We start from the raw sequence: 127,318 nt of genomic DNA, 5'->3' as shown, positions 1-127,318 counted from the left end.
ATTACCAAATTATTTTTTTATTTTTTATAAGAAAAATCTAAATATTAATTTATCTTTTGTACGAGAAGTTTTCGGAAATTCTTGTCTTTTTGTAGTTACTAGATCAAAATTGCATTCTTTGGTCCTGTTCGCTGTGCTGGTGCTGGAGCCTGCTGCTGGAGTGGCGTGAGAAAAAAATATTGTTGGCTGGCTGGTAGCTAGAGGCTGCTGCTGGAGTAGTATGAGAGGAAGACACTACTGGCTGGTTGGAAACTGCGGGAGCAGAACAGGACTTTTGTTGGACAAATTTTGAATCATAGAATTGCATTTATTTTGAGACAAATGGAGTACTACTGTGCTGATTGGTTGGGGCCGCTAGTAGCTTTCTTTAGTACTCCACTCGTAGTCTAGTCGATTCAACTTCTCTGACTTCATGAAGCGAAGGGTGTGTTAAGATTCGCGAAAATCTGGTAGAAAAGATCACATCGACACTGTAGCATACTGTAGTACTTTTTGTTTGTTTGTGGTTAATATTGTCCTATTATAGGCTAACTAGGCTCAAAAGATTCGTCTCGCAACGTACATCAAAACTATGCAATTAGTTTTTTTATTTACCTACATTTAGTACTCCATACATGGATCATTTGCTATACTTAATGTTTCGATGTGATATAAAGTTCGGAGGAGTTTGGGGAAGTGAACACAGCCGAAGTCACAAAGATAAACAGTGTTCCTGAATCTGGATAAACAGTGCTCCCTACCGTGATTCACTATAGCAGGTGCTCTTCGCAGAGCACTGTTCGAAAGGATACTGTTTTTCACTGTAGCATGGTGCTGTAGCGATCGATCCTATCTATCAATCTCAAATCGAACGCCCCACAGAAACTCAAAAGGTCACGGAACAGTGTTCTCTACTTGCCTTCAGCAAGTCAGGGAATCCCGATTGGTAGTCTATACCAACCACGCCGTCCCCGCGTCATGATCCTCTCTTCAACTGATCACAGAGCCTTTGAGCTTTTTTCCCCCTACAGGTCCTTCGTGACCTTGGGACGACAGTAAAAGGAATTTCCTGATTTTCATACATGGAGCACAGCACCGCCGTCCACCAGTTCGATGCCGAGCAACCTCTACTGTCCAACCGTGTGGTTCTTTAACTCTCTACGTCACCGCCATCGCAAAACTGTCTCCACCATTGGACCAGCAACATTCCTAACGGCTCCATAGTCGAAGGCCACAAACAGACACAACCCCACCTCCTGTGTTAGCATTGTGAGCTTCTTTGTGTTTTTTCTTGGCTTTTTTCTCTTCGTCGGTTGCGCGTGCATGGTGGATGCTAGTTCCTGCGTGACTGGAAGTTAAGTGTTTCCTTTTTAACCAATGGCAATAGATCGTGCCAATTTTACTAAATAGAACATATTAGAGCAACTCCAAGAGATTCTCTATATTCATCTTAATTATTAGAAACTAGTCTATCAACTCGTGCTCCCACACGGACTAATTATAACTAATATAAGAATGAGGTCAATAATTATAATTATCTACCTCATGCCTTTTTTCATCTATTATATATTCTAGCACATACTCTAAAATATATATCTATCATTATCTAGTTACAATAAATTTCATTTTGCATCACACCTCCATATGTATTCGATATATATTTAGTTCAACTATTTGTTTGTAAATTTGGTATTCTTGTCTCTTCCGTCATACATGAATACATGGTGACATATATCGTTAGTAGTATTTTTATAAATAATAATATAAATAATATATTAATAATGATAGAAATAATAAATGTCTCCATTTTTTGTGAATTTTATGACTTAGTTTTATAAATAATAATAGAAAAAATAATTTAGAATTTTATATTGGTGCACTTTAATATTTTATTATAATTATATAATTTAGATTCATATTTAGGAATAATTTATGTAATAATAATAATATAATTGGATAATTTATATACAAATTTAAGAGGGTATTTGTATTATTTTTATAATAGCATAGGTGGGTAATTTACCCAAAGATTAGGGGTTTCTTTAGATTTTTTGTATAATGGCAGAGGTGAGTAATTTAGATACATGTTTAGGGGGTTACTTTAGTCTATTTTCATAATGGCAGAGGTGGGTAATTTATTAGGAAAGATAGCTGTAACACCCCGGTGTTAATTTTGACACTAACATTATGCTTGATCGCTAGTTAAGGCTAATCTTTGTCATTAGCGCTAATTGAGTTCGCATAGAAACTTTCGACTGAGCTACGTTCGATCTTGTTTTTCTCCCTAATCCGAGCTCTAAATCAACTTTTGCCCAGCATCAATGTTGTAGAACTTTTCTTCCTCTGCAACTTTCATTTTGGCCAAAATTCAAGTTTTAGCGCGAAATTTAAAGAAAATCTTTAATTTTGCTTGAATAGGACATTTTCAAATGCACCCAGGTTTTAAATTTTATCTTTCAAACCTTTGTTCAAATGAAAAAGTGCCTGAAACAAAAGTTGAAGATCTCGAAATTTTAAACAACTTTCGTATTCAAAAGTTTTCCATTTGAGGCCATCAAGAAGGAGAAAAGGTGAGTTTACGAACTGAGCTTTGGAACTTCGAATTATTTACAGGAATGCCCTTGCTCCATCTCCTCCCCTGTTCGCTGCTCGACACGCCGCCGAAGCCGTCGCCGCTTCTCGACGTCCGTGGCCATGCGTCGGCCATCGCGGCGAGCGTCGCGCCTCAAAGCTTCGCCGCTCTCCTCGACGTCCGTAGCTAATTCCAGTCGCTCCCCTTCTTCTCCGAGCTCGCGACGAGCTGAGCCGAGCCGTGCAGTGCGCCGCTGCTCGCTGTGCCAGCCTGCCCTCGCCGCCTGCTGCGATTCCACACGCCCAGAGCCGCTCCACCTCGCCCTGGACCTCCTCCGCCTCCTCCGCTCCATTCCGTGGCCGTTCAAGCCGCTCCTCGGCCAAATCGGCGTCCAGACCGCCGCCACCATCGTCGTCGTCGTCGAGCTCTGCCCCTCTACGCCGAGCTCCCACCTCCGGCCGTCCTCCGCTCAAATCGAGCCACGGTAAGCTCGGCCGCGCCCTAATCACCCTCCCGACCCTTTCCCCACGCGAATCCGCGGCTACCGTCGCCACAGCGCCGCCGCGCCGCCGTGGCCGCGCCGCCGCCACCGCGTGCACGCCGCGGGCCGCTCTGCGCGCGCCCCGCCAGCCGCTGCCGCGCGCCCCGCAGCCGCCCGGGCACCCTGGTCGCGTCCGCGCCACCCTCCTCCGCCGCTCTGCGCCGCGCCGGCCGGAACGGCCGCGCGCCGCCGCGCGCCCCGCCCTGCGCACGCTGCAGCGCCGCCTCGCCCGCGCCCCTGGCCGTCCCGCGTGCGCCGCGGCTCTGCAAGCCGCCCTGGCCGCGGCTTTGCCTCGCCGCGCCGCTGGCCGGCTGCCGCCGGCGGGAGCGCCGCCACTTGGCTTGTGCTGGCCGGAACCACTGTGCCGCCGCCATACACCATGGCCGCCGCCGCCATGGCTGGCTCCGCATCGAACTCCCTGCTCCGCCTCTCCCTTGACCGCGCCAACCACCCGGCCACCTTCTCCACCCCTCAGTGAAGCTCACAAGCCTGGCCGCCCCCTCCCCGGCTCACTGGAGCGCCGCCGCCAGCGTAAACCGCCGCCGCCCGCCCCTGCTCGCCGCGGGCAAGCCGCGTCCGGCCGTCCCCAACCCGATTCGACCCACCACAACGTCGCTCTCGACCTCCCCGAGCTATTCCCCTCCTTCCCCCTCGCCAACGGCGACCGCCGGCGCCGGAAACCGGCCGGCGCCACCCTCCCAGCACCGCCTCCTCTGTTTCGGCCGGCCAGGGACCCGATTGCTTGATTGCAAAAGTTCCAGGGACCCATCTGTAATATTTAGTTTTGTTTTCAATTGTTGCTGTGAACTTCTAAATTCAATTAAAATTCATAGAAAAATCAGAAAAATGCAAACTAAATTTTGTTAGATTTCTAAAATTGAGATCTTCAGAAGAAAAATATTTGTACAGGTGAAATGTCACTTTTGCCTGCTAAATTTTAGGGTTTGCGTTTAAGCTAGATTAATTGGTATTGGTTGTTCTGTTTGTCTAAAAATCTTGAAAATTTTGTGGTAACCTACTCATTGCATGTGTAATCCACTATAAAAATTTCATGTGCTGGTGGTGTTCACTTTTGTGTACATCTGTTTATGTTTAGTTTACCTTGCTAGAGTTAAATAAACATTTTCGGTCATCAATAAATGCTGGAAAATCATGATTGCTTGTTAATTCCAATAATTTGTGTTAGTCCTAAGTAAGAGTTGTTAACCTTTTGAGGACGAGTTCATGGGTTGCTTTTACTTAATTTTACTTTTATGCCTTGCGGGTTAAATAAATTGTTCTTTCTTGCTTTGTATTCTTGCTTAACCTTTTCTAAGCAAACTAGTAATGCTTTTTAGTAGGAAACACTTCAGGCTAAAATATTTGAATGAACTCTCGTGTTGTAGCACCAACCCAGTTTGCTTTTTGAGTGTGTATGCGGTGCTTGCTCGATAGATGATTGCCAGTCATGTCTTTATTCCTAATTGTATCACATTGCATCATGTTCGTGCCCATACAAGCGTGACCTTGTGCCTGCCCTGCTTGCTCTTTTTGATGTAGCGTCTACTGCATTTCCATGCATTCAAATATCCACCTTGGTGCATCTCATTTAGGTACGCTAGATATACAACTCGTGGACGAGAAGCACGAGCTGACGGAACAGAACCCCAAGGCGGTATTGGCTGGACGCATCCTGAAGAGAAAAGAACCCACTGGAGCAACCGAAGACCCGGCTCAAAGTCAGAAGGGCCCAAGGCCTTGTTAGTACTAACATTGACTCAGTGTTATCCCAGGCAAGCCCCGGAGCATAACCATAATTTAAATTATTCAATGTTTATTTAAGTATTTGTGCATTTATGTTCTAGGAGTTGAATGGAACCATAGTATGCATGTTTTCCCTAGGTACCGTGGGCCTATACTAGTATGCAGGTGTCGATAGAAATGCTCTGCTAAATAGGATTTCGGTAGAAGTCGAGTGATTACTGTCACTCGCGAGTTTAGGATCTTGATCACTTAGCTTTGGCTTTGAAATGAATTGTTGAGTAAAGAGAAATGGAGACGGGGCGGAAATGAGTTGGATTAATGGTATAGAATGGATGAAAAGAAATCTCCGCCTGTGTCGATTGAGGACCGTTCCGTTGTTGGCAGTGTTGATCGAGGATTGAACAGTACTAACCACATACCGAAAGTAGGAGGTAGTCGAAACCGGTAAGTTGTGTACCACTTTACAGCGGTGATTTGAATTCCGTCATGCTACGCTGGGCGTGGGAGTTGGCGGGTGTTGGATAGGATGCCGTCTCCGGGTTCTCCGGGAGTTCACCGCGAGGGGCCCATCACCTGGGTTTTAGCAGGCGTAGTTCAGATGCCGTGGTAATGTGGAAACAGTTGACGCGCGTGGCCCGACGGGGCTTACATGTGTCGTGTGAGTTAGGTCCACCTTACAAGGTTAAATAGGATCGATTCGCCGTGACTCGCGGTTATGAGAGCCTTGATCTCTTTGTCACATCGTAGTAAGAAAGTGGAATGAAAGAGGAATGGAAAAGATTGGTTTGTGAGTTACTGAAGAATAATCTGCTCCACCATGTGTGCTCTAGATGTTTAGGCGAATTTAGTTAATCCTCGCTGTACTAAATGGAGCTAAAATATTGAAAGTAAGGATTCACTCCTAGCAGCATTTCAGCAAAAGAACTCCAGAGCCAAAAAACTTTGCATGTCTAGATAATGGGCTAAGTATACCCAAAGTCGGGTAAGCCTTGCTGAGTATTAGTATACTCAGGATTTGTTGTTATCCTGTTTTCAGGTATTTTTGTTGCTGGTTGGAGCTATCCAGGATGCACGTCGGTGGGCTCGATGTGACATCCTCACATCAGCGTAGTTATCGTTGTTTGTCTAAACTAAACTTCTCTTTAATTTCTGCTGCATTTTGAACTCTGATATTTTACGTAAACTTGTTGTAAGTTCTGCTTGTAAATTAACTTTAAGAACTTTAGTCTGCTTGTAATCATCTGTGCTCGTCTTCGTGCGAGACTTCCGGTGTTTTCGATTCTTAACCCAACAGGCTGCCGGATTACACCGTTTTAAGTGCGTGTTTACTTGATTAACGCTTAAGATGATAGTTAGCGCACTTAAGCCGGTTTAATTTGGGCGGTTCTGTCACAATAACAGATCTGATGGTTATTATAATTACAGTTATTGGATTGATGGCTAGATATTTCTGATTTTTGTGAGAATTTAAAGGATTTCTCTATTTTTTAAGAGTGTCCACATAGGATCCTAGGTGACTTCATGTAGAGCCTCCAATTAGTAATAGTAAGATAGAGATTTTGATGAAAAAATACCCTCCAAGAGCTTCTCTAAGTAGTTATCCAAATATAGCCATTATCTATTTCGGATTTCTCGATAGCCAAAGATAGATAGTGAAAATCACTCTCTAGAATGTAAACAAGATATAGAAGAACTGTTGGAGAGTGAAGATGTATAGAGATCAATTTTTATGTACATGACTCTCCAAATGATAATTTACAGAGTGAAATTTTAAAAAACTCTTGGAGATGCTCTTACAAGCAGTCCTGTAGTAACTAATAAGGTATCTTACTTGGGAAAATGCAGCTGCAACAATAACGCAAAGCTGCTGCTGAATGATTCCTGTCCCCTTCATTCAGTTCATACAACTGAATGCTCAGTATGATCTGCCGCTTAACCTGGCAAACGGCGATCCCTCTGTAAAGCAGTTAAGAAATGATCTGATGTGAGTGTACAGTCTCTTCAGTTTAGTCTTTTTTTCTCTTCCAGATAATTCTTCAGGAGAGCAATGAATCCATGGTATTGGCTGCTGACCAAGCATGAAAAAAAAATGATGAGATCTCAAAAATGATAAGGACACTTCGCAATTCGGTCCTATTGTCAGCTCGGCATGGATGGAGAGAAGATCCAACCGGTGCGCAGTCTCAAAAATGATGAGATCTCAAAAATGATAAGGACACTTCCGCGGAATATGCCCGCTCTCATGAGACGCGAATTAAAGAAACTAAGAAAGCAATCATTGTACTCCCAAGCAATACTCCTCCGCCGTATCTTCCTCACCGGACATCCCTCAATCATTCCTTCCGCCTCGCCGGCCCCCCACCACCCACACAGGCGCGCGCACACACATGGAAGAAGAGCGGTTGGTGGCTTTTTTAAAATAAAATAAAATGGCAATTATTTATCCAGAGATATAGTACTGCGCTCACTAGACTACTCGGTTCTCATCACGACGTCGCGCGGCGGAATCGCAGGGCAGAGGAGATGTTGCCATTTTTCTGCGACCCGTGGCTCAATGATGAGCGGTTTTTTATAAGAGATCTCTTACAGGTAAGCGGAGCCCGGGAGACGCTGACAGAGGGCGACCCTTTCGGCAGCTATCGTCGTCGTCAGGGACGAAGTTAGGATTGAAATAACCTGGGGCACTTTCCATTGCATAGAACAAAACTGATATAATTTATATGGTAAAAATTGAATCAACTACTAAGAATTTGCTTTTCACTGTGGTGCATGTGCACCAGGAAAAATGAACCTGGCTTCGCCCCTGGTCGTCGTTCCCGCGTTCCCGGGTGATCTCGAATTACGACCGGTCGATAATGTGTGATTTAGATGTAAAATTCAAAATTCTAAAACTAGAACATCGAATATGTATGAAATATTAAATTTAGACAAAATAAAATTCTAATTGCATAATTTGCTCGTAAATTATGAGACGAAACTAATGAGTCTAATTAGATCATGATCAGACACTAAATTGCTACAGTAAACATATGTTAATGACGAAATTAATCTTAATAAATTCGTATCATAGTTTACAGATGAGTTGTGTAATTAGTTTTATGGTTAGTCTATATTTAATACTTTAAATTTGAAAAGATTTTTAAAAAAAAAACTTTACATAGTACATATAAACAAGGTCTGAATTCTGGGAAAGTTCAGCGTACCCACTACTCGCGGTCTCGAGCGAGGATCATGTCCTGTGTCACTGTCAGCTAGAGTGCTAGACTGTCCCTCTGACCGTGACGTCTTCCAGTAGAACCTGTTCACGTAACTTCCATTTTTTTCAGAGGGAGGGGATATTTTTTAGAAGAACAAGCATCTGTACATCGAATAATTCAGGTTGCTGACAAAGTCGACTCGTTTGTATAATCCGACTCCGCGCTGGCGATTCGTGACCACGGACGACGCTTCGTCACCGGTTCGAGGGTCTCTCGAGTTCTGAAAAGGGCGAGAGCGCAAGCAGCCAAGCTGCGATCCCATCACTTGCGAGTATAGTTTTTCATCAGGCCCGAGGCCCGTGGGCCGGCCCGAAGCACGAGAATTGGGCCCGGTATATGACCTGGCCCGGCACGAAGGTAAACGGGTCCGGGCCGGCCCGGCACGGGCGTCGTGCCGTGCCTGGGCCGCACCGCAGGCACATGGGCCGGCTCGGCCCGGCACGGTTAGCGGCCGGCCCGACTCGGCATGTGGGCCGGGCCGTGAGCACGAAGCCCACGAAGCCCGCCAGCCCGAGCCGGCCGGCCACATATAAGGGGGAGGGGGCGGCCGCGGGCGCCAGTAACCCTAGCCCCCCTCCATTCCCCGCCCACCTGGCTCCTCCGCGGCTCCGCCTCGTCTCCTCCGCGCTCCGCCTCTCCGCCTCCCCCGCTCCTCGCCAGATCCGCTCCACCCCGAGTCCCCGACCTCCACCCCACCTCTCCGGCTTAGATCCGCCGCTCTCCGACCCCCTCCTGTCGCGCGGATCGCCGGTAACCCTAGGCCCCTCCATTCCCGCCCGCCTGGCCGCCGCCTCGTCTCCTCCGCCTCCCCCGCTCCTCGTCAGATCCGCTCCACCCCGACCTCCACCACATCTCTCCGGCGTAGATCCACCACTCTCCGACCTCCTCCTGTCGCGCGGATCGCTGGTAACCCTAGCCCCCTCCATTCCCCGCCCGCCTGGCCGCCGCCTTGTCTCCTCCGCCTCTCCGCCTCCCCTGCTCCTCGCCAGATCCGCTCCACCCCGACCTGCACCCCACCTCTCCGGCGTAGATCCGCCGTTCTCCGACCTGCTCCGCCTCTCCCCGGCCAGATCCGCCGCTCCAGTAGACCTCCTCCGACTATGCTCGGTTAGATCCGCCGCTCCCCTCAGGCCCTCACCTCCTCCCCTCTCCTTTCTTCTACTTCTTCCTCACGAATCCTCCTCTGCCCTCTTTGCGAGTCTGTGTGGCCTGCAACTCCGGTGAGGGCGTCGACGGCAACTTCGGTCTTCGGTGCTCCGGCCAAAGGTAAGTCAGAACTCGCCTTTCTTCTCCTTCTTCCTCACGAATCCCCCTCACAGATGTTCCTCCTTGTGCAGGCCATGAGGGACCGAAGACCGGTGATGGCCGCCGACGACTCCTACAACAATGAGTTGCGGTCGATGGGCTTTCACGGAGATGATGAGGATGACCTGTCTGCGGATGCCGCTGAGCTGTTTGGCAGCAATGCTGCCATCGACCTGGATCCAGAAGGCCTTCCTCAGGGGACCGCCGCTGCCACTGAGTCTGGCTCGACCAGGAAGAGGAGGGCGTCCACCTCCAAGGTCCGGAAAGACTTTGATGAGATCTATGAGGTAATTGATGGTAAGGAACGTTGAACTGGTGCTAGATTTAAGCATTGCAAGAAAAACCTCACTGGTAAATCAACCCATGGTACTGGTCACTTGAAGCGGCACATTCCTATATGCCCTGTTTTGAAATCTCGTAATGCCATGACTCAATCTCAACTTAAGTTTAATCCTGATGGCTCTGTGCACCTTTGGGAGTACAAACCAGAAGTAGCTCGTACTGAGTTGTATAGGTTAATTGCTCGTCTTGACCTGCCTATTTGCATTGGTGAGTCTGATGCTTTTGAAGAGTACATTACTACTGCTCATAATCCTAAATTTGCTAAGGTGTCTAGGCAAACAACCACTAGAGATTTTGGCAAGTACTTCACTGAACGTCGTGCTCAGCTTGTTGAGTGCTTGAAGTCTGTATCCTCTGTTGCTCTTACTTCTGATATCTGGTCTGGCAATGCTAAGGAGGATTACCTTAGTGTGGTTGCTCATTTTGTGAATGCTGATTGGCAACTAGAGAAAAGGATCTTAGGTCTCAGGTTGATCGATGTGTCTCACAATGCTGAGAATATTGCTGAGCGTATTACTTCTGTTATTGCTGATTTTGGGTTAACTGATAAAATCTTTGCTGTTACACTGGACAATGCTGCTGCTAACACTAGGGCTATTAATCAACCTAATCTTGTTTTGTCTGGTTATGTTGGTAGCTTGTTCCTGCATCAAAGATGTGCTTGTCATATCATAAATCTTATTGTTAAGGCTGGTCTTGAAGTGTTTAAGCCAATGCTTGGTGCATTTAGATCTGCTATATCATTTCTAAACTCATCTAACCAGCGCATTGCTGCATACAAGTCATATTGCATTGCTGTTGGTGAAAGACCTCGCAAGTTTGGCTTGGATATGGATGTGAGATGGAATTCTACTTATCTTATGTTAAAACATCTCCTGCCCCATAAGGCCACATTCTCTGTTTTCATCACTACTCAGCATCCTTTAGTTGATGGTCAGCCACTCCTGACAGACCAGCACTGGTATGTTGCTGAATTTTTTTGAATTTCTTGAACAGTTCTATGATTCCACTGTTGTTATGTCTGGTGTTTATTACCCCACATCTCCATTAATATTGCATCATGTTCTTGAGATAGCTAGCCATCTCAATAATTATGAAAATGATAGAGACTTAAGATCAGTTGTGGTTCCTATGAAAGATAAGTTCTTGCAATACTGGTGTGACATACCCATGCTCTACTCCTTTGCATTTATACTAGACCCTAGGGCTAAGCTGAAAGATTTCACCAATGTTCTTAGACTTCTATCTCAGCTTAATGGTAATGATTACTCATGCTACTTGACTGAGATAAGGGCTGAGTTGTTTGTTATTTTTGCTAAGTATGATGAGAAGTTTGGTGGTGTAAGGTTGCAAAGGGCTGCCCAACCAGACCCTACAGGTAAGAGAAAAACTGTTTGTGGAAGAATCTTTGGTGGTGAGTCTTCTTCTTCTGGTTCTAGTTTGTCTGGTACTACTCTTGGTTTTGTTACTAGTCTTGGTTCTGGTTCTACTTCCTCCTTGCATAGAAGAACCTCTGCTAGTGCTCTGTTGCAAGCTGCAACTTCTGGTGCTTCTCTATCATCTGGTTCTGAATTGTCTGCCTACCTGGACAGTGATACTGTTAACCAGTATGATTATGATTTCAATATCTTGAACTGGTGGCATGAGCATAAGCTATCATATTCTGTTCTTTCAATTCTAGCTAGAGATGTAATAACTGTTCCTGTTTCAACAATATCATCAGAATCTGCATTTAGTATGACTGGCAGGATTATCGAGGAGCGACGACGGCGTCTGGGCCCTGAGGTCGTGGAGATGTTGGCTCTGATCAAGGACTGGGAGCAAGCCGATGCAAGACTTCAGCATCTCATAGAGGATGAAGAACTTGAAGAATCATTTGAAAACTTATCTCTAGATGTTGAATCTATATAACTATGTAGTGTGGACTGTGGACTTGAACTTGTGGTGAACATTTGAACATTTAGAGCTGGCTGTACTCTTTTCATTTGTAGGGTTTTGTTCTCACGAGGTGTGAGATTTTACCTACAAAGGTTTTTTAACGAGGCAGCATCCAAAACAGCTCAATTTAATAAATTTTTTATCATGAAATGTGCTTCTGTTTTGTGATCTATTTGTGAATTTGAATCTTAGATTTGAAATCTTGAAATCATTCTGAGTTGAGGGAGTGGCGGCTTGGTGCAGATGCCTAGCCGGGCTCGGGCTAGCACAGCCCACGAAGCCCGCCTGGCATATCGGGCCGGCCCAGCACGCCAAACATGCCCCCGTGCCGTGCTCGTGCACAGCGCTGGGCACGTGGTCCGGCCCGGCCTGGCACGATTAGTTATCCGGGCTAATCGTGCCGGGCCTAATCGTGCCGGGCCAGATCGGGCCCGTGTCGAGTCGGGCCGGGCTCGGCCTGTTGGACAACTATGCTTGCGAGCTACAGCTTGGCGCCTCCCCACCTGGCCACCTGCTACCGGGCGCGTGTGCCCCTGCCGACCCCTCTATTGTCTCTCTCGACGCACTACCCCAACACGCAGGACAAAAGAAGTGCCACGACGACATGGATCACCGCCATGTTCTTCCTCCTCTCTACCCTCTTTTGATTTTGATGCCCCCGAACGTTGGGCGCTGGCCGGCCGGCGGGCCGGGGAAGTAAACCTGGGACTGACGTCTCGCGCTGGGCCACGCGAAAGGATAGGGATGACTCCATCGAGCAGCTAGCTAGCGCAGCGGCCAGAGAACGACGCGTCTCCATCGGCCGATCGCTCTCCGTCTCGCCGCGGCGAGGGAATGGGAAGCATGGTTGGCAGCAGAGGAAAGGAAGAAAAGGGTGGCAGCTAGTAGCTGGCTCGTTGTCAGTTACCTGCTGCCTCCGGCTTGATACGACGACGCGTTTGGATTGGGCCTCGTTTAGTTGCGCTCCGTAAAGTTTTTGAAAAGGCATATTTTTATGTTTAAAGTACTAAACATAAATTAATCACAAAATAAATTACATAACTCGTCTGTAAATCGCGAGACGAATGTAATGAGCCTAATTAATCCGGCACTAGAGGTTGTTTACTGTAGCATTAATGTAGCAATTTAGCGTCTGATTACGGCCTAATTAGGTTCATTAAATTCATCTCGCGATTTACAGGCAGCAGTCGCAATGCGTTTTTTATTTCGTCTAGATTTAAGTCTCTATGTAGGTGCCGAAATTTTTTTTTTGGAATTTTGATTTTTGCAACTAAACGGGGCCTGGATCGGCGAGACGAGCCAGAGCGCTACTTCTGGCTCCCGCGGAATGAAAGCGGCCTTTCCGAGGCGCCAGCGGCCGTCTCCGTCTGGGTCTTTGTTTTTGGCCCCGGATCGATCGGACGGCCTCGACAGGCACCGCCGATTCAACGATCGAGATCGACGCACTAGTTCGTCGTCGTGCAATCACGCAACTACCCGGCCGGAGGAGCCGAATTGAGGATGTACGTGAATGGCGGCCAGGCCACGAGGGCGCGAGGACAGTGATTCGACAAGGACGGAGGACCCGCCTGTGCCTGCCGCGCGCGCTGGGTGTCTACTCGCCGTTCCTTGCTCATGCGTGGCCGTCGTCTCCACACGTGATGAGTGGCTGGATGGCGAGTGCTATCACATCGGGGGGGGGGGGGGGGGGGGGAGGCAAGGGGATATATATGGAGAAGACGGCGCAAGGTTGATCGATCGTTCGGCGGGCGCGCAGACGACAAGCGTTCGTATTCCGTCGTTTAAACCCATACCTGACGACGGCTTCTCGGTACATGCATGAACACACACGACACGACGAACATTGGCTTCACCTCGTTATGTGTACGTAGCTGTGACGGAACCGCCAAATTAAGCATAATAGCCGTCATTTAAATACATCAGACATATTTGCTTAATGGCTTAATTTTGGTGATCCTTTCTCAACTCACGGCCCGATCGAAACGACAATGGTAGTCCCACGCGAAGGCGGGCGCAGATGGTACAAGCATGATAAAATTCTTAAAAATACAACAATTCGACACAAGGTAATACATAATTTTTACAAACCCAGTGAAAATACCATAGTTTTACAATCCGAGTTCAAATACACCATGACTTACATAATTTACAAAGATTACATAATGTTCAAACTTTACAATAGCGAAACAAGTTCAAAGAAAAGAACCTGCAACTAAACTAACTCCCTGGTTCAGGTCCAACATAACCGGTCAGACCGGTTCCCAACACTGGATAGACCGGTGCCCCTCGGCCTACACTAACCACCGGTCAGACCGGTCCACGGACCGGTCAGATCGGTCCAGACAGGACAGATGGCTGCACACTCAGCCCTCGAGGGTGCAACCCGGCTAACTCCTAGCCTAGGGGTCTCGATCCACCACTTCCCACCCCTCTGCATCTCTGCGGATAAACCTGACACAGCAGGGGCAGAAATCAACGTCCGAATGCCCTGAAATAAAAAAATGTGGTGGCAACAAACCCTGAGCAACTAATACTCAGCAAGACTTACCCGACCAGTGGGTATAACTTCGCCCACATATCTAGACATGCAAGGCTTTCTGTCTGGTGGTTAATTTTGCAGAAAAAGCTTCTAAAATGAGTCCTTATTTTTTTTCCATTTTTAGCTCCAAATTCTATATGCTAAAATCATCAACTAGTATTTGCACCTGCTAAGCAATCGGAACAAACATAGAGCAATCATCACTTAAATTCCATATAGCATTACTACGATGCGGTGCTGCGATCAAGGTGCTCATATCCGAGAGCGACTGACGGCGAATCGATCCGTTTTAACCTTGCAAGGTGAACCTAACCAACACGGCACGTGTATGCCCCGTCGGACCACACGCACCAACCATTCCCCTCTTCGCCTCGACATATGGTCAGTCGAGCTCAACGTGAGACCACCAAAAGTAAACATTTGCATCTCCAATTCTCCGCGACTACTCGACCACCCCAGGAGTTGGGTGCGGGTTCCTGTACTTTCGAAGCAAGGCAGTACTCGGCTTACCGGTTTCGACTACCTCCTACTCCCGGCATGCGGCTAGTACAATTCAAACTCGATCACAGGGCCAGACAACGAACGGTCCTTAACCAACACAGACGGGGCTGGCCTTTCCCCGCCCGGTCTCCAATTTCTTTTCCTTCTCCAACCTATTCCAATATTCCATATACTCGAAATAACGAGATATCCTATATCTCGCGAGTGACCAGAAATCACTCAACTTCTTCCGAGATCTTATTAAGCATAGCATTTCTATCGTCCTATACATACTAGTATAACTCCAGGGAACCTAGGGATTATGCAACTAGAGTTCCAAACAATTCCTAAACCTAATGCATAAGTAATAGAAATATATATAGGTGTCATAAATTTGAAATAATAGGGCATACACCGGGGCTTGCCTTCGGGTTGCTGCTGGGTACTGGGGTGAACTGGGCCTTGGGTCGGGTTCTCACGCCTCTCCTACTGCTGGGCCTGCTCCAGCGGCTCCGGTGGCTCCGCAACCACCTCGTACATGACCTCCTCGGCTGCGGTTTCTACACGTATGCAATTGCCATGAGAAATGCATAAATGGGTTGCAACCTTAAAATAGCCAATGACTAGATGCAACTACTAGTAATTTACACAAAAATTGCACTCCCTGACCCAAAACATTCCCCAAAAATCCGGAGTATCCGGACGAATACACGGAGTATCCGGACTCCCAAGTCCGGAGTTTCCGGGTGTCGGTGTCCTGACCCGGCGGTCCGGATCCCAACTAGTGATGATGCCGCATGTTTCCTCGTCCCAGATGTTGATGCAAGAGGCAACACAGTAACACACGGGTTTATCCTGGTTCCGGCCGCGGGGCCGTACGTCCAGCAAGGGAGTGTGCGAGGGCACTGTATTATCTTGCACCGGAGGTGCCTATAGTAGGGGGTACAGGCGAGGCGAGAGAGGGAGGGAAGCTCCCAAATCTCTGCTAGAGGAGAAGTCGATTGAGGCGAGTGCCAATATCGGGTGCTCAATGGTGCTGAGTGTTGCGTTCTATCGAGTGGGTCTGACCGCGTGACGACGATCCGCTTAAAGGGAGCCCGCCTCCTCCTTTTATAGACACAAGGATGGACGGTGTACATGCGCAGGGGATCGTGTAGGTCGTCGTATTTCCCCCGAATCGCGGGGGGTGCAGTGGTCGAGCACTGTGGGAAGTACACTGTTGGGCATGGCGTCGGGCGTGGCAATTATCCTGGGTATCGTCCTTGGTCTTGCGGAGATCGCGCCGGCGTCCTGCCAGCCCAGCAGGCGGTGAGGTCGTCGCTGTAAGGTGTACCATCTTTCAGTTGTGGTGTGGTGGCGTTCCATGGGCCCTACAGGCCAGGGTCTTGCATACACATGTGCGCCAGCGGTAGTGGGGCACGTGGCGGTCCCGGACCCCCCTGGGCGGAGTGCTAACGCGTGCACTAAGGGGTCCGGGAGTCACGTGGAGGTCCCGGACCCCTCGAGGGGGGAGGTCCGGGCCTCCGGCTGCTAGAACTGAGCATCCCTCCTTGGGGGATACGTGGTGACACCGGACCCCTTACCGAGCAGGGGGCGGGTCCGGACAGCAGGAGTTGGCAGAATAGTAACGGGAACTGTGCCGAGCACGTCTCGTCCCGCGTCGCAGGTTCCCACAGTGCTGCCACAGCATCCGGGATGGCGGAGCAGTGACCGGAGTTGGCGGATGGGACTCTGATCACAGCCACTGTGGGGAATGGCGGCCTGACGCCGTCTGTCTTGGACGCTGTGAGGAGTGGTTGGCATTTAATGCCTCCGTACGACGGGCGGGTGAGCGGAAGGGCAGTTTGTCTTTTACGTCGAGGGGTGGCCTCGAGCAAGACGGAGATGATTTGCTCTGCTCGAGGGTAGGTTCGCTATCCTCGAGCGAGGCGGAGACGCGGTGCGCGGTCGAGGGTCTCGATAGGAGCCCTCGAGCGAGATGGAGATCACCCCGCGAATCCGAGGGGGTGCGGATGGGCCGCATGCTGAGCTTCTTTGAGTTCTTTCCTTTCTTCCAGATTGGAAGGAGGCCGTAGGCCTACGTGGGCTCAGTTGCCTAAAATGTGTTTGCATTTTTAGGGTGATCTTAGTACCCCGATTAGGGTGCCCCTAATCGTGGTCCCCGACAGTAGCCCCCGAGGCTTTGGTCGAGTCAAGGGATGCGGCCAAAGGGTATTCCGGCGATTTTACCCCTTGATGTGATCGATCGATGCTGCGCTCCGCCAGGCACACCTGGGTGCCGGCCCAGCGGAAGTGACAACTCGTCAGTCGGGGTAGTGCGCCTGCGGAGAGAGTACTCCGAGGCGCGCCCCCTTCTTGTTTCGTTCCGGGGACAAGACACGTCATCGTGCTGAGCGAGCCAGGGGCAGGATGGCGCCTGCTGCTCTGCAGCCGGTGCCTTTGCCACACTGTCCCATGCTCAGGGTCTCGGCCCCGCTTTCCCTGGTCGCCCTGCGACACGCCGTTCGAGGGCAGTCAGCCAGCGCCGATGCTGCGCCGCTCAGCGTCCAAGGGCTCAGCTTTGCTTTATCCCGTCATGTCCCAGCACGGTAACTGAGGGTATCTCTCGCTCGTGGGGATCCGCGCCGTCACGGGCGGTCCAAGTCTTCACCCTTCGACAGGCTTAAAGCTTGGTGCCCGACGCAGCTATAAATAGGGGTCGTGGGACTCCCTTTCGTCTCCAACTTCCCTACTCCTACTTCTAGCATCGCCTAAGTCTCGTAATGTTTTCCTTTGCCTTTCACGACCGGCCCCCAGACGGGGTGGCCTGACTTTTTTAGGCTTTGATGTTAGAAGAATGCTTGCGAGCGGCGGGGGAAAGGCGGAGAGGGCGTGCGCACCATCCCTTAGCTTCAGTGGGAGCAGCAGAACTGCATCGAGCCCGTGGGGTCCTGCTTCTGCGATGTCCCTTAGCCTGAAGGGGGATGGAGACGCCTGACCATGGCGTTGGTGCCAGGTTTGGTGGCTGTTCTACGCATCGTCCCCCTTGGCGACAACGTCGCTCTCGGGGAGATGGTGTGGAGGGTGCTGTCCGCCAGCTTGACCCCCCCGCAGGGTCTTCGGTGGAGGAGATGCTAGAAGAAAGCTTGCGAGGAGGGCATCCTGCTGGATCGGTGCGGTCTGGGGGCTGTTCCTCGCAATCCCTAGCAGCTTGGCCGTCACGCCGGCCAAGGGCTCGGTGCTCTTCATCGGTGCTCACTCCTCCCCAAGACAGGGAAAATTGCCACGCAAGTGGCAATGCGTTTGTACTTTTCGACGGTTTTAAGCTGGTAGCCCTTTGTAATCTTTGTTTGTAAAGAGCAATGAAGTCTCCTTATCCTTCGCGGAGAGGACGACCGAAAGTGTATTGGTGGGTGCCACCCCAGCAGGACATTCTGGTCCTCGAATGTATGAAGTTTCCTCCGTGGGGGCGCATCAGCGCACACGCGGGTGTAGCCCCCGAGGCCTTGGAGGAGTGTTTGCACTCGTCCAAGGGCTATAAACGTCGCCTCGCTTGGTTGCTTCACTGAGGTGGCCGTCCGGCATTTTTTTTTCAGCCAGCATCGGCACTCCTTTCAGCCGGCCTCGGCATTTTTCAGCGTGCGTTAAGAGTGGGAGTTTTAGTTAAACACACGGAGCTTCATAATCGACGGTCGTTGATCCATTCGAGGGTGCGGCCTGAGCCGTGGTGTGCGAGGAGCCCCCGAGCCCCTGCCTACGTAGAGGCGTTCAGGGAACCCTCGACTTTGGTTAGGCCCTCGTCGTCCTTCCGCAGGGAGGAGGGGGAAGCGCACCATGCTACCCATGCCCGGGCCGCGAGCTATGGCTGCTTCGGTGAGCTGTTATCGAGTAGTTCAAGTGGACATCCGTGCCCCGTTCGATAAGGGTCGGCTCGTGGTCCGTGGACACGTCACATAAAGCGCTCGCAAAGGTTCGCTAGGCGCGGCTCGGACCCATTCGATAGGGTCCGAGGGCTCGATGCTCTCCCTCGATGGGATCCCCCTGCTAGGCACCCTCGACTGTCCTTGAACACTGTGTAGGACGTCTCGAACTCTGCGTTCGAGGGTAGCTTGTACGGCACGTCCATGCAGTCCCTGACTCTGGCGATCTGGGGTGCCTGTCGAACCCTCGACGGGCCAGGCTTCGAACCCCTGATCAGTAAGGCCTCGGAATAGGGTTCCCTTGAAGGTGAAGATCCCCCGAAAGGAATATTCCGTCACGGTTCGCAAATGGCACGGAGTTACTGGTCGTGTGTGCGGGTCTTCCGTTGGCCGTGGGCGACGTGGCCCAGTTCGTGCGGTGCAATGCGAGCGCGCCTTTTCAGGCGACTACCTCGGGTAGACGAAGCGGCGTGGGCGGCGGCTGACGGATGGAACAGCGCAACAGTCAAGCCGCGCCCGTCGGTTACCGTGCCGTAGTTATTGCCGAGTATGCGCGTGGGAGACTCCGCGGTCATGGGACCCATCCATCAGCGACGGCAAAATCTACCGCATTGAATGTGGCGGATTCGGGCCATGGCGGCGTATCCGTGCGTCGTGGTGAAATAAATGTGAGAAAACGGGGGGACCGTTTGGGCTCACCTGGCCATTTGCCTTCATCTCCCTTGCCTTCTCTGCCTCCCTTGCATCCTGAGCCCACAGCCGAGAGTGAGAGGAGGAAGAAGGAGAGAGTGAGAGCGCACCTTAGGCACCACTGAGCTTGCCTTCCCACATCCCCACGTAGTTCGAAGCAATGTCGAATGTCCGGGAGCCGTTGCCATGGGGGAAATCCACCGCCACAGAGGCGGTTCTGGAGCAGCTGGTCGCCGACCGGCTGCTACCGATGAACATCAGCTCGGAGCGGCCGGCGTGGATTCCCCCGTGGCCGGAGGAGACCGAGCCGAATCCCCCCGAGGGCTACGTCATGATCCTCGTGCGTCTCCACGAGCGGGGATTTGGCGTCCCCGTCAGTAGATTCATGCGGGCGTTGTGCGAGCACTACGGGCAGAGCTGCACAACTTCGGCCCCAACTCCATCTCGCAGGCGGCGGTCTTCGTCGCTGTCTGCGAGGGATACCTAGGGATCGAAGCACACTGGGATCTGTGGATCCACCTGTTCCGCGGCGAGCTCTTCGTCGAGAACGTGCGGGGCCAGCCGAAGAGGTTCGCGCGCGCCGGAGGTCTGAAGCTCCATTTACGCCCGAGCCGGAAGAACCTGTACATCCCCAACAAGATGACCACGAACAATGCCGGGTGGACTCGAGGGTGGTTCTACCTGCGCAACTTCGGCAACAGGCGCCCGGCGTTCACCAACAAGGTGCTTCGGGAGAGACCAGCCAAGTGGGACTGGGGGGTATCGCCCCCAGCGCACCAAGCCAGGCTCGAGGTCCTCACCGAGGCGTTGGTGCATCTGGCGAGGAAAGGGTTGACGGTGGCTGCCATCATCGCGAACTTTCACCGGCAGAGGGTGATTCCTCTCACGGAGAGGAGCCTGCCGATCATCGGCCTCACCCCCGGGGTTCCAGCCTCGGGGTCGAGGACGTCGATGGTGCTGCTCCCCCGAGGCATTGCTGCTCGGACGGCAAGGAACGCGGTGGCGGAGTTCCCCGACGACGCAAACGATCTCTGGGAGATCAAGATGCACCCCGAGCTGGGGTACCTTTCAGTGGTGAGTCTCAATTTCAATCCGTTGTCGATTTGTGTTATTCCTTTCCCCACTCCCTGACTATGATTTGATTGCATTTTGCAGGGGGTGAGCTGCAGGTGCCACCCCTCGAGGCCTCCGATCCCGGAGGAACGTGAGGTCAACCGCCTGCACGCAGAGGCGGTAAAGAGGCGGAAAGAAGTAGCGGAGGTAGCTGCCGACAGGAAGAGGAAAAGGAAAGAGAAGCACGACAAGGCGTGCAAAATCGCACGCGCGGAGGGGAAGCCGCGGCCCACTACACCCGAGTCTACGGATGAGGAGGAGGACACCTCGGATGCCGAGGTCAACCTCCCGGGTGATGACGAGGCGGCAACAGACGCGGATTCCCCGCCGGTGTATCAAGAGGCTGGCGATGAGGACGCACCAGCGACGCTGCGTGAGGCGAGGCCCGCACCGGGCTTGTCGGCGGACTCGCCCCTTGCGGGGACTGAGCGGAGGTCACCCATGCCAGCGGCGGGACGAAGGTCGCCCACGCCGGCGGTGGGTGGAAGATCATCTACGCTCGCGACAGAGCGGAGGTCGCCCCTGCCGGCGTCAGGTGAGGGGATCCCCGCGCCCGTGATGTTGACGGGCGGCGACGGGTCTGCAGCGAGCGCGGGGACGCCCGCGCAGACTCCTCGGGGCCTCAGGCTGGTCCGAGGGCGACACCCTCGGGTCTGTCATCGAGGGGCATCAGCGTGCCGCGGGCCCGAAGGAGCGGCACAGGCAAATGTAGTATGAGCGCCCGGTTCGAGTAAGTGTTTTTGGTTTTATTCTTTGGGTTCATTTAATCGATCACCCAATCTAAGTGTTTTTGGTTTTATTCTTTGGGTTCATTTAATCGATCACCCAATCCTGCTAACCTCAGCCTTTCTTCCCCGATTTCCAGCTCCGGGACCGTTGCCAAGGATGCAGCCCCACTCGCGCCGGCCAAAGCCCTTAAGACCGGGGCGCGCGCCACGCCACACTCTTCGTCGCAGCCCCCGCCCGTCGTAGATATTGTGGCGGTGGCCGCGAAGCTGCGGGAGGCAATGGCTCGAGGGGCCCAGGCGGCCCAACAGGCTCGAGCGCTAGGGAATGGGGGTGATGCCGGCCAGAGCGGTGTTGAAGTAGCTGCTCCGGCAGACGCCGTGGGGGAGGCCGGCCGGGGCGGCGCAGATGGCGCCGCCCGGCCGGACGTCGAAGTCGAGGCCGGTTGGAGCGACGCGGGTAGCGCCGCCCGGCCGGTCGCAGAGGAAGGGGTCGGTGGGGATGCGCAGGAGCACCCCACCAGCCAAATGGAGGTGGAGACCCTCGTCCCCGAGCCCCCGAGGGCTGGGGTCGAGGGCGTCACGGAGGAGGAGTCGACGCCGAGGGCGCCGGTGGCAGAGGAAACCCGCGTCTCGGTGCCCGCAGAGGCCCAGGACGAGGGTGTCGTTGCGGCGGTGACGGCGCCGGCAGCGTCGTAAAGCGTGGTGCCGATGGTTCAGCTGCCAGACAGCAGCGAGGAGTTCAGGGATTCGAGGGACATCGACCCCGCTGCTGCGGCAAGCGCCGCCGACAAGATCGCCGAGTTTACGTCGGCCTGCGAGGAGGTGCTCAACGAGGGGACATCCGAGGGGCCCCATCACGGGGCAATCATCCAGTCCGGGGTCCCCCCGGAGTTTCTCCATGAGGAGCGAGAGGAGGAGGCCGTCTGGCAGGCGCAGATCGAGGCAGGGTCTCTGATTCTAAACCACCTCGATCGCGCTCTGGAGCTCCATAGGACGACAGATTACCAGATCAGCTAGGTAAGCGGCTCCCTCCCGGGAATCGTTCGTATTTTGGCCTTAATTTCATTTGTTTTACCCACGCCTTTTCTCTTGCAGTGGCTGAGGGACATCTCGCGCAAAAAGAGCGCCGAGATTACCCGGCTGTACTCTCAGGTGCGCTGGCTTGGTCAGCAAAATGCTGGCTTGGTGCTCCAGAATATCGACGCCAACATTAAGATGGCGGATCTGGGGGCGCGTCAGCAGGCGCTAGAGGAGGAACTGGCACCTGCCACCGGCGAGTGCGACGTCCAGAAGGCCGCAGCGGAGCAAAAGGCTCGGGAAGCCGAGGCGCAAACCGCCGAGCTGCAGCGCACTAGGACGGCGAGGAGGCTGAGCTCCATGGCAAGGAAGCCGAGCTCCTGCGCGAGAAGGCAACCGTTGCCACGCTCAACGGGACCCTCGAGGAGAAGGGCAAAGCCCTCGAGGGAAAGGAGGTGAACCTCCGGAATGCAGAGGCCGCCCTCAAGGAGAAGGAGAATTCCTTGTCTTCACTCGAGGAGGCTGCCCGAGTCCAGCGAGAGGAGGCGCAGAAGAACATCGCAGGTGGGTGCTCAAAATTTCGCTGTTGTTGGATTCTAGTTTTTCGCAGCTTATCTTGGTTCCTTTGAATAGAGCTGAGGCAGAGAGCGGCAGACGAGACTGCAGCGAAGGAGGCAGTCAACACTGCGCTCATGGCGGCGCAGGCGGAGTACGCTGACCTGGAGCGGACCGCTGTGAGCATGTGCCAGGAGCTCGAGGGGGAGGGCGCCATGTCTGGTAGCTCGGTGATCAGCCGCCGGCGAACGCTAGGTGGCCGGATCGCCGAGCATGCCAAGAGTACCTTCCGCCTCGGCGTCTTGCGAGCCCTCGCCGTGGCCTCAACGCACTATATCATGGACTTCCAGAGGGTGTCGTCGGGGTACGTCGTTCCCAACGACGCCGATGCGGACGCCGCGTCGGCCATCATGGACGATGCCGACGCAGCCGCCGAGGAGTTCGCTAGAGTCCTGGCCGAGAAGCTTGAAGCTGACATCCCCCCTATAGCTGAATTTGACGCTGTTGCAGACCCGCAAAAGGGGGGATGATAACCTGTAGGGAGACTGGGCCTCGGAGCCCATGTAATGAATTAGTATTTGTTGTAATTGTACTTGTAAATTAAGAAATTCGTTATCGTAAATCGACAGTGTGGCCCATCGAGGCCATGTGCATTCGAGACCTCGTTTTCTTTACTCTATTTCCGTGTTCTCGTATGCGACTTTGGTAAATTTCTGCGAGGAATTTCGTGTTCATAAGCGACTTAGGCGTGGGGTGGTGAGGGGGGTGGTGTATCCCGGAGGCGTAGGCGGCCCCACGACTCGGCCGGCCCCGTACCGTAGTTGCTTATGCCTCGCATCCGTTTTTTCCAAGTGTACGAGAAGCTTAGAGACGGAAATTTTTCGAAAAAACGTTGGCGATTTTTGGCGACGTTCGGGGGTTCCCCCCGTAGTAGCCCCCGAGGGAGGCTTGGCTTTGCCGAGGGTAAAGCCTAGCGTACCTCAGTGTTCGTGGGCATCCGAGCCCTCGAGGGTCCAGAAGGTTCCCAAAAAATAAACAAGTAAAGCGTACTTCTTTATTATTTTGGGAAATTGATAATGCGAGTTCAAACGATGTACAAATAGCTCGGAACTCTAAGGATAGAAGCGACGTAGCTGCTGTATGTTCCAAGCATTGGTGAAGACTTCGTCATTTTCGTTCGCCAGCTTGTACGTGCCGGGCTTGAGCACCTCGGCGATGATGTATGGGCCTTCCCATGGTGGTGAGAGCTTGTGGCGGCCCTTGTTGTCCTGTCGAAGTCTCAGCACGAAGTCCCCTTTGTTGAGGTCTCGGCGCCGGACTCTGTGCTTGATATCTTCGCAAAGACTGCTGGTAGTGCGCAGAGTCTAGGAGCGCCACGTCTCGAGCCTCGTCCACTTGATCCAGCGAGTCTTCACGGGCTCGCTGGTTCTGCTGCTCTTGATAGGCTTTGAGCCTTGGTGACCCGTACTCTAGGTCCGTGGGGAGTATGGCCTCGGCGCCATAGACGAGGAAGAACGGGGTAAAGCCCGTGGCTCTGCTTCGGGTCGTCCTCAGGCTCCAAATGACCGAGGGTAGCTCTGTGAGCCACCTTCGGCCAAACTTGTTCAACTTGTTGAAAATCCTTGGCTTCAGTCCTTGAAGGATCATGCCATTGGCACGCTCCACTTGCCCGTTCGTCTGTGGGTGCTCCACAGCCGACCAGTCCACACGTGTGGTAGCTGTCGCAGAACGCCAAGAACTTCTTGCCCGTGAACTGGGTGCCGTTGTCGGTGATGATCGAGTTCGGGACCCCGAACCTGAAGACGATGTCGGTAAAGAACAGAACCGCTTGCTCGGATTTAATTTTGCCGATGGGTCGAGCCTCAATCCACTTGGAGAATTTGTCAACTGCCACCAACAAATGGGTGAAGCCCCCAGGCGCCTTCTGCAGCGGGCCGACAAGGTCCAGTCCCCACACGGCAAATGGCCATGTGATGGGGATGGTCTGCAGAGCATGGGCCGGGAGGTGCGTCTTTCGAGTGTAGAACTGGCAACCCTCGCAGGTCCGCACGACGTAGGTGGCGTCGGCGACCGCGGTGGGCCAGTAAAAACCTTGTCGAAACACGTTACCCATGAGGGTTCATGGCGCGGTGTGATGACCGCAGGTGATAGCGTGGATGTCACGGATCAGCTCCTTGCCCTCGAGGATGGGGATGCATCACTGCAAGATGCCCGAGGGACTGCGCTTGTACAACTCATCGTCGATTAGGGTGAAGGACTTGGCCCGCCTAGCGAGGCGCCGCGCCTGAGATTGGTCCGAGGGTAGGACCCCTCGAATCATCCAGTCGAGGTACTGGGTGCGCCAATCTTGCGAAGTGGGGGCCTCGTCGATCTCCATTGCTTCGGCCTCGTCCGTGGAGGAGGTCTCGAAGTCAATGTCTATGGGCTCGGCCTCGTCCGCTGGGAGGTTCCCGTCGGAGGGCCCGGCGGTCGAGGGGCCTGACTCCGCCGGATCCTTGAATTTGATGGAGGGCTTGGTGACGTCGCGAGCGAAGATGTTCGGGGGAACGGTGGTCCGCCCTGACTCGATCTTGGCTAGTTCGTCGGCATCCTCGTTGTACCTGCGCGGGACATGATTGAGTTCTAGGCCGTCGAACTTGTCCTCGAGGCGGCGTACTGCTTTGCAGTATGCCTACATCTTCGGGTCGTGGCAGCTAGACTCCTTCATTACTTGGTCGATGACGAGTTGAGAGTCACCGCGTACGTCAAGGCGCTTGACTCCAAGCTCGATGGCGATGCGGAGGCCACTGAGGAGGGCCTCGTACTCTGCCATATTGTTAGACGCAGGAAAGTGCAAGCGTATTACGTATCGCATGTGATGTCCGAGGGGTGAGATGAAGAGGAGGCCAATGCCGGCGTCGGTTTTCATCACCGACCCGTCGAAGTACATGGTCCAGCATTCAGCCTGGATTTGTGGTGGGAGTAGCTGAGTATCCGTCCACTCAGCCACGAAGTCAGCCAAGACTTGGGACTTGATCGTTTTGCGGGGAGCGTAGGTGAGAGTTTCTCCCATCAGCTCCACGGACCATTTGGCAATTCTACCCTCGGCTTTCCTGTTGCGGACTATCTCTCCCAGAGGAAAAGACGAGACCACGGTGACGGGATGGTCCTCGAAGTAGTGGTGCAGCTTGCGCCGGGCTAAAACCACTGCGTATAGCAGCTTCTGAATCTGCGGATAGCGTCTCTTGGTTTCAGATAACACCTCGCTGACGTAGTACACCAGCCGTTGGATAGGCATAGCATGTCCCTCCTCTTGTCTTTCAACAACGACCATCGCGCTGACCACTTGGGTCGTCGCGGCTACGTACAGATAGAGGGGCTCGCCATCCGCGGGTGGTGTGAGAATGGGGGCGTGTGTGAGCGATGCCTTCAGCCTGCCGAGGGCCTCTTGACATTCGGGGGTCCATGTGAAGCGCTCGGTTTTCCTCAGGAGTCGATACAGGGGTAAGCCTTTCTCACCGAGACGCGAGATGAATCGGCTGAGGGACGCTAGGCATCCCATAACCCTCTGTACCGCCTTCCTGGATTTTACAACGATGTCGTCGACATATGCCTCTACGTTCCGCCTGAGATGGTCCCTGAAAACGTGGAGCATACACTGCTGATATGTAGCTCCGGCATTTCTGAGGCCAAAGGGCATCGTGACGTAGCAGTACATGCCGAAAGGCGTGATAAAATAAGTCGCGAGCTGGTCGGACTCTTTCATCTTAATTTGGTGGTAACCGGAGTAAGCATCAAGAAAGGATAAAAGTTCGCATCCCGCGGTTGAATCTACAATTTGATCAATGCGTGGCAAAGGAAAGGGAACCTTCGGACATACTTTATTTAAACTAGTGTAGTCTACGCACATCCGCCAACTCCCATTCTTTTTCTTCACTAATATAGGATTAGCTAGCCACTCGGGATGGAATACTTTTTTGATGAATCTGGCCGCCAGAAGTTTTTGCAGCTCCTCACCGATCGCCCGGCGCTTGAGCTCGTCGAAGCGTCGCAGACGCTGCTTCACCGGCTTGGAGTTGGGTCGGATATCAAGGGAGTGCTCGGCGACCTCCCTCGGTATGCCAGGCATGTCCGAGGGGCTCCACGCGAAGATGTCTGCGTTGGTGCGGAGAAAGTCGATGAGCACTTCCTATTTGCTGTCGAGGGTGGCGCTGACCTGCAACGCCTTGTCGTCGGAGCGACTCGGGTCGAGGGGCACCTTCTTGATACCCTCGGCAGGTTCGAAGCTTCCCGCGTGTTGGTGCGTGGAGTCCAAGGCCTTGCTTGCCATTTTGTTGAGGGTGGCTGCGAGGGCCTCGTCCTCCGCTTGAGCCTCCGCATGCTCAACGCACTCGACATCGCACTCGTAGGCGTGCTCGAATGAAGAGCCGACGGTGACGACACCCTTCGGACCCGGCATCTTCAGCTTGAGGTAGGTGTAGTTGGGGACGGCCATGAACTTGGCGTAACAAGGACGGCCAAGAATGGCATGATAGGACCCCCGAAACCCCACCACCTCAAAGGTGAGTACTTCCTTGCGAAATTTGGCTGACGTGCCGAAGCAGACGGGTAGATCGATCTGGACGAGGGGTTGGACTCGCCTCCCCGGCGCGACGCCATGAAATGGCGACTTGCTGGGGCGAAGCTTGTTCAATCCAATCCCCATGAGCTCCAAGGTGTGGGCGTACATAATGTTGAGGCTGCTGCCTCCGTCCATGAGCACCTTGGAGAAGCGGGTGTTGCCGATGATGGGGTCGACAACAAGCGGGTACCGTCCCAGGTGAGGGTCGTAGTCGGGGTGGTCCTCGCGGCCAAAGGAAATGGTATCCTTCGACCAGTCGAGGTAGGATGGCGTGGCCTTGGTGACGGAGAAGACTTCCCGGCGCTCACGCTTGCGCTGCCGAGAGGTCATGTTCGTCATTGGTCCTCCAAAGATGAAGAAGGCGTTCTCCACCGGGGGGAACTCGTCATCTCCACCTTTGTCGCCAGCATCCTTCTTCTTGTCCTCGTCGCGATGCACGACGCGGTTGTAGTACTTCTTGAGCATTTCACACTGCTCGAGGGTGTGGTTGACCGAGCCCTTGTGGTAAGGGCACTGCTTCTTGAGCATGTCATCGAATAGGCCGCCTCCACCTCGAGGTCCTTTGCGGTCCGGGATGGCGACGAAGGCTTCATCGGAGTCTTCCGCCTGCCCCAGTCCATGCTGGATTGGTGGGGCCTGCTTCTTCCCTTTCCTTCCCCACTTTTGTTTCTTGGCGGGGGCGTTGATCTTGGCGTTGCCGCCCTATGCGGGCGCATCTTCCTTGAGCTTGTTCGGCTTGTCGTCGAAAATGGCACCAACTGCCGCCTCGCCGGCGGCGTAGTTGGTGGCAGCGTCGAACAACTCATTGGTGTTGGCGGGACGGCTTCGCGCAAGCTCGTGCACCAGGTTCCTGCAGGTCGTACCCTCGAGGAATGTGTTGATGACCTCAACGTGGGTGACGTTGGGGAGCTCGGTGCATTGCTTGGAGAAGCGCCGCACGTAGTCGCGTAGGGACTCATTGGGCTTCTGGCGACACCCTTTGAGGTCCCAGGAGTTCCCAGTGCGCACGTACGTGCCCTGGAAGTTGCCCACGAATATCTGGACCAAGTCAGCCCAGTTGTGGATCTAGTCCGCGGGCAAATGCTCTAGCCACGTTCGCGTGGCGTCAGCAAGGTGAAGGGGAAGGTTGCGGATGATAACCGCGTCTTCCGTCGCACCGACCAGCTGGCATGCTAGGCGGTAGTCGTTGAGCCAGACTGCGGGATCGGTCTCGCCCGAGTACTTGACGAGGGTGGTGGGCTGTCGAAAGCGCGGGGGGAAAGGAGCGGTTCGAATCTCCCGGCTGAACACCCGGGTGCCCGGAGGCTCCGGTGACTCACCCCTGTCGTGCTCGGGGTCGAAGCGTCCACCCCGTCGAGGGGTGTACTTCCTGCCGTTGATGATGTAGCGAGCGTCGCCATCGCCGGCATGTCCGCGCGTGTCGTGGAGTCGCTCCTTCGCGGGAGCCTTTTCGATGCAGTCGTGCACCGAAGGTGCCTTCGCGTCATGAGCTACGGCTGCCTTTCCCTTCCCTCCTGGCGGAGTGTGCACCGAAACCTCGTGGTCCTGGCGTGCAGTCCCACTGGGCTACTTCGGGACTATGGAGCGCATGCGAGATGCAGAGCTCTCGGCCTGCTGCACGGCAGCTTGCTCAATGAGCGCCTGTGCCTCGCGGTGCAGGTTGCGACCCGAAGTCGTCGACGGCTCAGCATCGCTTGGAGTAGGTAGGCCGCAGCGACGAGTTTTTCGCCGGCCGTCTTCAGTTCCGGAGGTTTGTCGACGTTGTCATCGGCTAGGATCTGCTCCCGGGCGAAGCGTGCCGCCGCCTGGGCATGTGCGCCACGCGCGGTGCGCTGTTGCTCGAGTGCGGTGCGCAGCTCCTGAGTCTGCCAACGCTGCTCGTCGAGCTTGGCCTGAAGCTCCTTGAGCTGCGCCAGCTATGCCTGCCGCGCCGCCGAGCTTGACGAAGAAGAAGGGGCCACAGCCGGTGCCACCGGTTGGTTTGCCTGCGCGTCTGCCCCTCCGTTCCTGTCATCACCCGGAGCATTGTCCTCTTGCCCATCTGCGAGCTGGACCATGAAGCACTCCCGGGCGGGATCGTAATCCCCCTCGCTGGAGTCCTCAGAGCAGGTGTGGCAGTAAGCCGCCGCTAGCTGGAACGAGCGGAAAGCGTCGGGGTCCGCCCTCGGCCTCCTCGACCGCGAAGTTGTCCATGAAGAAGTTAATGTCGTCGGCGATCGAGCTCGCCGTCTCGGGGTAGGAGTTGTTAGGAGATGATGCGATGAGGCTGCGGATCGACAGGAGGTGATGACCCGGCAGATCCTCATACTCGGCGAAGTCGGTGCTGGACGAAGAAGCGTAGGAGGCAGCATTGCGCATCCCGATGGGGAAGGGCGACGGCGCAGTCGCGCCCCCCTGGGAGGCACTAGAGCTGTAGTTGATGATGGTGTCGGTGTAGCTGACGCCGAAGCACGTGATGACGAAGCGGTGGCCCTGTCGGCCGCGACGCTGAGTCGTGACATGGCAACCTCAACCCACATGGGGAGTTGAAGCGTGCCGCCCGGTGCCGCTCTACGCGCGCTTGTCGCGAATGCTGGCCCGAGCGCCTGTTGCGCTGGGCTGGTGAAGTCGGAGTGTCTGGGTTGCGTCTGGGCGAGAGGAGCTCCATGAGGTAACCGTTGCCAGTTGCTCTGAACTCAAGACTCCCGAACCAGATCACGTATCCTGGTGGGAACGGATCCGAGACGTCCATGGGAAATGGGTTGGATCTGCTCACCATCCCTGGAGATCAAATGGGAACAAAAGCGAAAAAGTCACGCAGCGCCCCCTACCTGGCACGCCAACTGTCGGTGTCCTGACCCGGCGGTCCGGATCCCAACTAGTGATGATGTCGCGTGTTTCCTCGTCCCAGATGTTGATGCAAGAGGCAACACAGTAACGCACAGGTTTATCCTGGTTCCGGCCGCGGGGCCGTACGTCCAGCAAGGGGGTGTGCGAGGGCACTGTATTATCTTGCACCGGAGGTGCCTGTAGTAGGGGGTACAAGCAAGGCGAGAGAGGGAGGGAAACTCCCAAGTCTCTGCTAGAGGAGAAGTTGATTGAGGCGAGTGCCAATATCGGGTGCTCAGTGGTGCTGAGTGTTGCGTTCTATCGAGTGGGTCTGACCGCGTGACGACGATCCCCTTAAAGGGAGCCCGCCTCCTCCTTTTATAGACACAAGGATGGACGGTGTACATGCGCAGGGGATCGTGTAGGTCGTCGTATTTCCCCCGAATCGCGGGGGTGCAGTGGTCGAGCACTGTGGGAAGTACACTATGGGGCATGGCGTCGGGCGTGGCAATCATCCTGGATATCGTCCTTGGTCTTGTGGAGATCGTGCCGGCGTCCTGCTAACCCCAGCAGGCGGCGAGGTTGTCGCTGTAAGGTGTACCATCTTCCAGTTGTGGCGTGGTGGTGTTCCATGGGCCTTGCAGGCCAGGGTCTTGCATACACATGTGCGCCAGCGGTAGTGGGGCACGTGGCGGTCCCGGACCCCCCTGGGCGGAGTGCTAGCGCGTGCACTAAGGGGTCCGGGAGTCACGTGGAGGTCTCGGATCCCTCGAGGGGGGAGGTCCGGGCCTCCGGCTGTTAGAACTGAGCATCCCTCCTTGGGGGATACGTGGTGACACCGGACCCCTTACCGAGCAGGGGGCGGGTCCGGACAGCAGGAGTTGGCAGAATAGTAACGGAAACTGTGCCGAGCACATCTCGTCCCGCGTCGCAGGTTCCCACAGTGCTGCCACAGCGTCCGGGATGGCGGAGCAGTGACAGGAGTTGGCGGACGGGACTCCGGTCACAGCCACCGCGGGGAATGGCGGCCTGACGCCATCTGTCCTGGGCGCTGTGAGGAGTGGTTGGCATTTAATGCCTCCGTACGACGGGTGGGTGAGCGGAAGGGCCGTTTGTCTTTTATGTCGAGGGGTGGCCTCGAGCGAGACGGAGATGATTCGCCCTGCTGGAGGGTAGGTTCGCTACCCTCGAGCGAGGCGGAGACGCGGGGCGCGGTCGAGGGTCTCGATAGGAGCCCTCGAGCGAGACGGAGATCACCCCGCGAATCCGAGGGGGTGCGGATGGGCCGCATGCTGGGCTTCTTTGAGTCCTTTCCTTTCTTCCATATTGGAAGGAGGACGTAGGCCTTCATGGGCTCAGTTGCCTAATATGTGTTTGCGTTTTTAAGGTGATCTTAGTACCCCGATTAGGGTGTCCCTAATCGTGGTCCCCGACACCGGGCCTATACCCGGAGTTTTCCCCGGAGTGTTCCAAGTCCGGAGTATCCGGGCTTATACCCGGAGTCTCCGGACTTCACACCATTTTCGCCCCAAAAATTAAAATCTTGATTTTGGCAAAATCAACCCACAAAATTTGAAACCCTTTCAGGCCCTAATAGAATGGTTCATAGGGAGATGATTGACCCCAAAAGAAATCGATTTAAACACCCTAGATCGATCAATCCCTTTTTGCCCTAGCTCTTAGTACCTTGAGCAAGCTCTTCTTGCAAGAAAACTCAAAAACGAAGCCACCCCATGGTGGAATACCTGGAGAAGATGACCCCCACACTGATTTAAGCTTCCTTGATCTTGGGATGGGGATTTTTTAGTTCTAGAGTTTGGGGAGAGAGAGGGCTCTTGAGGGAGTGAGATGGAGAGAGAGTAACGAGAGAGAGTGAGAGTGAGAGTGAGAGTGAGCTGTGAGAGAGATGAGTTAGTTTTAATGGTTGCGGGGCCCAGATGGAAAAACTTAGATGACTTAAAAACTCCATGTCCAGAGTATCTGGGTCTACGGCCGGAGTATCCGGGCAATCAACCGTAGGCCTTGTCATGGTCAAGACGCGATGGGTTTACATTGTGGTCCTCCAAACAGATCCAGAACGTGCGCCTCTAAACATGGGTGGGGGTTGGGGGGGCATGGTCCCCTCTCGTACACTTGATGTGTACCTTTATGTATATACATCCACAGGCAACATTTGTTCGAAAGTTAATGAATGAATACCCCAATACTAAACTGTTACTCCTATTAGCTGGGAGGACATCGACCTTCAAACGCTCTTGGCTGGATTGCCGCTCAATAGAAGTGTCTTTCCGATGAGATATCTGGTATGGTCCCGTCGTTTAATTTTTTCTAAGAGCAAGGTTAATAATATAGCCAGCTGCTGGCTATAAGGTTTCTTTGTAGCTTTCTCTCAGCTCATTCATATAGTAGTTGAGCTCTTCACCATCAATACATTACCCACCTATCACTCTCAATTTTTTTTTGTTTCTTGTGCATAAGCGGGCTGTAAGCTTACAACTCATGAGGTGATTATTTAGGCTATTTCGGATGGGGCCCACCGCAACATGAGAGGTAATGAGGCTCCAATGATTAGGAAAAGGTTCTTTAAAGACCAAATAACTCTTGGATCTAAACATGTGAAGGGCTATTTTATTGGAGGGCTATTTGTTTGAGCTAAATACCTCTAGCCCAAATAGCAAGAGCTAGTTCTCCAAACACGCCCAATGAATGAATCGGCAATAATAAGTGGTCCCCTCGTTCAATTTTTTCTAATTCATTTAGGTGTAAATGCATGATACATTTTAGTAACACAACTCCAACACCACAAGCATATAACCATTCGTGGAGTAAAATACACCGCTGGCCCTTCAACTTGGCAGCGGGTGTCATCCGGGTCCCCAAACTCCCAATGCACATCTAGATCCCCAAACTTACTAATTGGTTCACGTGAGGTCCAATAACTATTACCCTTGTTAAACCACCAGCGTGTCAAAACTGATTGGGCGTTGACATGAACATGACATGTGGGGCTCACATGTCAGGTCCACCTCCCTCTCCCTTCCTCCTGCGCACCCGTCGGGGGTAGAGCGGCGGTGGACCATGCCACGGCAGCACCCGCTCGCCCACGGATGCTGAGCGAACGGCAAAGCACGCGCACGGCAGCTCCCGCGCGCCCGTCCGGGGCGGAGCATGGCGGCCGGCTCCCACTCGCTCGTAGATGCTGAGTGCCCGGAGAACCATGCTTGCGGCGATGGAGCACGCCCAATGCCCCCGGGGGCTCCTGCTCACTCGTCCAGGGTGGCGCAGCAGCGGAGCACGCCCGCAGCTGCTCCCGCTCACCCACGATAGTGGAGCGGCAGCGAAGCGTGCCCACGACAACTCCTGCTCCATGAATTGCCTCGATCGACCACCGCTACTGTCTGCTCGGGACGCGGGCATGGTCCGTGTTCGCTTGTGTGCTGGTCAACGCGGCCCCGTCGTCGGTTAGGACGCGGACCTGGCCACAGCCGGCGCGGCAGGCGAGGCCGGGGCCTAAGTGGCTAGGTGAAGCCGCAACTTACTGAGGTGCGTCTCAAGGACAAACAGAGGTGGCCCGTGATGAGCGCACGATGGCGGCGGGCCAACCGGCATGGCGATGGGGCCGTTCCTGGCAGCGCGGCAAGGGAACATGCTGGAGAAGGGTAGGGAAGATCGAGGACTCACCAATGATTCGACGGGGAGCAGAAGCTTCAGGCGGCTCCAATGGCGGCCGGTGGCTGCAGAATCGATTCCCGTCGATTCGGCGATGAGCTTGGCCGGGGTTAGAGGAAGGAGGAGGAGGTGGTCGGGAGGCTTGGGCACGAGGAAGCGGAGAGGGAGGAGATGTGGCTGGCGGATTTGGCCCCTCCCCGCACAGGAGGGAGGTGGATCTGACATGTGAGCTCTGCATGTTAGATTCACATCGATTCCCATTCTGCTTGACACACTAGTGGTTTAACAAGGGTAGCGATGATTTGGACCTCACGTGAACAAGTTAACAAGTTCGGGGAATTTTTGGAGTTTGGGGTACACCTGATCACGGGCCACCCGACCCGATAAACCTGACCAACCCGCCCAAAAAATACCCGACCCGACTAAGTGACGGGTCAAGTACGGGCCGAAATATTTGACCCAAAACTCAAAAATACCCGATCCAACCCGAAAATTACACACAAAATTGCGGGCTAACCCAACCAAACCCGAACCCGACCCGACCATGTCATGGGCCGGGCATGGGCCAACATTTTTTGACCCGAAAACCGAAGTGACCCGACCCGAACCCGACCCGACCCGGTAGATGATCAGGCCTAGTTTGGAGAATCGGATGACACCCACTGCCAAGTTCAGGGTCTGGCGGTTTATTTTACTATTGTTATTGATAAGCCAAATGCTCTGTTCGTCTAAACAGCCATTTAGTCCGTTTAAACAGCGTTTATACGGTAAACTGAGGTCACTCGTGTCATTTAGGCCCTAAACGTTGAATTAAACGGTTGGACTGTTTAAACCGTTAAAATACGTCTAAATTGTCTAAACAGAGTCGAGTTAATCATGATTAAATGAGCTAAATGATCATTTAATTCGTCAATAGGAGGATTACAACTATCACAATTAATACCGAACCAAGTGTCACCATAAGTATATGAAATGTTGTGGGATTTAGATTTCTTCCAAAAAGATTATTTAGCAGAATAGTTACTTTTTACATGTGCAAATATGTAGATTTTCTAATATATTTGACATTTACGTACATAAATATGCATATGGATGGATGATGCGTCGCATGGTTCCGTTGGAAAGGGGATGGAAAGGCGGCTGGAGGCACCGCACGTCCGCACCTGGGGCGGCAAAAGCGGATTCCAACTTCGCTTTGAATCCTGTCGGGCTCCGCGGGCTCCGCCATGGCCAGATTCGGTCACCAACTCTGGGTCACCAATGATGATGAGGTTGACCCCCACCGTGGAGGCCTAAGCACAGCCCAACCAGCTAACGATATCGGCCTCTTCTCAGGATACAAGTCCATTACAGCCCATCCACGGTTATCACTGCGGCTGAACTCAGAAAAGCCCACTAGGCCCAGTCCGCCTCCGGCTCCGCCATTCATTTAAGCAGACAAGAGGCTAGGGTTTTAAGCCTCAGGCATTTCTTCGTCTCCACAGCTCCCGCCGCAGCCGCCGCCGCTTGGGGTCAGTGCGTTCCTCGCCACCGGGCACCGGCGCCTCCTCGTTCGCGCGGCGACCATGGCAGAGCAGGTGAGTCGCCTTCGGAACCCCTTTGCTTCCACCACTGCGGCGCTGCGCCAGCTTTGATCATGGCGGATCTCGTGTACATTGGGTAGAGGTGTACGTGCATCACGCGTAGTCCTATGGCTCCAGGTGGATGCTTCTTAGCGCTGTGGGTTTGTGCCTGTGATTGGAAACCTGGAAGTATCACGTAGTAGCAAGTCAGCTTTTTAGCCTTCAAATGTTGGATGGTTATGCTGTAGAGAGTGCTGAATTTGCCGCGTTAGTGTGGGTTGCATGAATGTGCACTAGTCCAGACATTGGCCGGGTTCTAAGTTTCGATTAGCTTTTAGCCTTCAAATGTTTGATGGTTCTGCTGTAGAGAGTGCTGAATCTGCCGTGTAGTGTCGGCTGCATGAATGTGCACTAGTCCAGACATTGGCTGGGTTCCAAGTTTCGATTCCTCTCTGATATTTGTGATGTAGCTATGTATATGATTTGATGGATTTGATCACTTTTGACATTAAACATCTTCTCTGTATTTTCTTTATTTTCTCTGCAGACGGAGAAGGCTTTCTTGAAGCAGCCCAAGGTGTTTCTCTGGTAATATTCAAGTGCTTACGTCTGTCGTGCCCTTTGTTTAGTTCATTTTTTAATGTGGGGCTTAGGAGTTGTTTTGGAATCCAGTCCCAAGAAGGCTGCCAAGGGGAACAAGCCTGGCAAGGGTGGGAACAGGTTCTGGAAGAACATCGGCCTTGGGTTCAAGACCCCCAGGGAAGCCATTGAAGGTCTGTATTCTTTTATTATTGTTCAACCATTTTCCTGGTGTTTTTGTTTGCTTGTTAGGTCATATGAACCTTAAAATCTGCTTGATGTAGCTACTTACATGCTATGTGGTAGGTTAGTGTTTTACCAGTTCACTAAATTCTGCTGCTGCTACTTGTACATGCCTCTTATAATAAATAATATGATTTCTATGCTGTTTGAGAATGCCCTTTTTTAAAAGTCTCTACCAGCTTAGGTTACTGTTAATCTTAGCCATAGGTTAAAGTTTTCAGGGAAAAAAAACTACAATCAGTTTTATACTTTGAATCTCCAAAATCTTATTATGTATCTGTTTACTATTGGTTCATGGAAATCTTAGTCTATGGCCTATAAGGTGATGATGGCGAAAAGGGAAACTTGTTTTTCTCTAAAACGTTTGCAATGACTGCCTGAAAGCTTTTGCCCTGCACTGCTTGGGACTTGTAAGCTTACTGGTTAATTCTTCCTTGGGTCGGATGCTAGTCATGTACTCATCCCACATTAGAACTATTATAGATCATGATTAATGTGAATATTAGCAGTTGCTTCATGGTCCGTTGTAACAAAAGAAACATTTACTGGTATATGCAAGTTACAGTAGTTTTAGATGCTGAATCTGCTTTTAAGTAGCTGAGACTGTTGCCAGTTTTTACACTGCTCCATTGCTGAAGTGATTTTAGTTTTGTTTGTGGAGAGTTGTGGTCTCCTTTTAGACTGTTTTAGGTGCTTAGCTTTTAGATATACTCTGTTAAACTAAGTTTGATTTGCATGTCCTTGATTTTCTATTTGTTGCAGGAACCTACATTGATAAGAAATGCCCATTCACTGGCACTGTGTCTATCAGGGGTCGCATCATTGCTGGAACATGCCACAGTGCCAAGATGAACAGGACCATCATTGTTCGTAGGAATTACCTTCACTTTGTCAAGAAGTACCAGAGGCAAGCTAATCTTGATATGCCTGAAGTTGCTGAATTGCTTCAAAGTTGACTGTTTTGCTAACTGAACGTTTGGTTGGTATTTTGCGTAGGTATGAGAAGAGGCACTCCAACATCCCCGCACACATTTCACCATGCTTCCGCGTGAAGGAAGGAGACCATGTGATCATTGGCCAGTGCAGGTAAAACATGCTTTATCTTTTCTGGTGATCTGCCTTTATACTGTGGTACCTGGATGATGTGGTTTCTGAAAATGAATTGGACTTGTTTATTGTAATGTAATCCAGCGTACTGATTGACATGAAATATCTATGTGGCCCTTTGCCACTGTCCTAATCTTTAAGTTGTACTATTTTAATTTCAGACCACTATCAAAGACTGTGAGGTTCAATGTGCTCAAAGTCATTCCGGCAGGTTCAAAGAGTGGAGCAGTGAAGAAAGCTTTCACGGCTGCTTAAGATGATGATGAGTAACCCATCTGAGGGCCTGAAAAGCCTTTGTTATACCATTTTGATGCTGTCTAGCCTTTTTCTTTTCATATCTACTGTGTACTAGGAACTTGAATCACTTCCAGTGCTTGAAATCGTGGAAATTTCAGAACCCTGTGTTGCTCAGTACCATCCGATTTTAGTCGTATTTGTATGAAATGTTTGCATCTATAGTGGTCTGTATCAGCTTCATTGGGGCCATACTGCCTGCACCAAGTGATTGCAACAAAGTTCTATTGCCCTCAATGTTTCGTCCCATGAGGCCACGAGGGATGAATCTGCAGGAGAGGCCAGGGCGGTGGTGCCTGAACACGAGACCTAGGGCGTGATGCCGCCTCACAAACGTGACCAGGGGTTAATGTTCCGTTTGAAAAAACCAATCATCTAGGAATAAAATTTAGTTCGGATAAAAGTTTAGGTGACTGCAGATTTTGTTTACGGTCTAATGCTCCCAATCAGTTTATTTTAGTTCAAATTAAGTTGGTCGTGAGAACTAATAGATTAAAGTTTAACTGAAGTGAAACTAATTTTAGTCTACGTTTTAGTCTACCTATTTCGATCGCTCAATGAACTAAACTTTAGATTAAACTTAAATTTCGGGCCTGTAAGGCTGTAACAGACAGTAAATAGCCGTCACTCAATAGCATGGCGCCAGCACGACGGAAATGCCATTGAACCAGTACTAGCATCCTAACCACACCACTCTAATCACCAGGATGGAAACGAACGTGGAAGTAGCTAGTAAAGAAATGAGTGGACATTCAGAGTTACGAATTAAGATTCTAGAACCACTTAACTATAAAGTATAAACGTGCAATTCACGTGCCTGAAATTCACTATGCTCGTACACTGTACATATGGCATGATTGTGTTACAAGGAAGCCTTTCAGAGAGACTAAACAAATCGCATGGGAGAAGGGAACACTCTTGTACAAGATTTTAACACCTACAAATGAAACGGTACAAAATGAAGTCTCTAAAACTAAACCCAAAGAACTGCCTATGCTGTACCAACTACCCGGATGTGGAATGGGGATCCTCGGCATAGTATAGGTTCATCTGGTGACTCTGCCTTCGCACGAGCACGAAGAACATCTGTGGCATCCATGATAACAGAAGAAGCTTGCAGCGAGTAGTCACCTGGTACAAGGAAGTACACAGAAAAGGGATGTACTACCTCTTGCAATGGGGGAACCTCCAGATGTATATCGCTAAGAACACCTACACAAGAAAAGAACTCGTCAGAGTAGTACAATGGACAGTGAGTAATGCTTCAACGAATAGTTTTCTCAGAAACAACATAAAATCAAAATGTTTGTCCAGAACAATAATATAGCTCGTGAGGAAATGAAGATGCTCTGAAAATACAAGTTCAACATCTAATCAATTGCCCTTAATGTAAAAATCTTTGATCATTCTGCAATATGAGTTGCATTCCACAATGATCAAGTGCTGCTCAGAAAACAAAAATTAAATGCATGGCATGATGACATAAAGATAACTCACCAGCCCAGAGAACAGTTGCACTATTTTCGTCAAAGCAATTATCTCCTGCAACATCTTTGCATGAAATGCTTAGGTTCATCTGAATAATTTCCTTTGTGTTGTTGCGAATTTGAACTTCCATATGGGTCATTGCATGAGCAGATATAGGATCATCACAGCTCAGAACATTATCAGTAGATGGGCCTACATTCCTGTCACTTGAATGAATGGAAGGGTTGCCAGAATCCTTTGAAGAATCAGCATTGGTTGCAATTCTATTCTTAGCAAGCTTAAAGCTAAATGTCAAGGGATCTGGCAACAGTATGTCCATTATAGATGCTTGTAATGCCGCCTGAATAGCATCTTTAATATTCAGCTCACCTGAGCTATTTCTCCCAGAGTGCCATTTCACTTTTATTTTTGAAATCAAATTGTTGATAGACGCATTTAGCTCTGCCTTGGCATTCCTCTCTGCTATGGCAGCGGCCCTGGATCCAAGAGGTTCATCACTACTACTTTCCTTTACAAAGAAGGAAGCATCAAGAACAGGTAACTTGAAGTTCTCAAGAGGTATGAGAACTCTGGCAGAGTAGTCACGATCGATTCTGGTTTTGTGACAAGCTGCATCACCAGCACTGCCTTCTGATATTACTCTTTGATCCACATTTGTGTCATCTGAATGTACAGCAACATCAACATCAAAAACAACATCAGTAGGATTGAAAAGCTCAAGTTCCAGAAGGCGGAGCCCCCAACTGCCTTTATAAGGATCAATCTTCAACAAATTAATATTAGTACGCTCTGTGTCATTTCCAGTGCTTGTATCATCTTTGCCACTGACAGGTCTTAACTGCGCTTCGGTAAATCGAGCAGGTATTTCCATGGACAACAGACGTGCTCTTACAAGGCGCATGCCCTGCACAACACAGATATTTAATGGAACAACCAGGCGTCTTCCAGGTGGAAGAGAAATATCTCCATTCTCAGGATTAGCAGCAGGACCTGAGATGCAATGTACAAATTTAGTTTTCAATCCACATGATGACAATATTTTTGCCTATGTAACAAGAGTTGCATGTACGAAGCTGTAAAGAAGAAATTTTATGCAAATTGATGATGTCCAAAGCTCATGAGAATATTGCCTAGCAGTAGGTCATATATTACCAAGGAGCAAGGACAGACTGAAGTATCATCAGGATAGCATTTCAATGCATCAATCACAACAAATAACACAAATAAAAAAATTCCACGGGCTAAAAAAAAAGAATTGTACATGATGAAAGAATGAATGAGAACGTACAAGACCAAGAGAATGATAGGAACCCTATGAAGCAGAGATGATTAAGAATTGCCGCTTATTAGTGCCATGTGAATAGCATTGAAAACGAGAGCGAAGCCAATTGTTAACTCAAAACCTATTGCTATCTGTGCTTCAGATATACTAATAAAAATATGTAAATAGAGAGGCATTAGTTCACAAGAGGAAATAAAAAATTTGCAAATGTCCAGGTGTAACAGATATATTAACAAAACTACAGATTTGGGCATTGAGTGTACATATAGATGAGGGAGGCTGAACATGAAAGGATGACAGAGTATAAAAGAACTGATGACCTACCAGCATAGTGAATATTCAAGAATGGATTGATTCCTTCTCTTGCTATTCTCCTTGAACTTGCAGGAGATCTACTGCCATCTGCTTCCAGATCTGCCGAACTAAGATGCCAGGCTCTTAGAGTCGCTGCAAACGTCACTTCTCCACCTGGTTTAATAGGAAGAGCAGATTTCCATGTGCTATGGGCAATCGAAATAACAGAATCCTGATTCTTCCCTGACAAAGCAATATTTGCTTCTTCAACTGGTACCGTTCCAGCATTTGTCAGTGTTATCAAAACATCACGAATTTCTCCTTCATAAAGAAGGATGGAACCATCTCCACCCACAACATTGGCAACTAATAATGGCAGAGGAGGAACAACAGATATACTAGGAAAGTTGGCACTCTTAAACTTGCTAGAGCCACAACATCTGAAAGGATCAGAAAGGACAAGCCCTTGTGCAGCTCCAAGGAGCAAACAGTCGACCTCTTTGAATAGGTGTTCTGTAATAACACCGAAGCAATGAACAATGCACCCAGGAATCGAAATTGGTCCGACTTGTGTTGGAATACCAGATAACAAAACTAATTTTGAGGTGTTAGGTGGAAGACTAACACTAACTGGAAAGGCATCAAAATTCCCAGAATGAACAGAGAGATAGATGCTCTCAACGACTAGGTCAAAGCTGCATGGGTTTGCTAACTCAACCATGACTTGAACTGGCTCCCCCACAATCCAACTAACCTCTTGCTTGGAAGTCCCAGAGGACGCTCCTGCCTTGCTGAAAGGAGTATAAATGAAAGGTCCTGAAGGACCTGCACCAGTCCACCACTCCTTTTTACCTGGGTTGCGCTTTACTATGTCTCTTTGAGAAGGGTGAAGTGGGAAAGAATGCAACCTGGAAAAATGAACATAAGAAAAAAAAAAGCACAGAAGATAGTAAAGAACTTCTCCATGAACTTGCAGGCTTAAAAGTAGTTCTGAGTTCCGACAGTATTTATTCTCTTTTCCCCTCAAACATAACAATAAGATGATGGTGATGAGCTTAAGCATACCTGATAAAAGGCAGGCATGGATCAGCGCAGCGTGTGCCTGTTGGAAGCTTATCAGCAGAGTTTGCAAGTGAGCTTGCCAAGCCACTCTGACCAGCTGGTGTAATGAGTGGGTAAAATGATCGAAGAAGACGAGCTGCAGCGCTCCATGACGAGAGTGGATCCGCAGCACGGATTGATGACAACAATATCTCTCTTAGAACGACCATTTGAATGGCACTCCATTGCGACTCAAACAATGACACGATAGCCACAGGGTGCACTTTTCCAGAATCACTACTGCTAGCTCGAGGTTCCTTAAGAAAATAAGCATTGCAAATGAAATATGAATCCAACAATATTTTAGTACATTTATGAAAGATAATTGATTCTCAATATGCTGCAAATGCACAGATATTTTATGATCTCACCTTGGATGAATCATGATTTATTTTGCTAGTCTTTCGGCTTTGGACATGGTAGGCATTGGTAGTCATGGTTAGAACCTGCATAGCACTCATGGCAGCATATGCATTGTCCTGCTGAAGGTATAATTGTGCAACTTGTCTTGAAAAAAAGGCCGCCTTGCGCTTGTAACCGAGCATACCAAAAAGTCTTGCGATTTCAATATATAATATGAGTCGGTCACTAGCATCAATCAGAGCCTTGGCACCATCTGCAGCTCCCATTAACAAATCTGACACCTCCTTGGCAAGTTCCTGCCTGGTAAGTTAAGACAGTGGATGACTTCACCATAGATAGAGTATGATTTGACACAAGCTCAACCTCATATCTTTATATTATGATTAACTGATAATAAAGCAAATGGGAGACTCACCTGCATAAGTATCTTGCCAACTTCAAGGCAGCTTCAAGCTCAAAGCTCACAGGTGAAACTCTACACCAAAGAGGACAGATACAATGTTAGTGCATTAAGTAAATTCTCCAAGTAAATAGATTGGTATAACATACTGTCCTGGATCTAATTCTCACTGTTAAAGAAGTACTAATAAAGGAAACAGAAAAGGAGGGATGGATATGTAACAGCCTTCAAGTCATCATGAATCATCTTCGACACCAAAGAGAATAATAGCGAGGAAAATTTTAATATAGGAATGCAGGAACACAAGAAACAAACGGAATTAGATAGAAACCAGTATGATTTTTTCAATATACCAGCAGCTCATAAAAACAGATAAAAAATACTTCGATTAACATAACTAAAGGAGGAAACTGCCATATGGGAAGAAGGGCACGTGGTTCCCAACAAATACCTTTGAGCATTATCTTGTAAAGTGGCTCTTCTGTATAGCTGGATAATGGTGTAATAACGATATTTCACTTCATCCTCCAAAACAGGATCACTTTGGCCCATCCTATCTACCTGTTCATAAGCACAACATAATCACCTAAAATGGCCATGGGAAGGTTGCCACAAATCTTATGTGTTGTAAGACATAGAAATAAATGGAAACATTCTCAAACAAAGTATGATATGCCACTTATCAAGATGAATATAGTTCAACAGCCAGAACAACTTTGATGCGAAAGCTTACCACTAGGGCACAGACACTACCCTCAAGAGCTCCAGCATGCCAGAAAACATCTCCTGTCAATCTTGCAAGCTCTATTGCGGTGGTGTAATGTGCATTAGCATCCACAGGTGATCCAGCCAAAAGGCAATAATCTCCTATTATCTTTTGTGCACGGCCCAGCCTTCTTTTCTTAGCCTTAATTACCTAAAAATACAGAAGTACATTGTCTTGCATAAGTATTGCAATATTGGGCCATTTTGCATCATCAACATACGCTGGTCAAAATACTTGGAACACCTAAAGTATGAACCTCCTCTGAGCCAAGACTGGATTGTGAATCCAAAGGTGTCTTCAGAATAGTTCCTGTGGATTCTGCACGTAAGACCCACTTCTCAAACTCCATCAACAATGAAGCAGCAAGATCTTGGATCATTGTAAGCATATGAAGCTCCAGCGATTGCTGATCAGAAGGAGGGAACATAATAATGTCATCTCTCTTTTTTCCCGCCATCTACAAAAGTTAACCAACAAGCAGAGATCGCGTTAGATCAAGTGATCAAAACCGACAGAAGTAGATCTGTAGATGCATTACAACCTGACAGAAGGAAGCAAAACAGCATAATTGTATATACATTATCACTTAAGTGAATGATATTCATCCATCACACAAGAAGGTAGGCACAGCATTTGTTACTGTTTGACAAGTTCAATTCAATTACACAAGAGAGAATGATGAGAATGAGCACAGTGCCGAATACAAGCTCGATCCTAAAATACTACCAGAATGCAAAGCGAAGTCTGATTAAAAAAAAAAGCAAAGTGAAGTGAAGTGAGCACAAAGCATAACCTAACACCCAGGTAAAGTAAAATCCAACACTCGAGCAGCAACTGGATTGAACCCTCGAGCTACGATTAGTAAACTAGCGCAGTTCAGGTTGTCAGATCAAGGGTCAAATGGGATCACACACAGATCTCATTCAAGTATTCAGAACACTTGGAAGCATGCTATTGCCATTTGGAGCACTTAGACTTAGTGAAGCAAATGAGCATTCACGAAACCAAATGATCCTCACACGCAGTGCAGATCACCGAGGTGGGAATCACGGATGCTGAGACGGCGATTCCTTAGACTTCGGAAGATACGCTGTGATACCTGCGCGTCCGTGGGGCAGAAGGCGAAGCACCGTCTGGCGAGCGCCGAGGGGTACGTCCGCGCTGCATCGACGAAGTCGGCCGCGACGCGGTCGAGGTCGGGCGAGGACGGCAGGTGGCAGATGCCGATCACGGCGAGCACCTTGCGCGAGGACTGGAAGTCCTCCCAGGGGGAAGGCACGCACCCGCCGAGCACGAACTTGAGGCGGAGGCACCCGGTCTCCCAGGGCTGGTGCGCGAAGGGGCTCTTCTGGTGCTCCGAGTAGTAGGTGCGGAGCGAGGCGAGGTCGACGCGCGCGTGGCGCGCCACCAGCGCCGCGTACTCGCGCAGGCGCGGCGGCGGGATCGTGCCGCCCACGGGGAGCACCGCCACGCGGATGGCTGAGCCGGACTCGATGCTCAGCCCGGGCTCCATGGCTGATGGCGTCCCGCCTCGCCTCCCTGGCTCCGGGTCGGGAACGGCAGATCTGAGTGGTTCGCTGATGGGCAGGATGTGCCGGGCAGGTGGAGAAGAAGAGGAGAGCGCTTTTCGCAGTGAGGGCAGAGGCTCATTTGATGTTGATCCTCGGTAGTCGATCCAACTCGTGGCTGGGCCCGAACATGGGCCGAGCCTAAAGTGACACGGAATGGCTGCAAATCAAGCCCACGATTCAAATTTCGTCCAAAATAAATCACTTGAGCCATGCATGTGTTTTTCAGCTTGCCCGGTAGCATGCACAAATTGTTTTCTCGAATCAGCCAGCACCCATCTATCACTATAACGGAAAAACTGTACTATAGTTTTAATGTGACAAGATATATGGGTGGGTGGGGACTCCGAATAGAAGTTGTGTTCCTCTGAACTCAGAATCTTACGGCCTGATTTGAATTTTCAGTCTCAGAACTACAAGACGGTCCTGACACGGCTGGCTAGGAGAAAAAACGACACATAATTCAAACGAACACCATTGCATGAAAACTGCTCAACAATCACACATGCTGGTGAGCATACACAAACTGCTCCATGGCTTGGAGCCTCTTTGGCTTCTGCCTCATGCAGGCCAAGCAAAATCAGGCAGAGGCTTATGGACCGCACATGCGCAGTGTGTCTTGTCTTTGCCTACGAAGCTAAAGCTACAGTGCTGCACGAGGAGGGCGCGGTCCCTTGGCCCGACGGGTTAGCTCCCACCGCGCGGCATTGGGTCGGGGCTGCAGCATCGCCGTCGTCTCGACCCACCTGGCAGGATCAAAGCGTTTCAGACATTAGCTAGACCAATGCAACCGATCCTGGTCGTACAGACGATACGGCGCGCGCGCTCTGTTTGCCCGTCTTCTCCACGGCGACGAAACGGAGGAAACACCTCGATCCTTCCTCAACTCGTATCCTTGTCGATCGTACGCCTAGTCAGCAACACATGCAGAGGAATGATACCTGTGCTGGGGCAAATGGCAATTCGATTCTACGGTTCCCATCTCCCTCTTGCCGGAACGGCAAGCGCTCGGGACCCGGCGCGCGGGGAGTGGACACACGCAGATGTAGGCTGCCGAGAGGCATGAAGCACGTTCTCTCCCCCGCGTACCTCGCGTCTTCTTCGCCTCCCTCTTAATACACCGGCCGGGCCGACCGGGCGGTCAATGCGATTTCATTTGGCGATGAACAGCTACGGCTAGCTATCTCCATCGATTGGCCTGTGCGTGGGGTCGCTTGCTTCTCTTCGAGCCATTTTCTCGGTGATGGTTTTGTTACCTTCTCTGAACGTTCTGGCAAAGGTAATTTAATCAGGCGCCTCCCGCCCCAGTGCTTTTTCCTTGAGGTTGCATTGCCGAATTGACCTGGGTCCGATCGAGGGACGCCTTGGACGGGGGCAGGGAGGAGGGGGAGGGGACGACGCGCAATCGGCATGAACGGACCAACCGGGTGAGGAAACACAGCTTGCATGCATGGAAAGGCCTTTTGATTTGGGGGCGAATTAGCTGGACATTGCATTGGAAGATGCTCGAAATAACCGCATATATGTTGCTTACAGAAGCATTAATATTGCCTGGTGCGCTCTCCGTGATTCGGACAGGTCCGAAACCTTAGCCTGATCAAGAACAGGTGTTCTTTCCGGCAGTCTGAGAATTAATGCCCATTCACGAAGAAGTCTGTCGGCCGGTCTGAATGTTCATGTTCCATTTCAGGCCATCATCTCTCTCACCATATACCATCGCGTCTCAGGAGCAACCATGGGTGAAGAAAACGAAACGAAGGTGAACATTCTCGTGAAGTTGCTTGGAGAATCCTACGTTCATATTTTCTTCATTTATCATGCCATTGTTGTGCATAATCTCTCTCCTGTCCGGATGTCCAGTCACACTAACAGGTAATATCTGCTTCCTTTTGGTTTTGTTACGCAGAGCATCACAATAGAACTGAAAGTGTACATGCACTGCGACTCCTGTGAAAGAAAAGTGCGCCGAACCATCAACAAAATCGAAGGTGAGGATAATACAGAAAATACTTCGTGCAGCCTAACTGTACACCTGTTCGTGCTTGTAACAACGGTTTGATATCTCTCTCTAGGCGTGGAGACAGTCGAGGTCGACAGGGAAGAGAACAAGGTTACGGTGACGGGCGATTTCAAGCCGGAGAAGGTGGTGAAGAAGATCAAGAAGAAGACCGGGAAGAAGGCGGAGATCTCGATCCCCGACGAAGATAAGGAGGAAGAAGGCGTGGGACAAGAGCCTTATTGTGTTCCTTACGAGGATCCAGTGCTGTACCCTGATGCAGATGTGCCCGATGAGTTTCGGAGCTATAGGCCAGAAAGGTGGGACTTCCATTACTTTGATGACGAAAACGCACAGGCGTGCATGGTAATGTAGCAAAATTTATATAGTCAAAAATAGTAAGACGAACAAAATGGCCTATTAGCTCGGTTAGAGCGTCGTGCTAATAACGCGAAGGTCGCAGGTTCGAGACCTGCATGGGCCAATTACCTTTTTAGCTTTAGATTTTTTTCCCCCAGAATTCAGATGTAGTTTTCTTATCTCGTACAAGATCTGACTATAATTTGTGCTTCATTTCTTCAAGAAAAAACCAACCAAATAAGAGTGGTTCGATGTCTAAACACTGAGCATTAAGGCTGCACAAGCAGAGAATTGAACATATTTGAAGCCTATATGTTCCATGATATGGTTCTTTCAGTGGAGTTCAGGGTACAAACACTTAGCAGCTACCATCATCTCTAACAGAATTTCTCACGGAATATATCACATGTAACTATGTAAGAGCTGTCTGGGGATGTCGAACTCTAAAGGGCGGAACTAAGCCCATAGGACTCTTTTTTTGGTTATAAATAAGCCCGTGTTTGGATTCCAAATTCCAAATTCCAAAATTTTTTCCGGCACCTGCATGGAGACTTAAATCTAGACGAAATAAAAAACGCATTGCGACTGCTGTCTGTAAATGGCGAGACGAATCTAATGAACCTAATTAGGCTGTAATTAGATGCTAAATTGCTACAGCAATGCTACAGTAAATAACCTCTAATGACAGATTAATTAGGCTCATTAGATTCGTCTCGCGGTTTACAGACAAGTTCTGTAATTATTTTTGTAATTAGTCAATGTTTAATACTTCAAATGTAGAAAGATGACTTTTCAAAATTTTTACAGCCTGCAACCAAACGGGGCCTAAATCCACATGGAAGTTTCTTATATGTCAAGAACAAAAAACAATTGTTTCCTCAAGGTACTGCCATCTTCCGTTACCCAGAAATAAACTTACCCCCAGAATTGACTCTATAGCTCAGCCTTCAGATGTGTACATTTCAATATCCACATTTGAATTGAATGTCTAGAATAATTAGGTCTCCACAACCACAAACATTGAATTCAGTGTCTTCAACAGCACTATCAGAAACTTCAAAATATCTAGACAGGTGTATACTAGTTACATTTGTAGGGAAGCTGGAACTACATTGTTGGGACTCGAAAACTGTGGCGACTAGATTACGTAGACAGACATTACAAGTGGTTCACTGGTTCCATACAATTAACAGCGCACGGTTTGGCTGCAAGATGTAACACTTGCAACTACAAGAAATGATTTTACCTGAAGAAGAGATGCAGAACTAGTCAAGCTATCACATGCTTGAGGCTCGAGACTCTTGCCAACCCAGTTGCCGAGCTCGTTGTTCCCACAGTGCCGTGAGTTTCTTCTCCTTTGAAATTGCTGCCTCAGACTGCTCCCGAGCTTCCTCGCAGGTCTCTGTGGCTGCATTACACTTATCTGCCTCACGCTGATATTGAGTAGCCTGTCTTTTCGCTTCAACAAGAGTGGCATTCATGTGATGGCTGTGCTCCTCAGCTACAACCTGCTGGAGCTTGAGTTCCTCATTGAGGAGATCTACAAATTGTTTCTCCATTTCTTTAGCAAGCTCAGGGTCATTTTTTCCACAATCTGCATTGTTCAATCCGAGTATCAGTTTTTCTAATCCAATGAACAAAAAACCAATATCAAGGCCAGGAAATTGTTGACTGAAAAGAAAAGGTACAAGGATATAGGAAACAATAAAAAAAATGTGAACAGATATTTCCTTATCCCCCCTTTTGGAAGTTTTAGTATGTTATGAGAGATACGAAGCACAACTCATTGTGCAGCAAGGTGAGAAAGATTTGGGTTATCTTGATGAAGCATATGTACCATCCAACTGAGAAGTATGTCAGTGAAAGAATCAAATGCAGATGCAGATCTCAAAGCTCTGGTTACATGCTTTGCATGTACTTATTAGGCTGCATTACAAAATAAATTATGATCTCCCATGTCTGGAAAGAGCAGGAAGCAATACATGCTATGCTGCAAAATGCATCTCAATGGAGTGTCCGAACAGTAAGAAAATCTAATAGGTTGGAAGAATACTCACTGAGCTTCTGTGCATGTGATGCAATTTCATGCTTGTTAACACATACTAATGGCTATAGCATTATTAGTTTTCACCTGTACTATTTTTTTGAAGTAAATTTTCACCTGCAGTATATTGTTAGGGACTTAGGGTATAGCTAACAGGCTAATGCCTCAGCCTTATAAATTCTAAAAAAGGATAAAGGAAAATAATTATGTTCCTATGATGCTAGGATGCTTGTAAGAAGCCTAATAGCATATAGTAGGTCATTCAGTTGGACCTATGTTACTAGAGTAAATCTCTGAAATTTGATGCCAAAGTACAAAAGCCAAGCCTTCTAGAAATTGCAACATTGAACTTTATAACCTACTTGATAAGCTATCTTTCTGATGTTCACACAGGAAGAATTTGACTTTTTTTAGGCAATGTACTAAAATTTTGACATGAAACAATCTTAATGATAAGGAAAACCATTTCTGTACATTTTGATAAGAGTGAAGCATAACAAATTAAACAAGTTCCATCAGGTATAGAAATCACCCCGCACAAAAAAAAACAGTGACTGAACTACTGAAGGAATATAAAACTCCTCTGCGGACTGAATTATTCAGTCCAGGAAACAGAGTGAAGTGAATCGCCACAATTTCCATCATTCTTTGATCAAACAACCACTATGCTCAACTAGCAACGAAGAATACTGGAAAATTCATGAACCTCAACTGAACAGACCGTGAAGGACAGACACTAACCTGTTATTGAGAAGTTGGCAAGCCCTGCAAAAGTAGGAAAACGCAAAATCCAGTCAGTAATTCAGACATAGATGCAGACTGAAAGCTTTAACGGTAGAACTAGCAACTTGAATCAGCTTATTTGATGTTCATACGCATGCGTCACTCGTATCATATACAGTCACATATGCAACCGCGTCCATTTGATGACACTGGTACCGACACAAACACCGATGTTGTATGCAACGAGCTACGGGTTAGCATACGTGCCGACACAGATCATGGGGCGACAGCGGCGAGATCTGAGAAGAGGTATGGGAATGGAGAGCTCACCTGGGGCGATGGACTTGAGGGAGAGGGGCGGCGGGCAGTCGCAGCTGCAAGGCGGGCACGCGGGGGACGAGGACGCCGCCGCGGGGGAGGAGGGCGAGGCGGAGAACCCCTTCTTGTAGCACCAGTAGAAGGCGGGGCCGGAGACCCCGAGCGCGGAGGCCACGGCCAGGATGACCAGGCACCACCGCCCGAGCGCCGCCGCCGTCGCCGCGCGGCGCCCCCCGCCGCCCACCATCGGGTCCTCCTCAACCGCGGACGCGGACGCGAGCGCGCTCGGGTAATGCGCGGGTCGGGGGAGATCGCCGCGCTCCCGTCTCGTGGCTTGCCCCGCCGACCGTGTGTCTCGGCGCGCGGCGCGCGGCGCGCGGCGCGCGGCGCGTGTGTCAGTGAGCCGTGGGCGTGGCCGCCGCGTGCGATTTCACCTTGTTGTTTCGGCCGGGCCGCTGGGGTGCGGTGTGCGGTGGTGGCTGCGGTGGGGTTGGGGTCGCCGGGTGGTTAGAGGAACACTGGAGGAGGCAGTGGGGTGGGGGAGTGTCAAGTGTGGGAAGCGAGCTAACTGCGGCTGCGGGTGGGCGAGGGGGTCGGTGGCTAGCTGCGAGGAAGCGTGGTGCGGTGGTGGCACCGGCACGGGAGTGATATTGCCACTAGCGAGCTGGTCCGTGTGGAGATGGACCCAACCCAACATTTCACCCGCGTATGGGTCCGGCCTCTGGCAATGTTTGGTTAGCTAGGCAGCTTTCCCCCCTTTTTTTTGAAAAAAATAATCCCGTACGCGTGTGCGAGTAGAGGTTATTCTACAGTTAGCGGTCACCGTCACATTCGATATCAATCGAAGATTAATTATCACACGTGGCATGAGCCTCGACTAAGCAAAATATATCAGTTCAATCCTACACACCGACCAACATGTCTGTCGCCCACAAGGCCACAATGCACATGATACACTGGTGACTAGACCAAGACATCGCACATGGCAATCGTCAGACACGAGCCACACGGCAATACTGAATCACACAGCTGATAAACACGCCAAGACATTCAAACAGCTGGCACGCCCGCACCAACAAAGGCACCATCCGTGGCTCTCTAGAATACTAGATCCTACTGGCCTATCTGTGATCTATCACAAGTACACACACAGATCTTGATCGGGCCGGGCAGTGCCACCCTGCAGGGTAATGACCTTGTACCGAGTCCAATGAGCACGGTACTCATCAGGCAATTCATTGGTCGGTTCGCACACCAAGGATGCACTGCGCGAGACGGGTCAGGTACGGCTCCGCGTGTGAACTGTTGCTCAGTGTGGGAGCAAGGCTCTGGAGCTCTGAATTGAACGCCGCTTCGAATTTCCTGCGACAAAACCAACGTGATGTTATAGGATACAGAAGTGGGATTCTCATCTCAACACCATGAGGATAGGGGCAGAGATGCGAGATACATACAGGATTGACTCTGACATGACGACATTCTCTGATGCCAGTTTCAGCTGCTGGTCTCTGTCCTGCGATTTATTAGTTCTTGACCTTGACTTCCCAGCCTTCGATGTATTCTCAGAGTTGGCAACTTCGATGGATGGCATCAAGAGCTGGATGGAAGTGGCATACTGAAGGCATAAAGCTTTCAGCTTCTCAACTTTCTGCACATCCAAAAAATGAGATAATAAGGATTAGTTCATTCAGAGCGCTCTTGAATGTTATATGAACTACGGAAAGGCTATCGACCAAAAGTTGCTGTTTTATCTCCTTTTCTTTTGGTTTTAAGGAAAAACAGAAGGACATACCACAAGGAGTTGAGGCGACAACAGCAAGCATTCTTTTAGACACTGCTGGAGAAAGAAATCATGGATCTGGATGACCTGCAAGTAGTATTAACAATCAATGGTAATGTACTCAGCAGCGCTAGCATTGCAAATTAATTCAGCTGTAAAAAAAGACCTAAAAAATCAAATGTAAAAGTTCTGTTGAAACCTCATCTATGCTCCTTGCAGTTTGAAGGCGATCATGCATCAAATGCCAATTTGGTTCAAGAACCTGGGGGCCAAAGTATAAGTTGTTTCAGCACGTACCCAACATTTACAGTGTACCTCAAACATTTGATAATGCATGTTGGCATGTAATGTATGGTTTAGCATGACCAAAAGAATAGTTTAGCATGGAGATATGCATACTACCTCAAATGTTAGATAATGCAGAAGGCTATTTACAAACTTGAGCATGCTGCGACAGAGAATTGATGACCGTAAAATTGGCGTTCCTAGAATCTTGACAGAACGGAATACCTGTTCAAGAGTTAATATCCAGTCGATATTGGCATACACAAAATAATTTAACTGACTCTACAGGATAAAAAAGAGTTAATTCATACTTGTTGTATTTGCCATGCTGCACATAGCTGATGACTAACATGCTTGCAGTGGAACAATAGGCGAAAGATCAATTGGTATTTTGTCAGAGCCTTCCTTGAAATTAGAAGAGATAGTGGCCATTGGACCTGCAGCGTACGACAAGGTATATCATTTCTGTATCGCAAGAAAAACACAAATGAGGAAGTTTAAAATGAACTACAAACAAAACCTTATTGCTAAGGCAAAATGTTTCCAAACCCGTGATGCTTAATTGCATCGACTGATCAACATCTGCTGCAGTAAGCTTATCTGCAGGGCAAGCACAATCCAAGTCTTTCAGAGTGGCAAGTTTCTTAAGGAGGGAACTTCGTTCCTGTTGAACACATATGTAAATAAATATGACAATAGAAAACACAGTATAGCATCACCAGACCTAGATAATATTTACCACGCAGCAAATTAGTTCTTCATGAGTTGGATCAGAAGCAGCCGCCGTACTCCGCAAAGCAATGTCAAGCAGAGACTGCCATGTAAAATCAACATAGAAAGCACAATGCAAAGCAAAAGGTCAGTCAGCTTTTCCATAACCAGAATCGCCAAGAATCTGTTTTTGCAATGGCAGTGGGCGGAGCCAGAAATTTTGCTTATGGGGGGCCAGCCCAACATATAAGTATAATTTGATTGTCAACAAAGAGAATTCAATATATATGTTCCACAAAATATTCACTACTCATAACTCATGTGTGCACTAATAAGTATTTGCTACACAATAACACAAACCAAAGCAAAATAAATTAACAAGAAAAACTGAACGATTTAGCGTACACATGGCATCGAGCCATCAAGGCATCGTGCAATAGGGTTAGGAATTTTGGGATACTAAGGGTAGCTACAAAAAGTGACGAGACGTACAAGGATTGTATTGAAGATTGGGGTCATGTGTGCATTTTGAAGAAAAGGAAAGGTAGACCCTCAATAGTCCTGGTGAGGACCATGCAAATAAAAAAATAATTGTTTTGGTCAATCTGCACCAAATTACGAAATGTATTAATGTTGCGATAAGCATTAGCTTGTTTGTGCATGTAAACTTGATGTGGATCCTGATTTTCTAGAGTTAGTTATGAGGTTAATTGTGCTCTGTAACTTGTATAAACATGTACACAGCAGCATTGGATCAATTGCCTTTTTTAAACAGAGGTAAAAGTAGAAGTTTTGCTGCATCATTGAGGGGGGCCACAGCCCCTTGTTTTTGGTAACTTGTATAAACATGTACACAGCCTCCGCCACTGGCAGTGGCAGTATAGCACAAACAAACAGACAACATATACAAGACAAACCTGAAGTTTTTCAGCAGATATTTCTTCTGGTTTCTTCGTAAGCTCCTCTCGAGCAATATCCATAAAATGGACCAAAAAGTCACCCTGTAAACTAGAGAAAACAGATAAGATAAATAGTGCAAGGAAATCAACATGTGTGGTCAAAATTAAATTGGAAAACATGATATTCGTTATTAAGGACAACGCAAAGAACTAAGAAACTCATAATTTCATATAACATGTATTTTTAATAGACTGAACAAAAATTATGCCAAAGCATATATGTAGTAATAACAGAAAAATACTTGGTCAAGGAGTAGATAGCGCTTCAGGGATCGCAGTTTCCCAACGAGATCATACTGCACATTTAATGTGATGAAATTAGAAGCCCATCCTTATAAACGAATGAAGTGTAACCATAGGTTTACTGCAATTGGTGATTACCTTATCTTTCATCAGAGTCAACAATTCACCACTTGCAAAATCATATGCAGATTTGATACATTCAAGATATTGGTGATTTGAACCAAAGCTCATAAGCTTAGAATTTTCTAAGGAAACCTAAATAAAACATTAAAAACAATTGTGTTATTGTAAGTCATACATAAATACATACTACTAACATGCTCTCATGTAATGATTTGAGTTCAGGAAGAAAATGAATCACGTATACCTGAACATTATGCCCACATTCTCTCATAACATTAAGATACTTTCCTGTTGTCAGAATCATTGCGGCAACATTAGTAAGGAAACTGGGAATTCCTTCTTTTAAGCTGTATCGTTGCTGCCAATATTTGGCATCATAATCTTGAGTGAGGCTCTCCTATAGAAACCAAAAAGAAAGGAAATCAAACAAGCACCTGGTTAAAATATGAACAAACAAGGCTCGATATGTTAGGCTTAATGCGTTGCAGACACCAGTAAGATAAGAAGGTCGAAAGATTTATATAAGTATAAAGGTACCTTCTGCAGAGATTTGTTTTCAGCAATGAAGAATTCACCGTAAGGATCATCAATAACTCCCTCATAGACCCACCTAATATGAAAAGAATTATGAGATGCAGCTATTGTAAAAAAAACAAGCACGTTAACTGAACATTTATTTTCTATCTAAACACTAGCACTCTAAACAAGACAAGCGAGAAATTAAAAGATGTGTATTGCATTCAATTTAAATGTGAGAGCTTGGAAACAATTGAAAAGGTGCATTGCTCCTAGGACCAACAAGTAAAGAAGCTATGAACAATCATGAACCTTTCTAGCATCCTGAGGTATGCTGCACTTGCATATTCTGTCATCTTTTCCAGTAAAGACCGAACAGCACTATCACCACCCATCGCCTTTGCCTGAGTTCAAGGATATGATAGATGCATTCAAAGTTTAAAAAAGTAATCGTGTGAATCAGGGAGAACTAAGCTATTAGAAAAATGTGAAATAAGAAACAAGTCCTATTGAAGAAAATTACTTTCTATAAGAAAACAAGCTGGCCAGGTCCATTTAGCTTAGATTTAAAGTAGGCAGACAGGGAGGGAAGGAGGGATGAAAGGAACAGTGTGTAATCTCAGGGACATAAACTCCATTTGAAAGAGTACCTGGCTTTGAAGTAGATTAAGTGTTGCAGAACCACTGGTATTGTTGAAAGAAGCCTTCTCCACTAGAACTGCCAGTGCATTCAACGAACTCATCATCCTCTGCCAAATAGCAAACATGACTTTTAATGCTAAAACCACAAATCAAAGTAAGGCAAATGCAGAAAAAGAAAACCCACCTGACAAAAGAACCATAATCCCTGAACAGAAAGCCTTCCAAGGCGGAACTGGTGCTCCAGTTGAGCGACCATCGCCTGATAATCCTGATCATAGGGTTTTTTGTTCAGAAGAAAGAAAAACGAACGGTAATAACTTTGTGCAAAGTGCAAAATTTACAGAAAAGCACTAATATAGTAACACTGGCATAGACCTTCCCAGAGGACAATATATAGTGACTTAAGAAAGTCAATGTCTTATCAATGGAATTATCTCAGCAACAATACTACTTATGAAAAAAAAATCCATGTCAGAATAGAACAACTGAACTCTATCACATGATAAATCTATTTTCACATTCTTTCTGGTTTGTTGCACAGAAAAAAAACTTGCAATCACATACAGCAAACTACGGTTCTAAAGGGTCCATGTCAGAATAAAACAACTGAAACCTATCACATGATACAAGAATTTTCATATTCTTTCTGGTTTTGTCGCACAGAAGAAAGCTTGCAATCACATTCAGCAAACTACAGTTCAAAAGGGTGCTTCAATGCTCTCTAAAAAAGTGACAATCAAATATGTTAAAAGCAGATTGAGGGCATGATTTGCATCCACTCAAGGTTGTCCTAGACCAAGAGTATAAGAATACTGCTTCAACATGTAAACAACTTAGCCATCACGAGAGCATAGAAGCACTATTCAAATTTTCTTTATACAAATAGGGGTTGTACCAGTAGGAATGCTCTTAGAGCTGCGGCCAGAGCATGGTTGACCAGACCATTCTTGAAATGTGACCTTGACTCCACAAACTTGCTTACCAGCACATAATCCTCACACAAAGGGAAGATTCTGCGAGTCAATTCCTGCAAAAGCAATATCATTAAATGCCAACAAAATCCTTTTCTGTATGTGTGATCCAATAGGATGTACACTTAGGGCTTACCTGGAGGGCAAGGTCCATTGAAGAATCAATCTGGAAGACAACATGGTCCTCCTTTCCACGAACTCTCTTAATAGAAATATATCGTCCCTCAATACCCACCAGTGCTGACAGCAAATCATCTATAACCAAAAGTTCCTGCAGTTATAGCAGCAATGTTGTGTAAACTTTACATTTTACAGTTGTTCTGTTAAAGCTACATAAGTTCAGCTATTCTAACAGCAGTAAAAAAATCCGCAGAATAGCAGAAAGTTGGTTATTTAGTTAGATGTTTTACAATGTCAGATTTAGACCAATATTTTGCCAAGTGGCACCAACTGACCGACCCTTGGGCTCCAAATGCCAATTCACATTAATATGATTAACACTCGACCAAAAATCACATAGGTGTAACATGAACTGCATCTCAAACTACTGGCAGACCTGTACGCAATGACTACTTGGCTCAAAACAATGAAGCAAAGTCTAATCAAGCATGACTAAAAACATTAAAATAGACGCAATCTGCTTAGCTCCGGGAGGTCAACAATCTAAAAAAAGGTACCCCAATGGCATTCTCAGTACAGCAGCAACAAATACAAATTTGGCCAAATCAACAACAATTCAAATTTACAAGTTAATAACACATCAAATCCACCCTAGCTGTCTCCAAATCATCAATCTCAAATTCAAAGCCCATGACCGGAGCCTAAACCCTAGCCCCAGTTGGCCAGTTCACTAAAACAATGTCACTTGAAGCTCAATGACGCCTGTTGAACCACACGCCGCTTACCTGCACCGAAACTGCGTACGATCCGATGACACTTCCGGTGCTGGCACCAGGGGCGGAACCAGTATAGGACATTGGTGTGCACATGTCCACCCAATAACTGTTGCAAAAAGATCGAATTTAGTAGGTAAAATCATGGTCAGATCCGAATACAAATACCATATGTTAGGGGTTTAGGTGTTTGATTTCGCGCAGCAGAATGGGAAGGGAGGGAAATAGGCAGGCATACCCCTGTCGGATGTTCGTCGCCGGCGAAGCGCCCGTCGCTCCACGAACAGCGGGCAGCGCAACTAGCCCTGTCGTCGCCGCTAGGAAGGGAAGACCGAGGCCGAGAGAAAGAACGGAGAAGTCGTAGGAAGGGAGGGTGCTGCCGTACCAGCCGGACTCGAGCTGCAGGCTGCAGCTGGGCAGGGGAGTGGAGGGCGGCGCACGGACCAGACGGGGTGGGGAGGCGCTGCTACGCCGGCAAACCGGATCTTGCGGGGACGAGAGGGAGGGGACCCCACAGTCTGATTGGCTACCAAAATTAGTACTTGCATACTAAAATAGTATAGCTAAAATTATAAATTTTAGCGTTTATATAGTTAACTAGTAGTGTCGCCGCACGTGTTAGAAAAACAATGTTGTGAAAAAAATTACTTACACTAAATTTTAATTGCAACAAGTATTTAAAAAAATATATATTTAAAACAATATTCAAAATGTAAATGGTATAATGCAAAATTGTTGAATGGGTAAATAAACCAAAGTCTATAATGTGACCATGTGCCCAGACAACTTAATTTGGCGTAACAGAAATATCCAAACTCATGACTACTCGCAACATGAAAGCTCCATATCTGCATTAAACAGACTTCATCATCCAAGCTTGACTTGGGCAGCAGTTCCACATGAGAAGAGCATAATCTCATGCTATCTTAAAAGGAGTGCGAAAAAAAAAACAAACCTAAAGAAACATAAGGTGGATGTGCCTACACTACAAAAGAACAAATAAAGCATGTGCTTTAATTTTGTGAGACCACATACTAAAAAGAAGATATCTCGACAAATAGAGGAATATCTCGAGTAATCATTGAAAATGAGTCAATGAATCTGATCTCGGCTCTACGCAACAATGTCTACAATCAGGCGCCTGGAGGAGCCATCTTCAGTGAAGCACGCAGCGTATTAGGACTGCATTTTGTTCATATAACCTTTTCAGCTGTTCCTAGAGATTGTAATCATTGCACACATGAGTTAGTCGGGACCCAGATCTCCTAGGCATTTGGGAGGATCCCCTCACTGATTTGGTAACAATTTTGGTGGATCGCCATTGTGCTGATCCAAGGTCTTCTTAATAAAGAGAGCAAGATGATTATAAAAAAAATAAACTTTAATGCTTTAGTGGAGCCCATGGGTTGGTGCATATATCGTTTATCATTTCTGAAGAAAAGTGATACACGGTAACAATTTAGCCTAAAAATAAAACATTTAATAATAATTCTTTGTTGTTGTTAACCACCTTTCATTGGGTGCAATATTAGCAAGCACATGTTTTAAAAAACTTAGCAAATAAGAATCTATATTTTCTTTAAATAAAAATAAGTAAACAATAAATTTATATTTATAATAAATATATGTGTTGTAAGTACGCATTTTCTAAACATCTAGTAAACAGACCACACATACTAAGATTATTCAGTAAATGAAAAACTTAATTCGATTTTCTTATTATTACTATAATTTGATTTTATTTTCTTATATTATTTATTTGTTAATCAATTTCTCCCATCACATTGATTTCCCTAAATATTGCGTTAATTAATTCCCACGATTAGCAGCTCCCATTATGCATTTCATTGAGCACGTTGACCATGCCATGAAGTCAGTCATAAAGCTTACTTCATGTCAATAGAAAGGTTTGTTGAGTCTTACTTTGCAGAGGACAACCAATCAGTCAGACGACACATTCATGTCAACATTTTTTTGCAAGAAAAAAAAAGTGCCATTCCATTTTACATGTCAGTATAACCAAATGGAAACAAATAGGGAGGAGCTTGTAGACCTAATAACCAAAAGATACAAGAGATAATCACCAGACATACAACAAGCCGGTATAATAGCTGTTGCAATGCTGGCAGTTGCTCTAACACTTCCTTTGGATCCAATTCTCTAGTTCATTCAACTGTGTCCCTAATGGAAAAAAAAAGAATCAGTTGAAGAATTAATTAGTGGACTCAGAGTGATACTGAAATTAAACACAATTAATCATTTGCAGGCTTGCAGTACCAAACTGAGATGCAATGTTCCAGACCTTTGCTAGACCTTCAACTTGTTTGGACAAACGCTCAGCCCCTCCGTCATACTTTCAGACCTATGAAACATTCCAATTTGTTTAAGGATAAGAAGCTCTTGTCGAATTTGTAGGATCGCCCTTGTGAAGAAGTCTAACATCAGTACAAGTGCTTCCAATGCAACCTAAATGTCTCAAAACAGAAGTAAAGAAAATTAATTACCACCATGAAAGCAGAAAAAAATGGGAAATTGTTTCTCATAACTATAGCTTTGATAGTAAGTAATTCAGGATGGTTATCGCGAACGCAAATCGTAGAGCAAACATCATGGATAGAAGAATCATGACGTCCATCGCTGCAAATGTGGTTAACTCAAGTCCTAAGGAAATAGCATATAATACTTCTCCCATCAGAAAACATATTTTAATGCGTTACATGTAAATTTGAATTTGATCATTTTATCTACGGATAGTTGAAAGTAGAAAATTATGTAATCAAAGCATTTATCTGCTGTTTCGTTCTAATATTTCTTCATGACTATACTTGGAGTCTTGGACAATGACCAAAAGCTACACCATGTAAATATCTGTAATTGACCAGAGCATGAATTCAGTTTTTCTGCTAACACACAGGGATTAAAACACACAAACTATGACTGTACCAGGACACGAAACTAAAATTAATGTTCTGAGGGCATTCTTGAATCAACAAATAAAATGGAAATGCAGATGATAAATGTATTCAATGATTCATGTTCCATTACCACCAAATTCTTTAAAGCAGACTTTTTTTTATCTTCCCGCCTCTAAAGCTCCCACAAGTATCGAAATCATCAGGAGAACAAAAAAACACTACAAATAGCATGTGACTCAGCCTACTTGCCTTCATCTGGTCCTCTTATATATAGTATGTATGATCCATCAAAGATTAAGTGGTAATGCAAGAAGTTACATCACTATTTAAAATAAAAAGTACCTAACTAAAATAAATAAAAAATTATGAATTATCATATTTTTAATGCATTTTTATCATAGGTTTAGCTGACCTAAAAATTCAAGGAATTTTGAATTCTACCTATTTTTAAAATTTTATAATTCAAATTCCTTTATGTCTATTGTAGCACATCTAGCCAAACTAGATTCCTTGTCTTTTGATCTACCTCCCAAAAAATATCATGAGTTTTAGACAATATTAACTATGCTTTCTTTATTATTTAATTGAGAGAGGTGTGAAATTCTAGAAATTCGGAAATTTTACTGTAGCAAAACTGCCTTTGGCTGAGCCAGGGTTGTTTTTCAAACGGTTTCGTTAGTTGGAGGTGTAGGATGTCCGGTTTCGTAGTTCAAGGGCTAAAATCGGACTATCGTGATAGTTCAGGGTTGAAAAACAGACTTTTCCCTTTTAAAAGGGAAAACATCAAGAACCTATACAATTTGGAAATCTGCTCTAGATTCTTAGTAGTTTGATAGAACCGCATTTCTTTAATTAAATAATACAAAACGCAAGCTTGCAACTGTTACTCGATGTTAACAAACAAATTGATGGCCATTTAAGATCAGCACTTAGACTCAAATGAACACAGTTATTTTCACAACATGGAGCACACACATACCACCAACCTCATGTCATCTCCTCCCAAAGCTCCATTCCTGCATCAGCAGCAAGCAACTTGGATAGGGCAGAGGAGATTGTTCTTTGCGTGTTCCATGAGCATGGCAAGATACAGAGGTCCTGCAGATGGAAAACCTAGTGAGTATATTTATGGACATTTGCATATGTCAATTGCAAGAGAGGAAAAAGTACAATTGTCTGAGAATTTATAATCATGGTGCAAACTGGAAATTGCAAATGAAAACCAAGCATTAAGATGGAGATGAATATCATGGTGTGCAGAAAGCACCAAAACAAATCATGTACACTGGACTACCAGCAGAGCAATCAATATATAGAATGGTGGTAAAACCAAACTACGGTCCAATGCAGAACAAAAGGAGAACAACCAGACAAGTGAGCTGAAGCGATTTCCTATTGGATCAATATATAAGTGTTGTGTGACGAGCTGCTGGACAAGCTGATCGATGACAATGAGAGAAGGAACAGGGCGCCGGTTGAGGCGGCGGCAGCAGCGAGCGACCCGAAGGACGAAGATGATGACTTCATACACATCTTGCTCTCTGTGCGGCACGAGTACGGCCTTACCAGAGAGCACATGAAAGCTATCCTGCTTGTAAGTTTGCATTCACCTCGTAATTGAACCCTGCCTACAAGTTGTACATGTTAGTACTAAGAAAAAGCGCGTTAATTCTGTTTAGTTCAGGCCTGAATCCTGATTGCAAAGGAGTTACGGTCATGCGTGCAGGACGTGTTTTTCGGGGGGATAGACACAGCAGCTTCGGTACTCGAATACACCGTCGTTGAGCTCATGCAGAGGCCACGCGTGATGAGGAAACTCCAAGCCGAGGTGAGGAGCATCGTGCCCAAGGGACATGAAATCATCAGCGAGGCCGACCTGAAGGGCATGGCCTACCTGCGAGCCGTCATCAAGGAGTCGCTCCGGCCGCACTTCTCCATGGTGAGCTGCAGCGTCGACGGGTTCGTGGTCCCCGCCGGGGTGCACGTCCTGGTCAACTTCTGGGCCATCGGCAGGGACGCACGCTACTGGGGCGAGGACGCCGAGGAGTTCGTCCCCGAGAGGTTCCTCGACGGCGGCAGGCGGCAGCGCGGTGGACGTCGGCTTTAAGGGTAACGACTTTATTTCCTGCCGTTCGGCGCCGGGCGCAGGCAGTGCCCCGGGATGAACTTCGGGATGGCCGCCGTCGAGGTCATGCTGGCGAACCTCGTGCACTGCTTCGATTGGGAGATGCCGGCGGGGAAGGAGGCGCGCGACATTGACATGTCCGAGGAGTTCGGGCTGGTGGTGCACCGGAAGGAGAAGCTCCTCCTAGTTCCCAAACTACGCGTGTAGCTCCATATATATGCTGCATCCAAGCTGTCCAACACTAGTTGGATACTTGTATGAAGAATGCCGGATTGCTGATACGACATGCATGATGATTATTTGTGTCGTCCATAGTTTGTTTGTATAATGCTTGTGCTGGACGCATTTGTGCATACTATGATAGTATGATGTGTCGGATTGGATTGGTGCATACCATGTGGCCATTTGTTATAATCTTTCTTGTATTTTATTAAGTATATTATATGGATCATTGATTGTTGAAATGTTGCATAACACTCCGTTTCTCCCCCAAAAAATAGTGTTAATTTCGGTTTTATTAAGTCGGTCCATCTTAGATATGACCAAGTTTACAAAAAAATATTGGTAGTATAAAATTACATAAGTAGACCATGAAAATACGTTTCAAGGTTGATGTGATGATAGTGATTTGGCGCCATTTATCTTGATATAATTTTCATATAGATTTGGTCGTCAAGCATAAAATAATTTGAATTAGGACAAATATAAATATAGCTATATTGGGACAGATGAAGGGAGTTTAGAGTTCTCTTCTTTGTATGGTGAAAGTGGGAGTTTTGGTGAGATGGATAATGGGCTCACAATCTTACAAAGGGGAGGGGTGGATATTGGATGAGAATTAATTATGCTTTTAACATGAAGATGAATGATCTCCACCTGTCATTATGATTTATGAAATTTCTCATGTCAAAACCCATACGCCAAATGGAGTTTATGAATTCTCTCTCAATTCCTTCCATGAACCAAAGAAGGGATTGAGACTAAAAATCAAAATTTCATGTTAATTCCCTCCCTCAGCTTCCATAACTATTTTTCACGTCTCTTTCTGATTGTTATCAAAGATACTACTGAGAGAATAAAAAAGAACAGATTTTGTTTTGACCACGGGCTTAGAGAGAGAGAGAGAGCCGGAGGACATTGGACCAGTGGTGATTAGTGGATGATGGTAGAAACCAGCGTGCCATGGGTGGGGTTGTGGGGTGCACCACATTTGAGTGGTTAGCGTCTTGAAAGAGCATTAGCATTGACCTCAACAGCAGGGATAGGAGGAGGAGGCGAGAGGAAGGGGAGCGCATCACGGGTGAATCTTCCCTGCAATAGCGGCAGGGGACTCTTCCACATACGTGTCACCCACGGCGATGGGTCCACATATTAGTGAGGGGTCTGTGTAACACTCCTGCAAAACTGATAGAAAATGTGCAGGAAAGACCTTAGGAACAATAGAAAGGATATTTTCCATTCTATGCAGATCCGGTGGCTGGAAATGATCTGACTAAACTGAATTGTTTTTTTAGTCGCTAAGCTACCAGCTCCCTTAGTTGAATTATTAATCGTATACAAATAAGGAGGCTTCTACAGGGATAGGGTTATCCCGATGCAACTCGGTTGAGAGCCCTCCACCGCTAAGCCTATCACTTCATCACGGGAAAAAAAAATCTTCTCATCTTTCTCCGCTAGCCATCATGCGCCCCCGCTCCACCTTCCGCCAACCTCCCACTCGTCGGCGTCGCCTCCGACACCGGCAAAGACTGCCCTCCTCCCACCGATTCCCTCCTCCCTCCCTCCCTTCCCCCTTCCCCTTCCCCCTTCCCCTTCCTTCAAGCCATCCACTCTCTTCCTACCATCACCCCCCACCGCACGCCTCCATCCCGGCGGCCGGTGTCACCGCCAGTGAGGAGAGCCCTCCACCCACCCCTCCCCCCTTCTCTTCCCTCTCCTCCTCCCACCCCTCTCTGTTCGGCAGGAATCACGCCACCATCAATATCATCATCATCTTCTTCGTCTCCGGTGAACGCCCCCGCCTCTAACACCGTCCATCTATTGTCTCCACGGCCGCACCATCCATCATTGGAGCTGCCACGTTGTTACCTTCTTTTTCCTCTTTGTTACCTTCTTCCCCTTCCTCTTTATTTTCTCCTACTGTCCTAGTAAGATTGGGAGGGGCTCTCGATTTTGTTTTAATCGAGAGACCTCGATGCAGCTTCTTCATACAAATAAATACCAATACCATCAATAGTAGTAGAGGAAGAACGCCTCATTCAAGGATATGACAGGACACCATATCTATCATTTAATTTAAAAAATTCAGCAGTACATTACAGCGATAACATTGTTTAGGAAGATGGCGCAAGCGACTTCTTCGGCTTGCTGGCACGACGGCGGAGGTCATGTGTGTGGGCGAAGCAAGTAGGTGAGGCCGGCCTACGGCGGCGGCTCAGCTTAGATGGAGACCTACGGACGTGGGGCAACCTTGCTCACCCCCTCGACGACGATAAAGGAGACGGAACCGTGGAGTGGAGTACTGTGGCGGGCGTGGCGAGGCCCCCGCGCGTGGTGTTTCTTCGAGGCGACTGGAGTGAGGTCCAACGGCGAAAGTGGCGAGGCCCCCGCGCGTTGTGTTTTCATGGTGGCGACTGCGTGGCAGCCTTGAGAGGTCCGGTTTCGGTGGTTTCACTTCGTCAGGTGGTGGGTGGTGTTGCAGCGACACGGTGGCGGTGGACCCCGCATAGCGGTGGTCCTCCCGGTGCGGTGTGGTCTACATCTTTCGGTTCCCTATCGACGCGGGCCACGCCTGGAGGTTCTCGGCGACTACATGAGTGTGGATGGTTTGGGGTGTGCCGCGGGCTTTGATTCTGTTGTATTTGTTGCGTGGGCTAATTCCAAACCGGGCGGAGTTAGCTTTGGAGTTGAGTTGTGTGACTGTGTCGATGCCCTAATCCGACCGGTCTGGGTTGTTTGAGTAGTTTGAGTTCGGCGCATGTTGATGCCCCAATCCAACCCGCCAGTATATTCTTGTGGTGTTCTTTTTTTCCTTTTTTTTGCCTGGTTATGGCCTCCCAGGGACATAACCTTGTATTTTTTCTGCTATATCAATAGAAACACACTCGTCGAGTGCCGTTCGTTTAAAAAAAATTATTTAGAAAAATGGGAGATTGACAGCCATATCGCACTTAATTTAAAAAACTAGTCTGTCAACCCGTGCTCCCGCACGGGCTAATTAGAATTAATATAAAAATAAGATCAATAATTATAATTATCCATCTCACGCTCTTTTCATCTATTAAATACTCTAACACATACTCTAAAATATATATTTTCATTATTTAGTTACAATAGATTTCATCTTATGCACCTCCATATGTATTTAATATATATTTAGTTGAACTATTTGTTTGTGAATTGGTGTTCTTATCTCTTCCATCATACATGAATATATGGTGACATATATCATGTGTAGTATTTTTATATAAATAATAATATAAATACTATATTAATAATAATAGAAATAGTAATTTTAAAATTTTATATTGGTGCACTTTAATATATTATTGTTATTATATAATTTAGATTCAGATTTATGAGTAATTTAACTTATAATAATAATGACATAATTGGATAATTTATATGCAAATTTAGGGGGGCATTTGTATTATTTTTATAATGGCATAGGTGGGTAATTTACACAAAGATTAGGGGGTTACTTTAGATTTTTTTTATAATGGCAGAGGTGGGTAATTTAGATACATGTTTATGGGGTTACTTTAGTCTATTTTTATAATGGTAGAGGTGGGTCATTTATTAGGAAAGATAACAAATCAGATGGTTATTATAATTAGAGTTGTTGGATTGATGGCCGGATGTTTCTGGTTTTTGTGAGAATTTATAAGATTTCTCTATTTTTTCAGAGTATCCACCTAGAATCCTTGGTGGCTTCACGTGAAGGCTCCAAAGGAGCCTCTAATTAATAATAGTAAGATTCAGCAGTCCGTTACCGCGATATAACATTGTTTATTAAGATAGGAGGTTGACAGCCAGGAATCTTCTGTGCGCGTGCTGCTCGTGGTCGTGGTCGTGGCCTTGTACTACGATCCATTTGCCATGGCTAAGGTAGCACAGCAGTTCATGCTTGAGCTGACGGCTCCACGGTCATGGATGCTGCTCCTCCGCCCTCTCCTCCTCCTGCTTGTACGCTGCTGGTTCCGTGCCAAGAGAGCGAGGGATATCAGGCAGCAGCAAGATGACCACCTACCGCCTTCCCCCCCGGCGCTGCCCGTCCTCGGGCACCTCCACCTCGTCGGCTCGCTCCCGCACGTCTCCCTCCGGAGCCTCGCCCGGAAGCACGGCTACGACCTCATGCTCCTCCGCCTCGGCGCCATGCCGGTCGTCGTCGTGTCGTCGCCGAGCGCCGCCGAGGCGGTGCTGCGCACGCACGACCACGTGTTCGCGTCCCGGCCGTTCTCTCTGGTCGCCGACGTCGTTATGTACGGCACCTCCGACATCGGCACCGCGCCTTACGGGGATTACTGGCGGAGGGCGAGGAAGCTCGTCACCACGCACCTGCTCACCGTCAAGAGGGTGCAGTCGTTACGCCACGCCCGCGAGGAAGAAGTAAGATTAGATTACTACGGCTCGATCTACCCGCCTTCGAAAAGTCAGCAACTCATATCAGTTGACGTGTGCTTTGGCCTTTGGGTAGGTGAGCAGGGTGATGGCTCTCATCGGAGAGGCGGCCGGCGCCGGCGCCGCGGTGGACGTGAGCGATCTGCTCCGCTCGTTCGCGAACGACCTGGCCTGCCGCGCCGTTATGGGCAAGTCATCGTCCCGGAACGAGGGCCCGAGCAAGCTGTTCCGGCAGCTCATCGTCGACACGTCGCCGCTCCTTGGAGGCTTCAACGTCGAGGAATTCTTCCCGTTCCTGGCTCGCTTCGGCGTGCTCAGCAAGGTGGTCCGCGCCAAGTCCGAGAGATTGAGGAGGAGGTGGGACGAGCTGCTGGATAGCCCTGCTAATGGGTTAAAACCCACCCCTAACCCGCCCCTACCCACAGCCAATTAAAATAATTAACCAACCCAACCCAATCCATATATTTAAATTAACTACCCACCCCAACTCGCACCACCAACAGTGATGCCCATGGGTTATATGCCCACCGTTCTGCGGCTGCTGCTACTGCCTGAAGCAAAGCAACCCACCGTTCGGCTGTGCAGCGCCACCGTGCTGCTGCTGCTGCCGCCGCCACCACCTCCAGTTGCATGCTGTGCAGCCATAGTTACAGCTAGCCAAAAAAAGCCCGGCTCAACGGTTACACACATAGCACAAGCAAGCATAAGTTTCGAACACATAAACATATGTTACACACAAACAAGCAAGGCTAACATAAGTTACACACAAACAAGCAAGCCACGTTTATAGTTCTTACATGTCAATATGTCATCTCACTTAGTTTCTGCCAAACAAATGTTACACACATAACACAGACAAGTTATACTAATGCATCGTCAGGAACATTTAGCCTCTACCAAAGTCAAACATAGTTTATAGTTGTTACATGCCAATTATTGCAGAAGTCAGTAAACACTAGCTGTCTTTTGGTCTGATAAACACTAGCTTTACTAGACAATTTGTATCGAGCATCAAGAGGTCCTCATTGATTGGATCCATTTTCTTCATACTTCATGCTATCGAACATGATATCTTCCACTGAACCTGCACAAGAAAAAAATCAAAATCATTTTTGTATATATTACTGCATAAGTAATAAGCAGATTTTGGCCATGCACAACTCTTGGAATAATGCAGGAGGAAACCTGCTGTAAAGCTCAATACTACTGACAGAAATGAAATGTAAATTGTTTATCACTACTACTACTAACACATGATCTCCCCCAGAAATACAACATGAAGATTCACTAGCTAGAGCTAATTGGGACTGTTACGTGAATAACATTAGTTTCAGTGCTAGCAGTAGTGTTGCTCTTTTCACTCTCACATTGATTTTTCAAAAGCTGACCATAGTCAAGATAGACTTGTATCTCAAGTCCCAGCCCAATTATAATTGTTGGATATCAAAAAAAAAGTTGTCAGCTTACACACTAGTAAGATAATACTTTGGACCATCAATGTTATGCAAACAATTATGGCGTGCATTTCCAAATATAAAAGAAAAGGAACCAAATTATAGAGAGAAAGATATAGAAAACATCTGGCAAGTAAAACTAGTGCCATATATTTGGATTTTGGAACAAGAACATAGAGTTCTCTGAACACATATATCAACACATTAGCACCTAAGCCAACACATTAGCACCTGTACTAAATTTAGCACCTGAGCCAACACATTAGCACTTTAAAAATTATTAACACGTATGTTATTGATTTGAATGTGTAAATACTGATGGTGATCAGGCAATTATCCATGAAACAGGAATATTATTTACCTCACAAAATAAAGGCACCCTAAAATAAATATACCTCATGCTAATCAATAGCAGAACAACAATAGAGGCAGATCTGGCTAAGGGAACCACAACAGGTTCCTGCTGAGATTATAGTTAGAGTTGTCATGAGATTACCTGAGCCCTTGGAGACTGTTGGACAACCTTCTTTGAACCCTTAGTTCCTGCTGCTGGCCCTGACAATTCAGACATGATTCAAATTATCACAATTGGAAATATAGGAACCTACAGATTTACAGCAAGCAATGATAGCATTGAGAACAGATAAAATCAAAGCATTGACAGTTCAGGTAAATGCAACAAAAGAAAAAAAACTTTACAGCACAATAATGGTAAACAGAGATACAAGTTTGCCCCCTCTAGTAACCAATAATGTACTGACCTGTGCTAGTCAACCACAATCAGAGAGCAGTCTTCATTGCCTGGGAGCTTATACAGCCAATCCTTAACACAAACAAGGGCTTCAAGGGTTTCAGGTGTCATTGAACTCCGATTATCACTAAGAATCCGGTCACTCAAACTAAATGCGGACTCGGAAGACACAATGCTCAATGGAATTGCAAGGAAGTCTCGTGCCATGGTTGATAGGACATGATACTTGTCTTTATTTGTCTTCCACCAACTCAAGATCTCAAAGTTTTTATCATCTCTCACATGTTCATCTTCCAGATATGCATCAAGTTCTGATTTTTGAGAATTGCTAGCTCTCTTTTGATTTCTAAAGTGGGCAAACTCTTGGTGCATTCTTCTTTTAGCTAGCACAGGCGAACCCATAATGCCTCTAGATACCAGTAGTATACACTAGATCTACACCATTTGTCCTAACAATCTCTTCATATTTCCTAAAATACTTAGTCATCCATTCTCTAGCTGAAGTCATGCTTGTCTCAATATCAACAAAGTAGTTGCACACCCTCTGATAAAAGAATTCCAAGAAGTCCATCTTCTTTCTTGGATCAAGTACCGTTGCAATAACAAGGGTCATATTATAGTTCCCATCCCAATACTTGCTGAATTTGCTTTCCATTGCTCTACCCAAATTTTGTATGGCTTCATTAGCTTGCATTTCTGAATTTTTTAAAGCTTCATGAATGCAAAGAACATTATCCAAAAAAGTGTGTGCTGTAGGATATCTATCAGCTGAGAACGCCCTTGTAGCTTCTTCGAAAGCCTCAAGAAAAATCACCTATAGCCTCAACTTTTATCCAGTCATCATTTGATGGAAAAAGTTCTTGATTTGATGCAGCATACCTCTTCAGCATGCTCCTGTACTTCACAGCCTCAACAATCATATCAAAAGTTGAGTTCCAACGGTTCGGAATATCAAGAACCAAACCAGCCTTTGGAGAAAGACTCTCTCTCTTTCAGCTATCTCGTTGAAACTTTGGATTCTTCTCGGTGAGGAGTTTAATGTGCCTAATCAGATCCCGGATCATCTCAAGTGTTGCATCAGCAATAGTCATACCATCTTGGACAAGAAGATTCAGAATATCAATACAAAGTTTGCCACATCAAAAAGTTCAGCTAGCATATCAATACAAATACAAAAGGGACTGGGCGACGGAGGCACCCAAACCCCACCCGCCCGCCGGCTCGCTGCTGTCGGAGGCACTGGGCTACGGAGGCGGACTCACCGAGCCCCCGGAGCACGCGCCACGGCGCCCCTCACCACCTCTGCTACCTCGTTGCTAGATCAGATCCAAATTCAAAAGGGAAGCCTAACCTAGGGACTAGGAGATCTGAATACAAGTTGAGAACGTACAAGAAGGGGAAGCAAGGCAAGGGACTAGGACATCTGGCTAGTTAACATGGCAAGGACAACTCGTATCCAAATCTAGTACCGCACCCCATCGTTCTATAGACTAGATGAACAGAAAGAATGACCAAGGACTAGCTAGAATCCTAAGATCCGAGAGATCATATGAGATGAGCCACAAATTAAATTACGAGTTGAAGGTGCTTGCTGCTCAGATCGGATCTGCGGGCGTTCTTGCTTTGCTTGCTTCCGCCGGGGAGCAAGCCCTGGGAGATGGGAAGTGTAGAAAGCTTAGGGTTTACTGGCGATGGGGAGGATGGCCGGCGAGGAGGGCAGTCGACGGGATCCGGAGGATGGAGGGCGGCGGAACGGCGGCGGCAGGTGGACGGGAGCGGAGCGGAGCGGAGCGGGGCCTCCCTGCGAAAGGATGACTCGCGAGTCACCCACCCCCAACCCGCACCCAACCCGCACCCAACCCGCACCTGGTGAAGACCCAACCCACCCCAGCCCGATAGTCGTTAAAACCCGTTCCCACCCATACCAATAAGACCCATTTCAGTAACCAACCCGAAAAACCCAAATGGACCCGCCCCACTAGCAGGCCTACTGCTGGATCAACTGATTGATGACCACGAGAGGCAGTACGATGCAGCGGCGGCGGCGAGTGATCAGCAGGGCGAGGATGACGACTTCATACATGTCTTGCTCTCTGTTCGTCAGGAGTACAGCCTTACCAGAGACAACATCAAAGCTATCCTGCTTGTAAGTTTACATATATTCACCTCGTGATTGAAACTGCAAGAAGTACCATGCATACTACGAAGAATTTTGATACACAAGTACACAGCGCGTGAGTTCTGTTTCATTCAGGTCCCCTGAGTCCTGATGATAAAGGAGTAGTGGCCTCGCACGATGTGTTCTTCGCGGGAGTAGACACAGCAGCTTCTGTACTCGAATACACTGTCGTTGAGCTCATGCAGAGGCCACGCGTGATGAGGAAACTCCAAGCCGAGGTGAGGAGCATCGTGCCCAAGGGACAGGAAATCGTCAGCGAGGCCGACCTGAACCTCAACGGCATGGCCTACCTGAGAGCCGTCATCAAGGAGTCGCTCCGGCTGCGCAACGTGACGCCGCTGCTCGCGCCGCACCTCTCCATGGCCAGCTGCAGCGTCGATGGGTTCGTGGTCCCCGCCGGGGTGCGTGTCCTGGTCAACGCTTGGACCATCGGCAGGGACGCAAGCTACTGGGGCGAGGACGCCGAGGAGTTCGTCCCCGAGAGGTTCCTCGACGGCGGCAGCGCGGCAGACGTCGGCTTCAAGGGTAACGACTTTCAGTTCCTGCCGTTCGGCGCTGGGCGCAGGCAGTGCCCCGGGATGAACTTCGGGATGGCCGCCGTCGAGGTCATGCTGGCGAACCTCGTGCACCGCTTCGACTGGGAGATGCCGACGGGGAAGGAGGCGGGCGACATTGACATGTCCGAGGAGTTCGGGCTGGTGGTACACCGGAAGGAGAAGCTCCTCCTAGCTCCCAAACTACGCGGGTAGCACCATTCTTGCATCCAAGAGTCCAACAAATGGTGCCGCGCATGGATGCAGGATTGTTGGTCCATGTAACAATAGTTTACTTAGCTTGCGTTTCGTAGATTGTTTGAATCCTCGTGTAGAACGTATTTTTGCATACCATTTGCTATTATCAATCTTCTAAGTTATGAAGCTCTTGTATTACATTTTACCCGCAAAACTGTTGTATTGAGTTCTTGTAGGCCACATAGGAAAAGAAGGACGGTGCACGAAACAATTAAGAGACAATAGGGTTATTGCGTTCTTGCCCTCATTCCAAATTCCAAACTGCGATTATAATTTTACCCTTATTTTTATCCGCTTTAAAATTTTACCCATACCTTTTGGAATTGAAGACTGAGTTTGCCCCTACTTCATGAAAACATGTGACTTCGGTTTATATTTTGGTCTGTTGACTCTAGGTATTGTTGATCCGAGTACTTTCCAGTATATCTCCTTTTCATACAATCGTGCATATGTATGTTCTTGCAGAATGATTCCTCTTAGATTGTACACTTATTGTTTATTACTTCTGAGATGTGCTTGCAGACAATTTCGAAGATGAAGTGATGCACTTGCAGACAAGATCCCCGTTTAATTGCTAATTTTCTTCTGTCTGGCATCTATGATGTAAACTCTAATGCTAGCATTGGATCTTGATGGGTAAGATGCTCTACAATTTTGATGTAAATTTTACTTATGAAGTTGCCGTCCTTTTTAGAATTCGGAGGGATACAATATAATTTATTTTTCACTGTGTAGTTTATCCTTATCAATTGATCTGGGACATGGCTCTGTTTCTGTTTTGTGTGAAAAGCTGAATAATTATAGTTTTACTAAAGAATCTGACGACCTTGTGATCATTCAGCTTTGTGCACTTCTAATTTGGTCATTATGTTGCCCAATCATATGGGTGAGCTGTCTACCACGGATGATTGTGTAATTATTCTATTATTTACTGATACCAGAAATCTAGCATTGAACTCTTGCTATGTACCACGGATGAGCCGTCAAAGCAGCTTCACGTTTTACTTTGCTATTGAACTCTTGCTTGACATTGAATATATCTTGTTTTCTTTTGTTGGGATTGCAGGTCAAGCTACATGATGGGTTATAGTTTCTGACGAGCTGATGTTCACCATCAAATTAGGTGAGGCTATGTCAGTTGTTGTTCAAGTGTGACTGAACTGAAATGCATATGTACCTGAATTCCAACTCCAAATAAGCTTCCTCTTTCGTGGTGCTTTGATATCTGGCTATTTTATTGTTGCTATTAGAAATAGCTGAATTTATGTAGTTTTCACACAGCATTATTGCTATAATTGCAATGCAGGAGCTTTTGGTTATAGATGATTTGCTATGTGCACTGATGTGTATCAATGGATGATATATTTCTATTAAGAGAGCTCGTGGAAAGGAAGGTTATGTTCTCTTACAGATTGATTCTCGATGGACCTTACTCTCTAGGTAACCTCTAAGTGTACAACCCATTGTACCATACATAGAAATTGGTGTGGTTGGCGCTTTAACTGCTATTTCTCTTGTAGGAATTAACTCGGCGAATCTTGCCTTTTGCATGAGGATTGAGGACTATGCATTCATAAGCCAGTTTGTGGAGTTTCGACCACATTTACCATGCTCTGGCTACAGCTCTAAGAGCATTCCTATTGGTATAGCTTAGATCTGATCATCCGTCGGGTCGGTTCGGGTCGGATGAATTTGGGTTTCGGATAAAAAAATGTTGGCCCATGTCCAACCCCTGGCATGATCGGGTCGGGTTGGCGTCGGGTTGACCCTTTTTTGTGTCATTTCTTGAGTTGGATTGGTTTTTTTTAAGTGCCACCGACCTCGCCGAGAAGTGCCTTGATTTTTTTTCTTTTCATGTTTTTAGTTATTTCTTTCTGTGAGCAGGTTTTTTGGATAAATATGCAGACCACTCCAACCCGTGTAGGTGTGCTACCACAGTTTCCTCTAGGTATGGTGCAGACTTTGGTCTCCGGTTTTTACAAACCAATGAACAGGGCGAGACGGGGCACGGGACGCGGTGTTGAGGTCACCCGCCGGACTAGAAAATGCCACGCTAAACGAAGTCAATCCAAAACGCAAAATATAAAATTTTTATAAATCGCTTGTATGATGTACTAAATGTAGTCGAAAAATAAATCGCATTACACAAATAGATTGTAAATCGCGAGACGAATCTAATAAGCCTAATTAGGATGTGATTAGACACTAAATTGCTACAGTAATACTACAGTAAACATGCTATGATGATGAATTAATTAGCCTCATTAGGTTCGTCTCGTAATTTACAGACGAGATCTGTAATTAGTTTGTAATTAGTCTACATTTAATACTTTAAATATTGAAGATTCCCTTCCAAAAATATAAAATGCAAAATGACTTCCGGTCGGAGGCCGACGGCGGCGTGCGCGATGCTGGTGCTGGGGACGTGAACTGAAGTCAGTCCTGTGTGTGAGTTTGCGTGCCCGTCAGTCGGTGGCCACCACGTTCGGGCGGTTGCAGCTAACAGGCCGACCGTGCGTTAGTGTTATCCATCCTGCCTTCCACGTCAATCGTGGAGGACTTTGATCCGCCATGACGACCTGACGAGCTCCCCGCCCTCCTTGTCCGTTGTCTCTCGTGACGATCGTTTGACTAGGCAGCAAGATTACAAAGCGTCACCGAAATTTAGGCGCTGAATTTTTTTACTCCAGGCATTCGCTGGTCCCCAAATGGGGGAAAACAGCTAGGAACCCGACCACCGACCCCAGCGGCGTTGCGGTGGCGGCCGGGGACTTGTCCTCACAATCAAGCGCCGTCTTCACGTCAAAGTGACACCGCTCCTCCACCACCAACACCACCATCGCCTGCTACCTGCCCGTCCCCACCCGCCGCCTCCGTCTCCTCCCTCCCCTCGCCCCGGACGCCTCCGCGCTGCCGTTACGCCATAAATCAGGCCGTGGCAGCGAGATCATCCAACCTACTCGATCGTATACACGCCCGCGACCTCGTACAGAGGCGGGTAGTAGTGATTGGGCCAATCCGCCGCCTCCCCAACCGCCAAGTACAGCGCAGCAGCGGAGGCAGCCCGGCAATCCGATCCCCACCGGATTCGCCGCGGTTATCGGCGCCGGATCGATCGGAGATTGGGAGCCGGATGCCGCGCCAAGCTGGGACGGTGTAAAGGCCGACTCTTTGGCAAGCGCCGGCGATGGCGGGCGGCGGGCGCGTGCGGTTCAACGTGGGCGGGCAGGTGTTCGAGACCACCACCACCACGCTCGCCAACGCCGGCCGGGACTCCATGCTCGGCGCGCTGCTCGACTCCTCCTGGAACGTCTCCTCCTCGGGCGGCGGCGGGGTGGCCGAGTACTTCGTCGACCGCAACCCGGCGTGCTTCGCGGTGCTGCTCGACCTGCTCCGCACGGGCAGCCTGCACGTGCCGCCGCACCTCCCGGAGAAGCTGCTCTACCGCGAGGCGCTCTACTACGGCCTCCTCGACCACGTCCGCGCCGCGCGTTGGGGCGCCTTCGACGGGGACCGCCTCCGCCTCGCCGCGTCCGTGCCCGGGCGCGCCCCCGGGGACGGCACGGCCATCCGCGCCGCGCCCGACGGCGGGTGCTGCGTCGCGCACGGCGGCGCCGTGCGCGTGTACAACTGGATGCTCGACGAGCGCCGCCCGGTCTCGCTCGACCACTCGCAGGTCAACGACGCGGCCTACCTCGACGCCGGCACGCTCCTGATCGCGGCCCGCGAGCGGCTCGGCAAGTGCGACGGCGGCATGGCCGCGTTCTCCGCCGTCTCCGGCGAGCTCCGGCACCGCTTCCGCGTCGCGCACGACCGGCAGGTCAAGTCCTTCACCGCCGGCGCCCTGGCGTACGACCAGGACTCGAGCCTCTTCGCCAGCTGCAAGGGCCGGCTCAACGAGTACGGCATCGGCGTCTGGGACCGCGCCACCGGCGAGCAGGCCGACTTCTTCTACGAGCCCCCCGGCTGCGCCCTGGGCGACGCGGACAAGCTCCAGTGGCTGGACGCCACCAACGCGCTGATGGTGGCCACGCTGTTCCCCAAGGCCGACAACTGTTTCATCGGCCTGCTGGACTTCCGGGCCAAGAACGTGGCCTGGTCCTGGTCCGACGCCGGCGCGGCCGCGTCGCTCGACGACAAGCGCGTGCTCCACGCCATCGCCATGGAGGACGAGCGCTCCGTCTGCGTGATCAACCAGTACGACGACCTCGGGTTCCTGGACCTCCGGAGCGGCGCCGGCGGCGTGCGTTGGAGCTCCCGCAGCAAGCTGATGAACCGGAAGGTGCCCGGCGAGGAGAGCTGCTACCCGAAGCTCGCCACGCACGGCGGGCAGCTCTTCTCGTCGATGAACGACAGCATCTCCGTGTTCAGCGGGCCCGAGTACGTGCTGACGTCGACGCTCCGGCGGAGCCACGGCGGCGCCATCTGCGACTTCTCCATCGGCGGCGACCGGCTCTTCGCCCTGCACAACGAGGAGAACGTGTTCGACGTCTGGGAGACGCCGCCTCCGCCGATCATCTGATCGCCGGTGGACTACGACGTCTGCTTGTTTCCTTGTGACTTGATCTGTACTGTACCCTTCGTCCTTGCACTGCAACTTGCAAGTGCAAGTGCGCAATTAACACAGGGAAGAAATACTCTGAACTGTTCCTGCATACTGAGCACATTGTAACTTTTGATCTTAGAGAAATGGTCGAGGCTGTTCCCAAACTTTGTAATAACACAAAAAATAGATGAATATTCCTACTGATTTCTTAGAGTCCATTTAGTATTTTGACTGTACTGAATTTGCTTGCTCCTTGTAGCAAGTGTCAGATGTTCTGTCGAGATCATCACATGTGGATTCCGCCACGAAAGATGTCGGTTCATGTGAGCCCCTCTCTGCAGCTAGGCCTGCGTTTTCATGCCACTGACGTGCTAGCGACAATCTTCGCTGTCTTGTTCAATGGTCGCCCATTGTCTCCCGCAAGACGATCTGCTCATATCCATTGTTTCCTTCTTGCAATGAGTTGAAATCAAAACCCTCCTGGTGGCCACTATTGGCCAGTATCAGCAGCCGCGGATTGGCGCTCCAGGTGGCCGCTGCGTCATCCTCCATCCGTGAACCGTGATCCGGGGAAACCAAGCCGAACCGGTGCAGACGGAGCGGGTGGGTGACTGAGCTGAGCTATTGCCTTTTCAGGATTTTGGTAGTGCCAGTACAGTACCTTGTCTGGATATATCACTTTTATAATTTATCATCTATCCATCCCGAATTTCTTATCTTTTTTTTTGTGACTTCTCGAATTTCTTATCCTGACGACGACTCTGCTTGGAACGGAAGGCACAGGAAAAGGATGCGTGTCGCTGCCGTGGCATCGCAAGTTCGCAATCGCTGCCCCACCCCTGTATCCGTCGCCGAGCAGAGAGAGAATGGTCGGCACTCAGCAGAGGCTACTGACTGCTCGCTCGGCTCAACGTGCTGCGACTTGCGACAACGGCTACGTGCTCACCGGTTGACTTGGGAGTGATGCCGTCTGAGACTGGTTACAGCACCGGCGTCAGAACCGAACCTGAACTGAACAGCTGAGCTATCGCCAGTACAGATCATCTTCAATTGAGCTGGCGAAGTGCCAAGTACACCAGGTTTCAGGGTGTGTTTAGTTGGTGAAAAAGTTTGTATTTTGATATTATAGTATATTTCATTATTATTTGATAAATAATATTCAATTTTACTATTACTAATTGGAAGCTCCTTTGAAGGCTCCACATGAAACCACTTAAGATTCTAGGTGGACACTCTAAAAAATAGAAAAGTCCTAAAAATTCTCACAAAAATTAGAAACATCTGGCCATCCATCTGACTACTCTAATCATAATAGTCATTAGATCTGTTATCTTTTCTAATAAATTATCCACCTCTATCATTATATAAAAATAGACTAAAGTAACCCCCTAAACATGTATCTAAATTACCCACCACTGCCATTATAAAAAATCTAAAGTAATCATCTAATCTTCGTGTAAATTACCCACCTATACTATTGAAATAATAATGCAAATGACCCCTAAATTTGTATATAAATTATCCAATTATATCATTATTAAAAGTTAAATTAAATTAACCCCTAAATCTGGATCTAAATTATATAATTATAATAAAATTTTAAAGTATCTCAATATAAAATTCTAAATTACTATTTCTATCATTATTATTATATATATATATACTACTCATGATAAGTGTCACTGTGTATTCATGAATGATGAAAGGGTTAAGAACACTAATTCATAAATAAAAAATTTAATTAAATATATATCAAACACATGGAGGTCTGGTGCAAAATGAAATATATTGCAATTATATTATGATAAATATATATTATATAGTATGTGTTAGAATATTCAATAGATCGGAGTGTATGAGATAGATAAATATTATTATTAGTTGTATGAATTATATTTTTAAAATAACTCTAATTATACCGTGCTGGAGTACGGGCTGATAGGCTAGTTATGGACTAATTAGACTTAAAAGATTCAACTCGTGCTAATCATTTAGACTGTGTAATTAGTTATTTTTTCAACTACATTTTATGTTTTATGCATGTGTCCGAAGATTCGATGTGATAGATACTACTAAAAAAAATTTGGGAGCAAGCCGCGCGATCACACCTCGCGGCGCGGACAGCTGAAATTATTGGGCAAGAAAAAGCAGGAGCACGAGCGCGCCTAACCCCCCGCGCGGTCCGTCCGATCCAATCATCCATGAGCCCCCGGGACCCGGCGGACCGCGGACCCATTGATCATGGCCATGGGAGCCGCGCGGCTTTTGTTGCTATGATTCCGCCTCGTCACGCCTCGTGGATGGGGGGCAGGGGGGCGCCACTGCAGGGGGATGTCTTTGCGCCTTTGCCCGACGTCGTTCTGAACTTCTGATGCGTAGCACACTAGCACGTCACGGGCATTGCTGCCTGCGTGCGTAACTTGCACTCCACTCGTTTGTGATGGAGGACCAGACCGGTGAATGGGCCAAGGCATTGCACTGGGTTCATTCTGGTGTGTGTGTGCTTAATTAATTAAATGGAATAGTGCACATGCATTCCACACGCCTTTTTTTAAAATTGATGAGGGAGTAGTACTACGTGTTTGAGCCTGGCACGACGAATACGATCAGCATGGCAAATCCGAGACGGCCCAGACCAAGTGAGAATTGAGCCCAGTGGAAACAGTTTTGGGCATTGATGATAGAGAAGAGCCCGAACGCGCCATGAAGTTGGTTGGTTGGTTGGGTTGGGCCGACAACTAAACGATCGATACATTTTCGCGGCTTATTTCGATGGTCTGGCACTCCCCTAAAAAAAAAATCTTTTTCTGGCACGGAGTGCTGAAGAGAAGTTCAGAATCTCGCTCTCTCAAAAGTGTTCAGAATCCATCTCCCAGAAAAAAAAGAGAGAAAGGGTTCTCAATTTGGGCTATCTGCAACGGTGTACGCATGGGGAACGGCAACACATCCTGCAGGTCACGGTTAGCTTTTTTTTTCAGCGGGATACTGGGAGGCGAACGGTAAAGTTCCGTATGGCTCCGGATACGCCAAATCCAGCGCGCAGCCAGGAGCACGGTAAAGCGCGGACGTGGCGCGGGGCCGCCGCAGCGCCCCTGCTCGCGCCAATCCCCAGCAACCCGGGCCGCCGGCGGAGCAGCGGCCGGAAGGAGAGAGGGGGGTGGCCAGCGGGAGAAGGAGGAGGAGGCGCCCGAGCGAGCGAGCGAGACAGAGAGCTGAGGAGGAGGCGCCCGCCGGAGCTCACATGCGACGCCGTCCCTGAGCCGACGCAGAAGCGCCGTCCCTGCGTCCCTGCTCCCCTGCGCAGATCGAGAAGCGCGGCGAACGGAGGAGGAGACCCGGGCGCGCGGGGAGGGAGGAGGTCGCCGGCGCCGGTACCCGACCCCTAGATCCACCTCGGTCTCGCCCGCGCGCCCGGCCGTCGCGGCCGCGCGTCCACCTCCCCGCCCGCCGCCGGCCGCCTCGGTCTCGCCCGCCTGGCCGCTCGCCGCCGAGGTAGCAGGGGCGCGCCGGCCGCCCAGCCGCTCTGCCACACGCGCGCCGCCGCCCCGCCGTGGCCGCTCGCTTGCGCCGCACGCGTCGCGCGCGCGCCTTCGCCGCCCCGCTGCGTCCGCTCGCCGTCCCGCGCCTGCTGCCCCGCCACGGCCGCTTGCCTGTGCCGCACGCGCCCACCCCCGTGCGCGCTCGGCGCGCCCGCCGCCCACCGCCCGCTCGCGCGCGCGCCGGCCCCCCGCGCGCTAGCCGCCGGCGCGTGGCTTCGCCAGAGAGGGAGGCTGGAGAGAGAGAGCGCAGGGGGGAAGACACAGGGGAGGCTCGGGGCGAGGTCGGAGCGCGGGTAGCCGTCGCGGGGACGGGGCGGCGAGGACGACGGGCGTCGGGACGGAGACGGCGCGGCGGAGCTCGAGGGAGAGGGCCTGGCCGCTGCGTGAGCGAAGGGACGACCTCCGCAACGTCGGCGTCCGCCTCGGTGCTCCAGGTCCACCGCCCGAGCGCTCCGGGTCCGGCTTGCCCCTGCTCCGGGAGGGGAAGGGAGCAGAGGAGCCCCATGCCCGCACCTCCGCTCGCCGCGCTGCCGCCGCCGCAACTCGTAGGGCCGACCGAGGGACGAGAAGGGAGGGGACGCCGTCGCGAGGGCCGCCCTGCCCCGGGCCGAGGCGCCGCGCCGCGCCGCTCGCAGGCCGCCGCGACGCACGCCGCCCTGCCCCGGGCCTCGCCGCGGCCGTGTGCTGCCGCCCGCACGCCGCTCGCCGTGGACGCCGAGGCAGGGAGGAGGGAGGAGGGCTGCCGCGAGCGCTATGGCCGCCGTGGCCGGTTCTCTGCTCTGCTCCGCCGTGGGGGGTACCGGGGTAGAGGAAGAGAGAGAGTGAAGGGGGGTGGTACAAAAAAAGTCTGACGCATGGACCCCATCAGAAGTAGTTGATATAGAGGATGACTATAGAGTAGGAACGAGTGCAGAGAAATTGAATGTAGAGTAGAAAATATTGAATGTAGAGTAGAAAATATTGATGACCAGAACGGAATATACTTTTTACAGGATGAATTTAGAGTATGACGAGTATAGACAGCCTAACGGATTCTCTCACGAAAGGAAAAAAATAAAGCAACTACCCGTGTGCCCGTCAATCGCGTACTCGCCTCAACCTGAGACCTTTCCAAAACCACACACCTCCCGGTTTCCACTTCGGAGTCCCGACCCCTCCACTGCGATAGCGTAGCGGCACGAGTGGAGTCTGGAGCAGATAGATCCACGCTGCGCGAGATGGACGGCGCGGCCTGCCCGTACGTACCTGCAGTGTAAGTTCAAAAAAAACGTACCTGCATTTACGCCTGCTAATGGGCTGTAACCCGCCCCAAACCCAACCCCACCCAAATGTAAGCAGGTGATTGTCCCGACCCAACCCCACCCATTCAACTAGTCACCCCACTCGACCCAACCCGCCCCATCTCAAATGGGTTTAACCCAACACGGTGTCCTCCTTGACGGTGACCTCCACGAGCGTGCCTGACGGAATGCCGGCCGAGCGCGTCGACGTCGCGATCCTCTCGTGGACGCTGGTGCGGGCGTCCGACCCGCCGCGGGGCTTCCCCGCGGTCCTCCCGGTCTCCAACCTCGACCTCATCCTTGGCTCTTTCCATATCCACCTCGTGTTCATCTACCCCGCCCCAGCCGCGGGCTTCCCCGCCGTCACCGCGCCCGCGCGCGCCGCCCTGATAGCCTTCCTCTCCCGCTTCTTCCCCTTCGCCGTCCGCGTCGTGGCCGACGCCTCCACCGGCGTGCTTGCCGTCGCCTGCGACAACGCCGGCGTGGAGCTCGTGGTGGCGGAGGCCGCGGCGCGGCTGGCGGACGTCGCCTTCGCCGATGCCGACCGCTCGCTCGCCCGCCTCGCGGTGCCATTCCAGGACGGCCTCGCGCTGTCGCTGCAGCTCGTCTGGTTCGCCTGCGGCGGGTTCGCGCTGTCGTGGGGCACCGACCACCTGCTCGCGGACGGCCACGGCCTGACGGCGCTGCCCAACACGTGGGCGGAGCTGCTCCGCACCGGCGGCCTCTCGTGGGAGCCGCACCACGAGCGGGCGTCGCTCTTCCGCCCGCGCTCGCCGCCGCGGTTCAGCCCATCGGTGGACGCTGAGTTCACGCGGTACGCGCTGGCGGGCCTCCCCAACGCCCTCCTCACGGCCACCCTCGTGTGCCGCAACTACGTGGTCTCCGCCGCGGATGTCGCCCGCCTCCGCGCCGCAGCCAGCACCCCGGCCCGCCGCGCCACCCGGCTCGAGGCCCCGTCCGGAGGCTCGCCGTCGACGTGGTGGCGGAGAACCCTTACGAAATCTACATCTTCCTGCACACCACCGACTATTACTCCACGGAGGGGTACGACATGCTTGCAGGCGTGCTCGCCAACCCGGCGGCGCAGCACGTCCAGGAGCTACGCATCGGCGTCGCGAGCTCTGGCTTCGAGGCCGGCGGCGCTCACGGCATCGACTTCAGGCTCAGCTTCGGCGCCCTGCCGTCCAGGGATCTCCTGCTGCTGCACATCACCAACTGCACGGACCTGGCGCCGCCGCCGCTCGGCGTGGCCTTCCCGCTGCTGGCCAACCTGGCGCGCGCCGCCGCTTGGCGGGGCTTGCAGATGCAGATCTTCTTTCCCCCATCCACCCCAACCTATCTTATCTCTTACCCTAACCCGTCCCAACCCTTTGACATATAGAACTCATTTCCACCCATCCACACACCCCGTATCAAAACCCGTTTCCCCCGACCCATTAGCAGGCGTACCTGCAGTGCAGGCACCGCCTGACGTCGGTAGAAGCAGATAGCTAGGCCGGACGCACGGCGCGTCGGCAGGTCGGGCCGCCGGACCCGTGCCCTGGACCCCCCCCCCCCCCCCCCCCCCCCCCCCGACACCGTTCTCGGCCGGTCTGCCGTGTCGCCATGCGACGGTTTCATAAATGGCAAGTACTCTATTGGTGCCCCACCGCGCCGCTGCAAACAAGCCGCGGGGCCGACGTGACGAGCGGGCGGCGGCGCGCCCCCGCCGCCGGGTACGCAAGGCACAGTGCGCGTGCACGGCCGCGGCCCCCGACCCGTCCGCCACTCCGCCTCGAGTTCTCTATTGGTGGGCGCCGTACGTGGCCGCCAGCCCGGGGTCGGGGCGACCGAGGACCGTGGCGCCCATCAGCCCGGGGTCGCCAAATGTGTGCATGAATTCGGCGTGGCGTCGTCGCTAGCTAGGGCATCAATCCGGCATGGACGACGATGCATGCACGTATGGCGCCGTACGGGCCGGGACACGCTCGGACGCCGCCTTTTTCGTGTGTGCCGGTACCGTGCGCGGAATCTCAAAGATCGCCGTTGTCGTCGGTCAGGACCCGGATGGAGGTAAGTAGTATGCGCAGAAATGTTTCAAATACCCAAGGGACCACAGTTGTAACACAGAACATTGTGACCGATTTATTTGCCCGTGTACGCGTAGTGCCCGAGCACCGAGCTTTAGCTAGCTAGCGTCCTGTTTTATTTACCATTGGTTGGAGAGTGTACCTGGTCGTGTACAATTGAAAAATATACGTACAAGCCTCAAACCAAAATTTTGGACCACATTTGTTTAAAAAAACAATTGGACCACAAGGAAGCGTGAGTGCGTGCGCGCTGGATTTTTAACAAATGCGGGCGCGCTTCCTTTTCGTGCGTGCGCTCGATCGACTACTGGTGGGTGGAGGGAGATGGATGAACGGGCGCGCACGCGATGATGCTGCGCGTCGATCGGGAACCTGCTGGGATCGGAGTACTTAAATCGGGGCGGGAGAGTGGGAGGCGAATCCGAATTCTGCTAGCGCGTCTCACGACTGACGGCGTGTCGAAGTGCGACTTTGCGAGAGGCGAGACTGGCTGCCTGACATCGCCCCGCAACGTGGGGTGTGCAGCCCCCCACGGGAAAGGAGTCCCGTGTTGTAAAATATCATTACCACTAAATTTGTTAATATATATAATAGAAGAGATAAGGGAGAGTATGTCAGGATATGTACAACAGTTAGACAACAGCTGTCTATATAAACCCACATAAGTAAAATGAGCTGATGTGGTTCTCATTAAATAAGAAAAGAGTGTGTTGCTGTCTACTATCTCATCTACGGCTCTGGCTCGTGCTCCCACGCGAAACTACATCAACTAGAGTATGTATTAAATATCACATAGACAGCTAAACAAATAACAGCTGCCTAAATTGTTGTGAAGCTATCTATTTAGCTGTCTGTGTATGTCAAATAGACAGCAGCTGTCTAAATTATTGTACATACCTTCATGACATGTGAGAGGAGTGTTATCACCATGATACTCGTCCGGCTCGGTTATCTAGTTCATAATTTGGTAACAATGACACTCTTTACTGAGTCTAACCTCACAGGACATAGGATGTAGGTGGCTTGGAGTCTTTTTTGCGCCCTTCACACTTTCACGGTTAGAGAACTACTCCCACGAGCATAGTCTATGAGGTTTTTTGGTGTCAAGTTCAAGTTCAACTTTGTTAGTTCCATAAATAAAAAATACTATATAGTTCCATTGGCTTTTAAAAAGGGATTTAGATGCACTAGGAGGAAAATTGGCATTTGTCACGCAACAAGATTTTTAGCAACAAAGCAAGCAGGTGGTTGATTCTCTTCCATGTACCATTTGTTAGGTAATTCTTACATTAAATATCTAAGTTGAAAGATGTCAACTCAGGTTGAATTTCGGAAATTCTTATTTTAATCTTGAAGTTTGAACTCCATTTGTATGTATATACAAAACATCATGTGAAGTTTTTAAGCTATGCACAGAGCAAACTTGACTTTTATGGTGTCATTTTTTGAGACTTAAGCCATTTTCATAATCGATTAGCAGTTACATAGTACTCCATACGAGCTATGGGGCTCCAGCTCAAACGGACTTTAGCCAATTTCCATAAATGAGACCATTAATTATTTTCTCCAAACTCGGCTGTAGTATAGTTGAACGGGAATGCAGTAGTAATCGCGCAATAGCGTGATGGACTAAATCATCACGGGACCAAAGAAAAGTTGAATGGAGGAATCTGCCTTGGCTTTAATTTGAAAAAATATAGATGGTCCACCTTCTCAGACATAAACCTTCTTTTGTTATAAGGGTTTCTTTATGAGAGCATATTCTGACGTCAATTTCATCTGTTATGTGCAAATCAAAGCTCTATTGCGTGAAATCGTTTTGCAAGCTCTAGCTACAATGAACTACAAGTCAGGCGAAATTATTTTTTCTAGCTTCACTGACTTTGATTTTACTTAGTATAGTTGTTTTAGAAGAACTCTATCAAATAGCCTCTAAATACTTGCCAGTAAATCTCTAGCTCTCCATCAATGTCCTAGATTGATGGAATTAGGTGGATCCTATTTGGATCAATTAGAAGTAAAAAAATGTTTCTTCCATCTCAAAATAGAAGTTATTCTATAAATTCTATGACGGATAGACAAGAGGGTAAAATGATAATGTTTGCTCCTATTTATCACCATATTTGACGCTAACTGATTCATGCATACACACGCATTTTCTTAATAAAGTAAAATAACTTATTTTCTAGGACAGATTTGAATCCTAGAATGATTTGCTCTTTAGAACGAAGGAGGTAGATAGTTATGGGTGGGAGGATCGTCCAACCATTTCCAACTCCCGAATTAGCCAGACTTATTTGGAAGTTAGAAAATTTTAATGAAATTTTGGAGTTACTCCAATTACCCATCACAGATTCACAGCTCCTGTTGGCCAGGTGGTCTTAATTCATTAGTAAAGGACACGAACTTTTGCCATTTCCTATAAAAATTGTTACTTTCTCTCTAAAACCCATGATCCTAAATTAGTATTTCTGGTTTCAAACGGGCCCTGCATCAGTGTGCCCGTACCGTGGACCACCGGTACAAATTCTGTGCTGGTACCGGGCCTACGGGCTAGGATGGCGGTAGCGCCCGTGGTAGCATATCTTGGTCGCAGCGGAACGGTTAGCAATGGCGCACAGGGCGCACGCATGCTTCGGGACTCGCGGCGGTCGCAGGCACGGAAAAAGAAATCCACGGGGGAGCCATGCCGCCCGATCAGCTGGTTCGCCGCCCTCGGTGCCGGCGCCGATCGACCGGGGGCCTTTAGTTGTATAATTCAAAAAAAAATTTCTATAGAGACTTAAATCTAGATGAAATAAAAAAACGCATTACATAGTTTGCCTGTAGATCGCGAGACGAATCTAATGAACATAATTAGGTCATAATCTCTTAAGACGGATTAATTAGACTCATTAGATTCGTCTTACGATTTATAGCGAGTTATGTAATTAATTTTATAATTAATCTATAAAAAAATTCTCTTTCAAAAACTTTACACTTTGCACTAAACAAGGCGCCCATACTACTTGTCTGCTCTGCGGTGGGCCCTGGATTCTTTGCGCCACTCCTCCTGTAGTATGCTGTACAGATGGAGCAGTGGCCGGAGATGGGTTGAGCCGTCGGGATCGTCGGATCACGATAAAATTGGCAAAATTCAGTGTACAACACTGAACATCACCGTATTGATTCTGTTGTACCAGTAAAAGATTGAATTGATCGGCTGCCTTCGCCCCTCGGTAACTTGCCGAGGAACCTGGAGCTCAATTTCACTTAACAATTTCATTGGCTCCAATAGTTTTACCAGTCCCCGTCAAAAAAAAAAAAAAGTTTTACCAGTCGGTTTCAACGTGCGCCCCTAGCCGGATCCAGCTTTTAACTGTCCGGACTAAAAATGACCACGGCCTTGTTTGGATGTGCCATAGAATTCTAGCGCTAGAAGAAAATCTTTCCCGTATGAAGGACTGAATGAAGTTTATTTGTAAAATCTTTTTAGGGATGTGTGTAACTTTTCGTGACGAATCTAATGACGGTAATTAATCGATGGTTTGATACAGTGATGCTACAGTACCGTCCTCTAATCGCGTGTTCAAAGACCTCGTTAAATTCTTCAGAGTCACTAGCGCGGGGTTCTAGAGTTGGTTTTGTAAACTGACTTTATTAAACTGACTTTATTTGACACCATAATTAATGATCAAAGTGTTATTATTCACTAGCGCGCTAAAAAAACAAAGAGCCCACGTATCCCCAGTTCCCCACTCCAGTCAGGGCGTGATCTCTTCTTCTTTCTGAATTTAGCAGCGGGGAGGTCACGTGCTTCGTGTCAAGCCCCTACTGGCCCTCTATTTTAATACCCTTATCTCCTGGAGCGACCCCCCACTCCGCGGGGGAAGGGTGACCGGCCCGTCCGCCAACCTAGCTGGCCAGGCCGGTCGATCGAGCAGCCCGGCCGCCTCGCCGTTCTCCGATCCCGCGCCTCTCAGGGCAGTCCAACGCCAAGAAACTACAGCAGTTTCTACAGCATAGGACATTGTAGCAAGAAACCATCCTTCTCAATGCCAAATTTGATCCCAGTGTCTATGTGAAAGATTGACCAATCATACACCATCTTCTTTCTCGTTTTCGGATTGTATGTGCACAAACAACAGAGCGTGGACGCGGAGGACGTCCCAGCCGCGACGGCCAACATCTTCGAGGCCGAGGTGTGGTGGGAGACGGGACGAGACGGGAGGGAGGCGGGTCGCGCGGGAAGGCGGGCAGCGATGCGGACCGGCAAGCCCTTCCAGTCCCCGGCCGCGAGCTCGCCTCCGGCTGCGCGCGCCATGCCCGGGCGCTGCTGCTTTGTGCCCTGTCGCGCCCTGGAGAAGGCCGACGCCGCGCGCCCCATGGGTCCTCCCTGGCCGCGAGTCATGCGTCCATGCCCCGCCCCCGGCCGCGAGCCCTGCTCCGCCCCCGGACATGGCGCGCGACGTGCCCCCGCCCGCGGCTGCTCTCCGCCCACAAGCGGACCGCCCCCGCCCCAGCCCCGGCGCACGACGTGCCCCCGCCCGCAGCTGCTCTCCGCCCACAAGCGGACCGGCGAGCCTTGGTGGCCGCGCTCTAGGCACCCCCGGCAGCAGCTTCTCTGAGCTCGTGAGGCGGATCCCCGGCGAGCTTTGGCGGGTGCGCACGCGAGGTGGTGGTGCGGCCGACGGGCGGGAGGAGAGGAGGCCGACGGCCGACGGCCGGCGCGCACGCGAGGCGGCGGTGTGGTCCGTGCTCAACGGCGGGCGGGAGGTAGGAAAGGAGACCGACGGCCGACAAGCGGGCGCGCATGCGAGGCGGCGGTGCGGTCCGTGCTCGAAGGCGGGCGGGAGGTAGGGGAGGCACGGCAGATCCGGGGTGGGAGGGGAAGAAACGATCTGGTCTCCCCAACGTGATTTTGCCGGTTTCTTAGCGCCTCGGCACGAGCATCGACTTCGTTTCTTCTCTAGGAAACGGTTTCTTCCTCTTCTCCTCTCTCTTCAATTAATCTCTTGACACATCAGCAAAATATTAATGCAACTGCCTAATTAATACATATAGAAACGATGCATTGGGAGTGCCCTCAGCGGCTCGCAGCCGGCCTGCCGCCGCGCGCGGCGCGCACCAGCGGCGAACCCTAACCTAAAGCCTCAACTCAGCTGGAGCGTCCAGGCTGCCTGGCAAGCCGGCCAGGGCCGCCTGGCCTGGGGCGCGACCTGGCCCACCTCCCCGCTATAAATCGGCACGGCCGGTACGCGCTCCTCCTCGACCCACCACCGCCAGACGCCAGCATATTAGCGGCCACAGCACACCCAGGCGTTCGCGTCTTTCTCGCCGTCCGTGGACCAGCGAGGCGGCTGGCCGGGGTCATGGACTCATGGTAGGGAGGGAACGGCGGGCGGGCGGGAGGGATGGCGGGGCGGCTGCCGGTCCGGCGGGGCGGGCGCTCGCGCGCGGTGACAGAAGAGAGTGAGCACACGGCCGGGCGTGACGGCACCGGCGCGGATGTGCCGTCGCGGCCGCGTGCTCACTGCTCTCTCTGTCATCCGCTCATGGCACGCGGCCGGGCGCGGCTCTTGCTCAACGCCGACCGGCGCCGCCCCTCGCCACGCCCTAGCGAGCCCTTAGCCTCTCTCTCTCGGGCTCCCTCCATGGCTCCCATGGCCACGAACCAGGTTCCTGAGGTCCTTGCATCGTTCTTTCGCAAGAGAATTCCGATCTCTTCCCTAAAAAAAAAAATCCAATCTCATATTTGCATTTGTTCGATCTATCGGTCGTCTTTTACATTCATGGCACTGTTTGATTTGATGATTGATGGAACCGGGAAACTGGGGGTTCGCTCTCCTCGCTGCGGCCTGTGTACTTTCTCGTGTTTGTTCCCTCCCTTTGGTTCCTCGGCCTCGTATGACGCTCCTCCGTTCATCTTTTCCGAGGAGCCCTATACCATTAGGGGAAGTACCAACCACATTTTTTACTCCTTTCTTGGGAAGGGAATACATCGTATTTACTGTGCCATTGATGGATCTTAGAAGCCGGGATATAGCAGCATCAGCAGCAGCGTCCATGGAATCTACAGGCCGGACGCATGGATCCGTGATCCCTTGTCCCTCCATGGATTTTTTGACCAGATCTATTTACCGCTATTAGCAAGTAGTCATGCACCTGTTCCCCTTCTGTCAAGTTCTTGGTTTCCTCTTTGGTTTTCACTTTTCAGGGCACTGTTAAGCTCGAGAGCGATTCACAAGCGGCACAGTAGTGTAGAAGGAAGAGATGAGATGGGCCGGGCAAGTGAGAGCAAGAAAATGCATGGATTTTCGAGGAGGAAGGGCACAGTACGGTGACACGGTCGGCAGATCTGTCGCTGCTATTTCCGGGCCTTATCATCTCTCGATCGGTCAGTTATCCCTTGTGCTTGTGCTGCCGTCCTTTCTGTTCTTGAGAATTTACGCCTCGCGAGTGGTCATGTCGCGGTCGCGGCTATTCAATGTAGAGGAGTAATGGTGCAACGACGAACTATTGGCTGTGTTTAGTTCCAAAATTTCTCAATCCAAAGTTCATTATTCACCTATCACATCAAATTTCTTATATCATGCATGGAACATTAAATGTAGATAAATAAAAAAACTAATTGTATATTTTTGATGTACACGACGAGACAAATCTTTTGAGCCTAGTTAGGTCATAGTAGGACAACAATTACCACTAACAAACGAAAAGTGCTACAGTGTCCGATGTAACTCTTTTTACCGTCATTTTACGGATCTAAACACAGCCATTGTCCCCTAGTAGCTCGAGGTATGCAGGTTACTGTTGAGATCATATAGCTAGCTACTGTTCTATTCACGGCAGTCGTACTCAAGTTCCTGCAGCACATGCATGCATGTAACATGTTTGACTTGTTGATGCATACATCTTATCCTCATTTTGGGGGTCATACATACATAGGCCAAGTACCCGTTGTATTGTCTCGCCATAATTAGCATTAAAGGTACAATGTAATGCTCAAGCATGGAATTTTCGTCCAGGATGTTTCAACGTAAGTGCAAACAGTGAAGCTGCTAAAAATCACAGGTACAGGCAAACTTGGGGTTTTACATTTTAATCTATAATCTATGAACATCTCATCAGTACATTCATTGATTCTGCACTTTATATTTAACCTAATAAATTGCAACATTGCATATGTTCTCAGGTGAAATGCATGACATATAGATATTGCAATGCAAGTGCATGAAATCTTTTTCTATTGAAATGAAGAGCAAGTTGTTCCTAATTGTTTTTACCGACAACCATAGAACATTCAACTACCTAGGTTTTATTGCATGCTTTCTTTACAATATAATAAACTCCGATTGCTACCTTACAACTGCAAACTTCTTGCCAAGGTTGTTTTTCTGGTTTCTTTTGGGTTTCAACATGGTGCTAAAACGGCTAGTGGCTGTCTATAAAGTTTCAAGTAGAGATCCTATTCCTGTAAACAATAAAATGGTGGTGCGGCAAAAGTATTGTAGATTACACGCATCTGTCATGACAACTACCTGCATATAGTTTTTAATTTAGTTGGTTTTGAATACAATACTTTTTCCACATAAATTGCTTGTCAAAGTTCACCTTGTGTAGACTTTGTCCGCATTGCAAACGACTTATTTGTATCAGAGGAAGTACTTAGATAATTTAATAATGCTTTGTAAACAATTAATAAGGTCAGAAGATAACTACTTGTACATTGTAGATGATGGAGATATACATGCATGACAGAAGAATGTAATTCATATAGTGTGAATTCAGCATTTTCTATTTCTTCATCTCTGTTTAGACTTTAGACCAGCATATGTTTGGGATGTATTCCAACCCAGGAAGTTTTCAGATTTTACGTGTCATTGTTGATAAGATATATATGTAGTTAATATGGAGATGAGGAGCAAATCATATGATCAAGGTTAAAAAATGTATAAATTATTTTATTTTGGTTTTACCATTTTGAGACCGACATGAATTATGCAGTTAGTTAAGGCCTCAGGATAATGCACTACCTTCTATTGGGCTACGTTATCCTTAGACAAAGTGAACATAAAAACATATCAATTATCTCCATTTTTACATATATTAGTCTGTCTACAGTAGCTTATGAATGCTGATAAATTAATTCATGTCCTGATGCTAAAGCTTCATTTAGATTGCTGTGTAGTTTTGTTCAGCAGAGAAATGAATAAATAAGGTTGTAGTAACGGGACACAGATGGATGATGGCTTAACATTTTACCATGGTATTACAGAATTTATCATTAAAAGTTCAACTGTTCCATTTTAGTTTTTAATTTTTAAAACAGATTTAATGGAATTTCAAATTAAAGAGATAATCTGATTAATGTGTAAATATATTGGTTACCTTTGTCTCCATGCTGAATTGAAATTCAAATTAGTTGGGTGGAGCATATTTGATTTCTTATGAGAAATACAATCGACAATCGTTAAGTTAGAGAAAGCAACAGTTTGCTATATATAGGCACCACCATATTTTCTGTTAGATTATAGTAGGGTTCGTGAAGGAAATAATTATCATCAGACTGAGTCAAATGCATAATTGGGTTTTTAATTTATGATATATGGTTGCTTCTGTTTCTTGAGCTTTGTTGCCAATTAAAATGCCAGTTTATGTCATTATTCAGATATACATTGTTACTTGCCTCTAGATTTATTTTGCTCCTATCGAGTAAATACAAGAAATTGGGTTAACAATGACGGTTATCAGAACTGCTAGATATTCAGGACAATACCTCTCAAGTTCTATGTGTAGTGTGAGAGTTCCCATATTCTGGAAAAAAAATACTTAGCATTGTTTATGCATACACATTGTTTCTTGCATCAAGATTTTTTTTTGCCTCTATTGAGTAGTAAATTGGCTTAACATTAACGGTTATTAGAGAACTGCTAGATATTCAGGACAACCTCTCAAGTTTTATGTTTAATGTGAGAATTCCCATATTCTGGGAAAGCAAATGCTAGCATTGTTTATATGCACAAATGAACATACAAAAATAATTGACATGGTACATACTAAGCAATAAAACAAGAAGAATGCATGTATTTTCTATCATTTCATTTCCATAACAGGCCCATGAGACTGATGCAGTTGTATATTATTCCATATTTGAGTGGGATATATAGGCTTCGTTTGGGCTCCGGCGCCGGCACTATAGCGCGGAGTCGGTGGAGCCACCCAAACTGGGCTCCGGTGGCTTCATTGAAAGTGGCGATGTCGGTGAGAGAGGAGGGAAGGGAGGGAGTGAAGCCGCTTCGATAAACAGTGCTGTTACAGTGTTATGCACAGCGGAGCCGGAGCCGCCGGGAGTTGTCCCGAACGGAGCCATAGTGGCCAGTTACTGCTGCTTCGTTTGACAACGGATGATATTTGAGGGAGAAAGGGTGCACACGATTAATTTCAACTGAATACGAACACTTGCTGCGGTGCCGTTATAGTTCAACGAAGGTTTGAACATATGGGCTTTGTTTGGATCCATGGGTTATTTTGTATCCAGGGGCGGAGAGAGGGGGGGGGGGGGGGGGGGGGCGGGCAGGGGCCTGCCCCCCCATGAGCACCAAATTTACACTACAAATTTAAATTTTGATTAAAATTTTATAGAAATTTATATGGTTGCCCCCCCCCCCCAACAATGAAAAAAATGGATTCCTGGCTCCGCCCCTGTTTGTATCCCTCACTCAAGTAGCCAAAATAACCCTATGGGGAGTCAAATAAGTGGGTTATTTTGTGGCTATTTAGAAATAACCCACCCAAAAACTATTCCCCAAGAGGTGATATTTAGATTATTTTGAGTGGGGTCCACTGTAGCCAGTGAGCGATAATGAGGCTCCAATGATTGGAAAGTGTATTAAATGCTAAATAATCCTTGGATCCAAACAGCTCAAAGGTTATTTGATGGATGGTTATTTCTATGGGCTAAAGAATAGCCCAAAAAATAACTCTGGAATAGTTCACCAAACATGACAATGAATTCCCCAAAAAACAACCTTTATATCGATGGTAGATTCCTAGCATTAATTGCATTGCTCTTAGTAGCTCTGAATTTGGAAAGAAAAGAAGAGACATCTTTGCGCCCGGCTGCCATCATGCATTCGTTCACTTTGTTTTCTGTTTGTAACAATTTAAAATCGTGCTTCAAATGCCAACTGTAGAGTTACTGAAGTTCATCGACGTACAGGTAACGAGGAGCATGTACTGAAAATTCGAAACCACGATGGGGTTTCTGGGTATCTTATTTAGTTGTTCATTATAAAACAGAGTCCATATGGTACATGTGAAGCGCAATGTTTTGCGACCATTCTGTGTGATGGCACCGAGCCACGGCCCACCATTGCCCCCCCCCTTACGGCCCACGATTCGCCAACAAGCGCGGCCCAGGAGCATGGGCCTCATTTGACTTCGACTTCCATCTAATAGAACGTTTGGACCCCTTTTCCCCTCAAAAAAGAAAAAAAAGTCTGTTTTACCTCCTCCAACTATCACGAAAATTTAGTTTTCCTCCGACAACTATAAAATCGGGTACTTCACCTCCCTCAACTTTTCAAACCGTGCATTTTACCTCCCTCGAGTGGTTTTGAATACGGTTGCGCTACAGTAACCGCGGTTTGCTACAGTAGCTGTAGATTTGTCTTTTTTTTAAAAAAAAATCAGTTGAATCTTTGAAAAATCATAAAAATGAAAAATTCAATTTTTTTGGACTCCACATGACAAGATCTACACATTGTCCATATAATATGATGTGCTTTAGTATAAAGTTTTTGCAACGAAGGTTTTGTCTTTTTTTTTATTTATTTGGCTGAATCTTTGGAAAACCATTGTAAATCATAGAAAAATCATAAAATAAAAAAAAATCTAATTTTGTTAGACTCCACATGAAATTGAATTTACAATGATTTTCAAAATTAAATTTTTATGATAGTTGGAGGAGGTAAAAAAGGACGTTTCTACCCACGTGCCCCGCCACCCGCGCGCTCGTCGCTGGCCTCCACGCGACCACGCCCGCGGCGGCGAGATCCGCTTCATGGACATGTCCGGCGAGGCGGCGACGTTGTCACTTATTCGCTCGATCTGAGCTGGGAGGTCGACAATCGACATGGTCTGCATCTCGTCGGCATCCCGCGTCGTGCAGCGCGTGCCCAACACGGGCACCCGCGCCAGCACCGCCTTGCCCGGGGTCCGGGGACATACCCGTCGACCATGAGAGCGCGGATCGATCGTGCCGGAGAGTTCATGGTGCTCCGTGTCCACTTGCGCCTAGGCCGGAGGATCGGCCACGGCAACAACGGCCGCGGTACCAGACATGTAAGGGAAAAAATCCACAGAACAGCTATACGTATAGGGATGGGGGAAACACTGTAAGAAAAAAGGGAATGTGAAAAATATATTATAATTATATAGAAAATGTGAATTTAGTGTTCCAGGGCGCCCCACGCTCCACACCTGTTGGAGGCACGACGGACAGTAATGGCACAGGAATAATCGGAACCGGACGAGCTGTCCCCTGTCTGCTACTCTGCTTGAGCCGTCGGTTTCCGGCGAAGCAGACTGAGAGAGACATGGAGAGAGCTACAACAAAAATGGAGGGCTACATGTTCAGAGGGAGCGCTTGGCTGTCGACAACAAAAATGCAAGCGGTTCTCAGCTTTTCAGATATACTCTGAGCTTGCTGTTTCAACTATTCATTTGGATACATTATCCTGTCCGAATCAGAATCATCCCAACCACCACACCAGTGGTTGTTTCCACAGTTCCATTGGATTCCGTACGGGATGACCTACACGGTCCCATTTCTTCTTGTCGTGGACCTGTTTCATCCAACAGCTTGTTTGTATTCGTACATGTGCAGGTAGAACTAAAATACGGACTACACAACATTAGCATCTGACACTTCATGTTCGTGAGACTGAGAAGCATGTATAAGCAACAACACTTCTCAGATGCGTTTAAGACAACGACAAGCCGGCTCAAATTTCAGGCAAACAGGTTGCACTCGCACCACAAAGAATATACATCATGACACTGCTGTCGGTTCAATTGTCCTGACACGCCCAAGACTACGATTGTTCTACCCTACATTGACAAGTGGTAAACTATGGGAAAAGAACGTCGAATCACACCTACAACTACAGCACACAGAATACACAAGCTAAGACCACCTCGCTCCAGCACCCCTCCTAATAACCACTATGAAATGCTGAGCTCATCTATAGTCCTGGAGAGTTCGATATCAGCAGCCAGTCCATTTGTCCCGTCCATCTTCAGCTCCGTCGTGGCATGGCTGCTGTCACTTGAACTCGCTTCGCTTCCATCAGTAGGTTTAGCAGCACCAGCAGAGGCCGCCGCACATTCAGTAAATCGGTAGCAGGAGATGAGGTGGTCGTTGGTCATGCCTGAGACTTGCATGAAGGTATACACGACTGTTGGGCCAACGCTGCGGAAACCCCTCCGAACCAGATCTTTACTTATGGCATCTGCTTTTGATGTTTTGACGGGCACTTGACGAGAGTACCTGAACCGGCTCAATATAGGTTTGTGGTTCACGAAGCTCCAACAGTATTTATCAAACGATCCAAATTCCTCTACAATCTGCAAGAATAAGTACTCAATTCAGAAAGGAGCAAGTGTTATCTAAGAAACACTTTAACTAAAAGGCATATATGGCGCTTATCAGTAGGAGTTCGCACAAAATGAAGAAAAACTAAAAGATAGATGATGAAGGTACTATTTTCAGAAGGACACCAAAATTTCAGAAAAGTAAATACACGTGTGATTGTATTTCAAGCTCTGCCACATCATCATTCCTTAACACAAACAGTATCTAGACGGCAAATTATTCAAGAGCGTAAAGTGCTAACCTTGAGTATTTGGCGTGCATTTTCAATAACACCACGCAGTTTCTGTTCAGACAACAAGGAACTGCTAGGACTTCCAGGTGCAATAATTTTCTTCTCACTTAATTTTGAGACCAATACTGGGTCAAAATCCATGAAAACTTCCCTGTGAGGCATATTGAAGATTACCAAGGTCACCAAATATAGCATTAAGGTTCATGAATGAGACGGAACATAAGGAAATGCAGAGAGGTACCTGAACATGGCTCTCTTGTTCAGAATTGCTGGCCATGTAAGTTCAGCTAATGCACCTGACAGCACTAGCAACTCAAACAACTTCCTGCAATTATACAAAGCATTTGAATATTGCATAATTGATACTGTTATAAGAATTAAAAAAAAAATCAAATAATCATATCTGCATACTTGTCATCATGTACTGGAACTCCCCACTCTTCATCATGAAACGCAGCATAACAGGGATCTGCATTTGTACGTGATAAAAATTAAAATAAATATTCAACAACAGATCATAATAGATGGACAACAAATAGCAGTTACACTACTCTGGCAATGAACACAAATAGAAATTATATGATGACCAACAAAAATCCACATTGTGCTCATGAATCTCATATGCATTCAAACATATATGGTTGTAAACTTGACTCCAGATTGAACTATAATATTTTGGGGGTGAATAAGTGACAAATTAAGTCACCACCGATTTTGTTGGACCTACTCTGGTTAAGAAATCCAGACGACCAGACCTGTCCAATTCAACTTCAACATGTCTATAATTTAGGCAAACCAGTGTAAATGATTCTCCACCAATTTGCATCCCTCATTAGCAGACTCATTTTCAGTGGTTCCCCTGATCAAACTAGTGTTTACCAAGGAACTTTGGTGCATAACATAATCACATTCCATTTTGGCTATATTCTGAATTTGGAATAAATACGAACTGTAGAACACGTAATGAAAATCTGCAACTGTAACACAACCCTCTGTCTCCTCATAGTTCCAGCATTGCAGGTTTCTTCCTGCACACAAGTGATAGAAAATCTCTGCTCCCAAGTGAACCAGTTCAGTGTAAATAACAGTGATTACAACATAACCAAACAGAAACAGCATTTCTAACAATTTAATGGTGGGGTGTCAGTATAGTGATCATAGGAGAACTAAAGACTGAAATGCCCCAATCAATTAATATGGCTCCCAGTTCAACTATGCAAGCCCAACTGCCAAGTCTACTAGCATTCAGGATTATATCCCACTAAGGGATATGCCTTTAATCGTGCATTCTGGAGTCTAGACCCAAAGTTTAGCTTCTTTGTTTACAACAGAACAACTACTACACAGCACTAACGGTTATACTAGACCAATTGAAGGTTACCATTTGTGGAAATGCTGAAAAATGGAAGCAGAAACAAAAGCAAAAGCACATACCAGTATTTGCTGTCACCCAGGCGCACCTCCTCTTCACACCAGCAGCATCAGTCTGGGAAGCCAATCCACCATCCCTTTCCAGCATGGAAACAGCCTTGTAATCGGTCTGAGAGAGGGTCTTCTTCTTCCTCGCCCCAAACGACGGCCTCCCAATCCGCCCCGTGGACGCCCGGCTGCAGAACGAGTCCGTGGACGCGTCCGAGGAGCAGGACGCGTCAAGGGACAGACCCGAGCGCAGCAGCAGCTCCTGCCGCCGCATCCCCGCGGGCGCGCTGAGCGAGGGCAGCAATGTGGGCACGCCAGCCGGCTTCTTCTCCTCCGCTGCCGCCGCTGCCGCAGTCACATCCCTCCCGGGCCTCGGCGACGGCTTCCGCCCGCGAGTAGCAGACACCGAGCGCGTCCTGCTCCCCACGGACCGCGGCTCGGAGTCCCCAGCGCCGCCTGACGCCGGCGACAGCCGCCCCCTCGCGCCAGCCCCGGACATTGCACCCGAGCCACCGACTCCTCGCAATCACAACCCACCCGGCAACCCCTTCGCCCTTCAGGACCTCAGAGGGAGCTCAAATCGGCGAGGCATTGCTGGGGAAACACCGAATTCGGGCCAAGGCACGCGGCGGATTGCAGACAGCTCCCGCGCCCGAAGCAGACCTCAGCTCTCCCCCGCGAAATCCGCCGAGAAAACCCTAGCAATCGCCGCCCGACCAGCCCGGCATTGCGGACACGCAGCTCAGGGCCCTCGATCCAAACCCCCCACAAGCGTCAAACCCTTCCCACCCGGAGCCTCCCGTAGGCCGAGCCGCAAAAAGCCAAAAAAACCCGCACGAATCAGCGCGAACAGCTCCGGCGAGGCTCGATTCGGCGGGCCCCGAGCGGCGGAACGCCCCGCGCGAGCACCCGCGGCAATGGCGAGGCGAGGCGACGCGCCGGCGAGGTGAGGGCAAACCCTAGGAGGAGGAGACGGGTGCGGGGGGCGAGGAGGGAGGGCCTCGAGCCTCCGCAGCAGCTGATCGGAATTTACTGCCGCTGGTATTGGTGGGTGGGTGGAGGGTGCTCGGTGCCTGGTCGGCAGTAGATTTGGCCTGGCGAGGGTAGCTCTCGGTGGCTTTCGGTTCGGTGTCTCGTGCTGGCGTCGCGTGCGTGCGTGCTGTGGTTTCAACTCCGGTGAAAAGACAGGGAGAGCGGAACGAGATCTGGCCTCTGGGGGGACGAGGACAGGGCAGGGGGTTTGTTTGCTGCAGCTGCCCAGAAGCAAATTATTTTCAAATCCTAAGTGAGATTTGTGCAGAGATAGTGTTCTTGCCCACTTGAATTAATAAAAAATTTGCGAAAACCACCTCACATGTTATTTGAATTTTGATAACATTATTTTGTTGCATATACCCACATCTAGTCTACTTCTTTGTTAAAACTACCCCACTATATATGTTCTTAGTCAATTCCTCCTGGGGTTATTTCAAGTCATGCCAGGCGAGTCAAACTTATTCCGATATTTGGGTTATAGCTACTGGGTCATGCTGTTGTCCAAAAAATTTGCTTATGAAAAAAAACCAAGTGTGGTCACATTTAAACTTTCCATCAGTAATTTTTTAGGAAAGCCTAAACAATATAAACGTGTAGGGTTGGTTTTTGTCAGCGTTTCAAATAAATGGTTATAGCCTTTAGTGGAGAGCTATGTTCCTCGGTGGCTATTTAAAACACTAGTTTAATTGACAAAATGTTCTGTTGGCAGAATTTTAAAAATCAAAATGATACATAGCCACATAGGATGCTTTACGCACCTTTACCTTTACTTAACTAGCATATGGCACAATAGCCCCTGTACTTGTGACAAATTGCAACTCTTTAAAGAGAAAATTAGTCCCTATACTGTACAGTAGCTGCTAGCAACAAAAAATACTAATATTGTACCGTATCGCCACCTAGAGATTGGCAGGGTTTCACCGTTCGAGTAAAGACCTGGATACTGTCTGAACTAGGGGCCAAGCACCTATTGGACCACTCTCTCCAGTTTTTACTCTCCAGTTTGACCCGACGGATCTGGCAGGACGGCCGGGTGGATGCACCCGGTGTTCCTGCACGACCGAGGGCACGTCCGGCGCTGTGGGCCACGGAGGACTGAGCTGGAGAACTCGGTCTACCAGCACACCGAAGCACACGGCGGGAATAAACGGAAATCGTTCGATTTGTGGCCTCTCTGTTGGCATTTGTTTCCCACGTGTAAACAAATCAGCACTAAGCGATCGCTTTCATTAGAGAAGAAATGATTAGAAACGACATCCATCAATCGCCACGAAAACGCTACGTGCTCGCCCGGCCAAGAATCACCAATGGAAATGCACTACGTGCCGGTTCAGCTGGGATACGCCTCCAATCCTCCATGTGATTAGCAGGGAGCCAAGAGCAGGTTCAGACCCGGCTCATTTTTGCTGGACAAGCAGGCGCAAACTCACGGTGGCAGGCAGCTAGAGTGTGCAACTGCTCCACAAACCACGCGTCGGCATTATTGCTTTTTTGAAGGAAACACGCGTCGGCATCGTCACCACAGCAACACACGCAATGCAAGTACATTCCTGAGACTTGAGAGCAGGGCCGGTCCTGTGTTTTTTGAGGCCCGGGGCAAAACCAAAATTGGAGGGCCCAAATAAACATAAATATCCAACTAGTTTATATGAGTTGCAAAGTTTATTTCGATGCATCACAACAAAATTCATAAGGTGAAAATAGCTGCATATAAGTACATCAAAATTATAACTTGCATCCCTAATCCCTGTCTCTTGAGCAGATGAAGATCCTACTAAAGCTCTTTAGAACAAAAGGAAACAAAGATTACAATACTGATTTAGATTTTACAGAAAAAAGGATTATGCAAAAATATGATACTGAATCGAGCGCTAATTAGTTTGGGAATTGGGATCGATCCTTCCTACCTTCCTTCAGGCGTTAGGGCCTTAGGGGACATTAGCCTACTGAGAGCGAGGGAGCGAGGCGATCTGCGATTTGGGTGCGGTTGTGGCGTCGCGCATTCTGTAGAGAGACGGTCATGCGGAGAGCTAAGGAGGAGCCTATGACTTGAACAAGCATTTCCTAATCATTACTCGGATGATTATTGTTTTGCTCTATCAATCAAATTTTGTACACAATGTACCTATGTTGATTTGCTTTTAATGGAACCTTTTACGCCCGGCCTATCAGCAATTCAGCTTGCAGATGGCCATCATGGGGGATGGAACATGCAGGCTCTCTAGCACCTGCAATGCCGTTGCCGCTGCTGACCGCTGACCCGAGTGGCTTCTCGCCCCCTCCATACATACATGACTGGGCCCCCTGCCATTTGGGGGCCCAGGGCGGCTGCCCCGCCGCCAACACTACAGTGCCGGCCCTGCTTGAGAGAGAACAGCACAGATCTCTGTATCTCCTTATGCTCTTTCAGGCGGAACAGTGTCACATGTACAAAGCAGCAATAATAAAAGATGTACAAGTAGACGGGTGAAGCTACAGGACCAGCGCCCGTAAGCTCGAAAGGAGAAAAATCACGTGTCCAGACAGCGGGGCTCCATCGCCGCGCATTCGAGAAAAATGCATGTACAACTGCCGTGACCAACTTGCAATGTGTATGCTGCTTTCTGCACAACGGCATGGAGGAGGGGAGGAGAAAAGAAGGAAAGGAACACCTGCCCTGAGAGCTTTCTTCCATCTACAAGGGGAAAAACCTCCTCTTCCTGAAGTACCAGAGGAAGCAGCAGAACACGACGGTGCCGCAGACCCCTGTTATGGCAAGGGTCAACTCGAACGCGTGGGGCACCGAGAACAGAGGGACCTCGAAGTTCATGCCGAAGACCCCCGAGACCACGCCGAAGATGGCCACCACGAATGTGGCGGTGGTCAGGAGCAGCTCGAACTGGATCAGCTGGTTCCGGACGTTATCCTGAAACAGCAGCATTTGCGATGATCATGTGAGCATTGCATCTTTCTTTTTTGTCAGGATTGGGGGCACAATTTGTAACAGAAAGCCAAGAGAAAATGCACCTATGTGGTTCATGGCAAATCGACTAGTCTGAACAACTGCAAAACCATATTTTTCGAATCTTTCTAGCCTAGCTACACTAACCTATAGAGATACTCCTGCAGAAGGAAAGATAGTTGAAATAGGTTGGCTATCAGCAGTCACTGTCGCTGCTTCTTAACAAAGCTTAGAATCTTCTGTAAGCTATGTTAAGCTAATGCAAGCTTTTTTTGAGTTATTATTACCATGTTCCATCTTAATTAGAAAGTCAACTGTATTGGAATTGGATTCCGCAATCGAAATTAGTATCGCAATCATGCCATACAAGCCAGTCCCAATGGTCACTACGTTTAACGTATACTGTGAATACAGTAGCTACAAGTTGTCTTACTTCATAAGTTAGTCAAAGGAAATATTCAGATATCTGAAATATATGTTACTTGTTGCACCTAAAGCCGCATCTTTGCAAACAATAAGCTCATTTGCACAATGCTTCAGCTCTACTGAAGCTTACACCACAGTCCGCAGGTTATACCCAAAAATCACATGAACCACCTAAGGTTGCCAAGTTATACTCACAAATCCAGAGGAGCATTCAACCTAGCTAATTAGTTGCCTAACATTTCCAAGCTAACTTATCATATCAATCGCAAATAAAAAAAAGGAGCATTCGAACTAGGTACATAGCGTGCCTAACATTTCCAAGCTAACTGATCATGCTATTATCACAAACAAAAAGAGGCATTCAACCTTGTTTAGTAATGCTATATTCAATATTTCCATGCAAAGTAACCATGCAGAGATGAATAAGCATCTACATGCTTTCGTACAGTTCTAGTTGGGGAGTAGCATATAGACAAGTCCCTTAAAATTTGCAGCTTTGGATGAGCCAGAAGCAAATTCCTGAATCTACATGATGGGAGTTTAATAGATTTTGAGGGTGAAATTACCAGCTGTATGTTGATAAAATCCTCTGTATCATCAATATACTCCTTCAGCTGCAAAATTTTTCAAGTAACAAAACGTTCAACCACTATAATCTTTATGATGAAACAATGCTAACATATGAGGAATTCAGGATATATACCGAAGTTAACTTGCTGAGGGTGTAATCGATGACAACAAAGTAAGCTTCTAGCAACATTTCCAGTTCTTCTATGTTGTACTGACTGCTATCTGAGCTCTTGAAGCTGCTGTGCCTACTTCTGGCGAAACTGAATTCCTTCTCAAGCCTCCAAGATGCAGGGGGAGTCGAAACTGGTGAAACTGGAGCTGAGAGAGATGCACTGAACCCACTATGGTTATTTCCAATTCCCTGAAGGTCCTCATCATTTAACATTGATTCTTCCATCCTCATCTTCTTCTCGGTGAGATACATTTCAGCCATATCACCGTCATCATCCATCAGCTGCTCTATCTCATCTCTGACCTTAAGTGAAAAAAATGGATTGGAATATTGAAAAAAAACTGTCAAGTGATTGCAGCAAGCAAAAGCGTAATTATGACCATCCTTTTACCTTCTGGACTCTTCTTGTCAATGCAACCAGCTTGCTCTTTAGGCGCCGAACACGTTCCAAGTTGAGGGTGCTGATTTTTGTTGTCAGCTCATCTAATAATGGGTAAGCTTCAGCCTCTAATTCAATAGCCTGACAAAGTGTGCAATAGTTTTAATTTTTTCCATTGATATGCCAAATCATTATCTGTAGCAAGAGCAGAACTGCAAGCCCACAAGTCGAAAATGAAGTATGGGATTCACCAATTGAATGTAAAAATATGTGAAAATGGTTTCATTTATTTTGAAATTTGGTGGTAGTAACTAGTAAGAAATCTCAGACACTGAGAATCAAACAAATGAACAATAAATCAAGAGATACTGAAATAATTTCTGATAACTGAGTATCATATATGTTTTTAATTGAGATTCAGACCATAAATTACTTCATAAAAAAAGAGAGGGTAATCATTACAGTTTTGCCTATACTAATATATACACCCTCATTTCATTCTTGCTAATCCAACCAGCTATCATTCAGGCAAGTTATAATCAAGTTCAGAGCGTAATAGACCATCAGATACCTTCTAAGCTCCACTTCATTATAGCACCTACAATACACTAGAGCTTGAAGGAAATACTATTTTCAACCAAACAATGTGGATGGGGAAAAATAACTGGACACGACAGAAAAATAACTGGACACGACAGCAAAACAATGCAAGGGTCAAAGTGGGCAAAAGTCCCGTCATCAGTTCACTCCGAGCATACACTGAGACGTCAAAATCAGTCAAGCTCACCGTGCAATATGCACATACCATTAGACGAACTAATGCCATAAGCAGAAATTCGAAGGAAGAAACACGAATGAAAGTTGTCCATTAGGTGGGGGAAAAACTAATCAAGACCATAAGAGTGGTACCTGCGAGTCCAGGAAGGAGCAGGCGGCCTCGAGCGCGACCTCCAGAGCGATGAACTCGAACGGCAGGTCGTCGGCGCGGTCCACGAGGCGTCGCTGCAGCTCGTCGACGTACCTCCGCACGGCCTCCTCCGCGTCCTGCTCGCGCAGGACGAGCGCCTCGTCGGCGGTGATGATGCAGCGCACCCGCTCGAGGTTGCAGACGACGGCGCGCTCGCGGCCGAGGATGGCGGACGGGTACACGAAGAGCGGGTCGAGGAGGCGGAGGTCGCGCGCGGGCAGGTCCAGGCGCCGCATCAGCGCCGGCTTGGCGACCTCGACGGCCTCCGCGGCGCCCGTCGCCGCGTCGACGCGCACCCACGAGCGCCGCCCGCCGCCGCGACGCTTCAGGCCGTTCACGTCGATGGACACGCCACCCGCCCCGCCCCCGGCGGCCGCGGGCGCGGCGCGCCGGTGGTGGGGCCCGTTCGCGGTGGCGGCGGCGGCGGCGGCGCGGGAGGACGGGAGGAGGAGGCGGTCCTTGAGGTGGTCGTGATCCATGCCGGGGGCGGCGTCCGCGGCGGTCGGGCAGGGGTGGTGATAGTGACGTGTCAAGGGAGGAGGCTGCTGCGTCGGAGGCTGCGTCTGCGAGGGAAAATGTGGAGGGAAGGGAAGGGATGGGATCATGGGAATCGGGATCTCGAACGCCGGAGATCGGAGTTGGGAGGGTTTGGCTCAGATTTCAATCAACGCCGCATTATTGGTTCTGTCGTGATGGGGTCAGGTTGCCCCGGATGGGACCCGACGCATCTTCTGCCGTCCGATACGACACATGGGCAGATCTCGAACCTATATTAGTTCGGAAAAATACTGGTTGGCTGATGATTGATACTGATTTGTTGTGAGAAAAAAATACTGCTGTCTGGCTAGCCCGGTTGGTGAGTTGAGGAGGTATGTGTGGGTTCAATCGAGATTTTCAGGCACCCAGACGAGGTTGAAAAATCGGACGCTTCAACGTACTCCCTCTGTTCTAAAATAATTGCAATTATAAAGTTTAAAATTTATCCCATAAAACTGCTAAGTTTGACCAACCTACCACAAAAGATAAGACAATTTTTAGAACATTCTCGCAAAAGATAATTAATACTTAATCCATTAGTCACAGAAGTCAAGAGGTATTGTTGTAATTTTATATTTAGTATTGGTTTGCATATTTAGTTCTAAAATTATATTTATTTTGGGATGGGGAGAGAAATAAACCAGCTAAAATATAAATAAATAATCAGCCTTTCAAAAAGAGGGGGAGGCCCGAGTCTGGGTCTGTGCCCCTACCCAGTATATCTGTGGCGAAAGCCCAAATTGATGTGCTTCCCTTTTGTTTTCCAAAAACGCATCGAATCGTTTAAAACTGGAAATACAGTGAAAACTGAAAGTCTGAAATGCATGTAAAATTAGCAGAGGCAGTACAAATTATTTGCTCGTGATCGTGGGCATCAGAGGGTCAAAACGGATTCGGTTCGACGTCTCGGTGTGGCGCGGTTCGACGTCGTGGGGAGGGCGCGGTTCCCGCCGGGATGCGCGGACGGCGTGGCGCGGTTCTGCGAGCTGGCGGCGCGCGCGGCGCACGGGAGGAGGTGCGACGACGTCACGGTGACCGTGGACTGGACGCCGGAGCGAGCTCTGGCGCGGCGCGAGCGCGGAGAAGAGGTGGCGGGCGCTGGCGCCGTTCTGGTGCAGTTTGCGCGGGGGTTGTGCAAGTATGCCCTCGGCCACTTTGGATTGCTTGATGGAGGCGACATCGCTCAGGCGTGGAGGCTTTGCAAGTTCGCACAAAATTCAGCTGTAACGTGTAACAGGGAAGCTACTTTTTTTTTGGGGGGGGGGGTGGGGGGGGGGGGGACCAGGAAGCTACTGCCAGCAAGAAAAATCATGGCCTATTTGGCATTAGCTCACATCATACAGAACATTCTTGTTCCAGAAACAGATGAGGCATTACAGGAAGTTGAATCCACACCATGAAACTCAAGCCCAACCCAGTCATGATCAGAGGCTCAGAGCAAGGCATATGGAAAACTTGCAACAACATATCAAGTGACACAAAACTACTGGTAATGCTAATAAAGTAACTGATAGTACAAGCAAGTGCAAAGCTCAAATTGGCTCAACTGGTCACTTGGACGGTACCAAAATCATAAGTGTGCATCAAGGCATGGTAATGGAGCCACTGTGGCCCTAGATAAGGAATAGCTACAAAACTCTCGTTTCACATAGAACTAGGACACAGATGCCTAACAAAGTAGCCTGTAACTTAGATGATGCCGATTTTGTTGGCCACATCAAGAGCATCGTAGTCCGGTGTCAGCTTCACATATGCCTTCTTCTTACCATCGGGCCTACACCGACACAAGTTTGATTGCTTAGTAACACAACATCAACAATGCACAACTGAATAACACTGGAGCCAAGTACTGACCTGATCAGAGTGTTGACCTTCTTTGCCTGGATGTCATACATCTTCTTGACAGCAGCCTTGATCTTCTTCTTGTCCGCCTTGAGGTCAACGATGAAGACCAGAGTGTTGTTATCTTCGATCTTCTTCATTGCTGATTCCGTGGTGAGGGGATACTTGAGGATTTGGTACTGATCAAGTTTGTTCCTTCCAGGAGCGCTGACTCTTGGGTACTTCGGGTCCCTAGCCTTCTTCAGGGTCTTGGGGCGGTGAAATGTCACCGACGTGCGGATCTTCTTGGTCTTCTTGACTGCCCCAGACTTCACCGCCTTGGCAACCTTCAAGGCCTGGGTCTTGGCATCCTTCTTCGCAGGAGCAGCTAATCAAGTCACACAATTACATAACATAATTAGCTCATGCATAGTGAAGTAAGCCAATCAAATAGAAACAGCTAATGAATAGAAGCATGGTGATCAAGCATAACAGAAAGGTAGGAAACAACAATATCCTACCAACATATGGATATCATAGCATTAGAGATCCCTTTTGTTTGCAAAAGACAATGAATTAGAGTCCACTAATTTTATAGTGCCCCTTTTGAGACAATTTGCAAGTTTCTAGTGAAGGGATGAATACAAAACAAACAGGTAGTGGTTAGACCAGAGTGATCAATCTACAAACACCAACTAAAACCTTATGCAATTCAACAGTGGAGACACATGTAAGGAAGCAAGAACAGAACAGCAATAAACTGTGACTCAAAAGTTATCAGATGACTTTCCTTGATGAAAATGAGGCACAGAGAAATATTAATGTCAGTTGTGTACCTTTAGGAACCATTTTGGGCTTCTCAGAACTCCCTCCTGGAATGCATACAGAGAAATGTCAGGTGGGTGCATAGCAAAGGATTACGGAATTAAACCATGGAAACTACTCCATTAACAACTGTTCTCAGTCTAGCATTAGCCCAGGATAGCACCAACAACTGCAGACTAAGTACTACAATCACAAACCAGTCGCAGTTTGTCACTAAGTGTAATTATAAAACCACAATACCTAGACAACAACAGATTAGGACCTTAATGCATCCAAAACGGCCATTGCTAGGCAATCATATCATGCCCAAACAACCATTACAAGCATACTAGAATCATAAACATCACCCCTACGTATCATTACTACACCAGACGCGAAGAGTACTAAGGTCAAGGACTCTCCACAGAACCTTTCTCATGATTAACCACAGAAGATTTTGCCACGAACAGACATAAATCCACAAGGCTAAACAGATTCTCAATCGCCGTCTACACCTTGCGAATCAGGCCAACAAACCGCACAATAACAGGAGCGAAACAGAAGTACATAACAGATCCGGCTTCTTCACGGAAGCCAGACCGAACCGGCTCGGCGGCTACCCAACAAAGAAATGCACCCGAATCGGAAGGCTAAGGAGTGCAGGGAGCACGTCGGCCGGACAGGAGAGAGATCGGGTGGGAGGAGGGCGGCGGCGGGTAGCTTACCTTACCTCTCCTGGCGGCGGGCTGCGGCGGACGGGAAGCGATGACGGCTGGGAGGAAACCCTAGCCCCGCGGACGGAGGTTTTATAGAATGGACCCGAATGATTCACTCCCATCGGACTGGTGGGCCTAGTTGGGCTAGACAGGAAAACCTTTTGCCATTTTTGTTCGATGGGCTGAAATGAGCTGGCCAACGTAGATTAGAAACGGGCTAACTTTTCGGTTCCGCGCCCATGGGCACTTTGGGCACAGCAAAGGGCGTAGCGTTTTTTTGCCCTAAAAAATGGCCGTATCGTTTTTTTTAGTGAAACTACGCAACCCTGGGGTGAAACTACGGCAAGGGGGGCGTATCGTCGATCTTGTTGTCAGATTTTCATTGCTTTGTTCCTGGTGAGTAGGTTTCTGCTCAATGCTTGGCAGCTTGGAGACCCTGGCAGAAGAGGTAAAATTGGATCCATAACATTAAAAGAATCAAACTTTAGATATATATCACTGAAAGATTCTACTATAAATATATACCATTAAAAGATTGAATGTTATAGGTATTTACCATTCCGTTTGCTTCTGTTACTTTCGATCATCACTTCTGTCACCATTCCGTTTGCTTCTTTAGTTGTGTTTGCTCACCTGCTGCTACCGTTGGAGAGCGTGGTGCCTGCGAACCCGGCCACGAGCCCAACCATGGTGAAGGTTGCGCCCTTGAACATGAGGGTGCCCAAGCGGTAGCCGAGCGAGTAGGCGCCTGGCTCGAACATGTGGTTGGGGAGCGCGGAGGAGGCGGACGAGGCAACAGCGGCAGCGATGCCAGCGGTGGGCTCGACGAGGTGCATGAGGACGAAGTTGAGGATGGATCCAACAACAACGGTTGAGAAGACGAAGTCGAGCTCATTGAGGTCGAAGTTGGGGTGGAAGGCCATGTCGCCGAGCACGCAGGCCGTGACGCCGATGTGAGCTACTCCATGAGCACCTTGAACGGGAACTGCAGGTCCGCGGCGACGCGGGCAGCCCAGCCGGCCAGGAAGACGTCGAGGATGCCCCCCCCCGCGGTGGCCGTCGCTAGAGTCCGCGCCGTCGCCAAATCCGCCGCCGCTGTACGAGCACGGGGCCGGCGGCAGCCTGCCTCCCGAGCGGGACGGCGATGGGGATCGGAGGCGGAGGAGTGACTCCACGGAGGAGGAAGAGGAGGTTAGCGGAGCGAAGGAGAGATTCTCGGCGGGGTCGGCACGCTGTGGCGTGATGCGCGGGGAGGAGTCGAGATGGGCCGGGATGAACTTGGCGGCGGCGAAAGTCGTGGAGGCCATGGCGCGATCTGGTAGTGGGCGGGAGGGGATCGCGCGCGTCCTCTGCCGCGCGTGCGAGTCGTTGCGGACGCCTCGGCCAGCTGCTGCAGGTAACATCTCGAAAAATTATCAAGATAAATCACGCGCTAAAAATAATTTTTAAAATTTTCTTTCATCGTTGAGCTCAAATCATTTCTAAACTCCTTTTTCGTCCGAGCCCCTAATCCTTCGAAACCCTTTCTAGCGATCCGCCGTCCCGACACCCGCACCAGTCACCGTCTCATTTCTCTGTCCTCCTCGTTCCACGTGCGTCGCGTCCCGCCGAAGCCGTCGCATGCTCCCGACCGTCGCCGCGCATCCCGCCAACCGCCGCTCTCTCTCTTTTCCTCCCTCTCTTCTTTTGCTTTTCTTTTTTTCTCCTTTTTCCTTTTCTTCTATTCTTTTCTCTCTCCTTCTCCCTTCTTCTCCTTCGTTCTCTCTGCTCCCGTCCACGCGCGCGCACCCCTGCTCCCGGCCGCCCCCACGCGCACCACGCGGCCGCGACGCCCGCCGCGCCGCTCGCCGCTGCCTACCAGTCGCCTGTGCCGTCTCGGCGCCCAGAGCTACGCATAGCGCCCCGCCATCGCCGCCGGCCGCACAACGCCCTCCCTCTCTTGTCCACGCGCACGCACTGCTCCCACGTGAACCACGCGCCCGGATGCTCGCCGCGCCGCCTGTCGTCAAGCACAGCGCCGCCTGCCCCGCTCGCGCCAGCCCGAGCCATCCCGTCACCCTATGCCACCTCACCGCCCGCGCCGCCGCTCCGCGATGCTCCGAGCGCCATTAATGGCCGCGGGATGCCCGTCGGCCGACCACCACCGCGGTCCCTCCCTCCACCGCCTTCAGCGCCTATAAAGGGGCCCTCCACCTCGCCTCCGAGCTCCACAACCACTTCCACCACCGCGCAGTCCCTCTCCAAGCTCCCAGCGTCGCCGCCACACACAGCTCCGTCCGCCTCCGCCGGCCACCGCAGAGCCGCTTCCTCGCGCCATCTCCGCCCAAGGTAAGGGGCGCAACAGGATCTCCCCACCCCCACGACCGCCACCACAACCGCCGTAGCTCCGCCCCAGTCCCGCAGCGCCGCCACCACGGCCGCCGCCGCCCGCCGTCGCCCGCTATCGTGGCCACACCTCCACAAGCCGCCTCCACCCAAATTAAGTGGGGGAAACGACCCGCCGCGGCCTCCTCTCCCTTTTCCCCTCCCCACGGCCGCCGCCGAGCCCCAGGACCGCTGGCCCAGGCAGCCGGCGCCGCCCTCTCCCCCTCCCCTGTTTTGGTCGCGGGAGAGAGGAAGAAGAAGGGCGATTTTGCCCTGAGCCCCTCCCTTTTTCCTCTTTTTCCAGAAGAGCCCTCCCACTCTTTTAACTCTTTTGCAAAAGAAGCCCTCCCTTTTTCTAGTTTTAATAATTAGCCCTCCCACCATATAAACATAATTTTAATAGACCCCTGCCCCTTTCCGGAGTAACACAAACATTTTCTAAAAATTACAATCAAGTCCTTCCACCCTCAAAACTATCTACAAAGAGGCCCCTAAACCCCCCGTTTAGCCCTAAACTCCTATTCAGCCTATCATTTCATGCGCCAAAAATCCTCCATTTGCCCCGAAACTTTACCACACCATTTCTAATATAGTTTCGGCCGTGCCATTAGAAAACTGCCCAGAAATATTACTTTTATCTCTATATCTTAATTGTTCCCGATTCGAGCTCAACGATAAGGCCTTTATTTCTTTTTATTTATTGTGTGCTTGTTGTGTGCGTCGTAGATCACAGTGTGAACGAGGGAGAACCCGTCAACGAGCAGTACCGCGAGCAAGTGTGCGAGGACCAGTACCACGACCCCGAACCCGAAGGACAGTACCTCGATCAGGACTTCCCGGAAGGCTTTGAGAACGGCAAGTTCAATCTCATCCTTTGATGCATATTTTGCCCCAGTTTTATAAACACAACCTATTGGTCTATTTTCAAAACTGCATGTTGTTTTGCTGCTAAAATCCAATGTGGTGAAGTAGGTCATATCATTGTCAATTATCCAAACAAGAAAGATTACAAGAACAAGAAGGACAAGAAAAATGATGAAAAGAAAAAGAAGAAGTTCATCAAGAAGAAGAAGAATGGCCAAGCTTATTTTGTTGAATGGGATTCCGAAGCAAGCTTCGATGATAATGATGATGACAAGCCATCCAAGGGAGTTGCCGGGATCGCCATTAAGGAGGCTCCATCACTCTTCTCTACACCACATTGCCTTATGGCAAAGGGTGGTGCAAAGGTACAACAAGATGGTGAATTTGATGAACTTTCATATGATGATCTTGTTGAAATGCTCAATGATGCCGATGAATTCATGACTAAGGAAAAGGCTAAGTTAAAGGACTTGAAGTTGAAGTTTACTTCTCTTCAAGATTTCTATGAGGAGCTAAATACTTCTCATGAGAATCTCAAAGAAACTCATGAGAAGCTTGAGGAAACTCACAATACCTTGCTTAATCATGAAAGAAAAGCAACATTGAGCATTGGTATTTGTTGTGATTTAATTGATGATAAACCTTGTGGCTCTAGCTCTACTAGTTCTTCTTACACAAAAAATGATAACCCATCTTGCAATGAATCTTTCATTATGAAAAATGATTTGTTAAAGAAAGAGATTACTTGCTTGACTAATGATTTGAGAAAGTGCTATGATAGTAGAGCCAAGTTTAATTATTGTTGGGCAAGCCAAAAGTTCACCTTGAACAAGCAAGGGTTTGGATATATTCCTAAGAAAGGAAAGAAGGCTTTTGTGCAAACCGAAACTACTTTTGTGAAGAGTAGTGGTAAGTCATATTGTGAAAAATGCAAGAATGTTGGTCAAGTTACATTCTTATGAGAAATTCAAATGGCAATGTTAGTGCAAAATTTTTTTGGGATACCTATAGATGGTGCTAAAAAGAATGCCATTTGGGTGCCAAAAGTCTTGGTCACTAACGTTCAAGGACCCAGGAAAGTTTAGGTACCTAAAAGAGTTACTTCTTTTTTTAGGTGAATTACAAGTCCGGAGGAAGACATTGGGTGCTTGATAGTGGGTGCGCTCAACACATGACCGGAGATCCAATGATGTTTTTTCTCTCTAGATGAGAATGTGGTTGGCTATAGTGACATCATCTTTGGTGACAATAGCCGGGGCAAGTCAAAGGAGTTGGTACAATTCCTATCTCAAGTGATTATTCTCTTTCAAAAGTATTGTTGGTTGATTCAAGGACCAAGCATATTGATATCCGTCATCATTTTCTTAGAGATCATGTGAACAAGGGTGATATCAAGATTGATGGTATTGGCACAGATGATCAATTAGCCGATATATTTACCAAGCCTTTGGATGAATCTCGGTTTTGCAAGTTGAGAAATGAGCTTAATATCATTGACTTCTCAAATGTGGCTTGAAAACTAGCACATGTGGCATATGGTTCTTTCATGCATTCTTTGTTTCTATTTTCTGAATTTTTGGAGCATTTTTGAGCCATTTATGAGTTTTCATGGTTTAACTTGATTTATTTTGGATTTCTTGTTGAAACTTGCTCATATGAGCCTTTGGATGGTGTTCATGCAAGTTTTGAGATTTTAGGAATTTTATATGAGTAATGATCCCAAATTGAAGTTGAAATTGAGAAAATTGACAAAATTCTGGGCTGACTGAAATTTGGTAGAGCGGACAGTCCGCTGGTAATTGGCGGACAGTCCGCCGTTCATGAGACTTGTTCACCAGACGCTCTGCAGAGTTGTTCTCAGCCGCAAAATTACACTGCGGACGGTCCGCCAAAGGAACGCGGACGGTCCGCCTGTGTTGGGAAGAATTTACCAGAGGCAGTTCCAGTCGGCTGTTAGATCAATTTTTTCAGAGGCGGATGGTCTGCTCCAAGGGTCGCGGACAGTCCGCTGCTGCGCAGAGCAGTGGGGTCAACCAGAATTGACTTATATAGAAGGGTCCCTTTCCTTTTCCCCCACCAACCCGCACCAAACCTTCAAAAGCTCTCTCTCTTTCTCTCTCAAGCATGTGGGGGAGACAACAAGGTCGAAGCTTTTTGGTGTGGTTCCCAGACGGTCCGAGCACATCCCCGTACTCTTCTCAAGATTGTACATCATGTCCTCTCGGTATTTTGACGAATCCCTAACTCTTGTTCTTGGATTTCTTCATTGGAAAGAGTTAGGTTTAGGTGCTCCGATCTGTTTTTGGACCATGGATTCTTGAAAATATTTGGGGGATCTTGTTACTAGTGATGAGGAGATGCTATGGTTAAAATTTGGTTAGTGGATTTGAATCAAAACTCAAATTATGGGTAAATCAAAGTTGGGGGCGATTCTTATGTTCCTGCACGAAACAGATGGGTCGCGGACGGTCCGCCATGGTGGTTCAGTGAACCGTGGACAGTCCGCGTTCAGAAGTGCGGACGGTCCGCGTTCTGGATGCTCTCTTCTGAATCTCTCTGCGATCCCCCTCTTTGACGGCGGCTTCGGGGTATATATAGGCGGTTCTGGTCGGTGGTTTTGGTAAAACACAGGCTAGGGTTGACAAATACTTCGCGCTGAAGAAAACTGAGGCCGATTGGGCCTGGAAATGGGCTAGGCCGGCCGACTTAGAGGGCCCCAGGCCGGCCGGCCTGGGCCCTTTCTGGCCCCTTTCGGTTCCATCTTTCGCGTGCGACCTCTTCTCCTTATTCCTCATCTTAGCCCAGTTGTGACCATGCGTCAAAACATCTCCGAAAATGTCCAATTTCTTGCCAAAATACAACATGCTCCAAAATCCAGGACAAAATTGAAAATGGTCAAGTTCGGGTGCCAAGTGGTGGGTTAGTACATGAATCATCCCAAAGAATTTACCAAAACCACTCCTAATCATATAATAAAATGGGTACTTAAGGAGCGCCAACATTCCCCCCATGCTTAGCTTTTGCTCGTCCTCGAGCAAATCAAATCATCAAGTCCTTCCATGGGTTGCTCGAGAGTTCTCAAACTGCAAAATTTACTTATGCAAACAAGTCTAACAATATTTCTTCAAACAAAGGTCAGAGGAGCAGCGAGGATAATCATTTCATGGGCGTTTAAAAACTCATCCAATATTACTCCACGACTCTTACCTTTAATCGGCAACTCGAATATCGACAACACTTGCTTTTCTTGCCATCCTTGGAGGTTTTTTCTTTTTGTTTTTGTTTTAGTTTTTAGAAGCAAAATACCCTGCAACAAAGTTTAGACCAAAAATTCTTGCACAAGTCCTTTCATGTCTCTCGATATATGTGGCTATCCTATTATTATTTGCAAACTCTCATCTCCCAAAAGTCTCTCAAGTATAAAGTGGGGCTATAGGTGAGGCTAGCAAAGTATATACATATATTGTCAAGTTAAGAAAATCTTCTAATGATTGCTTACCTTCCGAACCAATGATCATGAGAGTTTCTTCATAATGTAAGGGGTTCGAGGGTAAGAAGATTTAGAATGGTGAACATGTGCAAAGGCATACAAAAAGATTGACTTCAAGGCACAAGTGGCGTCCTCGTTGTCGGATTGCACATGGTTGGAATTGAGGATATTGTTCAAACAACGAGGTGATATCTCTTTGCACTTCTCTAACCATAGAATCCCTTCATTTATTCTTTTCTTCTCTTCTTCTTATTATTTTTTTCTTTTCCTTCTTTCTCCCGAATTTTCCTTCTCTTTTCCGAACCTTTTTCATAGGACAATTTCTATAAAACATAGATACGCAAATCTCCAAAGTGGCTACCTGAATTTTTGGAGCCCGAGCCGAGGCCAGAGGGGCCTAGGCCGGCCGGCCCAAGGGGAGTAGGCCGGCCGGCCTCGGGCTTTCCCAGGTCGGATTCGGTCCATCTTTCCAGTACTCCTTCCTTTCTTCGTCCCAAAATTATGTTTTATACAACTCATGCGCAAGAATAGAACATATCCTCATAATTGGGTTGTGGTCAAGGAAAAGGATAATAAACAAGATAATCTCTGGTCCGGGTTTTGGAATCCGGTAGATTTCATGAGTTGTTCCAATGAGGAATTCTCATTACCGAATATTGACGTGGCTAGTAATTTAGAGATGAAAAATACGGACATGATCATTGCTAGAAATTAAAACTCCCAAGAGAAAGAAATCCTAACTCAACTCAATGTACATCCAATACTTATGGTGGAATGAATATAGCTTGTGGATGATAGGATTTTTACTCTCAACTTGCCAAGAACTTGATCAACCTTATGTTTGTAGGGGTTTTATTATTTTTATGAAATTAAAGTCCTCCAAATCATGCCTTATTCGCAAGCGTAATCAAAACCAAGCGCTAGATCAAAGCTCAAGTGTGGGTATTAACATGGATGAATAATTTACTAAGCTCCACAAATACGAATTAATTTTCATGATAACGCTCGTGAACAATTGCTTTAAAGAAAATAAAGTAAAACTGAATGCGTAAATAAAATTGCACGATCCAACAAAAAACAAAAGACTCTTTTTATTTTGTTTTCATGACTCAACACTAATTTAAGACTCACTCTCACACATGCGAAAAATAAAGCACACAACTAGACTATGACTCTCACAAACGAAATTAAAGACATGCACACGACGAACTTTCGACTAAACAAAGACTAACAAAATTCAATCTACGAGCCGTCACACCTTTCCCCCCATGCTTAGATTATGCGGCGTCCTCGTCGCAATGATATAAAAGACGGGTGTGACGCTCGTCGGCGTTCTCATCGGCACCTAGGGCAATTGCATCTAGGGCGCCCTCCTCCTCCTTGCTTTTGTAGATCTCTGACCATCCCGAATAACTTCTTTATGTTGCGGAGAAGGAAGTTGTAATCTCCTTCGACCAAGCGCTCGATGTCGTCCATCCTTCGATCCATTGCCACGATTCGATCGTGACACCTATCGATGGTGGAGCGGAGATCCGCAATTTCATTGCGGCACTTGAAACAGCACCCGAAGTGATGGCCGCCATGGTTAGGGTCGTCGTCCTCGGGCTCGTCGTCGTCCTTCTTCTCTTTGCCGCTATCACCTCCGGAGGGGTCGTCTTCCTCCCTTCTCTCCTCTTCGGTCCACCCCGGTCAATCATCATCATAGTCACGACCGGTGGCGCCCCATGAACTGGGGCTCATGTAGCTCTCCCAATCGCTGTCCCCCGCATAGTCCTTCGGCTCCGAGGTGTGCTCGATGTAGTTTTTCCTTTTAACTCCGAGAAGGCGCAAGGAACGCCTAGGTGCGGGTGGCTCTTTGTCTTGTCGCTTCTCGCCCTCGTCTTCATCGCTGAAGACGACGACCTCCCTTTGGGCTTGAGCTAGCTTCTCCTTGCACCACAGAGGGCCCTTCCCTCCGACGCTCATCCGTGCTTGGGTGTTAAATTTCTTCGGAGGGGCCTTCGCTTCACATCGCTTTGCTTCGACAAGGAGGGACGGCGCACCGGTCGCCGAGATGGGGCTAGGCATCTGCTGGTTTGGCATGGGGGTGTCGGGTGCCATGCCCCTCTCCTTGATCTCCATTGCTGCAATCATGGGTCTTGCGCTCGCTGGAACGGCCATTGTTGATGTCTCTCACGAGGTGGTGGTGTAGATTGAAAAGTATGAGAGAATAGATCTAAACCGCGCCTCTATTTAAGTCCTGAAAAGACTTGGACGAGAAGTCCAATATCTCTGCGTATTTGGCATGCGAAATCTATAAGACACGGGTTAAAAATTTCCTTATCTCGTAGCTACCAAAAATCTAGACCGAAACGCGTACAAGGAGGCTCAGGCCGGCCAGCCTAGGGGTGTTGGGCCGGCCGGCCCAGGGGTTTTTTCGGCCCCCTGGACTCCAACTTTTTTCGAGGTGCCCACCAACAAATTATGAGCCTATGTTTTACTCAAAGTTCATCCAGAATAAAAATAAAACTACAAAAATAAAATCTAAAAGAGAATATTTACAAACTTACCTTGCTTAACGTCGTTAGGCTTGACGTTCCGGTTCCTCATCCATGCTATATATGTCGATGTAATGAAGGGGCACGACGTCGAGCTCCAAGAATACCTTTAGTCGCTGTCCGTTCACCACATATTGGTCGCCTTTCACATCCATGATTGTCACCACTCCCGTGGGTGAAACCGAGTGTATGACGTATGGTCCATCCCATTTGCTTTGCAATTTTCCTTTGCCAAAGAGTTTGAATCTTGAATTGTAGAGTAGGACCTTGTCTCCTTCTTTAAATTCCTTGTTTTGTAATTGCTTGTCGTACCATCTCTTCATCCTTTCTTTGTAAATTATTGCACTATTGTACGCTTTCAATCTTAACTCCTCCAATTCGCTTATTTGGATTCTCCTTTTAATTCCAACGGCTTCCGCATCAAAGTTCATTTCCTTCATCGCCCAATACGCCTTATGTTCTAGCTGAACCGGCAAGTGGCATGTTTTTCCATAAACAAATTGATAAGGAGTCATACCAATCGGGGTTTTGTGTGCCGTACGATATGCACATAGTGCATCATCTAGTCTCTTCGACCAATCTTTTCCTCCTTTTATCATGGTCTTCTTTAAAATGTCCTTCAATTGCTTCTTCGAAGTTTCCGCTTGTCCATTTGTTTGGGGGTGATAAGCCGTGAACACTCTATGTTCAATTCCCAATTTCTTCAAGCATTTACCAAAGTCTTTACCCGTGAAGTGTGTTCCTCCGTCGCTTATCAAGATTCTCGGGACGCCATATCGAGGGAAGATAACCAATTTAATCATGTGTATGGACTCCTCCGTCGATGCCTTTCGACATGGCATAGTTTCAACCCACTTAGAAACATAGTCCACCATCACCAATATATGCTCAAACCCATGTGAGTTCACGAATGGTCCCATGAAATCGATTCCCCAGACATCAAATAGATCTATTTGCAAGTTGTAGTTCAACGGCATGGCATTCCTTTGCGAGATATTCCCCGTCCTTTGGCATTCTGGACAAGTCGAAACAAATCTTTTCACGTCTTCATGCATCTCAGGCCAATAGAATCCACTAGCCCATACCTTAGCTTGAGTTCTAAAGTGCCCATAATGTCCTCCATATCCTGACGAGTGACACTTTCTTAGAACTTCTTCACGTTCCTCCCTCGGTATGCATCTTCTTAGGACTCCATCTTCTCCATATCTATATAAGTATGGTGGATCCCAATAGTATTTTCTTCTTTCCGCGATCACTCTTTTCCTTGCATTCTTGTCCAAGTGATCCAAGGGCATCCCTTTTATTGCCCTTATTATATCATTCATCCAACTATCTTGGTCGAGAATTCTATATAGTTGATCATCTATCATTTGATCCTCGATAGGTTCTTTTCCATCATCTCCATGGTTCATCCTTGATAGGTGGTCGACCACAACATTTTCTGCCCCTTTCTTGTCCCTTATCTCCACATCGAATTCTTGTAGCAATAGGATCCATCGAATCAAGCGTGGCTTAGCATCTTTCTTGGACAAGAGATACTTGATTGCTGCATGGTCGGTATAAACTATCACCTTAGAGTTTATTATGTATGATCTGAATTTTTTGAAGGCGAATATCACGGCAAGCAATTCTTTCTCCGTTGTTGCATAATTAACTTAGGCTTCATTGAGAGTCTTGCTTGCGTAGTAGATATCATTTACCTTCCCCTCTTTCCTTTGTCCAAGAACGGCTCCTACGGCGTAGTCGCTTGCATCACACATGATTTCAAAAGGTAGATTCCAATCCGGACGTTGCATGATAGGAGCACTTATGAGAGATTGCTTGAGTGTTCGAAAGGCGTGAAGACAATCACTATCGAAGGTGTATTCCACATCTTTTTGGAGAAGTTGTGTCAATGGCTTGGTGATTTTTTAAAAATCCTTTATGAACCTCCTATAGAATCCGGCATGACCGAGGAAGCTCTTCAAAGATTTGATGTTCGTAGGTGGTGGCAATTTCTCCACGGTTTCTATCTTTGCTTTGTCCACCTCTATCCCTCTCTCGGAGATAACATGACCGAGAATAATTCCTTCTTTCACCTTGAAATGACACTTCTCCCAGTTGAGCACAAGATCAACCTCTCCTCATCTTTTAAGAACTTTCTCCAAATTTGCCAAGCAATTATCAAAGCTAGTACCATGCACCGAGAAATCATCCATGAATACCTCCATAATCTCTTCTATGAAATCTGAAAATATAGCCATCATGCACCTTTGAAAAGAAGCGGGCGCATTGCACAATCCAAAAGGCATCCTCCAATATGCAAAAGTTCCATACGGGCAAGTAAATGTGGTCTTATGTTGATCATCCGGATGAATAGGTATTTGAAAGAATCCCGAGTATCAATCAAGGTAACAAAAGTGTGAATGATTTGCCAACCTTTCTAGCATCTCGTCAATGAATGGTAGTGGAAAATGATCCTTCCTCGTTGCCTTATGCAATTTTCTATAATCGATGAACATCCTCCATACCGTGATGGTTCTTTGTGGTATCAATTGCTCCTTCTCATTTTTCACAACCGTGAGTCCTCCTTTCTTCGGAATGCAATGCACAGGGCTTACCCATTCACTATGTGGCACGGGGTATATTATTCCGGCATTCAACAATTTGATAACCTTCTTCTTCACCACATCACGCATAGCATGGCTCAACCTTCTTTGATGCTCTACGACCGGCTTGTATTGCTCCTCGAGTTGTATACGATGTGTGCAAAAAGCGGGGATAATGCCTTTCAAGTCATTAACCGAGTAGCCAATCACCTTTTTGTGCTTATTTAATAAATTCAGCAACTTCTCCATCTCTTTCGGGCTCAATTCGTCGCTAACAATCACCGGAAAAGTCTTGTCATCTCCCAAAAATTCATATTTCCATCTCTTGGGGAGTGGCTTCATCTCAATATTGGGAGCACCATCCTCTTCTTGATCTAATTCTCCAATGTCTTCAAATTTTTCTTCCTCCAAATTCCCGTGTTGCGGCTTCAACTCTTCCATTGTTTTCACTAGTTCTCCATCTTGATCGTCTTGAGCGTCCCCATTCTCCAAAGCGCGTTGGAGAGGATCCCTGAAAGAATCAATGAAGCGAATGATCTCTACCCCTTCATTATCAAGAGGTAGAGGTAAAGCACGAGACAGTTTTGAATGAAATTTGAAAGTGTGCTTCTCTCCATCTAGATCAAAAGTGACAATCCCTTTTCCAACATCTAGAATAGCATTTACTAATTTGAGAAAGGGTTTTCCAAGTATTATGCTTTCATGTTCATCATCACTAGCATTAATCACAAAAAAGTCGGTAGGAATTTCTTTACCCGCTATGGCAACATTTAGATTTCTAAGCACTCCTAGCGGTTTGATTAATCTACCATCTCCCATGATCAATTTAATGATTGTAGCATCTAGGTTCGGTGTTTCGTTAAAAATCTCAACATAAACCTTGGAACTCATCACACTAACAGGGGCGCCAACGTCACATAAAACATTGCAACATTTTATTCCGTCTATCTTGCAATCAACACGAGGTGTGGGTGATGGATTACCTTCGCCTTGATCATTTCCAATCGCATATACTTGGGCTATGTGCGCGTAGGGTGATGATTCTGATTTTACTCCCATGATCCTTTTGACCTCCAGCACTTCGTCCAAGTCAATCTCTTCCTCTTTTTCTTCAAAAAGTTTCCGAATAATATCACCGGCCGAGTCCTTGCCAAATGTATATCCCGTGTGATTATCCGGTGGGAAGTCTTCCGCTATCACCTTCGCCATTCCTCGCTGATTTGGATGTGGTCTTGCTTTGTCGAACAATCTTCTGAAATCAATTGGTATCCAATCCATTTGCTCTATTTCCCTTAGCGATTTGGCGGTGCCCAAGGTTCTTCCTTTCTTTTCCGGGTCGTCTTTCGTTGCACTCCGGATCGATGCTCCTTCATCGTGGTTTGTCTCTATGAATTTCCCATGCTTCGGTTATTCTTCCCTCACTTCCGATGTCTCTTTTTTGAAAATTCCAGCAAGCACCCACACTTGAGATTCTTCTTCGGAGCTTGCCGAACATCGTTCTTCCCAATCTCTTCGCATGGCCGCACCCTTGCTGATTTTTTGTAGGAGTTGGGCGGCTTCCGTGAGTGTTTTCTCCATGAGATCTCCTCCTGCACACATTTGAACAAACTGTATGCACTCGGGGGTTAGGAAAAGTAAAAGGTATGCAAGAGTACTTCACTGGAAAATCCGAGCTTCGGTCCTTGTTCAATCAATCCATTGAATCTATCCCATGCTTGATCTATCCCTTCTTCTTCTCCTTGCGCGAAGTTGATCACTTGCATCCGAATATGTTGAACCTTGCTTAATGGAAAGAACCGCTCGCAAAATTTCTTCATCAAGTCATCCCAATTTCCTTTTACCTCGAAGGATGCAAGTGCAAACCATCTTCTCGCTTCTTCCGCAAGTATGGGAAAAGATTCCATCTAAACCAAGCTAGCGGAACTACGTCTTGTTGTACCGTGTTGCATAGCATTGTGAACCACTTGATATGTCTATATGGGTTGTCCATCTCATCTCCTCTAAAGGGGTTTGCCGCCGCCATCTTGATGATTTGAGACTTGATCTCGTACTCGGTGGCTCGCAACACCGAATCTGATTTTTGCATGTCGAAGTCCTCCGATCACGGGCTTGCATAATCCCTTAGTGATTTTTCTCCTTCCTCCATGTGTTGAATGAGATGGGCCATCTAGACAATAAAAAAAAAAACAGAAAACAAAAATTTTCTAGGGAAAATGTTAGGTGTTAGTAACCAATAAAATTAATACAAAGTTAAACGTAGCAAAATCGCTTGTTCCCCAGCAACGGCGCTAGAAAAGCTTGTTGACGCTCCTTAGAGCGCCAATTTACGTACCGCAAGCGCACGGATCGTGTAGCTTTTCCCTTAGAGTATTCCCCTAAGGTTTATCAATCCACAGAATAAGTGTATTACTATGCTTAACTAAGCACTAATGATGTTGGTAAAAGATCTATATTGAGTGATTGAGTGTGAAATAGATCTAATCTAACCAATCTAATCCAATCTAGACTAGTGAGCATTGATAGGTTTGTGCACAAGATATGAAGAGCATTTGTCCATAGGGTCTAGGATCACTAGAGATGTAATCGCCAAGCAACGAAGAACGGATTTAATCTACCAAAGGTGTGTTCCAATATTAAAACCTTTCCCTCCCGCATACTGTCACTACACGAGGATAATCGGTAACGAATCAACAAGAACACGATAGTTGATGTAATCTAAGTAAACCATGCAAGAGCAAAGCAAGCCCAAAGCCAAGTCGCGAACTATTAGACATCATCAACAAGAATCGTGATAGATCAATCTCATAAAGGATTCGGCAATTACAACTCAAGATCTCCTTACAACCCCATGAACAAACGAGGACTTTACCCCATGAAGCTAAGCGAAGCGTAGTCGATCATGGTGACGAAATCTCCGGCAAGGGATGGATCCCTTGCTGTCCTCCAACTTGCAGCGGCGCCGAGGGACGATGAGGCCTCCGGTGTCGTCTTTCTCTTGTGTATAACTCGAATGGATCTTTGAAACTCGTCTCTGGATGCTCTCTTCTGAATCTCTCTGCGATCCCCCCTCTTTGACGGCGGCTTCGGGGTATATATAGGCGGTTCTGGTCAGTGGTTTTGGTAAAACACAGGCTAGGGTTGACGAATACTTCGCACTGAAGAATACTGAGGCCGATTGGGCCTGGAAATGGGCTAGGCCGGCCGGCTCAGAGGGCCCCAGGCCGGCCGGCCTGGGCCCTTTCTGGCCCCTTTCGGTTCCATCTTTCGCGTGCAGCCTCTTCTCCTTATTCCTCATATTAGCCCAGTTGTGACCATGCGTCAAAACATCTCCAAAAATGTCCAATTTCCTGCCAAAATACAACATGCTCGAAAATCCAGGACAAAATCGAAAACGGTCAAGTTCGGGTGCCAATTGGCGGGTTAGTACATGAATCATCACGAAGAATTTACCAAAACCACTCCTAATCATATAATAAAATGGGTACTTAAGGAGCGCCAACAATGACTACCCCACGTACTATGAGCCTGCACATCTTGGTATTGCTAGAAGCTTTGGGGGAATTCAGGGTCTGAGGCATCATCCTGTTGTGATAAATAAAATTGCCAGAGTCACTTTCATGCCTAAGAGTGGCAACAAAGACAAAATCAGAGGTCATTATTGGAATGTTATCTCTCATGTGATGAATGGCAACAGAATTAATGTCATTTCACTCATCATGGATCAGCTAGCAGATCTGAGACTCAACATGGAGATGAACCTTTACTTTGCTCCATACATCATGTCAATCATCAAGGCCAAGACCTCTTTTAGAGGTATTTGTGAGTGCAAGCACACTCCTTTTAGGCCATTCAAGAATGACAATACTTTTCTTTTGAGGCCTTTGACTCCTTTCCCTGGAAATGATATGGATGCTGAAGCACAAGGGCAGGATGGTGATGATGATAGTGATGATGATGCTCACATAGGAGCAGCTGCAGCTCAGCATTCTATGCCACCACCACATCCTCCAGTACAGCAGCAGTGGGCTCCTCCAGCTGGCTACTTTGACCCTTACTTTGCATCCATGCAGGAGAGCATGTCCTCTCAGATTGCGGGGTTGGCCAGTCAGATGCAGAGTTAGATGAACCTCAACTTCCAAAACATGCAGCAGCAGATGTTCCAGCCCATGATGGCTCAGATGCAGGGGGTTCAGCAGAGTTTACACTCAGACATAGCAGCTCTTGACTCACGCTTTGAGGATTTGCCTTCTTCTGAGTAGTTTGAGCAGCTTGAGCAGAGACAGCAGCATCTAGAGCAGTGCTTTGATACTTTCAGCACAACCTTCACCGGGTTTTCTGACCACTTCTACTCAGTGTTTTCGGCTCCAGTGCCGCCTCCAGAGTTCTACCCTCACCACCCGTTCTACCCACCGCCACCTCCTCCACCGCCGATGGATTGACGTTCTTGACAATTGATGCCAAAGGGGGAGAACGAGATTTGGAGTGCTTGGATCTAGGGGGAGCTCATGGACTTCACATGGAAATCATTCGCTTTCGGCTTCCGCTTGCTACTCGTGTTTATTTGTGTTGAACTATTGCATTACATGTTTATGATTTGCGTCTTGCATGAACTCGGTTTGTGATTTGTGATTGGATTTGAACATTTGGTTTGTAATGTGTGATTAACTATGTTGATTTGTGTTACTCTTATCTACTTATGTTCATCTTGTGGTTGTGAGGTTGTGCAAACTAAGCTAAAATTCACACACACACACACACCCACACCCACACACACACACACACACACACACACACACACATATATTGTATCTTGTATGCCTCGATTTCCACTTGTAGGGGAAACTCCGTCAAAATTTCCAAATTTCATATATATGTGCTGTTGGTATTCATTCAAATTTATATGCACATATCAAGGGGGAGTTCTCTCTACTCATCGAACTTGGTGAATTTATTCATACCATATTCTGAAATTTTCAAGAAAAATGAGTAAGTTCTTCCAAAGTTCAATTCCAAGTCCACCTTATGCCTAGTGTATAAAGTTGACTTAAATACTTTTATCACTCCAAAATTTAGTATTGTCATCAATTACCAAAAAGGGGGAGATTGAAAGCATCTAGGCCCCTAATTCGTGTTTTGGTAATTAATGATAACGATTTGTGGATTAACAATTTCATTCGAGATAATGAGCATAGGTTGATCCAGGGATGAAAGGGATTTGGTTGTGAACGTGTGAAGTTTGGAGATGATATGCAAAGCTCGGGCTCAAGGCAAAGGTATAAAATAGGGCTTTTGTATTTTACTGGTCACAAGGCGTTTAGTGGATGAAAAGTGACCAGATTTGTTGGATAGATAGCCGTACTATCAGGAGGGGTTGTGTACTCGTGCTTGACGGGTCTTTAGTGCCATTTTGCTCAAAATGTCTAGGTGCATGCATGAGGGCTAACGACGCTTTGACAAGATTTGAAAAGAACAAGTTTGAGAGCTGACTGCACAAGCGCGGACAGTCCGCTCCCTGGAGCGCGGACGGTCCGCACCCGTACCAGAGAGCATGTTTGGCTCTGGTGGAAATTAGATGTGACTGGTGGACAGTCTGGCCCAGGTGGGCGGACGGTCCGCCGCTCTAACTCAAATTGTACCAGAGAGGGTGTTTTCTCTGGTTGAGGCGATGATCTGTGCGGCGGATGGTCCGCCCCTGGGGTGAGGACGGTCGGCCGGCTATTTGACAATTTGTACCAGAGACATTGTTGTCTCTGGTAGTTTTCAAGGATGAACGGTGGACGGTCCGCCCCTGGGGTGCGGACGGTCCGCCAGCTAATTTCAAAGTTGTACCAGAGACGATGTTCGTCTCTGGTGGTGTGGAACACATAACTGCGGACGGTCCGCCACTGGGGCGCGGACGGTCCGCCAGGGCTGTAACGAGCGGATAGTTCTGACACACACTAAATGCACTCTAACTCACTGGTTTATAACTGTGGACGGTCCAGTTTTTGAACCGCGGACAGCCCGCGACTTCGCAGAAAAGAGTGTAACGGCTAGTTTTTGAGGGGATGTCTATATATATCCAATGCCCGGCCATTGGGAGGCTCTCTTGGCCATTTGGACTGCATACTTGACACTATAGAGCTAAGGCATCCCTCTCTCACACACACTTGCTTAGAGATTGCATTCTTGAGAGTGTGTGGGCTTCCTAGTGCATTGCATCAAGAGTTTGAGCTTTGTGGCACTAGGGAAACTTCAAGCAAGCGTCATCGACTTGTTACTCTTGGGAGTTGCCACTCCCTAGACGGCTTGGAGAAGAGGATTTCGTGGAGCTCCTCCAAGGAGATTGTTGAGGAGCCCCGATTTCGATTGTGAGAGGTCTTGTGCTCACCTCACCGGAGTGGTGAAGAGCAACTCTAGTGGAATCAAGGTGTGGAGCGGTTCCGTGATTCAAGCCGGCTCAAGATCAAGAGGTTCTTGATAGAGGAGCGGTTGATTCTTGGAATCCACCTCAACGTGGATTAGGGGTGACCGGCAAGTCATCGACACCACAGGATAAATTCATGTGTCAATCTTGGTTACCTCTCTTGCTCACTATAATTCTTGTTTTTACTTTGAGCAATTTACTTTACTAGAGCTTGATTTGTATCTTGTCACCCTAGGTTGCAAACCCATCTAGAGATAGTAGTAGCATGACATAGGGCTTTTCTTTGTTACTAATTAAATTTCTCTAGTGTTGTTGGTTTTAGATTTTAAACCGCCTATTCACCCCCCTCTAGTCGGTGTTCTTGATCCTACACCGCCCCAGAAGAAGGCTCACCCCGCGAGTAGCTTGTTCCGAAGCCACCCTAGAAGAAGCCCCCCAGTCCCTTTGGCTTAAGTTGTACCCTTAATTGTGGCCTTTGTATCCGGATGTGTAGTACGCGTTTTGGCCTTGCCCCAGTGTTGTACCCCCTTGCAGTAATGAAGTTGCTTGTGCTTGTTGTTTGCTAGTCTGTATGCTTGTGTGTGCTTTTCGGCAGAAGGTGGATTCTGCCTTTTCAAAAATACGAACTAAACAACTTAAACATCACTTAATCCTAATCTCAATCTCACAAAGACTCTACCTAATCTACAGATGGCTTCCCGAAGCGGTTCGAGGGCCTCCCACAACCGGACCCCTACAGCCGCTGGCGCGAGAGGATA

General features: G+C 48.4%; 11 protein-coding genes, 1 long non-coding RNA gene, 1 other non-coding gene and 2 pseudogenes across 14 annotated transcripts; 7 read left to right on the top strand and 8 right to left on the bottom strand.

The window, feature by feature from the left end:
- The first annotated feature begins 35,192 nt into the window (after positions 1 to 35,192).
- Positions 35,193 to 37,734, top strand: LOC120683094 (40S ribosomal protein S11-like). The gene is made up of 6 exons (XM_039965110.1): positions 35,193 to 35,352; positions 35,885 to 35,925; positions 36,010 to 36,110; positions 36,922 to 37,066; positions 37,156 to 37,245; positions 37,428 to 37,734. The coding sequence occupies exons 1-6, from the start codon at positions 35,341 to 35,343 to the stop codon at positions 37,519 to 37,521; spliced, it is 483 nt and encodes a 160-aa protein (XP_039821044.1). The 5' UTR covers positions 35,193 to 35,340; the 3' UTR covers positions 37,522 to 37,734.
- A 584-nt stretch (positions 37,735 to 38,318) lies between these two features.
- LOC120680728 (trafficking protein particle complex II-specific subunit 120 homolog) lies at positions 38,319 to 44,871 on the bottom strand. Its single transcript, XM_039962250.1, has 10 exons — positions 44,354 to 44,871; positions 43,511 to 43,711; positions 43,222 to 43,404; positions 42,940 to 43,049; positions 42,504 to 42,563; positions 42,097 to 42,388; positions 41,690 to 41,982; positions 40,655 to 41,532; positions 39,058 to 40,038; positions 38,319 to 38,772 (listed from the first exon to the last, which is right to left on the bottom strand). Exons 1-10 carry the CDS (start codon positions 44,765 to 44,767, stop codon positions 38,552 to 38,554), a joined length of 3,633 nt encoding a protein of 1,210 aa, XP_039818184.1. The 5' UTR covers positions 44,768 to 44,871; the 3' UTR covers positions 38,319 to 38,551.
- A 1,686-nt stretch (positions 44,872 to 46,557) lies between these two features.
- Positions 46,558 to 47,193, top strand: LOC120681197 (heavy metal-associated isoprenylated plant protein 19-like). The gene is made up of 3 exons (XM_039962719.1): positions 46,558 to 46,581; positions 46,729 to 46,810; positions 46,895 to 47,193. Exons 1-3 carry the CDS (start codon positions 46,558 to 46,560, stop codon positions 47,191 to 47,193), a joined length of 405 nt encoding a protein of 134 aa, XP_039818653.1.
- A 39-nt stretch (positions 47,194 to 47,232) lies between these two features.
- TRNAI-AAU lies at positions 47,233 to 47,302 on the top strand. Its single transcript has one exon. It is a non-coding gene; the product is annotated as a tRNA-Ile (tRNA).
- An 816-nt stretch (positions 47,303 to 48,118) lies between these two features.
- LOC120680836 lies at positions 48,119 to 50,810 on the bottom strand. Its single transcript, XM_039962404.1, has 3 exons — positions 50,276 to 50,810; positions 49,964 to 49,987; positions 48,119 to 48,772 (listed from the first exon to the last, which is right to left on the bottom strand). Exons 1-3 carry the CDS (start codon positions 50,508 to 50,510, stop codon positions 48,456 to 48,458), a joined length of 576 nt encoding a protein of 191 aa, XP_039818338.1. The 5' UTR covers positions 50,511 to 50,810; the 3' UTR covers positions 48,119 to 48,455.
- Positions 50,811 to 51,100: 290 nt separating this feature from the next.
- Positions 51,101 to 57,928, bottom strand: LOC120680835 (gamma-tubulin complex component 2-like). Its single transcript, XM_039962403.1, has 20 exons — positions 57,625 to 57,928; positions 57,399 to 57,495; positions 56,630 to 56,764; positions 56,418 to 56,549; positions 55,707 to 55,790; positions 55,531 to 55,629; positions 55,193 to 55,284; positions 54,902 to 54,974; positions 54,609 to 54,761; positions 54,380 to 54,496; positions 54,241 to 54,294; positions 53,957 to 54,040; positions 53,068 to 53,142; positions 52,849 to 52,992; positions 52,640 to 52,765; positions 52,446 to 52,553; positions 52,243 to 52,305; positions 52,056 to 52,130; positions 51,718 to 51,911; positions 51,101 to 51,625 (listed from the first exon to the last, which is right to left on the bottom strand). The coding sequence occupies exons 2-20, from the start codon at positions 57,480 to 57,482 to the stop codon at positions 51,499 to 51,501; spliced, it is 2,019 nt and encodes a 672-aa protein (XP_039818337.1). The 5' UTR covers positions 57,483 to 57,495; positions 57,625 to 57,928; the 3' UTR covers positions 51,101 to 51,498.
- Positions 57,929 to 61,645: 3,717 nt separating this feature from the next.
- LOC120681196 lies at positions 61,646 to 62,633 on the top strand (annotated as a pseudogene).
- Positions 62,634 to 66,524: 3,891 nt separating this feature from the next.
- On the top strand, positions 66,525 to 72,408 carry LOC120683726 (indole-2-monooxygenase-like). Its single transcript, XM_039965814.1, has 4 exons — positions 66,525 to 67,034; positions 67,123 to 67,436; positions 71,274 to 71,401; positions 71,536 to 72,408. The coding sequence occupies exons 1-4, from the start codon at positions 66,525 to 66,527 to the stop codon at positions 72,177 to 72,179; spliced, it is 1,596 nt and encodes a 531-aa protein (XP_039821748.1). The 3' UTR covers positions 72,180 to 72,408.
- LOC120683727 lies at positions 67,776 to 70,077 on the bottom strand. Its single transcript, XR_005678894.1, has 2 exons — positions 68,997 to 70,077; positions 67,776 to 68,130 (listed from the first exon to the last, which is right to left on the bottom strand). It is a non-coding gene; the product is annotated as an uncharacterized LOC120683727 (long non-coding RNA).
- Positions 72,409 to 75,016: 2,608 nt separating the features above from the next.
- Positions 75,017 to 76,985, top strand: LOC120683463 (BTB/POZ domain-containing protein At2g24240-like). Its single transcript, XM_039965539.1, has one exon. It carries the CDS (start codon positions 75,409 to 75,411, stop codon positions 76,741 to 76,743), a length of 1,335 nt encoding a protein of 444 aa, XP_039821473.1. The 5' UTR covers positions 75,017 to 75,408; the 3' UTR covers positions 76,744 to 76,985.
- Positions 76,986 to 81,774: 4,789 nt separating this feature from the next.
- On the top strand, positions 81,775 to 82,967 carry LOC120681195 (hydroxycinnamoyltransferase-like). Its single transcript, XM_039962717.1, has 2 exons — positions 81,775 to 82,718; positions 82,775 to 82,967. Exons 1-2 carry the CDS (start codon positions 81,775 to 81,777, stop codon positions 82,965 to 82,967), a joined length of 1,137 nt encoding a protein of 378 aa, XP_039818651.1.
- A 12,653-nt stretch (positions 82,968 to 95,620) lies between these two features.
- On the bottom strand, positions 95,621 to 99,077 carry LOC120682698 (probable GMP synthase [glutamine-hydrolyzing]). Its single transcript, XM_039964697.1, has 5 exons — positions 97,959 to 99,077; positions 96,936 to 96,993; positions 96,766 to 96,849; positions 96,534 to 96,675; positions 95,621 to 96,264 (listed from the first exon to the last, which is right to left on the bottom strand). The coding sequence occupies exons 1-5, from the start codon at positions 98,440 to 98,442 to the stop codon at positions 95,863 to 95,865; spliced, it is 1,170 nt and encodes a 389-aa protein (XP_039820631.1). The 5' UTR covers positions 98,443 to 99,077; the 3' UTR covers positions 95,621 to 95,862.
- Positions 99,078 to 101,341: 2,264 nt separating this feature from the next.
- On the bottom strand, positions 101,342 to 105,057 carry LOC120682999 (magnesium transporter MRS2-C-like). Its single transcript, XM_039965012.1, has 5 exons — positions 104,376 to 105,057; positions 103,479 to 103,607; positions 103,049 to 103,390; positions 102,912 to 102,959; positions 101,342 to 101,883 (listed from the first exon to the last, which is right to left on the bottom strand). The coding sequence occupies exons 1-5, from the start codon at positions 105,036 to 105,038 to the stop codon at positions 101,653 to 101,655; spliced, it is 1,413 nt and encodes a 470-aa protein (XP_039820946.1). The 5' UTR covers positions 105,039 to 105,057; the 3' UTR covers positions 101,342 to 101,652.
- A 1,360-nt stretch (positions 105,058 to 106,417) lies between these two features.
- LOC120682339 (60S ribosomal protein L23A-like) lies at positions 106,418 to 108,443 on the bottom strand. 2 transcript variants are annotated; one of them, XM_039964183.1, is made up of 4 exons: positions 108,321 to 108,443; positions 107,628 to 107,663; positions 106,825 to 107,179; positions 106,418 to 106,744 (listed from the first exon to the last, which is right to left on the bottom strand). In XM_039964183.1, exons 2-4 carry the CDS (start codon positions 107,638 to 107,640, stop codon positions 106,660 to 106,662), a joined length of 453 nt encoding a protein of 150 aa, XP_039820117.1. In that variant the 5' UTR covers positions 107,641 to 107,663; positions 108,321 to 108,443; the 3' UTR covers positions 106,418 to 106,659. The 2 variants fall into 2 exon arrangements, with proteins under 2 accessions (XP_039820117.1, XP_039820118.1); XM_039964184.1 differs by having other exon boundaries at positions 108,326 to 108,425.
- Positions 108,444 to 108,787: 344 nt separating this feature from the next.
- On the bottom strand, positions 108,788 to 109,701 carry LOC120683088 (annotated as a pseudogene).
- Between the last annotated feature and the right edge of the window lie 17,617 nt (positions 109,702 to 127,318).

Source organism: Panicum virgatum, chromosome 7N, assembly GCF_016808335.1.
Source record: "Panicum virgatum strain AP13 chromosome 7N, P.virgatum_v5, whole genome shotgun sequence".
Classification (NCBI taxonomy): Eukaryota; Viridiplantae; Streptophyta; class Magnoliopsida; order Poales; family Poaceae; genus Panicum; species Panicum virgatum.
The sequence above is the reverse complement of the archived record's forward strand: the minus strand, read 5'-3'. Positions and strand labels throughout refer to the sequence as shown.

Bases quoted from the DNA above. Each gene is read 5' to 3' on its own strand.
- LOC120683094 (XM_039965110.1), top strand. The intron at 37,067-37,155 runs GCAAGCTAATCT...TATTTTGCGTAG, and splicing joins TTTGTCAAGAAGTACCAGAG to GTATGAGAAGAGGCACTCCA. The intron at 37,246-37,427 runs GTAAAACATGCT...TTTTAATTTCAG, and splicing joins GTGATCATTGGCCAGTGCAG to ACCACTATCAAAGACTGTGA.
- LOC120680728 (XM_039962250.1), bottom strand. From the start codon at position 44,767: ATGGAGCCCGGGCTGAGCATCGAGTCCGGCTCAGCCATCCGCGTGGCG. The intron at 43,712-44,353 runs GTATCACAGCGT...TAACTTTTGTAG, and splicing joins TCTGCCCCACGGACGCGCAG to ATGGCGGGAAAAAAGAGAGA. The intron at 40,039-40,654 runs GTAGGTCATCAG...ATTGCATCTCAG, and splicing joins CTTGAATATTCACTATGCTG to GTCCTGCTGCTAATCCTGAG.
- LOC120681197 (XM_039962719.1), top strand. From the start codon at position 46,558: ATGGGTGAAGAAAACGAAACGAAG. The intron at 46,582-46,728 runs GTGAACATTCTC...TTTGTTACGCAG, and splicing joins GTGAAGAAAACGAAACGAAG to AGCATCACAATAGAACTGAA. The intron at 46,811-46,894 runs GTGAGGATAATA...ATCTCTCTCTAG, and splicing joins AACCATCAACAAAATCGAAG to GCGTGGAGACAGTCGAGGTC.
- LOC120680836 (XM_039962404.1), bottom strand. From the start codon at position 50,510: ATGGTGGGCGGCGGGGGGCGCCGCGCGGCGACGGCGGCGGCGCTCGGG. The intron at 49,988-50,275 runs GTGAGCTCTCCA...CTACTTTTGCAG, and splicing joins CCTCAAGTCCATCGCCCCAG to GGCTTGCCAACTTCTCAATA. The intron at 48,773-49,963 runs GTTAGTGTCTGT...TGAACAATGCAG, and splicing joins TGCCAACTTCTCAATAACAG to ATTGTGGAAAAAATGACCCT.
- LOC120680835 (XM_039962403.1), bottom strand. From the start codon at position 57,482: ATGTGCACACCAATGTCCTATACTGGTTCCGCCCCTGGTGCCAGCACC. The intron at 56,765-57,398 runs GTAAGCGGCGTG...CTATAACTGCAG, and splicing joins CGTACGCAGTTTCGGTGCAG to GAACTTTTGGTTATAGATGA. The intron at 54,762-54,901 runs GTACCTTTATAC...TGGTTTCTATAG, and splicing joins AAAACAAATCTCTGCAGAAG to GAGAGCCTCACTCAAGATTA.
- LOC120683726 (XM_039965814.1), top strand. From the start codon at position 66,525: ATGGCTAAGGTAGCACAGCAGTTCATGCTTGAGCTGACGGCTCCACGG. The intron at 67,437-71,273 runs GTTAAAACCCAC...TGACCACGAGAG, and splicing joins CTGGATAGCCCTGCTAATGG to GCAGTACGATGCAGCGGCGG. The intron at 71,402-71,535 runs GTTTACATATAT...ATAAAGGAGTAG, and splicing joins CAAAGCTATCCTGCTTGTAA to TGGCCTCGCACGATGTGTTC.
- LOC120683463 (XM_039965539.1), top strand. From the start codon at position 75,409: ATGGCGGGCGGCGGGCGCGTGCGGTTCAACGTGGGCGGGCAGGTGTTC.
- LOC120681195 (XM_039962717.1), top strand. From the start codon at position 81,775: ATGCCGGCCGAGCGCGTCGACGTCGCGATCCTCTCGTGGACGCTGGTG. The intron at 82,719-82,774 runs GCCGGCGGCGCT...CCTGCCGTCCAG, and splicing joins TCGCGAGCTCTGGCTTCGAG to GGATCTCCTGCTGCTGCACA.
- LOC120682698 (XM_039964697.1), bottom strand. From the start codon at position 98,442: ATGTCCGGGGCTGGCGCGAGGGGGCGGCTGTCGCCGGCGTCAGGCGGC. The intron at 96,850-96,935 runs GTATGCAGATAT...GTATAATTGCAG, and splicing joins GTTCCAGTACATGATGACAA to GAAGTTGTTTGAGTTGCTAG. The intron at 96,676-96,765 runs GTACCTCTCTGC...TATGCCTCACAG, and splicing joins AACAAGAGAGCCATGTTCAG to GGAAGTTTTCATGGATTTTG.
- LOC120682999 (XM_039965012.1), bottom strand. From the start codon at position 105,038: ATGATCCCATCCCTTCCCTTCCCTCCACATTTTCCCTCGCAGACGCAG. The intron at 103,391-103,478 runs GTAAAAGGATGG...TTTTCACTTAAG, and splicing joins TGACAAGAAGAGTCCAGAAG to GTCAGAGATGAGATAGAGCA. The intron at 102,960-103,048 runs GTATATATCCTG...AAAATTTTGCAG, and splicing joins CCCTCAGCAAGTTAACTTCG to CTGAAGGAGTATATTGATGA.
- LOC120682339 (XM_039964183.1), bottom strand. The intron at 106,745-106,824 runs GTCAGTACTTGG...GTGTCGGTGTAG, and splicing joins AAGGTCAACACTCTGATCAG to GCCCGATGGTAAGAAGAAGG.